Here is a 115,127-nt window from a genome sequence, read left to right on the forward strand (position 1 = left end):
AAACCTATGGGTAAACTGCCTCCTGTGTTCTTATTCCACAGCCAGAGTGATCCACACGTTACGGAAAGACTGCAGAAGGAAAAAAGCGTTCAGAGTTAATCGCTGAATACTAGGAAGCCGTGTCAGGGGCGGACACACACGCGGTACCTGCCCGAGCGCATCTCTGAGCGAGCGAGGCGCCGACGGCCCGCACCCTTCCCCGCGCTGCTATTGACATGAAATACTCAGTCGGCATTTCGGGACCCGCGACACGCTCCCCCCCGCTCTCCACCTCCAAGGGACCGGGACGGACCGGGACAGGCCGGGCCCGCCGCTCCCGGCGCCAGCCGAGCCCCGGCCCGCTGCGCTCGGCGGCCTCGCTCTCACCTGCGGCCGCCGCCGCCGCTCCCGGCTCCCGGCGCTGCCCCAGACCCCGCCGCGCCTGGCTGCTGCCGCCGCCGCCGCCGCCCCCCGCCCGGCCGCTGCGCAGCTTCCGGCGCGCTCCCGCTTCCATGCGGGCCCGCCCCGCCCCGCTCCCGGCATCCAGCGGAGGCGGAGCCAGCGCCGGGCGGGCCCTGGGCTGCGCCGAGCGGGGCCAGCGGCGCCCGAGGTATTTCCCGCGCCCTCCCTCTCTCCTCCGCGCCCTTCCGCCCTCGCTCACGCGGCGCGGTGGGAGGGGACGGCGGCGGGGGCCGGTCCTGCGGCACCTCCCGGGGCCGCCCGGGCAGGGAGGGGCCCGCACCTGCTCCCCCCGCAGCTGAGGGCCGGGAGGCGGCGGCCCCGCAGCGCTCGCCCCGGTGGCGGGAGGGGCCGCGCCGCCGCTCGGCGCGGTGCCCGGAGCGGGGAGGTGATGATTAATCTGCGGGCCACTGAATACCTGCCTAAAGTCGCGCCCAGGGTGGGGTTTAACCTTGTGCGAGGCTCGGTGCCTCCCGTGTGACTCTGCCCGAGAGCCTGCGGCGGCCAGTTCTGCTGCTGCCGCCGAAGCGCTGCGGGGATGCGCAGCTCCCTGTTGAGAATCTCTGCTCTAAATCTCAGCCTAGAGCTCGCCTCGCAGTCGTTTTTGGCGGTTTCAGGCTCAAGAGGTCGAGATGATGGTGGGGTCTCGGCGAGCGTCTCTGCACCAGCAGCCTCGGGCTGCAGTTGCTCGAGTATTTGTGGCCGGCACTTGAATCCATGCTGGCCCCTTTTCCTCGAGCTGAGCTGCAAGGAGCCCGGCAGCTGCGGCATTTAGGTCAGTGCTCCGCTTCTCTTGCGTCAGGAAAGCTGTCAGTGCGGCCCCAGCCCCCTGCTCCTCGGGGCTGCAGGACAGAGTGAGTCAGGAGATTGTTCCAGTGGGAGCACAGAAAATACCTTCTCTCCTACTGCCTGCCTCTGCTTTCCTGACACGCTGCTCCTGGCTGCGCTTTTAAAAAGCGCTTAGCGCTGTATGATTAGCATTGCGAAATGATCTGCTACTGTAACGGGGCCGTCGTAACATCCGTAATCTAGTTTTTTTTTTCCCTGTAGTTATTTAATTTGTGCAGCAATATTGTGAAGGTTGAATTAATGTTTGAGAGTATTTTATTCTATTGGAGGAAGTTTTATACCTGACTGGAGAAATACGAGAATGAAATTTGCAAAGAAATATGTCACGTGTACTTATTTTTAGATTGATGTTGAGGTTTGCTTCATTAGTGCTTTGATTGTGGAGAATGTTTTTTTCTGTGTACTTTCATCAGGAGTGTAAAGCACTTTTGGATATGTTGAGTAGGAGGAGGAACTCGGTTGCTCTGCAGTCAATGAGACGGGTGTTCCTACATATATGCAGTGCATTTGATATGTATTTAATCTCTTTTCCAGTGGCTCTGTTTAACTGCTAAAACTGGTCAAATAATGTAATCTACTGAATGATATCGTGTAGTAGTTTCCTTAGGTAGTTGTACTTATGCAGTGATTTTTCTCCTGGTATTTGGGACTCTCAAAACCACAATACTGAATTATGGTTAAAATACAGTGGACATATGAAAATCAATATAAGTTCTGTTCAGTAGTATGAAAGGTAATGTAAGTTCTGTTTATTAATTTCAATAACAAATTTTTAGCTTCTCATTGTAGTGTAAGTTCTACCTTTTCCCAGGGTTGACTAGAGTCTGCTGGTTTGTTTTGGACTTCCACAAACTTTTGTCTCAAGTGTTGACAGCCTAAGAGATAATGTGGTTAAAAGGTGTTTACTTGTGTGTGCTTGTGCTCTGGAAGGATTAAATAGATGTTTTTCCAGCTGGTAAGCATAGGCTGATTTAAAAAAATTTCTAGTACTAGATCCCAGCCCTTTGGTGAGTTAGAATGCATGACTCAATATTGTTAAGGTTCTTTTTGCTACCTAATGCCTCCATTCTCTGTTTTGTCTCCTCTCTCCCTCCCACCCCCAACTTTTTTGGTAAACTATCTTATATTTGGGGACAGACATTTTAGCAGGGACTAGGAAAAAATACTTTACAATGAGGTTGGAGAAAAACTGTCAGGTTGCCAGAGAGGTAGTAGATGCCTCATCCATGGAAACATTCAAGGTCGTTTTGGTTAGGGCTCTGAGCAACCTGTTCTTGTAGATTACCGTGCTCTTTGCATGAGGGTGGACTAGATGAGCTTTAAATGTCCTTTCCAACCCAAAGTATTCTAGGACTTCAGGTATTTTTTATATACTCCTAAGCACCACACAGGATTTACTGGTGTCCTTCCTTTTTTCCTCCCTGACGTTCAAGTTGATTAAAGGAAAGCTTATGCCGAAGACAGAATCCAGAACCTGAGTTTTTCCATATGCTTGAGGAATAGAATTTTTGTGTTGGCAAAGGAAAAAAACTGATCTTTTTCTTCTCATTTTACCATAGAACTTCATTTGTCCTGAACTAAACAATCCTACAGTAATAATTACTACATGATGCCAGCTCCACAGTCACTAGGACTTGATCTGAGTGTTCCATATGTGGACTGGTAATGACTTTGGGATCTGGTTAGACTTCTGTTTGCTCAAATTGAGCCTTGTCTTGTATGTCTTGTAGCTTTGGTTTTGATTTAACTAACTAGTTTTGGTTTTGATTTAACTAACTAGTTTAACTAGTGCATGAGCCCATGGCTTATTTATTGTTTCATCAATTTCTATCTATTTTTTGAAACTTTTTTTTTAAATATAGAAAGAATTAGGAGGGTTTTAAGTTGTATTTTTGAAGCTACTTTGGTTCAGGCAAGTGCGTGAACAGCCATGTCTGATTTAACTTCCTGAATTAGGGAATCATCCTCTTGTTGCACTCTGTTCAAGTACGATTTGCCAACTCTGTGATTACATAGACACAGTGAAGACTCAGAGTCTCCCCCCAAACCCCAAGATGAACTCTTGAAATGCTGTTTAAGACTTGATATATGTATATATATGGTGCTTTCAAAGAGTAGCAAATCTGTACAAGAAACCATTATCTGGAACACAGTTAAGAATGTCGGGGAAACAACATTCAGGGCATATATTTAGAAAATTGCACTCGGGCTGAGAGCAGATGCTATTCATGTGTGTCTTCTAAAAATATTTTCACATGCAAATTACACACCCGCTGGCTGCTCAGTTCTAACCATGTTGTTGCTGCATGATGGTCCCTGAGAAACTGAGAATGGAGTGGGAGGTACCAGCTGAAAACTTTTGCTCTGAAGGTTTTGTTTCTTGGCTTTCACTTTTGCTTGACTTTCCCTCTTTTTCTAAAACCTAAGGACATTTCTAAAATGGCAGTTTGCAAGTTTAAATTTTAATGTAAGAATAATAAAGCAACTAATTATATATATATACACCTCTTTTTCTCTGTTTAATGCTTAAATATATTAATTATGTTCTGTTTTTCAAGTACAGACCACAAGAAAGCCATTGTCTCACTTAGATAGTTTTTTTGTATATGAAGTCAAGGTAACTGTGATTGCAAACTTTCTTGCGTTCCTCAACTGTTTTTAAGCCCACAGATCAGTAACATGACCGATTTTGATATGTATACATAGTATCATTTGGCTATTGAATTGCAGTATTTTAACCAAAGGAAGGGGGATCTCTTCTAAGACAGATTCTAAAATCAGTAGCTAAAAAAGAGGCCAGTTTTTTTTTGTCAACTGCTACCTGTTTAAACCCTTTATTTTTCTGGAGCAAAAACATCTTATATTTTTATGACACATTTTCAGAAGTACAGAAAAAAAAAGTGCTGCATTTTTCCCTGTTATGTTGCCTGTAGCCTTGACAGAACAGGAGAAATCTATATATTGCTCTGAGGTAGACCTGTTTTTTCTTGTTGCATCTTATAAGAGAGTGCCTCTTAGTCATCCTTAACAGGAGTGCATTTTTTGATGCATAGAAAGAGAGAAACTTAACACTTCTGACCTGATGCAGTGCTCTCAGAAATCACTGAAAATACTTCCATTTGGGAATTGCAGCTGGCCTTCAAAGTACTTTCTTAATTTTCATACTATTCTTGAAGTTATTTTACCTCCATTTCCTACAGCCCTTAGACATCTGACCCTGTTCTAGTAGGGAACAATAGCCAAGAGTTAGAGACTTAGTATCTCTTGTGTTTCCAGAAAGGAATTATTTTCAGGAATATTTCTAGTGGGGGAAATATCAGTGATGAAATCTTGTTTCTGAAACCCATGGAAAGCAGGGTGGTATCTGATATGATCATGGTGGTTATGTTGTGCATTTGTGTCCTTAGGAATCTTCCATAAGTTAGGTCATGTTTCTGTGACATTGTGGTGTTGCATTTCTACTCTTGTGAAAGTTAACAAAACCAGAAAGCACAGCTTAATGTTGATGGAAGGATTTGGATGGGACTCAGCATGAGGTAATATAACAAGAGTCAAACAAAATTCATGTCTCTGTAGTAGCAAAGATATTGCCTAGCTTGATATTAAGGACTTGGAAAACTGATGTGAAAGTTTGGAGTTGCATTAGTTAAAAGACGTACAAAGTAAGAAGGATTACAGCTAGCCAAGTGTTTTGAAATTAAATGAATAAATAGTTAATACTTGCCCAGATGTGATATGCTGGATTCTGGTTTCACACATTAATTGCTCTTTTAAGGCAGGTTATATTTTACTTTCCTTTTTGTTTGGCCTTTATACTGGTTTTCTCTTCCTCTGTATGAAAGTCTGGAATCTCTAAGGTGGTTTTAGGTTTAACTGATTGACTTATAGCAGAATTCCAAGATGCATATCAGTAAGGTTTCATTCATTTTGGGAACAGTGATTTTTAGCAATAGCTGCTAAAGACAGTGTTGTACAGGAAGTTAGGAAAACTGGGATGGTGTAAAAGGTGCTATCACTCTTTTGTATGTGTTTATAAAAGGGAAATGAATGCCAAATTATATCTATGCAAGTAAACAATAATTGATATTAAGACACTTCTAAAAAGAATATTAGTTATTTTGTTCTGTTTTCAAAGTAACTTTAAAGGTTGTTTGGTTTTCTTGAAACAGTAAGTGGTAATCAAACATACTAGTTAAAGTTGAACCCTTGTGAATCTCAGAAAAAAATTCTAAATATCTTGCCTGCAGAACCTGGTTCCTATGTTAGCAGAGAAAAGAATATTAAGTAACACATTGTCCAAGAAATTGGCCAGTTCTTTTTACACTCCATAATGTGCCTCAAAATATTTTTCATGTATTCTGGTACTTTCAGAAGGAAGGAGTCTTTTCAAGTAGACTGATTCTAAGTTTGTAAGATGTCAGTTGGTAACGACAAAGGAAAAAAGAGCAATGATCTATTTTGTGAAGTTTAAAAGTGACAGATTATCTATCTGTTCTTACTTACCTATTTAAACTTACACTGATGTAGCATTACCTGTCCATTACAGACTTTCCCCTCTGGTATTTGAAGCACTTGAGCTACGTTTTATCACCATTATCTTGTGGTTCTTTCCTTATTTAGTCTTGGAGGTTTTTTGCTTTCTGCAATCCCATTGGTTGAATGTTCTGTGTAAGGATGCTGGTATTGTTACAGCCACTTTATGCTATGTGTGAACAGAGGCTCCAGCTTCTGGCATCTCTAAAGGAAGTGCTGTGTAAATGCAAAGAAAGACTGATGCTTCTTCTGAAGAGTTTAAAATGCCTGTCCCATCTCCTGTTTCTGGAATTGCAGCATATTGCATACTTGCCTGATTTTTCACAGAGTTGCATGAGTCTAAAGAGTTTTTTGAAGTTAGTAGGACTAATTCTATGTGAGCTTAAAGCCCTTGCAAAATCTTTCCTGTTTCTGAATTAGCCTGTGGTGGTTTTGTTTGTTTCTTTTTTAATGTCTGAAAAATTTATTTGTATATGAAGTCATTCCTTAGGTAGGGCTAATGAAAGAAAATTATTTGTCTTTATTACAGTGTAGGAGACAGATGTTTTTATATGATATTTTTTATTTGCTTGTGGTGCTGAATCACCACATCATGATTTTTGTTATCATGCTAGTTACTGTAAGAATGCATGTGGTTCTTCACCCTCAAGAAGGAGACATTTTGGGCCTGGACATCACTACCCTTTTCTAAATAAATTATTTTTTACATCTCCAAACTGGTTTTAGAGCATTTTTTCTGTAATTCTTGGACCCTGTGTTAGCAGGGGGTGTGGGGAGTGAATGAGTGGGATCATGGTGGTGACAAAAAACGGTTACCTTTTTTCCCTCTAGCCTAAAACATCAATAGTTCAACTTCTAGCTGAAACAAAATATTGCTGAGTTCTGGTTTGCTGATGTATATTTAGCACCCCTCTAATTCTCAAGTGTTGCAGCCCATTGGCCTGTTAAGTGCATCTAATTGTGTGTCCTCTTCCCTGTCAGTCTCCCAACCTTTCTTTGTACTTTCAAATTAATGTTCCATATGCTCCAAAGCTGTGGTAGTGTTCAGTACTTGTTCTATATAAAGCATAATTTCTACCTTTGCCTTTAGAGCAGAAGAGAATGGCTGTAATTGTCCTTTTCAGCCTGATAGTGCTTTTTCTTATATCAGAAATGTTATTAACTAGCCACAATGGTAATTTTTATATAACTTGTGGTGTGCTAATGCAGAAGTTTTGAGGTGTGCTGATGTCATTCTCTGTACACAATATGGTATAATTAACACAACACTTTCTTTCTCTTTTTTGTTTTGGCTGCTTTTTTCCTAGTTAAAGTTTTCAGTAAAGTAATTTTGTACCTTGGCCAAAAGCAATCATCTGCTTCTAACGTGGCAGCAGCACAGTGCAAGGTGTGGGCATACCTGTGTTGGCAACATACCACGGAGCATCTCCTTGCAATTTGTTCTCTGTTCCCTCAGATAGGGTGCCAGGACAGGACTTGTTGCTTGGTAGTCAGGTATTGACTTTCCTTTCTCAACTACAATACCAAACACTACACTCCTATAAAGGGTTGCAGACATGGAAACGCAGTTAGTTTTGTTGCAAACAGCTATTCTGAAGTAATATTTTTCTTTCTAAAACACAAAAGCAATATAGTTTATTGTTAAGAGAGAATTTAAATATTTACTAGAATCAATTATCTTGGTTAACCGGAAAAAATGTTGAAGTTTCTTAACACAAGTATAAAATAAAGATATCTAAGGTAGAAATTTGCTGGTGAAAATGCTCCATAGGTTTGAGAATCTGACTGACCTCTCATTTTTGGCTTTGGAATTGCTGGCTTGATTGTCGTCTCTTGCTGCTTCCTACCTGCATCTTTGAACCACGTCCCTTTCATTCCCTTTCATTTTGAGGTTGGTGTAGGTTCACCATCCTGGCACCTAACTTCTGCTGCTTAAACACTGCTGGGAAATTTAACTCTTTTTGTGTATATGCAAGAGAAAATTGTTGGAGTATTCTGTAGTTCAAGTGAATGAGGTCAAATAGGGACAGGCCCTCTATGCAGCCTAGCAAACAGCAGTGGCTACTAGGGAATGTTTGGGGAAGACGTGTAAATAATGTCTGGATCTGTGGAATTTTAAAGGTTTTCAGTGTATTTAAAAATATCCAAGAACCCAGTGTTTTAAAATGCCTTTTGAATGAAGACCAAGGTTAACAAGGCTGCTGAAGTAAATTTAGTTTTTCCTATAAATTCTGCTATTTATTTCTTGTTGCTGTTGTTACCACTTAAATAGTGCCTATATTATTTACAGTAGTGCCCACAGTATTAATATTTGAAGTTACTTAAAATAGCAGGTATTGAATGTTCAAATGAAAGAATTATTTAGAAGATGAGCTTTTCTTCATTTAGTTTGTTTGTCAGAGTTCACATAGTGTCATACAGCATAGATAAACTGTCACTGTATTTCATGCTTCAGAACAGAGGGTATTACTGAACTGATATAAAGCAAATTTATTTTGTAATTCAGCTTGTGTCATTGGGTAACCATGGTTTTATAAAGCATTTCAACTTTTTTTATTATTACTTGTGGATTGTTTCAGTGAGGGTTTCTTAATTTATTTTTTAAATTAGCAATGCTGTACCATATTTCATGCATGAAATAAAGGTGCAAACTTACACACAAATCAAAAACGGAAGTCCTTATCCGGGCAAAACTGGAGGAACAAAACAAAATGGCAGTACTAAAGCACAGGTTCCCATCTTACTCTGCTGAAGTTTGGTCACTGACATTGATATCTAAAGGACTGTTGGTGCCAGCAGTCTTCATTTCTCTTTATAGGTATTTTTTATGTTTATGGGTATTGCAGGTATCCCTCAGAGCAGGACCTCTATGGTACATTCATCAACCTGTGAACCACCTGAAACCAGGACCCAGCCCTCTGCTTCTGCCTTGCTTAGGGGTTTATCACCCCCTGCTTCACTCCATCCTTTTGTCATCTATGAAAATCTGCCCCTGTAGAGCAGGTCCCCTTGGAAGAGTACTCTCGTAACAGTACCTGATTAGAAGACATTTAAATTGAAATGCAAGTGTAGTACTGGTTCTGAGTGCAGCTGGAAGTGCTATAATGTTGCATGCTTAGGAATAATGTGTGGCAAGTGACTGGTCCCACAAACCCTTCTGCAGATAAGTAATCCTATCAAAGGCGGTTGAGTGCATTTGATTAAGGATTACATGCGATTAGTGGTCTGCAAGGTTAAGAGTACAACTTGTATCATTAATGAGTACTCACATATTAATGCTGCTTTGAGCAGAGATTGAACTAGATGACCTCTGAGGCCTGTTCCAACTAGAATGATTTTTTGATTATCACATTTGTATTATGCAAATAGATACTTCCTTTATAAAAAAATCTATTAGTTGGGTAAGTTAAACTCTAGTAAGTTACTGTTGTTGTTTTACCTAATTGCATCATGTTGTAGCATGGAGTTGCAAATTTGAACCCAAGATTAAGATTTAAAACAGTAAGAGGAATACGCCCATGCCTTTTTTGTGTATTGCTTCAAATTCTTTGTATACACTTTTATGTCAGATTGAGTTTCTTGTATAGGAATTCTTTCCTAGCATATAGTTGAAGTGTTCTAGAATTTCTCCAGAGTAGAGTGCCCAAAAATTTGATACTTCATGTACAACTGAGGCATGTGAATGAATTTACATTTACTCTGCCTAATTCAGGTACCACTAGTACTGAGTCTATGGTAACAAGGGCATCAGTGCGGGTTAGCAGATTGAGAAAGGCTTGAGGCCCTAAAAACTTTCCAAAGCAAGGACTCAGAATATGAGAGCGCATTCTTATATTAAAAAAAACAAACACAAACCCATTACCACCCCAACAAACTCCCCCACTGTTAGAATATACTATGTAGAATCTGAATATATACAGGTGTTGAGACACAGCTGGTTGAGTTTAATAAACAATAATCCTTCTCATGTGCAGGGAATCATATGGATTTTCTTCCTGTATCTGGATAAACTTTTTACACATTGATACTTCTATAATTCTTCTCATTTAGTATTGTTTATTACTTAGTTTTAAGGAAGAAGTCGGTGATAAGAGAGGAAATCTCGAAACTGCTGCCTGTTAAAGGCCAATCACTTTCATTTGCATGCAATTATAGATGTTTTTATGTAACATTTTAAGCTCCCAATATTTGAATTAATCTCAGTAATGGGCTATAGGTGTTGTCATGGCTTATTGGTAGCAGTGTATTTCAGGAAAACACTTGGTTGTATGCTTTTATTTAAAAATATAGGGAGTATGGTAACATCACCAGTAATGTGTTAAGGACCTGGCAGGTCTCTTGGACTTTTGGGGAGTATAGAAAACAATTAAAAGGAATAAGAGGTGCTAGGAAGGAGTGGACTTATCTCTTTATGCTGCTTTTCAAGCATAGGATGTTATCCACAACAAGGATGTTGTGGGCATTTTATTATTTTCGAATAATGTTGATTGGATGTTATCTGGTTACAGGATTAGAAAAGCAAAAGACTGAATGCTAGAATGAAGTGCTAAAGGCTCCTCAGTCAGAAGGACTTGATACTATTCATTCATTTAGTGGTTCTAAAGGATGAAGTGGCTGATCTGCTAAGAATGCATCTCGTTAGGATGGGATGCTGTGCCAGAAGACCGGAAGCTGTCAAGTGTGCTACATACTGTACTTTTAAACAGAACACAAAGAGCAGAGCTGGAATTTGCAGACCATCCTGTTTAGTTGATCCTATCTTAAAGTTGCAGTGTATGGCCTTTGGCAGGAAATTGTACTGCAGGCAGTTTTGGTTAGGCTCTAGAAGTCACCATTTTTTTATGCCATTGTTGGGAGGATGACCAGTGATTCAGAGGTGGAACTGAAAGTTAAAGCAGTCCAGTAGTACACTATGATGCTTTCAGTGGCAGAGCTGTGATTTACCTTGTAATTTACACTCAGGTGGCAACAGCAGTTTCTTAAGTGCTGACATTTTTAGCTGCAATTATCTGTGTGGTCTTGTTCCCTCACTTTCCCTCCTGTTATATTAGCACAGTGATTTGTACCATCATGCAGTGACTTGAATCAGAAAATTGATCCTGACTTTGAGAGGAGTCTGTGGCAAGCAGCAATTTCTAACCCAAGCTTGTTCCTCACTCTGGTCTCATCCTGGTGGGTGGCTCCACCAGGAGACGGGATCATGACCCAAGGATCAGAACAAGCAGCAGGAGTGTCCTCTCTGGACTGGCATATTACAAGAATAGATGCTCATCAGATTATGCCTCTAGAATCTGTGACTCATCTTGCCCTCAAGTAAGCATCCCAAGTAAAATACTGCATACATTCAGTAAAATCAGAGAAAGTTGTGAGAATCTTGAAGGCAGTCTTCTAAAGCTGTCTGTATTAGCATGATGGTGCTAGATGACATTTGGTGTTTTTAGCTACAAAATAATTCATGCTGGAAGGAGTAACTTGAACCAGTTGACGATAATTTTATATTACAAGCAAATGTTCTGCAAAAATACATGTATCATTCTATCATTCTAGATACCCAGGTGAAAGCTTCTTTGAAGAGAAGAAATACATGATGTATAAGAAACATCCTAAAATGCATTGTAATGGTGCTCCACAGTAGCCTTAAATGGAAGTTCCTTATCTGGGCATCTCTGCTTAGATGAACTGTCCATCTGGTTTAATGAATTCATTTATGCTTTATCAATCACTGCACATACATATCCTGTATGTGTTTTAAATGCTATTGTTAAGTAACAGGTTCTTGAAAACTAAGTAAAGTATTTTCAGTAACTTTACACAAAATAAAGTTGCTGTATTTCTTGCTTTCTGTTCAATTACTTCAGATGATCTGTAAATTTTCAATTATGGCAATACATTCATTCTGCCATTTGGAGGAGCCTGTGCCACAGAATAATGATCTGAAGAAAGCTCACTTATTTGCAAGGAAGAGTCTTCATTTGGGAACTAGTACTGATGCAGCTCAAGGGTGCTTTTTCAAGTCCAGGTAGGTTTTTTTAAAATTATACTTACTTGGGTTTGGTATGCTGGCATTTCATTTACGTTTGTATATATGCTGTGTCCTGTCAGAGCCTTTGTGTTGATCATTTAACACATGAAGTATGTTGAAATTAAAAGGCACATATAGGAGCAGACATACTTAAGAGATGAGTGGAGGGAACGAGTCTGGAAAATAATTCTAGCACCATTTATTATCTCTGGAGTACCTGTCAATGGAGGTTATGATCTTAATGATGCAATTCCCTTTTGCTGTGTGCTTTTTTCAGACTTTTCATATGTGTTTATTATATAAATTCGATATTTTGCTAAGCCTGAGTTGTTGTTTTGGATCAAAATGTTAGTTATTAAGCCTCAAGTCATCCAGAGGCAGTAAAAAGCAAGTCATAGTTAGGTTTTCACAACTTGGAAAATTTTCTACTTAAAAAAATCAGCTTTGGAATTTTTTAAAATTTATTTTAATTTTATTTTTTCTAAAATGTGTCCTTAATCTTGGCATTGTAACACCTGACCAGGATTTAATTTTAGACTAATGGCTTCTGAACATAGTGTTTATTTTTTTTCAAGACATCCAATTATTTTTATAACTTAATCATGACTTCACAGCACAAGTTGGTTTCTAGTCATATTCTATATGGGAACTGTATGCAATATACATTCAATAAGAACTATTAGAAGTAAATTAATAAAATAGTTATGAATATTTAAACAGGCACTTGAATTTATGTTCTCATAGCAAACTGTAGGAATTCTCAAACTGGCAGTGGGTTTGGTGTTCCAACCAGCAGCCAGATAAACGATAATTTGGGAAAAAAACTTAACAGCCAAATTCTTCTTATCAGATAGAGTACTGTTTGTCAGCCTTTTCAGTTGTACACAAATCAAGACTCTCTTAATAATATCTGCCTACTTTGTAAGACAAAATATTAGTTAAATTACTGGATCGCTTGCATCTTTTAGATGCATATCTAAAATCTGATCTGAGAAGCCTTAAGAATATCATTTGTCTTGCTAAAAATCCCACAGAAGTAAGTGGATTTCAAATTTCTTAAATATAGTACCATGATATCTTCTGGGTCTGGAAACAGGCTCCTGTTCTGTGTGTTTTCATGCACATGTTTGACTTCCTGTCAGTGCCTTCCTGGTAGAGTGCCGATGCTGGTAACTACAGTGTTGTAGAAAGTGCATTACTTTTTATAAATGTAAGCCTTTAGTTTAGTTCCCTCATCCTTGTAGGAAACATGAAGATATTGTTTTAAATAAATGCTTTATAAATGTAATGGGTACCTAGAAGACAGAAACTAGTTAAGAGAAGCTTTTGAACTGTTAATGTATTCCAGACAGGAATGGCAGTAGTGAAAAGGAGGCTGTTGCCTCAGTGTACTTCTAAAAATTGAAATGCATGTCAATAAAATCATCACAAACCAGAATTAATTCTGGAGATAGTGCTTATATTTTCTGGTCCTATTTTGCATATGAATGCTATGAATAGTGTTCACCAGATACAATTTTATTTATTTTTTTTTAATGATACAGAATTATAAAAACTGAGGGCCTTGGTGTATCCAGATTTATTTTTAATGTAGTTGAAGACCAATATTTATTCTTAAGCTAATTAGGTCCTGTTGCTGAGAATCTGTTCTGGCTGCACATGAAGTCAAACTTTAATGGAACACAGTTCCATTGAACCCAAAGCAGGACAAGAGTAAAACAGAAACCAAGTTCAGTATTATTCATAATAATGCTTATGGTGTCTATAATATGGGTATTGAGAGCAGCAAGTGTATTTTTTTTTTTCAGACTCTTTCAACAGAACTGTTATTTTCCTAACACAGCCTCTGATACAAGGATAAATTGGGTTTTTGTCAAAGAACAGAGTCCTGTATCTGAAGAGTAAGAATGTAAGGTATTTGAGATTATATCATTTCAGCAAGCAGTTAACAGCAATTTCAGTTACTTGTTACTTTGCAGACAAATATACAAAAATACATGATTCATCATGCATCAAGAAGTCTCAAACATTTTATATCAGTTCCTTTTTGCTGGTTAGGGTTTTTTTTCCCCTTTTTATCTCATGGGTGGAATTTCTGAAAGCATTCAGCTCTGCTTTCTAAATGTGTTTTCTGTGAAATCAATGAGCTGACCTGAGTGGGAATGAAGGTTGGTTTATCTTTGGTGAGGCAAAGTTAAGCTGTCAATAACTGATGTTGAAATCTCATCCTTCAAATGCTAGGTCCTTGACATTCAGTGGGATGAGAATCTCAGAACTGACTACTGGGGACTCCCAGGCTACAGATCAGGTAAATAACTTCTTTGGAGGAGGAAATTAAAGGTGTCTTCTTTTTAAAATTATGATAATTAAGTAGCAAAGTGTGCAACTTAAACTATAAATATTTCCCACTTAACATTTAATTTAAAATAGACATGTCTATATTTGTGAGAGGATTTGTTAGTTGCAGTTTGAGTCTTATATAATTATCTAATATTTCAGCAGTACTGTTTCTAAAGAGGACTTCAGAACATGAATGTCTAGCTCTAATCCCATTTTCCAGCATGAACCAGTGTGTAGTTGGTCCAGCTACTGTGATTTCTATTTTGCAAAGACAGAGATGTCTTTTGGTATTGAATGTATAATTTAGAACTAACAGCTTCCATATTAGAGTAGGTGACAGGGGCTCTGTTCAGATCATGGGATCACAACAGTTTGTGTTGTGACAGCTCAGTATAGTTTGTAACAGAGAGACTTGAAGTCACCCAGAACTGGTGCTGCTGTACTTTATTTCTGCTTTTGGAAAGTACAGTGGTGTAGCAGGTGCTGCTGCCTGAGTACTGGAGGCAGGACAGTTGGAGAGGAATGGTGTGCAATGGCAGCAGGAGCTGTTATGGCCATCTCCAATAGCTTGTCCTAGTTCATCATCTAGAGTACTTTTTCACTCTGCTTTTTGGGAAAGATGGGGAGGAAAAAATCAAATACAGTTAAGTAATTGTCAGAAAAAAGCAGTAAGTTTTCCTTGTTAAAAAACAAAAAGTTTTTCTTCTGTCATAACGTCCAAAGAGAAAACATTACAAATTTGGGTGTTTAAGACTTGTCCAATTTCAAATATAGACTTAATTCCTTGCCACCTTCAAAATCAGAAAGATAATATGAAAGGATCAGTATTTTGAGATCAAGAATAAAAATTGAGGGTATTTTAAGATAAAAGATTATAGCAAATCAAAGAAATAGATGTATTACCTTTTAATATATTTAACTTCGATAGACTGTTAACATCAATGAGATATATTTAGGGTTTTCTATGTTCAGTTCTATAGGCAATATAGAATGTGAGAGAAACAGCTGCGTCTGAAATAGATCATCTGCTTTAAGAAAGTAGGAAACTATTCCTGCCAAGCAACTGGTTAAAACAACCTATTAAAATACAAGTGGTTTTATAGTAGCTTCCTAATTCATTTAAGTAGAAAGAGTATCACATGCTTGTAGTAAGTTGTGTGTTCCTAAATGGTGAAGAATACAAGGTTTGGGGATTTTTTTCCCCCTATAGAAATGAGTAATCCCTGTAATTCTTGCCACAGGATATACTAAACATTTGGGGGAAAATCCTGTACAGTTACTAAAGGTTCTTTATAATAAAAAAAAAAAAAAAAAAAAAAAAATTGTAGTACACAGCACATTCAGTCTTGGAGAAGGGACGTATTTTAAGAGACAGTTCATACCACTGTAGGTGGCACTGTAAAGTGCCATTAGCACTTTAAAATAGAAGTGTCTGAGCAATACCTAAGCTGTGCATGTACCTCTCTGTGGGTAACCCATTCATATATTAGTTTTTTGGAATATCTTTGCTCCACTGTTCTTTGGAACACAGTTTCCTGCCCTCTCAGAAAGACATATCTTGTTCTTGGGACTTGTGTTCCAAGAATATCTAAGAGAGGGCTCATGTGGGAGCTTGTGTGTAGCTTACCTTAGGGCTTAACAAGAATAGCAGGACTGGGTACCACCCAACGTGCTACACTGGTTTTGGGTCCCAACATCATGACATTCTTTTGAGAGCAGGCCCAGCAATTTGTTATCCTGGTCATGAACATCCAGCTTAAATGCTATCCTCTTGGATCCAACTCTTTTATTGTTGTCATATTGATTGTATTTTTGAAGGAGGAGAGTCTGTTGCTTTGTCTGCAATACAGCTATGGGAGTTTAAGGGTCTTCCAAGAGAGGATATTTCATTCCTGACATGCTCACCAAGAAGAGATGGTGAAGCCTATATAGTGCTTTGAAGATTAACTTCATTATCATGCTGTGAAATGGCAAATGTGTATGTCTTGGAATAACATCAAAAAGTGCAGTGAAGTTGATTTTTAAGGAGTAGATTTAAGTATTGCATCCTTCAAGATGATTTCTGTAAGTTAAAAGTATTTTAGATTCATTTTTACAGAATTTCAGAGTATTGAGAAATTATAATTTCTGTATGTAATAGACTACATTTGCTGGCAGGTCCTAAAGCACCCTGTTAACTATTTGCAGTGAGATAATTTTTCTAAATAGAAAGATAAAATATTATTATTTAAGAAGATATTCTATATTAGTATGCCCTTTCCATTAAGTTATGATAGCATGCTATACAAGAATTGTAGTGTTGAGTTTTATTTTCAATTTTCTTCTTCTTGTAACTGCTTGCCTGTTACTGTCATCACCCGCAAGTTGTGGGTAATTTCCAAAGCTGTAGTCTGGCAAAGGAGTAATAATTGCTTTTGTGTGTATTTTTCACACCAAGACACACACTTTACTTTTACCAGTGTTTTTACAAAGATTTAAAATTACCACAACATTGTTGCTAAAAAAACCCAGTTCATTTTAAAAGAAAAGGATATATAAAGAGAATAGTGACACCTGAGTGGCACAGAGAAAACTTTTGTCAGATGAACTCTTGACAGAATCTGGCAGAAATTCAAAGTCTGGTTTGTCTCTAGCAATTCCATTAGCGTTTCAAAGATTGGTGATGTTCTGGGAATGACACAGGAAGGATTATTTTTTTAAGTTAAGAACTAGTCTAAAGGGTTTCCTGAGCTAAGAATATTGTTGCTATCTTGCAATAGGTAAATGGACTATATCTGAGACACTTAGTTTTCTATCAGACAGTTCTCTACTTTATCTGTACTGGTGTAATTAAAGTATCAGCCACCTTTCCCCAGTGTGAATAGAGCTGTATCAGTGTAAAACTGTATCTATTGGTAGCTTATTTCTGCATAGAAGGAAACAACCTAGGAGCGCTGGCCCAATTCCAGAAATTTTTTTAATTATATTGCAGTTGCTATGCCTATATAAACTATTCCTATTGGAGGTCTTGCACCAGGTGAAAGTGACTTCAATCTAGTTTATTTGCCCTTATCCATACAGCCCCATAAAAAATTACACCACTTCAGTTTCACAGGTTTGATTTGCCCTTGTAGGCAGACTTGCTCTTTACTCTGTCTTCTCTCCATTTATGCTAAAGGATATAAACAATGAGTGTTTTGACAATGCAAATGCATATTCTGTTCTGATATAAGCCTAATCTATTCAGTTAACATTGGAACAAGTACAGTTTACTGTGAGGGTTGGAATATTTCCATCTGGCTGTGTGCACCAGAGCCTATAGAGCAGCTGTCCCCATCCTGAATCCTAACAACTGTGTTATTCAGCATGGAGTACAATGTTTTATGTACTCTTACCAACTTTCAACTACTGTTTTATAGATCAGTGTCTTGCCTCACTTTTCTGCTATCCACTATGTGTTACTTAAGAAAGAATTAGGAAGGCTAAAGTCAGAATATCAGAACTTGGATCACTTGCAAATAGGGTTGATCTGAATGTGCTTGTTACAGATGTTGTTGAGCAGATTCAGATCATCTCTCTTTTAAAGCTACAACTGAGGGAGAGATCTTTGATCCCATCTTAAAATGTGGGGAGGGGATTGTGATGGGGAAAAGAACAGAATATAAGTATAAAATATGTCTAAGCATACTGCTCTAAGCCTGGGAGCAGTAAAGAAAGAACCTTGCCAGAGACTAACCCACAGGAACAGAAAGAGCCAAAAGCCCAGGGACCTTTGACCATTCAGAGAACATTGACTAACTTTAATTAGCTGATCTCTGTCCTGTGCTTACTGTTTCTTCCACTTCTTGCTGTCCATTTTCTACCTCTTCACTTCTGCTTCATTCCTGTATACTACATATGCTTCCTCCCACCCAATGTGCCCTCCTTACCCTTTACCTCCCTCTATGTTGTTTGCAAGCAAAAGCCACCTGCAAAGTAGAACTGCTGTTACATTAACTGCAGTCCTGCTGTTTGTGCTGTGTGTGGACTTTTCCCCTGTGCTGTCTTACCTGTTTAGACTTGGGTTTTTTTATGTGGTTGAGGACCTTTTACCGTTCTGTATATTTGCTTTACCCAGCATAAATGGAACTTTGGTTTTCATAAGTCCTTAGAAGACCTTAAGTATAGTTTAGAATAATGTTCCTTTATCCTGTTATTTTATAAAAATCATTCACAGGCAAATTACCACTCTTAATGAGATGAAAAATATGAGATTCCATGGGATAAAAAGGAATTTTGCTCTTGTGTTTTTTTCTATAGGTGAACCAGTGATTTAAAAGTATAATGTTACAGCTGTGGTTATATTAGTGTCCAGCATAATAGGATGAACATTTCAGAATGGATTTTCTATTTGCTGTGTTTGCATTGCACTTGCAGTGGTTTGCAAATTGCTGGTTTGTTTTTCATGTCTTACAGCTATATAATTTGCTTTCTAGAAACCATTTTGGTAGGTGTGAGTTGCTTGTCAGAAATCCGTTCCAAAGCTTGAGTGCAAAGGAAGCAGGGAACTAATGATGAATAAGAATGGATATCTTGAGGATAACAATGGATATGGCATCTTCAAAAGCTGTGGCATTCTGGTAAGAATTTGCATGTCATTTATTAAACACTACGTGATAGTTCTCAGTAAAATGTGTTTGTGTCTCTCTCTGAGGATTTGTCTGATGAAATTTTCTTCTAAAATGTGAAAAGTAGGAGGGTTGCTCTATACCATGAAGTATTTTAAATTCTGAGGCATTTTACAACAACTTTACTTAGCATTCACTTCTTGCATATAAAAATAGTAAAAGCATCTTTTTAGAAAAGTAATTATTTTAGAGAGGGAGTTAGTGGCCATTTATGGCTCACTGTTTGTGAGCCTGTTTCTCTGAATATTTAGAACTGAATATATTTGAACTGTCATTTAAAAAAAAGTCTTTTTTTCACTCTGACTATAATCTCTCATGGCATACTTCACCACTACACATGAGAATATTCTAACGTGCATTGCATCCAGCTTTGCAGGAGATACAAAACATATAATTATTGACAAACTAATCATAGCTGGATACTTTTAATCCTTGTATTCATTAAAAAAAAACATGGTAGCATGCTAAGTTACTGTACTAATACTACTTTGTTGAAACTTTCACACCATTTAAATAATGTACACAATTAGAAAGTTCAAATAAAAGCACCAATGAAAGTTTTACTGTAACTGCAGTATAGTACAAGTGATTCCTTCAAATTCAGGATTTGAAATAACTTAGGCAAACAATTCCCTAAGCAAAAATTAATGTTTTCACCAAAGCCAAATATATTCTTATCCGTGTATATACTGACTTCTTGAAATTAACAAAGAGTTTGTGCCTCTTTTTCTTCCTACTCTCTGAATCCCACTGGTAGTTTATATTGAAATGGAACTGTTCTGGTGGCAGCTGGCAGTTCTTAAAGCTTCTTGGTAGAAGTATTTTGAGGTGCTGGGTGTGCATATGCTCTGTAGTAAAGAGCAGCACAGACACTGCCCATTCTTCTGATGAACCAGTTTCATAGCTGAGATAGCTGTTCCAGAGCGTGCTACTTCCAGTGAAATTAGGGTTTAGTCACACTCGGGACCTCTTAACTTTGTCATGCCGTGCAGAAAGCAGCGGTGGCTCAGGAGCTGATTCACAAGCAGATTAGGTGTTAATCGGATAGACTGTGTTGGTCAGAGGGGTGGTGGTTAATGTCTGAGTGGTCTGACATAATGTCTGAGCGGGCCTGTCAGAGGCCTTAGTCCTGCTGAGAGGCAAGGGTAAGGAGCTCAGACACATCCTTGTGCTAACACAGATACTTCCCATGGACGCACAGTGAGAGCAGGAAAACAGGGCTGTATTCTTGTGCGGGTGAGCACCAGCCAAGCTGACAGAACCCAGCTGCTCTGGACTCCTTTGCATGATACAGATGTAGACCATAACAGGTACCTAGGGCAGCATTAACTGAAACAGAGCATCCTCACTAAGATACTGGGGGAGAAGGGATAGAGAATGCCTGGTAGGTGAGCTCTTGAGAGATCTGTGGCCACACTCCAAAGGTCTGATATAAGTGCATAAGTTAGACTTAAAAAGATTAATGTAAGCAGTCTCCTTATTTGAAATCAGATTGGCAAGGAAGGTGACTAAGAGTGACTATTTAATATCCCTTTCTGTAACACTCAGTTTTTCATTTTTACTTTCGAGGTGAGAGGGAGATAAAATCTGGCCTTCAAAGTACTATGTACTCATTCCAGTGCCAAAATACGAAACACAAATCAGCAACTTCAATTTAGGGGCATACTAGGTTCCCTTAACTGCACTTGGACAAATATGCATGTTAGATATATGAATGTAAACTTAGATACCTGCTTTGATGTACTTATGTTTTTTTTGGCTATGTGATTCTGTGGGCTAATGTAGTAAGAAGCTAATGGAGAGGAAGCTAGACTGCTTACACTTTTTTTATCTTTTTTTTCAGTTTTTTTCTTTTTTTTTTCTTGCCAGGCTAATCTTTCACTCAGGTTCATTGCACATCAAGTGTTTGGTTAATTATTTTATCTCATTTATATTTTAAACCAACTTTCTTTTTGGGGGAGTGGTGATAAGTTCTTAGTTTTAAATTGCCTCAAATTCTGACAGAAGGTATCAGTGAAGAAAAACCTAGTTTGCAATTTCCATGTTGTAGAGGTATCTTATCTGTAGCTGCAGTAGTTATAAACATCATGTCTGGAGTGTCTTTTTTTGTTGATCTTTTCTAAGATGACTGTGCTGACTGGTATGGTTTCAAATAAAAACAGTTAAGTTATTGACTTGTCAAAGAGTTGACTGTCATTTACTGCTTAGTTCCTCTTTTGCTGAATCATTTGTGTGATATTAGTTTTATTTGTGACACTTTAGTAGGTGCAGACCTGAGGGGGAAAATGTTATAGTTCTTTCACAATTCATTGGTTTGTGGATATTTCTGTTATGTTGTTGCCACACTGAATGACTCATATGTTAAATGAACTTGCCAGCCTCAAGGCATGACCTTGCTATTGCAGCCCACAGTGAAACTTTATGCCATTGCACATAAAAATGTGGAAGATGCTCATATCCGTTTGAATCCTTGGGAAGTTTTGTGCACTTCGGACGCGTGTGCTAGCAATTACTCAATGCATGTTCTTTCAAAAAGCTGTGGTTTGCCATGTCTGACTGCTCTTTTTCACACTGTTGATTTGCTGAGTTTGTAAGCTACATCTGTCTTGGGAGCCCAAGTTGGGACTGAGAAATAGTAATTTTTAGTTTGTTTGTTTGTATTTTTCTTTTAACAAGGTGGCACAGTTTCATTGTATTAATTTCTGGACTATTTGATGAGAGGCTACGGAAGTATCTGATTTGCACTGCCGCCTGTGCATTTTTTAAAGTATTTCGGCAGATTCTGAAACTGTTTTATTTTGGAAGTTGATAGCACAAACCAAATGCTCTCCACATTGTGAAAGCACTAATTAGTGTTATATTGAACCAGTTGGACCCGATTACCTTAGGTCTCCTTGAATTTTGGTTTTCTTACCCATTTGATTTTTCGTTGTTTAGTAAGAATGTGAAAGAGGAAACAGATTTACCTATTGATGAAATCACACAAATTTTCACTTACATTACAGAAACTTCACGTAAGAATGCTGCTAGGAGCAGGTCCTTTAGTATCTGTAGTAGGGAGAGAGATGAGCACTCACAGCAGTGAGAGGAAAGGCTTTGAAAAGTATATGAAACAAAACTTCTTTTGATATTGAGTCTTTAGGACATTTGGGCTTTTTTCATGTGCCATATAGTGGTGTTAACGCTAAGCCTGCATTGATTCACATAGTGAAAGTATGTGCATGGCTCCAGAATTTTTGTTCTGTGGTTTAGTTTTGTGGTTTTGATAGGAGTAAGACAGATTGCTGTGACAGGATAGATAAAACATATCGCAAGTCAAGTATTTTGGCTTTTAAATAATGGTTCTGTTCTGTCATGCATAGTATGTAGTAGAGGAAGTTATGCCAAAATGAACAGATACATTTATGGGAAGACCACTCTTTAATATACATTTTTTAATATACATTTTTCACTCAGCATTACTCATGGCTGTACATTGGGTGCAGCTTTTTCTGTCTGTGTCCCTGCCTGTTTTCGTGAGGAGGCTGTCACTGCTCACCTAACTCTACTTTCACTGATGGGGAGCTTGTCTCTCCTGTCCCTTGTCAGCTTTGGCAGCAAGACTAGGCACATTAATGAAAACTGTGTGCCACTGTTAACAAAATTGATCACAATTCCACAGGAAACACTGGAAGGCAATAAAAGCATCTGTTTCAAAGCAACTGTTTGCAGTTCTAGCACCCTCAGACCAAGTCATCTCAGGTCACTTAAGGATGTCTCGCTAAAATGGTATTAAAACATATAAAGTTACAATTCTACTGTTTAATCTTCAAGGGGTGTTGATGTATAAGCAAGAAGAAGGAGGTAGCAAAGTGAAAATACATCTGAAATCATTGCTCTGGCCAGGCTGATGTGTTTGAAAGAGTGATGTGAAGCTGCAGAGGCTGGTGATCTTGTACAGCTGTATTTGCTTTTAACAGACCATAGTAAGAACAGGAAGCCAGAAAGCAGACGTGCTGGTGTATTCCACATTTACAGGTGTAAAAGCTGCCTCGCTGGACTTCTTACAGTCTCCTCTCTTCCTAGTCTTTGGCTTGTCAAGAGCCTTCCTTTGTTTGCCAGGAGAGATCCTGGAATCGTGCTCGTGTCTGCTGCAACATGTACAGTTTTAGTCCTGCTCTCTCACTTTCCCACCTGTTCCAGGGGATTTTTTCTGTTCGTGTACTGCGTGATGAAGATGAGCAGCTCTCAGGTAAAGCTCAGGGGCTGAGTTTTGACGAACAAATCAGGGTTTCTTACAAGTATAGAAGGAGCATCGATATCAGGAGCTGCTGGTACGTCTTCCTTTTCCCGTGGAATCCTTCGGTGCTTTTCTCTCGAGGGAGGCGGGGTAAGGTGGTTTCACCCGTGGCAGAGCTCAGCTCTGCCAGGACCGTGTTGCACACGAGCACGTCCAAGTGGCCTCAGAGTGTTCCCCGCCAGTAATTTCTCCATTGGGACGGTCCGGGCATCCCTCGATGCCTTCAGCCCGCCGGGGCGGGAGGCGAGAGGCTCCTGTCCGGGCTCGGCGGCATTAGGACCCGGCGGGCTGTGCTCCCTCTGTCCCGCTGCCTGCCCGGGGAGCGGCAGCCGCCCGCAGCCGGCCGGGGCCGGGCCGGGGCTGGAGGGACCTTTGCCCGCCGGCCCAGCCGCTGCCCGGGGCGGGCGGCGCGCCCGATGCTCGCTGGCTTCGTGTCAGCTCGCTTTTGTTCATTGATAGCAGAAACTCGGCTCTTCCTTCAGTGGTTATGCAGGGCATTGCGGAACGTGCTCGCGTTTAAAAACGCGCTTTGGCTAAAGTTAAAATACGTCGAATTTAATGCCTACGTGATATTCGCACAAGACTTTTACAGCAGCTACTATGTATCCTGCTGAACTCTTTGTAGTATAATATTTGAAACAAGACCGTAAAAATGGGAGTTCTAACCATTAAATTAGAATTAGATTGGAGCAGAAGTTGATATATTACCTGACACTTGGCTTCTGTAGTGCCTGTCACAAGGTAATGGCTCTCTTAAACTGTGCATTAATCATCAACAACAAGTTGAGAAATGTCTGTTTCAGTCCAGAAACTCTTACTACCAAATAAATAGCTTTGGTACTGTTGGAATGAGCAAAGAAGTGTCCTTAACAAGAAATTCCTTTACATGTAAATGAAGTAAGTTAACACCTTTTCTCCCATGAATTTAGTTTGCTGCTCTTCCCCATCTTCTAGGTAAAAGGAAAAAAGCGTGGGGCAACTTTGCAGGTAAATGTTCAATGAGGTATATTTCAAGTTATGTACATTGATAACATACTATCAAGCATATAATAGCTTTAGAAAAGCAAAATGTCCCTTTTATTTTAGGAAGTGACAGTATTTTTTAATGGAATGTGTCATTAAAATGATCACAGGTAGAAACTGTACGACTGAAAGGTAAATCTGCCAAGTGACAGTGCTTGCACTCACATACACAACCCATGAGAACAGCAAATCAGAGTAAGTTACCCAAGGAGAATAATTTTTATGTTCTTAGTGTCCCGGTGGTGAATGGTCTGCTGCTTTCAGAACACAGATGATGTTGCCTTTTGGGTTCAGAATTTTTATATTGCCTTTCTGCAACCTGTTGCACTGCTTTTATTCCAGATAGCTTTTCTGTCATTGCTGACAGTAAGGTCTTGTCAGACCCGTGGCTTCCCATGGACTGAAATTCCTTTCTCTACCAGAACCAGAGCAGTTCATGTAGCTCTTTAAATCTCTCAGTTTCTTGTGTCCTGGTACAAGCTATATCATCTCTACCCAAGGAAGAGTTCCCGGGCAATCTTTCTGGTTCTTTGTGCTCTCTGTATTACTGACGTACGAGTCTTCACTTTTACTGTCTGTTGTACTGTGTGATGCTTCAGCCTTTTACTTCTGCCCTGTTTACCTGACCCAGCCCTTGACTAAGTCCAACCTTGCACTGACAGTGCTGGCAGCCTCCCTGCTCACCCACCTCCAGACAATATAATATTCTCTTTACCTTCCCAGACATGATGGAAAAAAGTCAACCAAAATATATGAAGCCACGTCCTTATTCTCACTTTCATTTTTTCCATGTCTGTGCTAATAAAATTAAGACTCTGCTCTTTGATAAAAAATTATAATGTTATATATACTTTATATAGGTTATAATATCATATATGTTCTTGTAATTGCTAGTACAACAGGGCAGTGTGGGTCTTAGTATGTGCAGTGACAATGTGCATTTCAAACTAAGCTAGGATGATCTAATCAAGATAACCAAGCTGTATAGTCTTGGTGTGCTAAGGATTCAGTGCTTAAGCTAATTCTAGCTCCCTTGTCTGTGGGTGAATGGTAAGTAGTCAGTTTTTGGGTGTTTGTTAGCAAGATTTTGTGATGAGAATCCTTGTTAAAGTAATCCTTTTAAAAGTGATGAAGGAAACTGTTCAATACCCTTGTCTTTGAAAAACAGATAAGCTTTCAAGAAATTGGCTGTGATTAGAAATGAGGGAAATATATATTTTAAATAGAACCTGCAGAGATGGAATAAACAAGTTCATAATCATGCTGTTTTAATTTTTCATGTATTTGCCTTTACTGCTCATCTAAAAGTTTAATGTGTCCAAACTTCAGTTGTTTCAAAAACTTCTAAAGACAACTACTGTTGTTAATGAGCTATTAATAGTATTTAATGCAAACTGTATGAAGAGTTACTGGGAGATGGTGAATAAAATTTCAATCATGAAATCAAGTTGCTATTCCTTTTTTTAATTTATATTTTTACATAGGGATTGTCATATTTGCTTAAACTATAATACAGTTTCCCCTTTGACTAATAAATACCTCCTAATGCTTCAGTTGATGTAAGCTACAAGTTGCTTCCTGATTTCTCTATGTAGTAACTGGTTTAATTCATACTGTCATTGATAGGGACATTGTATTTAGATTAATAACTGAATTTCCATGATAATCAATATGAATGGATTATATATTATGTGAAAAAACATTTCTTCTGCTCAGTTTTGAATTTTCCACACTTTCAGTGTTTCTTTTTATTTCTTCTTGTGTTGTAAGATAGCAAGCATACAAATGCCTGATCTGACCTCTCTAGTGCAATTGCTTTACATTTCCATGCATAATAGTCTCAATTTGAACCCTGTCCATATCGTTAATATCCTTTTGGAGAAAGAGTGACCTATACCTCATATAGGATTTTTTTTCTGGTAAGGTCACAGCACTGATTTTTATAATCCTCTTACACCAGTTTTCTTCTAATTGTCTTGCATTGTTTAAGCTGCCTGTTTAATTATTTTTATTTTGATTGTAGTGGTGTGTTGAACAGAGATTTTTCACTAAACTGCTGAAGTGGGCTTTGGTTCTTTCCTGAGGCCAAAGTAGCTGGCAGTGTTTTCCCATTAGGGGATAACTGATCTAATGTTTGACTTCCATTAAACAGATGCAATCCTACAACCCCCTGGCACCTGACACTGGCATGTAGTGATAGGACAAGGGTTAATGGCTTCAAACTGAAAGGAGATAGTCAGATTAGATGTTAGGAAGTAATTCTTTACTGTGGGTGTGGTGAGGTACTGGAACAAATTTCCCAGAGAAGCTGTGGATGCCCCATCCCTGGAGGTGTTCAAGGCCAGGCTGGACTGGTCTTTGAGCACTTGTGAAAAGTGTTCTTACCCATAGTAGGGGGAGTTGGAACTAGATGATCTTTAAGGTGCCCTCTAGCTCAAACCATTTTATGATTCTTTGACTTGTCTAATTTATATTGATAATTAAAAGAACTCCTGAAATGGGGCGAGGACTTCATAGCTGATGGCCCTCATCTTTTGTTTTTCATGGAAGTTATCTTGGCTGGACCTTTAAACATAAGTTGGTGCTTGTGAGCAAGTGAATGTAAGACTGCGAGTAAATTAAATCTGTGGGAGACTAAATGCAAGTGACTAACATCAATTTATCTGGAGATTTAGTAGGTAACTGTTACCCTCCCTTTGCTTAACACATTGAGTTTTATTGCACTAAGTTCCTTACAGTTTTGTCTTTAATTAGAAACCTCATAAAACACAGACTGTTGGGGTTTTTTAACGGGTTTATTTTAATATGTGTCTGTTATCTATCTATCACCATTTAAAGTTGATTTATTGTTTCTGGGGTCTACTTAGTAATTTTGGTTAGATTATTAATTTTCCTTGATTCTGAGTAACTGAAATAACTGCAGATTTTATGCCATGATACTTGCCCCAGTTTCTGAATTATTAATGACTGTACTATAATACAGGACCAAATACATCCTTTTCAGCATTTTGTGGTTAACTCTTTGCTATTAATGACATTTATTATAATGAAATCAAATAATTTAATTCAATGTTTTCCCTGGTTAGATTTTGATCAGATTTTGATCTATGACTGACCGTGTCCTCATTTTTTTGTTTGCTTTAGGAGGCGTTTTACTCTGGGCTTTGAAAGAACTTATTTTCTGTTATCTGGAGCAGGAAGTAGATCATCATCAGTAGCAGTTGTTCTGGTCTATTTTCTTTTTTACGTGGTGCCTGGTATGTCTTTTGATTATTGTTTATGCAGCCCATTCCAATGTCTAATCACACTTTATGTGAATAAATTCTTCTTGATATTCTAACTCTTCCTAATATTCCTGTTCTCCCTTTTCTGCTCTTTTAGCTATGTTGATTTCTCTTGAGGATTTGCCCATGATTCACAGTGGGGAGAAAAAAGCTGGTGCCAGCCATGAACACATTCCAGGTCTTTATTATAGGATTGAGGAATTTAGTAAATACCAGAGCTGAAGTTAGTGTACAGAGCTCTGCATCACCCACCAGGCATATGTGTGTAATGCTATGATAATTGCATGATCAGGATCTGTTTAATAAAATACTGTATAGCATTGTGAGGCTGTTTTTCTATAACTGTAAAATAACTAGTTCCTATGATGCTTTGCATCATGCAGACATGTGCTGGAAAGAATATCTGCAATTTTAAATCTTACCAGTGTAAATATAATACAGTTGAAAGTAGAAAATACACACAGAGGAAAAGGGAAATGCTAATAGTCAGGGGGATCATTAATACTTTAGGGATCCAACTCATGTAACTAAATCAAAAGACTGATTTCCTTAGGCTATTTCCACAGTGTATGTAGAGACTCCTTCACAGGACATTTTGCAGTGTTTCAAGCAAATCTCTCTCAAGGAGCCTCTCTCTGTTTACTGTAGGATAGGATCTGCCTCCTACATCCCACTCTTGCTTACTGTAGACATTTGAAAACAGGTGATGTGTATATAACTACTTATCACACATTTTGCTCATCAGGGCTGTAGGGGCATGTTAGTAAGCTGAATTTCAGAGGAAGCCTTGAACAACAGTAATGCAGTATGTTTTCAGATATTTAAGGGAGTTTCCATAAAGTGTAAGGTGTAAGACAGAAAAAGGCACAAGAGGTTTGTTTGAAAATACACCGTGTGGGTGGGAGAGGAGCTGGAAACTGGACTCTTGACACTGAATGGCAAGTGGGAGATAGGAAGGGAAGAGATACAAGAAGCATCCCTGAATTTTTTTTTTTTATCAGTAAAAAACTGAGGGTTTTTAAAGTGTCTTAGCCAAACATAACATAATAACCAAATTAGACAGTATGACCTAATGGTCTTTTCAGCTTTGTGTTTTATGAAGATTGGCCCGGTTTCAAACATGAGCAAACCACAGCTGTCTTCCTGACAAGGATTAAGGAGCAATAGGTGTGGTGGTGATAAACAAGGATGGACCTTGGAAGTGAAGACAAGTGGTAAATGCTGCAGAAGTAGCCAAGGAGAGCTGTGGAGATAGTGATGTGTTCTCCAAGCGATTGACTAGGAAAGGGTCTTTGCAGCAGTTCTCTGAGTGAATGTGTGTGATATTAGGCTGTGTTTGTCAAAAGCAGAGAGAAAAAATGTTGCTGAATCAAAAACCAGGGAGCAAAATCTTGCTGAATCAAAACATCATCATGATGATGATGATTAACCTGATTGAATACTTTAGCTGATTGGGAGGATTAAGAAAAATACCGTCTTGGAAATGTTGCATTGAAAGTGTCTGCAAATTATGAATATGAATCTTGGGATTTGGAGTATCTTTGGGATGTAAGGTGATGCTAGAGTTACATGTCTGAGCAATAGGCACGATGATGGTGTAGCTGTGCAGCTTTGTGTGTGTCACCAACAGTTAAGTCATTCATAGGAAAAACTGTAAAGATCTGTCCTCAAATATAGTTGTATTATTTATTATTTGACATTCTGCACTCCTACAACTGCTTCCCACATAATACTGCTTAGAATATTTCTCCACCTGCCACAAAGGACTGGACATTAATTGTTGAGTTAGATTTGTAATGTCACAGTAGGGTGCCTAGCATGAAAAGATGGATTTTGTATTTGCTGGGAAGGCACTGATCTTTTCATTTGGTTTATAGTAATGGAGAACACAGATACAGTAATTTCCTTACAATTAAATTATGGAGTCAAGTCTTCTCATAACAATACTCCATAGTATTTCAGTAGTAATTAATTGATTCTGTTCCTTATTCTGATTCTGCCTGATGATACAAGAATTCCCTCCAGGAGGAGGAAGCTTTCAGTTTGCTTGAGAATTTTATAGCCAGGTCCCATACCAGCCACAGTCATCTTTTCCTTCTCCCTTCAGCATGTACCAGAGCTCACAGGTTGAGAAAGGACAGAGGAAATACATCTGCTCTTGGCTAACTTTCCAGTGGTGCATAGTTGTATGGACTTGCTAGCAAACAGGTGAATTAGAATTGTTTCTAGGCTTTTCTGACTTAAACCAGAGACGAGGCAGCTTTAGTATCAAGGAGGCATAACCTGAAGAAAACATCCAAACAGTTGCTTTGTTGTTGTTTTTCAATAAATTTCTGCCAGGTGTGGAAATCTAAACTGTTAATGTATGTTTGCAAGAGCAAAAAAAAGGTTGTCTTAGGTGTCAAGTAGTTAGATGTCCAGATTAAAAAGATAAAGCTCCAGGAAAAGAAATTAAAACCTGCCTTTCTTTGGAAATGTAACTCTGACAAGGAATTTGATATTAATGGCCCATCAATAGTTTCAGGTTGTTCAAAGAAAGAGCAGTGATAGCCAGGTAAGGGGCAGTAAATTACTCTCTGCTTACTAAAAATTTGTGAAATCATAAATTCATTGAGCAAACATACCCCACGGGCACAGTGGCCTCTGGGACTGGAACCTCTGCCTGAGCAAGGCTGGGCCCTGCTGGCTGCATCTTCCCCCCAAGTCTCTGTGTGCCTGCAGAGTGACCCCAGGTTTGAGGCTGTAACTCTCTGGAGATAAAATCACCAAAATCTGACACTATAGCTGAAGCCCAGTGTCGTAGATTCTTTACCATGTGCCAGTTTCATATATACATGTGGGATTGAACTGGGAATTCAGTATAAAAATGTGAGTAAAGATTTTGGTATCTGTCCTGAGCTAACACCAGTTCTAAAAAGACAAACACATTTCTTTTACTCACAAATTTTTGAGATCTCATATGCCTTGCATATCTGTGTTTCCTTATATATAAGTGGTCTAAGTCAGTGTGTCATCTTGGCAAAAAAGGCTTTTTCATGTCCATGTGCATGGAAAACTTTGTATATAATATTATTTTTTCCTATGTCGAAATAATAACGGTTTGAGTCCTTATCTCTCCATGAATGCTATAGGCAAATTAATGTCTCAGTGAATTTAAGATGTTCATGCCCTTGTGTATTTTGAGTTAATTTTTAAACTTTCTAATTTTTTTTTGTCAAGGATCTTGCTGCATCTTAAGCCATGCTGTAGGAGATACAACAGTGATCAGAGATTGTTGATTGTCATGAACATTTTTTGGGGTAGAAGGTTTATTTATATTGATTTATCTGGTCACATGCTGATCTCTGAAAGTATAACTCTGCTCTAGTAATAGGAAGAATGGTGTCATGCTCCTGGACAATTCATTCTGTCCTTGGTCTGGCTGTCTCAAAGAGGTCATGGTAGTGAAGGTACAAGGTGCAGCGGTGCAGGTGTTTACAGGCACGGTGAATTGGCCACTATGGCCTCCCAAGCTGAGAGATAGCCTTAGGTAGGGAGGAAGCACGGGCCCCTTCCTGGGGTGGATGAGAAGTGCTGCTGTGGAAGTTTGGATGACACAGCTCTCCACTGTGTAGCCATGTGCTTGTGCCACCATAAATCTGGTATCTGTAGTGTTTTCACTGCTTCTGTCACACACTCCTGTTGTGTTAAATTTCCTGTTGTGCCTATATGACAGTGGGAAAACCTCATTATGAGGTAGGCATTTTTTTTGCTACAGTCTCTTTTCTCATTAGCAGTTGTATGATACTAGGTGTGTGCTGCCATGGAGTTTCACTGAAGCCTTAGGGAGACACACTGCTAGAACTTCTCACAACCTTCAGATAGGCTTAACAATGACACTTGTTACAGAAATATTATTTACTTTCTGTCAGTTTTATAGTGTTTTAAAATATGGGGAGATTGTCTTATTTTAGTTTTGGTCATTGTGTTACTAAGAGGCTGAAAATCTACATGAAGAGCTGATGAAGATAAATACATTGCCTTTATTGATTTTAGACCACTCTCTTTTATTAAAAATAATAAAACAAATTACATATAACAACAAAAAAGCAGCAGCACACAGGAGGTGAGCAAACACACTGCAGGTACTTGTGTTTGCCTGAAGGGGAATGCGCTGTGATCAATTAATGCTCTATAAATCTCTTGGTGCGAGAGATCACTGTTGCCTTTGCTGTAGCTGCAGCATTTTAAGGTAAAAATAGAGATCTTGTCATGGTCTAGCCACTCAGATTATTTTTCTGTGATTAGTTTGGTGTCTCTTTAATTAGAGGAGTGTGCTGTATTACCTGATTTCATTCTTTTTCTTTTTACATATTTAGGTCCTAGTCTCCTGCAACTGGATTTGTTCAAATGGATCTTGATAGCCTGGGGGCCTGACAAAGTTCATGGGACTCTGGTGACTGCAAGTTCTCACTCTGAAGATCTGATTTTAGGCCTGAACAAAAATTTCTATTTTGTTCTCCTGTCTATTTGCTTCTTAAATGATGAAAATTATCCTTTAAAATGGTGGTGTCTTTGAGTCTTATGCACATCCACTTTAGTAATGTTCAGACACTGTGTGCTTGGGATGTTTTCAGACATTGTTAAAATATTTCTGTTCTGCTGTGTGCCTAAACCTCATGATTGCTCTGATTATTGTGTTTTTTACATGTAGTGGTTTTCTACCTAAAATGGAGGAGATCGTCACCTGGGTTTTCAATCATTGTGGTATTTCTCTTAACTCAGATTTTTAAGTCACCGTAACTGTTGAAACTGTTCAGGTTATTTTTAAGGATGTAGGTAGATTTGTTTATTTTTTGCTAGACACAAAGTATAATTTATTTTGCAAACTTGGCAGCCTAGTATTACTGAAAGCTTTCAGTATGATGATACTCTGATGTAATAAAATAAGTAGGAAAAGACATTACCTTTTACTAGCTCTACTGTTACTTTTCTATTCCTGTGGCTGTGGTTACACAACATACAACTGAGAGTGAAGATTATTTTTATTTATATGAGCCACTGAATACCTTGCTGTGCACTGTCCTATTCCATGTTGCAGCTTTGCTGAATACTAAACTTACAGCCCTGATAGAAGCAGTATAAAGGACTTTGAAAAATCACAAATAGAGTGTGAGAGGAAAAATAGATGTATTCTATGTTAGTATTTATATTGTAATATTTTTAAAGCAAGTATATAGCAGTATACAATATTTAAGAGATTAAAAGATCCAAAACTTTATTTCTATATAGAGAATCAAATTTTTTTTTGTTTTTGTAGGTTTATTACAATGATATTAAGGAGCTTCACAGTATTTGATGAATTTTTGCATATTCCCAGAACAGAAAAGCACCGTTGTCCTGTTAGACCAAGGAGAAAACTGAGCCACTTGTTTAGTCAGTAGAAAAGTCAATGATATTAAATGGATTCTCCTGCCTTTTAACCTTGTGCCACTGGCTCCATTTTTCCCTCAAGACCCAAACCTTCCATTATCATCATCTGCTTTGCATTTCTACGCGAGAGGCCCAAGGTGTTTCTGTTTGGACTCTCAGAAAATGAGGAAGAGGAGGTTGGTTGGCCATCTGCCAAGGTGTGAGGTCTGACTTGCTCCTTGCTCACGGGGGCTGCTGGTGTAGCAGAGGCAGAAGTGAGTGTTCTGTGTGGCATTCAACTGCCTTAACCACATGCCCATCGCTCTCTTCCTGTAGTTGTGTCTTGTTCTCAGCATAACTCCTAAAGACAACATGTATCCCAACCAATAAATAATCTAATTTGATGCACAGCCCTGATTCACTTCCTGAGCTGTGTCCTGCACACACGGAGCAGTCCTGTGGAAAAATGCAGCACAGTGCACGAGGCCAAAGAGTAAGGCTGTTAAGTGTTTAAACTTTGCAATGAAGCAGTGTTCTTTTAATGTCACTTATTATAGCTATAGCTCAAATTGTTTTTAACAAAGAACAAGAGAAAAATTAAAGCTTTCAGAACTGATAGTAAGTGATTCCCTGTCTAGCTTGTGAATGTGACTATCCAGCCCAGTGAAACACAACATCAGCTGATGGAAGGAGGCTGGCCACCTCCAGGGAGGAAGGGAAGCAAAAAGGGTGGGTGCTTAACACCATGGGTATATCCAATTTGCTTCCAAGTCTCAGGGACTATTTGTAGAGTGTTGACCCCAGCTCTTTAGCTTTTGTTTTCTCTTCAGCATTCCCACCCCCAAAAATTAGTTCCTCCAGAGCTTCCCAGTGCAATAGATGTTGGGGGTGTTGCTGTAGTCTGCTAATAATTTAAATGAGGAAACAGAAATCAAAAGTGGGCTTTTCTCCTATGTTTTCCTGTTGAAAAATAAGAGGAGAGGCTCCCAGTTCTCTCCACAATGAATTTCAGGGGCTTTTCTTCTGATCCTTGATCTCACAAATAGATGGCAAAAACTTTAATAATAGAAAATGCTGCTCTTGGCTTTAATCTTCTTCCCAGTCAAATTGTAGTGACCTGCTGTGTTTGTAAGCTACCAAGGATGGTGTGTAGGCTCCAGTGCCAGGGCAATTGTACTGGGAACACAAGCTCATCTTGTTATCTTTTATGTTAGAATTTAGTAGCATATTAAGTTTTTCTCAGGGAAACCTTGCCAGACCATGGTCTGAGTTTCAGTTTCTGTTAATGTCTGCTTTATCTATGGATGGTGCTTGAGATTTGGTCACCAAGCCTAGTGATTTGCTATGAGGAAAACAAAACAATCTCCTACTTTGCTTTTGCATGTTTTTCTCTGGGATATGCAGTCTTTTCTCACAAGTAATGCAGCAAGTTCCTGTAAAAAGAACAGGTAGGAATACTGTTAGGGAAAATTTGGTCAACCCATTCACTGAAATTTATAAAAATCAAAATATTGGCAAAAGTATTCACTTTCCTTTCGTTGCAAAATAAAAATGAAAACCCTGATATTAGTACTGATTTATTTATTTTTTTTTTTATAAGGATCAGTCTTCAACATTTCATAGCTGTGGAGAAATGGTGGGAATAGGACAAAACAGTCTTGATACGAAGAATCACCTTAAGTCTTAATAACACTTTGTATCATGAAACCATGACCTGAAATTGCTGCCTATCATATCAGATAATATTATTACTGATTTATTAAGTTACCTCATCTTACTTGCTTTTTGTAATCTTCTGGCAGGGATCACAGTTTTTTCTGTGCTTTGGGTGTCTTCTTTTGGTTTGGGGCTGTGGTTTTTTACCAGCACCTAACAGATCAGAGTCCTGATTCATGATTTGGCTTCCAGGTACTAAGATAATACAAGTAGTAATCATGCCTGCTGCTAAGAATTTTCTACCTTATTTCATTTGCATTTGTTTGCCTTCAGCTTCCAGTCATTGATTCTTGTTATGCCTTCTCCGATGGATTAAAGAGCTCTTTAGGACTCGCTATTTTCTCCCCAGGAAGGTGCTTTTAACCTGTAATCAAGTTACTTCTCAGTATTATTTTTTTGGTTTGTTTGATTTTAGAAAAAGCTAAACAGACTGAGCTTTTTAGGGTTCTCATTATTTAGGGTTTTCTTCCTAAATAATGGGGTTTTAGGGTTCTCAATTTTTCATATTCCTGGATGATTTTTGTGGCTCTTTTCTATCCATAAAACTGTGTGTTACTAGTCACATACACAGAAATATAATTACTTCTCCAGTTCCTCTTGTGTTAGTATGGTTAGAAATTGATGTTATTGCAAGGTCAGATTAAAAAAACCCTAATATGACTTCTACACATCTGAGTGTAGGTATTAGAGGACAGAAAAGGATGGATGATTTAAAAAAAAAAAAAAATATTTTTAAGTGATCCACAAATCAGCAAGAGTGGGTGTGCAGGAAGGATGCCAAAAGTATTTTGTTTAGGTTCTTAAGGAGCTAGAAGTGAAAATAAACATAATAATTTTAATTGTAAAACAAAATATCAAAATTTAAAATTTATGTTGTGTTAAAAATTATATTTTTAACACAAATTAATAAAATTTATGTTAAAGTATAAAATTTATATTATATAGTAATATATACTTGCAGAAATTTTGTAGGATTGAATGAAAAATGTTTGTTATTAACAAACACTGTTGTGGGTCACTGGAAATAGAGGCCATAAATGGAAGTGAATATACATATCCCTTACATCTATTTAATCCCATAAGTAGTCACTTGCTTATATTTGGAAACCCAAGAACAGTTATGTGATCTGTTATACTGAAATAGAAGAAATAACATAGTATTAAGAATTCCTCTTGTTATACAATTTGTCAGCACTAAGTCATATAAATGATCAAGCAATCAAAATCCAGAGCTTCAAAGAGGCTCTTGAAAATTTTACTGCTTCAGTATTTCTTTCGAAAGGGGTGGCTATTTATTTTGATTTGCATCCATACTTTAGGACAAGGTTAAATTTATATGAAGGAGACTAATCAGATGCCTGTCTGGTCAAAACACCTCTGTCTAATGTTGTGTCTGACAAAACTTTGAGGTCACGACCTTGACTTCCTGTCCAAACTGACTTTTGATTTTGAAAAGAATGTGGCTTTCCATTTGACAGCATTCCCTCTGTGAAATTCAGGGCATATTCCACAAGGATCTTCATTTGTTTCAGCAAGATGAAAGTTCATGGTAATATGGTAAATGGGGAAGAAATTAGATTTAAAGTAATGCAAAAGACTTAGAATCTTCTAAAATTCATGAAAAAGAAGTAAAGGTGAACAAGAACTGAATAGAAAGCCAAATGGCCTCTAGTTAAGAAAGTACTAAGCTAAATAGATTTAGACTACAAGTTTGTGTGTGTTAACTAAAAAGTCATTACTAAGATTTTGGTAACGCAATTTCTTGGGGTAGAAATTGTCCCCCTGCAATGATGAGCTCACAGAGCCCTTTTCAAAACAACTATCTGCTGTTGGAAGAGGCAAGAGAAGTGGGCATTCCCTTGAATGCTTTTTGGTATCACAGGCTTAGTGTAAAGTATGTTGTATCTTACATCCTAGGTTGCCTCAGTTTCTTCTCCTGAGTCTCAGAAATCTTGGAATAGAACCATTAAATAAAAGGAGATAATGTAATTGGAAAGAAGATAGTAGAAGAGAGGGACAATTATGACAGAAGCTGGAGACAATTCCATGAGAATGTTAGCATGACTTCTTTTCTCTGAACAGCCAACTAAGAGGTGATCCTCCTTTCTGAACCAGTAATAAATTGCTATGGCTGCATGTAATTGGTGCTGACCAATGCAGCACTCAGTGCAGTGCAGGACATACTGGAAAACCATTTTGAAAGTAGGGGGGCAGTGTGTGGCTAGAAAATTATTAAATAATGCTACTGATGATTATTTGGTGAGCAGGTACAGCTGCCAGAATGCATTTATCTTTGCACTAGTGGAGCAAGTGGAGGAGTGTGGACAAAAGAAGAGAAGAAAAAGGGGGCAGAAAGGAGAGAGATAGAGAAAGGATAAGAGTTCTTTGAGGCTGCTTCTGCTCTTCCAGGATGTGTTCTTTGCCATCCCTAGTGAGTGGTATATGCTGATAACTTGTAGTACTTTTAGTCTTCCTTTAGCACATATATAGCATATCTCCATGGGAAGGTAGCAGGTTTATGAAGTTCTGAGTATGTGGACAGCTCCTCAAATGAATGAGAAACACTCCATTGCAAGGGATGAGACAGACACTACTTAATGACACCCATGTATACTTGGCTGTATTCAGCAAAAGGGTAAGGCTGTCCTGCCAAACTATGGAAGTTCCCCTTTTGAATCTGTGAGCAAATGGTTGTTTCCTCCAGCAGTTCCTGTAACTGCTTGTATGCAGTCTACATTCACAGTATGTCCTGGGTAGTTACTAGATAGAGTGATGTGTGCTGCATCCTGTTTCTTTGGATATCAGCGTCCCATAAATTCACATTATTTTTTTGGTTTGTGGGAATAAGACTGTACTAGGATTTCTAATATCGGGGATTGTGTTGGCGTTAAGGTGTCATCTTCATATCCTGAAGCAGATGGTTTAGTCTGTGTTGCAGTCCCGCATAAAGGACCAGAGTACAGGTCAGGTGATGTTTATATATAGTGTATTTTCAGAAAACATGTAGATAAGGAAGTAGTAGCTCTGTCCCAGGACTGTACCTAGCTCTAGGAATCTTTCCAGTTTGACATGGAGCATCGAGGTCTGTCTAAAGGAGTCCTGGCTGTGAGAGAGCATGTCCTGTTGAATCTTCTGGGCTGGATAAAATAGGAAGGGCATCTCAGGTATTTTTTCTTTCATCACCTTAGGCCTGGTTGTATTCTGTTTGTTCAGGTGTAGAAGTCTAACAGTGGTGTCAGCATCAGAAGCTTCCCTGCCTCTAGACTGGAGTGAGGGAGACAGAGTACTAACACCTTTAGAGCAGTGTCTGTGAAGATGGACAGCAGCATTTTGGGTTTATTAGAAGTAGCTGATAACTCTTACCTCAGTGGTAGGCTTGAGTGTACAATACATGAATGATCTGGAGATTTTGGAGGGGACTGAATATTTGATGCCATGTTTCCGGAAAGTTGAAGAGATAAGTGGATGTTGCACTGCGTGTTGTGTTCTCAGCAAAGCAAGTATCTCAGCAGGTCAGCGATTTCAGAAATAGTGCAGTCCTGAAAGAACATTTTTTGAACTCCTTTTTGCTGTTGAAGCTGAACACAGTTCCATCTGTCTGAAACTGCACATTGAGAGCTTCACAGAGGCACTTAAAGAAGTTATGTACTTATGCATAAGGAATAAGATGCTGAAGGAATCATATTTCATAAGAGTAAATATATTAATCTTACCATAAAATGGTTACTTTCTGTACACATATTCACTTTAAAAAATGTTCATGGTATACTGATCATCAGAGGAAAAGTCCATACTGATGTATCTTCACCATCTTTCTGAGCTGAACATTGTGGGTATATGCTTTTGCTATGAAAATCTATTTACTTAATACTTTTCCATACATCTGCTAATATCTGCTAATTCCTCAAAAAGTGTACAAATTTTCATTTTACCCAATTTGTGGATAAAAGCACTATGTAACTACTGACCCTGATTTAAGAATGTATCAGCTTTAGAAACGATGGAATTGTCTTCAGGGCTCACATGTCAACAAAAATCAGCTGGTTCACACGTGAAGCTTGGTGAGGAAAACGCTGCAGCGGCACCGGCGCCGTCCCTGCTCCCTGCCTGCCTCTCCCAGACCCGCTGCCTTTATTCAGCCGAGGTTACCTTGCCTGTCTGCCACTGCTCCACAGTTAGCCCTTACACACCAGGGTCAGCCAGCCACTCATCTGTGGGGAGTGGACAAAAAGCCACTTGAAACCCTGCTCACTGATACAGGAGGGACAGCAGCCTCCCCAGATTACTTGATGCAGTGTGAGCAAGTCCAGAGAGAAAGGTAAAGCAAATCAGGTTCCGTGCACTGGTACTGTTTGCAGACATGCTGATTCTCATTCCTTTGAACCGAAACTATCTCTTCCAGAAATTATTTTATGGAAATATTTAAAGCGTATCTCCTGAAGATTTCAAATAAGACACCAAAGCAAAAGATTGGCTGCAAATCTGCATCTAATAAGCAACTGAGAATTGTGTTCATCTGGGCTGTGCACAGACTGGCACTGCAGCCTCAGGAAAAGGGCAAATATGGCCGGGGCTTTTTTTCAAATGTGCTGTGAAAACCCTGCCCGCTGTAGGGATGGGAGTGTTCAAAAGCAACAGTGACAATCTACATTACCAGCAGCTCCATCAGAAGTACATGTGCCCAGGTGCCCTGTCTCCACAGATGTTTTGCTCTCAGATGTTTTTGAGCTGAAAATGTAACTTTTTTGTTGAGAAAGGCTTTCAGATCTTGTTAAAAATAGCCTAATAGTAGCTTTGGATTTGAGTGACAAGCTAGTTGTTACTATGCAGTTTTCATAGTAATAATCTAGGAATTTTGACCCAAAGAAACAGTGATATCATTCCTTGAGAGGGAGGACAGAGTGACAAAATCTGGAAGCCCTGTGACGACACTGAATCTCTTTGTTGTCAAGGCAAGCTGTGAAATCATCTGCTTTCCTGCCAAATCCCACTGAGGAGTAAGCAGTGTCTTTCACAGAACACACATTTTGCAGGAAAAGATGGGGCACGGAAGAAGCACGTTCCTGCCTCATGGGAGGTGTGCTGCCCCATACCCTGTGACTTCTGGAATTGATGCAAGTGTGTTTTCCCACCTCTGTCAGCAACCACATCACTAAAGTGAGCAGAAGCTTTCTAAGGTTCTTTATATACTGTGACTTCATCAAAAATTCTGCTGGAGTACTGTCACCAATGTGTTTCACAGTTATTTGGGAATGGGGGAGGATGAGATCTCTGAATCCCTCAGTCAGGCTCCACTGCCAAACAGGTAGTCTGTACTTGTTGGAATTCTCCATCCTTGTTTGTGTTTGCTATTAGTCTTTGGTTGTGAGCTAAGCGAGGGATGATAGGAAGTGAGAGGTAAACTTTAATAAAACTTTTTTTGTCATTCAGTTGGAACTTCTCTGTTTCTGCTCAGCAATACATTATTAAGAACAGTTTTGTCTTTGGAGAGGTCTTCCTCTGTTACCTCTAAAAAAACTGGAGAACAAAAGGATGTTTTAAAAAAAAGGTCGATAATGTATAGCTGATGTTTCCATTCAAGTTCAGCTTGTCATGCATGGAAAAGGAATTGAACCAAAAGGCTCCTTACAAAGATTTCTACTGGTTTCCAAGTGAGTAGCTACAATGGGTATCCTAAAAACTGAAGTATTTGATATCTAATAGAAATCCTAGTTTTACTCTTGCTTTGCAATATGACAGCCAATCTGTGTGTTTTTTCCCAATGTATATCTTAGTTTGCAAAACACCAAAATTACTAAACAGAGGTTTTGAAACTTCCTCTGCAGCTACATTTTTTTCTTTTTTTTCCTGGAGCAGTTGTACTGGGCTATTGTGACCTGAATGTTCTGTGGGCAAAGCTTATGTGGAGGAAGTCAAAGGTGTTTTGTGTTATTCAAGTGATCTCAGTGACTGCACCTGTCTAGTGGAGTGTAATTTAAAACAGATTTGAACTTCAATGAGGTTTGCAGAAGAAGGCATGGTTGTGAAGTATCAGAAGGGATGTGGCACAGCGTGAACAAGAGAAGAAACATATATTGCTTCCGTAAAAAATGCTACTGTCTGCAACTGATGAATAAATTCTTTTGTATTTCTGTCATCAAGGACTGCAGAAGAAACCCACTGGAATATGCAAACCTGTACAGGCCTGAGCATATAACTAACAGAGATGAAGGAAAACCCTTACAGGGATATGTCTCGTAACCAAATTCTTCTCACTTGCCTTTTACTGAAGGCTCAGCTGTAGACAAGAGCAAGAAATAAAAGCATTACTTTGCTTTCCTTTCAGGTCTGGTTTTCACAGAAGAAACCTTAAAGTTCAGTATGTGCAAAGCCCTCAGCTTCTGCACACTAGACCACATAAATACTAGTGATTTTTACAGTTTTCTTCTGTTGCATATAAAGGTTTAAACTTTAACTGCAAATCAGAAAAAAAACCCACACACAATCTTTCCTTGAGACAGAAACACTAGTGTTCCTTATTATTCATGTATTTTTGTATGATTTCAGGTAGCAGAATCACTGTTTTCATATGTCCACCAGCACTTCTTCCCACACGAGGCCGTTTTAGAATTAGGGTCCTTAGTTGGAAGGATCATTAAGCAGCAGGCCTTGCCAAACAATTGTTATCCCTTGTGTCAGACCACAGACCCTTCCAAAACTCCATGGATAGATTTTGAGAGAGCATGATAATTAATCAGTTATCTCAATCAGTCATTTACACTCGAATATTTGTGACCTCTCTTCACTCAAGCCTGTGTTACTACAGCAAGTGCGCTGACACTGCCTTTCGGGGCAGAGCAGTGGTTTTGGATTTTTCACGGCAGCGCTCCTCCCAGCGTTGTTTGGGCCAATAAAGCAGTGTGAACAGCGAAGCTGATGTTAGGGGGTATGTCTCCTGTTCGCTAGTCCTGTACAGCAGCCTCGTGCGGTGCAAGTGACGGTAAAAAAGCAGAGAGAGGAGCAGCAGCGAAGGGACAGGTGAGGCGTGGCTCAGCGCGCCCCTGCCCCGGGATGCCCGGGACGGCACCGGGCCATCGCTGCACCACTGCTGACAACTCGGGAGGAGCTGCCTGACCACTGCGGACTATTCCTCGTCACCCAGGAGGTTACGGAGAAAGCCGGTATCTTCCGTCTGCTGTTCATACAGGTGATTAAACCATTTCTGGAAAAAGAAAGAAAAAAACCCCATAAAACCCCATGAATCAACAAAACAAAACAAACGTCCCCCAGCCTCGGTGAGGGGGCAGAGCCGCGCACGCAGCCGCGGCAGCGGAGGGGAGCCCCGTGCGCCGGCTGGAACGGGGCAAGAGGAGCCGAGACACGCGGGCTCGGCTCGGCTCCCCGCTGAGCTCCGGCTCCCGCGCCCGGGCGGCGCGGCCGCAGGGGCGGGGGGCGGCGGCGCCCTGCTCCTCGCCGCGGGGCGGCCGCGGGGGTCCCCCCGGGGCAGGGGAGGCGGCGGCGGGGGCGGCGGGGCCCGCGCCCCTCGCGGGCGGCAGCGCAGCCCCGGGCGGGCACCGCCGCTGTGCGGGCCCCGGCGCCGCCCGGCTCCCTGCGCTCACTTTTATATTTGCGCGCCCTTTCCCTGCTCGGTGACGTGTCCCGCGGCGCGCCCAACCCGCGGCGCGCTCTGGTCAGGACAATGGGAGCGCCTGGGCCAATCGGCGCGGCGCTCGGCTTGGCGGCGGCCAATGGGCGCGGGGCTGTGCAGAGAGTAATGTTACCAGCGCCGCGAGTGTGAGGAGGCTGCGTATCGATCCCGCGCTCAGCCATTGCGGTGCACCGGGCTGCACAGCGACCCAGCCAGCGCTGGGGCCGGGCGGGCGGCCGCGGGAGCGTCTCTGGGGCTCGGGGCCGAGCGAGGGCTGCGTGCCGACTCTGTCTGACACGGGTGAGTACGCGCCGGGGGCCCCTGGGCCGGCCGGGCGCTCTCGCCCGCTCGCCCGCCCGCTCGCAGCCGGGCGGTGAGCCGGTGGTGGCCGTCGTGCCGCCGCCGCTGCATGACCGCGGAGCGCGGGGCAGCGCCGGCTCGGACGCCCGTACACAAAGGCGAGCGGGGCTGTGCCCGGGAGACCCTTTCCCGGGCGGCGAGCCCCCCGGCCGGGGCGGGGCGGGGGCGGCGGGCGACTTCGGGAGAGCGGGGCGGCGGGAGGCAAGGGAGCGAGGTCGGGAGAGAGAGGCGGACGAAGGGAGCCGGGCGAGCGGCCGGGGGTCGTCCGCCGCGGGGGGCGAGGGCCGCGCCGTGCCCCGCTGTAAGCCGCTTACACGGTACCTCGCCGTAGCCATCGCCGCGGCGGCGGGGCGGGCGGTGGGGCGGCGGGGGCTCCGGGCCGGCCGCGCCGAGCCGAGCCGCCGGGGCGGTGGGGAGCGCGGGGAAGCGGGGCGCGGGCCGGGGCGCCGCTGGCCCCGCGGCCGCCCGGCTGTAACATGGCTGACGGCAGCCGCGAGCGAGAAAACAAGGCGAGCGGCGCGGAGCAGCAGAGGAGGCGCTCGGGCGGGCGGGGGCGCAGTTCGGGGGAACTTTTTTTCTCCAGCAGCCGCCGCTCGCCTGTGCGCGGGGCCGGCAGCCCCGGGGCCGCACAGCTCGGAGGGGCGAGGGAGCGAGCGGGGGGTCCCCGCCGGGGCTTTTACCGCGCCGCCGGGGCTCGGGCAGCCGCTGAAAGCGCGCTGGTCTCCCCCATCTTCTTCCCCCCCGCTCCCACCCACCTCCCCCCGTCTCCCGCCCGCCCTCCCCCGGCTGCAATGGCTGAGCGTGTGCGCCAGGGTAGCGGCGCGCTCACACAAAGGGAAGGGAAGGGAGGAAGGAGCCATGTTCTCTGCGCGGCGGCGGCAGCGGGCGACGCCACAGCGGCCATTCCGCGCCGCCCGGGCTGCGCTGCCGCCGCCGCCGCCCCCGCGGGCGGGGGTCGCGCCGCCCGGCCCCGCCGCGGCCCCTCTCGGCGGGGGTCCCGCCGCCCGGGCTCGCCGCCCCGCCCGGCCGCGGGGGGTGTGGTGGCGGCGGGGGGGTGGGGAGCGGCCGGCTCTGCTCCTCGGCGCACAAAATGGAAGGAGGCTCGGCGGCGGGTGACCTCCTCCGCCAGGAGCCTGCGCCATGGCGGCCGCTCCCGCCGACACCGCCGCTGCGGCGGCGCGGCCGGCAGGGAGGGAGGGAGCGCAGGCCGGGGCTGCCTCGCCTCATGGCGGCCGGAGCGGGCAGGGCTGGGCATGGGGGCGGCCCCCCCGCCGCGGCGGGACGGGGGCGGCGGCGGGAGAACGCTTTGTCCCGCCGGGGCCGGGGGTCGCCGCCTGCGGACAGCCGCACCCCGGTGGGTGTCCTGCTCCTGGGCATGTGCTCGCCGTGCGAGCCCTCGCCTGAACGCGGAATAAAACTTACACATATTCTCCTTAATAACGGGACTAGTTTTTTCTTTTCCTGCTGGTTTTTTCCCCCCCCCGTTTTTTTTTTGTTTTCTTTTTCTTCCTTCCCTCCCACCCCCGGCAGGTCTCTTGAGGGACTTGCGAAGTTTCCCTCTGCCCCCCTCATAGGGGAAGCGTCCAAAATGGCGGGAAGGAGGAGGCTTTTAAAGGCCAGCCCCGGGGTCGCGGTGCCCAGCCCTGGCCGCGGCCGCCCCGCGTCCCCAGAGCCGCCGGCCCCCGCGGGCACTGCCCCGGCCCGGCCGAGCCCCGCGCCCGCTGCGCCGGGAGCGTCTCCACGGCAGGCAGGAGCGGCTCCTGCTTCTTCAGCCCTCTTGTTTACTTGATAGAAACTTCAAACCGGACGTGTTTAGTCACAGAGCAGAAATCTGTTTCTGTCTATCCGCCAAACCGATAGGAAATACAGCTTCTGTGGCAATACGGGCAGGCACTGCCTGCCCTTTTTTTTTCCCTTTCACACTTTTTTTTTTTTTCCCCTTCTTTTAATTCGTGCTGAAAAGCAGAGCTTGTCAGGGTGCGAGTGACTTTTTCCAGGGAGCTATGAAGAAGTACTCCGAATGTCTGACTGGGGTGTGAAAGTTCCAGGAAGGTATTTTTTCAGTCCCTGAAAGTGTCAGATTGTGCTCTTGCTGAGCACAGCTCTACTGGCTGTTCATAAATGTTGTGCTTCTCCCTGTGTAGGTTGCAACATATCTGTCCAAATGAGCTATTTCATTCCTGTATTTTGAGGTATACTTGCAAAGGGTAGGCTTTTGCAGTACACATAAAGGTGGCTGATAACACATGGCATAGAAAATAATTTAAAAAATGTACTTTTAAATAAGCACCCAGGGCCTGCAGGGATGAGGTAGAAATCATGGTCTGTAAAAAGAAAATCAGTAATCCAGAAGGCCACTGAGACAGGATACTTGTATCCTTTCCCCATCCTTTCAATGGAGTTTATTTTTCCCAAGCATATGATTAATACACCAGTAGTAATCGGGGTGTACAGGTTGCACTGCAGCCCTGGCCTTCAGATTACTTGGAAGGATAGTTCTTGTTTGCAGGAGACCATAACTGCACGTTTTAAAGGCCCTTTGAGATTTCGGGTTGCTTGCATCCAGGTCACCTCAGACAGGGATGACAGAAATCTTCAGTAAATTTTCCAGAAGGGAATCTTTTTTCCATTGTATTATTTCAGAATACTGCTCTAGCAGGTCTTGTTTGGTCGTGACTTACTTCCTGCCTTGGTTTATTGAAAGTACAAGTTTTAAAGGTGTCTCATTTGCTTCATTACAGAAAATCAGCAAAAATGGGCAAAGGTGATCCTAAGAAGCCGAGAGGTAAAATGTCTTCGTACGCCTTCTTTGTGCAAACCTGTCGGGAGGAGCACAAGAAGAAACATCCAGATGCGTCAGTGAACTTCTCAGAGTTCTCAAAAAAATGCTCAGAACGATGGAAGGTAAGAATAGCTGCTTACAAAAACCCCCACAAAACCTTAAATGACTGCTTTTTGTGAAATACCATTCAAGACGGTAAATGGTTTCTTTAGAAGCTCAGGTTTTGGGTAAGTATGAAGTGCAATTGTAAGATGAGTGGTAACTATCCATTGTCCTTGTCTTAGATTTAGCTCCCCCAACTGAAATTTTGGAATGGACTTTGGTATGTTTTTGAATCTTAAAATACTGTTTTGATCCTTACGTGTCCCTTCTGAGGTATTCTGTGATTCTAATTGCCTTCCAGACTATGTCTTCTAAGGAGAAAGGGAAGTTTGAAGATATGGCAAAGGCTGACAAGCTTCGTTATGAAAAAGAAATGAAAAACTATGTACCACCTAAGGGGGAAACAAAAAAGAAGTTCAAGGATCCAAATGCACCGAAGAGGCCTCCGTAAGTAGATTCCTAGCTTTTTAGGTTGTCTTGTTTGGCACCATCACACTGGTGTGTGTCCATAAAATGGTAGTTTTATCCAGGAACTTCAGAAATACAAGACTATATGATCTTCCTCGCCAGTGGTGTGAAGATAGGTTGAAATTTTGGTTATGAATGCTAAGCTTTTATTTTCAGGTTGGCTGTCCCACTATTAAAGTTGGAGGAACGGCAGCCTTTAAAAGTAGATGCAAAAATAGACTCTGTGATTTTGACTGATATTTCTAAATTTTGTTAAGAGGGTAATTCCAGTGTAATATGGCAGTAAAGTACTGCAGGCCCTACTCTCATCACCACCTGTTGGCTTGAGGAGAATTTTTGATTGGCAGTCCATTTAAAATTGGAGGCTTTTGCACAGAACAGGTTGGAGGGGTGATGTTCCTCAAAACCAGCTTGGAAAGATTCAAGCTTTAGCCATGGCATAGTGACAACTGCCTTCAAATTCATCTCCTACTAGACACCAGTACTTTACTGTGTGTGTATTTCTGTGTTTTAAGCTGAGCTAATGCTGAAAGGGGCAGGGAGGTTCCTTTACAAGCTAATATTCCTGTACAGCTGGTCCTGTGGTCTGGAAATCCTACTTTCCCAACAAATATTGCAGCCTCCCACCTCTAACAATTCCGATATGACATTTGCTGCCCTAGTATCATTCACTTACTCTTGATTTCTAAAGCTTTTCTCTGTGTCTGGTATATAAAATCTGCCTATCTGGGGATCCTGCCAAAAATGGGACCAGATGTGCAGCATTATTTAAGAGAAAAGAGTGCATTGAGTTTGCAAAGTGACTCGTTCAGTTCTGATCCCTTCCACTGTAATCAGTGTCTGTCTCACTTTTAGGTGCTTTTTCCAAAATGCAAAGGTCCCAAAAGTTGCTCCTGTAGCAAAGTCTAAAATTTTAATAATCTTCTCTTATTTTTCCTCTGTAGTTCGGCTTTTTTCTTGTTTTGCTCTGAGTTTCGCCCAAAAATCAAAGGAGAACATCCCGGTCTGTCCATTGGAGATGTCGCAAAGAAACTGGGAGAGATGTGGAACAACACCGCTGCAGATGACAAACAGCCTTACGAAAAGAAGGCTGCTAAGCTGAAGGAGAAGTATGAAAAGGTAACACTGACATTTAGGGAGATGCTTTGGTTTAGACAGATTTTCCCTTATTGTGTACCCTGATACCTGATGTTGCAAATTATAATATGCTCATGACATAATTCATTAGATTTGTTGAAAAAGGTTGTATATACAGGGGCAAATGGTTCATTGGCATAACACTAAATTTGAGTCCTTTACCTTGAACTATTTGCATTTGTCTGTAATTTTGAGCTGTCACTGGTGGTTTAATAAATACCGTGGGTTCTGTGTTGTTAGTAAATCCATAGGTCACAGCAGAATTTGAGTTGAGTTGGTAGTAGTAAGTAATGCTGGTAAGGAATTGGTTCTCCCTAATTTTGGACATACTGGTGAGCATCCTTGAATGTTAGGATAATTGATACATGTAGATGATTTTTAAAATTTATTCCTGGGAAAATGACAAAACACAAAGGAAATGCTCGTTTTAGGCATGTGTTTTTTCCTGGACCTACTTTGTGTCCACGTCCTTTCTAGTAATGAATTTGGTTAATTATGCATATGAAGCAGCTTGTCATACAATTTTTTAAATTATTAACGCTAAACCCTGCCATCATAATTGGAGTTGTAGGATTCCGTTGTGCACACAGGATTGTGCAACACATGGTTTTATTTCTAGAGGCAGATTCCCAGCCCAGTATGGAGGCCAAGGGAAGAGGAGGGGATGCACGTTGGCATCATCACCCCGATGATGCTTCACAAGGGGTCAGCGACCACCTATAGCTGCCATACAGCACCTGTGTCCATTGGGTGCTGTCACCTTCCTCTGGGTACTTCAGCTGGCAGACAAATCCCAGTTCAAAATTTTTGCACTGTGGTGTGCAAGGTGTAACCTTGCAACCCTGTTGATGTGGCAGAGAGATGTTGCAGGTCCAGGAGCTTTTGCACACGGTGCTTTCTGCACAGCTTCATGGTAATTGCTTGTACACACAGCCAAGGCAACTCAGACGTTTATAAATGATAGAGTTATTAATCTTTATTCACAGATGTTATTTTAATTTTCAGTAGAAGTGTCTTTATGTCTTACACTTACATGTGGAATTTAAGGTGTAGTAATCTTCGCTATTTCACTACTTGGCCTTTGACTTAGTAGGTATCATATCTTCTCAAAATTTCCTGCTAAGCTTTAAGGGAGTCCAAGGGAACAGTAAGATTAGTGGTGTAGTGTTTATTAGGTGGGGAATATTGGAAGATTGGGACCATCTGTGTAAATGTGTTGATATTTCTCTGTAGCTGGTGTGTGTAAGCTGTGTAGATCAGTTCTTCTACCTAATTGTTTGGCTGTTTTGGCACAAAGTTGGGAAGTCTTAACTGCTTTTATGAGTGTGCCTTCCAGGTACGGTTTTGACTTCCCTGTAGCAGGAACTGAATTTTGTGTGTTTCAAACGATTAGAATAAATTTATTGCATGCAGAAGGTGGCACTGTCTACCCTTTAATCAAGTTCTTCTTTTACCTTTTATTTTGTAAACTTCTCTTAGGCGGAGTTCAGCCTAACAGCTCTTTGCTGAGGTGTAACACTGCAGCTGTTAGGCTGGGTCATTCTGATGTGTTCTGAGTGGCTAATCCCGGTTTGTGCCTCAAACAAGGGTTTTCCTGTGTGTTTCTTTAGGCCCTGTAGAAGGTAGGGCTAGAAAGGGACTTGAAGAGGTCTCCCTACTTCATTTCCTTGTGAGATAGTGGGCTCAGCTCTGCCTTTGCCATCAGAGGCAGCAGCTTTTCCAGCCTGTTCCCAGAAGCCCAGCAGTGGGGATCCCTTAGCAGCCATAAGCAGTGTGTAGCAGCATGCCAGTGTAATCTCTGTGCTAGAGGGTTCCCGTTTCTTTGGCTTTGCTTCACCTCGGAGCTGAAGCCGCAGCTCCTGGTCCAATCCCAGTGACTGTGCAGGAAGGGCAGGTACCTGGGTGACTGCTTTCTCAAGTGCTCTGTGGAGGTTGCTCAGACCTCTTGGCTGGTTAAATCTTTGAGAGATTGTTCCTGCTTTTCTTCTCCAAGGATATTGCTGCATACCGGGCCAAAGGGAAGGTTGATGGAGGCAAGAAAGTAGTTGCCAAGGCTGAGAAGAGCAAGAAGAAGAAGGAAGAGGAGGAGGATGAGGACGAAGATGAGGAGGATGAAGATGATGAAGAGGAGGAAGAAGAGGAGGATGAAGATGATGATGATGATGAATAAGTCTCTTTTAGAGCAATTTCTTTCTTGTCTATAAAGCATTTAACCCCCCTGTACACAACTCACTCCTTTTAAAGAAAAAAAAAAATTGAAATGTAAGGCTGTGTAAGATTTGTTTTTAAACTGTACAGTGTCTCTTTTTTTGTATAGTTAACACACTACCGAATGTGTCTTTAGATAGCCCTGTCCTTAGTGGTATTTCAATGGCCACTAACCTTGCCTGGTACAGTGTGGGGGTTGTAAATTGGCATGGGAGTTATAAAGCAGGTTCTTGTTGGTGCACAGCACAAATTTAGTTATATTTGGGGATGTAGTTCATTTCTCATCTTCAGTTGTCTCTGATGCATCATAAAAATAATTGTTGTTCTGTTAACTGAATACCACTCTGTAATTGCAAAAAGGAAGAAAAAAAGTTGCAGCTGTTTTGTTGACATTCTGAATGCTTCTAAGTAAATACAATTTTTTTTTTATTAGTATTGTTGTCCTTTTAATAGGTGCCCTTGAGAGTCATACTTTTTCTTTTCTCTTTTTTTTTTTTTTTTTTTTCTTTTGAGGGGAACTCATCTTTTGCTTTATTGAAAGCCCGTATGGGATCACGGGAATATTACAGTTTTCATCTTTCATATAACCAGCTGATAAACAAAGCTTTGATCTGCATACCCTGCATTATCATGATAGGGTAAGAAAAGAAATATATAGGCATATGATGAAAATATTCTTCCATAACTGGAAACAACAAAAATTCAATCTCAGCAAATGGATACTTGTTCAGATTTTTGTGAAATGTAATATTCTATTGCGTTGCATGAGTTTACCAGTCTTGGAGAGTTGAGAAGTATAGAGTTCAATTTTACAGAAACTAAATACTTTGGGGGGTGGGGAGGGAGGGAATGTTAAATTTTGTCCTAGAAGGACCCATAGGAAGAGTGTATGTCCATCTGGTGTAGAGAAATTTACACGTGTGACTCTGTTACCATGTAATGGAAGTTATATTTGTAAATCTCTGAACACCTGGGAGTGATGAGCGTACCTAAAATGTGTAAAGTTAAAAGCACGAAATGACCATATTATTTTTTGGTGACAGGTCTGGTGATGGCCACGGGCTTTATACCATGAGACTCCTGGTAGCAAAGGGCCCACAAGAAATGATTTTTCTTTCTAAGATTTCTATAAATGGTACCATTATTATTTGTTAAATCTATGTAAATTCATATTTGTATTCTTGAAATTCTAGTTTTAGCCCTTTAAACAAAGTTGTATATTGTCTCAAATTGAAAATGAGATAAGATGTATTTTTCCTGTTAGGTTTTATACCGCACTCTTGATGTTTGCCCATTTTTAAGTTAAATATAGTTGTATGGAAAAGTACATTTTATTAAATTTTGCATTAAAAAGTTAAATGTTTATGGTTATACCAACAATGTCTAATTTGGTCAAATACAGTTCTCTTCCAAAACCAAAGCTAAGGGGTTTTTTGCATATTTAGTAAAACTTCAAGTGCTGGCAGCTGTAACTATTTTCACATATACCTGCTTACCAGTTTGGGGGACAATTCGGCAATTTTGTGGTTTCAAAATTATGGTTCTCTTAAGTGCCAGTGTTTAAAAACAAACAAACAAAAAAGCATTCTTGTAATTTTACACGCTTTTGTGATGGAGTATTGTTTTGTTATACAATTTTGACTTTCAGATTCTTATTTCAATTTGCATTTATGTATAACTTCAGGAGAAATATTGAACATCTGAAATCCTGGATGATACTAATAAACTAATAATTGCAGAGGTTTTAAATACTTAGTTAAATGGCTCACTTAATACCCTAAGGTTTTGGGGGTTTTTGTGTGTGTTGGTGTTCTCAGATATGTACATCCCTGTTTCTTTTTCAAGCAGAAGAATGATGCTTTTTGCAAGGTCTCGATATAGAAAAGGGTAGGACAGACAGATTCTTTTGTCTCCTTAAACTGGATATTACACATTCAAATGCTCGTAACTGATGACAAATAAATTTTCTGTGCTGAAGGGTTTTTTTGTTTCCCCAGGTCATCAGAGGAAAGTAGACCCATTTCTTGTTCTTGGAACAAGCATACTTAATGAGATCCCCATAATCTTGTGCCTTTGTTCTCGGTGCTTGATGTTGACAGAAGTAACCTAGAGGATTCAGCTGAACTTAAAAGATGAGTAGCGAGCGCTTCCCGGCAGCCAGGCATGGCCTTTGCCTTGCCTTTGACTTTAGCACATAGGTAACAAACAGTGTGCTCGAGGCTGAAGAGGGTAGGTAATGTAATTATCCATGCTGCTCACTGAGCAAAGGAACCTCCTGTGTCTCAGTGCAGAGGCCGGTGTTGGGTGGGAGATGCTCCAAAGCTCCCCCGGCTCTCCAGAGTGGCCGTGGTTTTCTCAGGAGCGCTTGGTACGTTCCTGTAATTCAGCTGAGCTGGCACATGGATATCGAGACCAAAGCCTTTGCTTGCATCTGCTACAGAACTGGAACAGCAGAAGTGTTCTTTGGTGAAGAGAAATGCCATAGGTAGATTAATTGCTCTTTTTAAAGAAGAGCTGCTGAGTGAGGGTTGTTGCTTGGAAAGGACCTCACTGTTCACAGCTGTGCTCCCTTGCAAGTGGTTAATTAATCCACTTGCTCAAAACTGTCTGAGTCTCTTCACTGATGGATCAGACTTGGCCACTCCAAGATTACTTGGTCTGAGGTCTGTTACTGCTGACACTTCAGCTTGAATCTGCCTCCCCTTGATCTTTGAAAGTGAGTGCTTGCTGTAGAAGAGAACTCATGATCGGTGAAATTGTGACTGTTTAGATAGTGGTTCCCTACAGGGGAACTGACAGCGTTGACATCACTATCAAAGAGCATCTCCTAGGGCTTTAACCTTCACATAAATGCTTGTTGTAAAGAAAAGGCTTTTGCTGTTCTAAACAACAACAAAAAAATCGATTGGTCTGGAGAGAACTTGAATGTTAATACATGGGAGTTATGATACCTTGAATGCCAAATGAAGCCAGACTGATTTTTATGGTGACTTACCTCGAGTTGGTCCTGAAAGAAGCTGCAGTTGCAGCCACCTAGATATGCTAGATGCAGTCTGTGGTTTTAAGCTGGTTTAACTGAATGTATGGACAATATTTGTCCCTTCTGCTGAGCTTTCAGTGATCACACCAGCTCTAGCAAAAGAGCTGAGCTTATTTAACAAAATGTTTCTGTCCAGGCAAACGGGCCCCTGGAAACCTGAACTAAGGAGTGTGAAGTGGCTGATTTCTGCAGCTTAATTAGGGCACTGCTGACACTGAGCCTTTTTTTTCAGCTGCTTTTATCAGTGTAACCAGCCCATCCTGAAGGAGAAAAGGCTGAGTAACAGCTGGGGGTCTGGGTTTGCTTGAAAGTGGGATTTGAGTGACTTGTCCAGAAGAGGAGCCAGGCGGACTGCAGCCACAGCATTTGGTTCTCTGGATGCGGGACAAGCCGAGCCTGGAAAAAACCTCTCCTAATTCTTGCTAGCCTAAGGGTTAGACCTGCTGGTTAGAATAAACAATCCCATTCTGCCTTCCCAGCTATGCCTGACAGGAGATTAAAGGAATAAAGGCAATGTGCTGTGTTGGGTTATAATGAGTTATTCAATACAGAGTCTGTAACGGAGACACGGCAAAATACAAAGATAGTGTTTAATGCAAGAGACGATTAATTTTCACCATTTCCAGGCGGAGCCAGTGGCAGCTGACCAGCTACAGGCTTTTAGGACTCAAATGTACCAATCATTTTATTAATAACAGTAAAATGCCAAATATTTTTAGGCATTCCTCCATTATATTCTTTAGCTTATGAATCTGTACTTGACTGCAGATCACATCTTTTTTGGGGCGCTTTAGCAGAAAATAACTGTGTGACATTTTCCTTTGGCAGGCTGCAGCAAACATTATTTTAGCACCCGAAATACATTCAGGGACGTTTTACAAACGCGCTAAGTCCAATGGAGTGCCTAAATGTGGGTGTGTATCGATAAACTTTTCCCCAGACCTAGCTACTGGATTGCACTCTACATTTGAAAACTGCTTTGGTGAGGTGATCTTAATTTAGCCTAGTTTATCCGCTTTAAATTAACACCAGCCTTTATTCCAAAACAATGTAGTTGTAGACAAGCTGTCAGACTCTATTCTAATATTTGAATAAGAAAAAGCAGGAAATTCTGAGTTTTTTATCATTTTGCTGAAGTTGTCTTGTATTTTTATTTTCTATATGTTGTGTGTGCCCTGGCTTTTCTTTTGACAGTACTTCAAGCTGAAAAACAAAGATGGATTTTTTTTCCCCCCAGTGAATTTATTATGAAGAATGAAGGTCAGATTCCTCTTACAGCTGCTTTGTGCTGTTGAAAAATACAGTGTGGCTTCTGCTTCGAGAGCACCTAATTTTGAAATCCATCTTGCTGAAGCAATTGCTATTAGAGGTGACCCGCAAGAGAGACGAGCCTTCCCTTTTGCCACTGTGATGGAATAAAAGACTTGAGCGATAAATTAGCTTAGTCTACCTGTTTGCCACATCAGAAGCTCAAACCTTCCCTGCAGCAGGAGTGCTCGAGATCAAGCTAAGCAGCAAGAGGCAGAGCAGCACGGAGAAAGGAGGACAGACAGGCAAATGTGGGGGTTTTTTAACTACACCTTTTAAAATTTTGCTTCTATTGTTAAAAAGCATTTGACTTAAATGATGGTCATTTGGCACAGAGGAAGTTTATCCACGTGCTTCCAGCAGCCTTTCACCTATTAAGGCAGCAAAAACTCAATTCATGTATTTCTGACCTCCCAAAAGTTCCTTAGTAAAAACAGGAAAGACCAAGCACTGCAGCTTGAATGCCTGGAAAGGACCCATCTCCCTGCACATCTTACAGCAGCAAGAGGTCAGCATGTAAATGCTTTTTCCCAAGAAGCCATTCAAAAAATCAGGCTTACGGAGGGGAAACCGAGGACGTGTGCTGCTGTGTTTGGCAGGGGCATTTGTTACCAAGGATAAAAACGGCTTGGAAGGAATGTCTGGGAAGACATGCCTGACCCCTCCTGCTCCTTCCCAAACTGGAATGTAAGAAAACAATGAAAATAATACCTTTCTGGGAAAAAGTTTCCCATGCCAAAATGCTGGGGTTGACTACAGTCTTCCTCATCACATCCCGGGGAAAAATGCACATCCCCTAATCGCTGGCCAGCGGTACTACAGATGGGGTGGGGGGCATTGATGGCAACTGTGGGGGTCAGTCCCAGCAGCCCCCTCCTTGCTGCCAGTTCACTCCTGGTGTTGGGGAGACACTGAGCTTGGAAACTGCTGGGAAGAGCATCGGGTCTTGGGTCATGCCTGGCTTTGAAATGCAGATTCAAAGGGAACACTGAGCGGTGAGTTGCAAGCAGGCATAGCAGGAACCAGCCCTCTGAAAACTCAGCCACGCAGTTAGAAGTAAAACCAGGGTGCTCTTTAAAACAACTCAAATTTGTGTGGTGGTGAGTCCTAGAAGAGAGAACATTCTTGCAAGACGTGCACTGGTAAATGATTGAATAACAGTGACTCATGTTTTATTATCAGACTTGACTGTAGCGGCGCTTACGCTCGCTTCAGATTTGTTGACACACATTTCTCCTGACGCCTGCCAATAAGGAAGGTGCTGTGAAGCAGCACTGTAATGTAAAACTGGTACTGGAAAATGCAGGTGAGGGCTGATCACAGCCTGAGCCCCGCGGCACCGGAGCAGCTTTTGGGAACAGAGGGGTTGGCTTTGCAATACCAGCCACCGATGGAAAGTGCTGGTGGGTTTCTGCTCCGGGGCGCTGAGGGGCTCAGCACCCACATGACTTGTCGGGGCGTTTCGCAGGACTAATCCCTTGGAACCTGCCGAGACCCATGTCTGGTCCCAGAGTCGCACCCTGGAATGTGTAAACGGCTCTCAGTGTGAGGCTGACAGTGAACGAGACCCCTCCTTGCACCAGCCTTGCCGTATCTGAGTCTCCTTCCAGCACTGTTTCCTTTGAGGTGGAAGAAGGAAGTGATCTATTTTTGGGGAGCATTCACACCAGATGTTCGGTGCTGGCAACACTCTCCATCGCTGCATGCTCTGCTGCCGCACAGGAGCGCCCGGGCTCTGCCCCCCTGCCGCTGGTGACCCTGCCCCTTCCTCCTGCCCTGCCTGACCTCCACCGCTGGCAGCCCTGCTCCAGGAGGAAGGAGCGAGGTCACCTCCCCACAGCTGCTGGGGGCTGGATCTGCGTCGCCCAGGTAGGACAGGAGGGTTGTCCTGCTGCCCCACGACCCCCAGGCAATTGGTGCCAGTCCCATGGGGCCAGGGATGCCCAGGGACGCCCTCAATACCGCGAGCAGCACTTGTCTTCCACAGACCCGCAGCACAGAGGGATAAACCATAATGCTGCTGCTGTCACTGGGTGCAACATTCTCAGGATGTGCTTCTGCCTGGGATCGCTGTCCCTGGTCTTCTGGCCTCGACACTTGTCTTTGAGTCCCCTGTTCCTTCTGACGTGGGTTTTTCTTTTCATCTGAATCATTCAGTATGACTTTGGAGCACAATGGAGCTGTGATTTTTTTCGAAGCCGCCAGTCTGCAGGAAACAGAAGGTCTCTGAATAAAAGGGAGGCTCTTGTTACAACTTCCCTCTTATTTACTGTTCCCAGTAGCAGAGAAGTAAAAAGACAATGAATGAAATGGAGGATTAATCACGCGTAGCACTGAAATATAAACAAGGAGACAGCGCGTCCCAGAGCGCTGCTCCGAGCAGTGGCTCGTGTCTTCAGTGTGCAGAAATCTCTCATCACTGAGACCTCCTGGATTTCATGTAAAAGGCCAAAAGGTAGAGGAGGCTCTGCAGGTGGTTTTGCAAAGGTAAACTTGCAAACTGAGTAATTTCTATGGAGTTTTCTCTGTTCAGTGCTCTCAAAACTTGAGTTCAAGTTAATATCCCCTGTGCTTATTCACTGGTCCATGACTTTTGCAAAGGAAACTCCCTATTTTCCTATTCTTCTGTATTAATTTTAAAATAATACAAGTTCAGGACAACTCCTTTGTCCCACAGAAGACTTAAAAATGCTTCAGAGAGAACCTACTGTGCTGCTTAGTGTGTAGCTCTGCTCCTAAAAGGGGGGGTGTGGTCATTAGCCTTGCTCCCTTTTTCACTTGCTTTTGGGTTGGTATCCAAACACCAAAGGATTGCTAATCATGTTCCTTATTTATTTTTTTAGTCAGAGATTTACCTCTATTTGATTTCCAGCATTCACACCAGCCTTTGCAAAGGTGCTGAGCTCCTCAAGTTAATTGGTAATAAATTAACCTTGGGAGATTGTTTGTGTGAGGCAGATTACATGCGTGCAGCTTTGTGAAGGTTTTTAGTGAAGCAAAACATAGGAAAGAAAAGTGGAAACAGGGATGCATAACACAATTCAAATTGCCTGAAATGCCTGTAATAAATAGTTGGTTTGTGTATCTGAGTATCTGCATCTGTCAGGTAAAGTACTGTTCATTTTTTGGCACTGGGATGATGCATTTAATGTCAGGGTTGAGGCGAAGTGGAGTGCATAATTGTAAAACTGATAGGGAAGCTGCTTCTCATTCAAAAGCTCCAACAAACCTCTTAACAGTTCTCTTTAGAAAACATACACGGAAGACCTCGGAAAAGTTTATTTGGGCCACCTGCAGTAATAAAATTAAAGTGACCCAAATCTGAAAATAACACCATGCGTCTCCAAGTGAGTATAAAAAGCCAGAGCATGGGATATGTTTAAGCTAAAAACCAAAACCAACCCATGTGGGTTAATGCAAGACTTGGAGGATTATGTGAATACAAGTCCAGGTGACCACAGAGGTGGTGCTGCTTAACTAATCTTTGCTGTAACCTGCCCAGAGTTTGCCTGGGCCTGGGAGCCTGGGGCAGGCACTGGGCAGGCAGGAGCCCTGCCAAAGGCTCTTCCTGGCCTTGTCTCCCTGCCCTCCTGGGGGCTTTCCAGCTTGCTCTTTGTTTCACTTTCTCTTTCTGCTCTGCAGGGCTGTGCTGGAAGGGTTGCAACGTGCTCTATCAATTATTTACACTATTTGCATGGAAATCATAAAAAAATATATATTCTTTTTAATATTAGGATCAATTTTTTTAAAATACTACCAAAGCCGTGCTGTTGCTGCATTAAGCTAGTTGGTGATACTCTTTTAAATGCCCTTTCCAAATGCTCTTTAAGAGGAGAATTGTATTAACCTCTTAGCTGCAGCTTCCCTGTTTACATACAGCAAAAGGCACTGCCAGCCAGAACGTGCCTGGTCAGGAGCAGAAGGGTGACTCCTGCAGGTCCCATCACCCTGATCCCCTGGCACCTGCAGCCCCTGGGTTGACTTGATTTGCCAGTGGTTCCCTGGAGGGGAAGAGGAGGTGGTGAAGAGCAGCCTGGGGTCTTTGGTCATGGTATGAATGCTTCCCAGACAGGTGCTTCTTTCTTTGCCTTTGGTTTTATCTATTTTAGAGTAAGTAATAATAGAGAGCTCCTAAACAGCCCAAATTTACACAGTCTTTGGAAATTCAGATAAAAAATTCTGAGAAGAGTGTGTGCATTTTGTCCTACCCACTACAGCAGAGGTTGGAGGATCTCAAGTCAGGATGGGGATTTGCCACTGTGCCCTGCTTGATCCCCACCTCTGGTTGCAGCCTCTGGGTTTGGCAGATCTACAACTTCCCTGGGAAGCCTGTCCCAATGCTTGACAAAATGCTAATAAATGTTTTGCTGCATTTTTTTTTTTCTCTTTCCCCATTACTTTCAAGTTTCAGCTTACTACTAGCAGAAACTTGAAGAATCTTCATCATAAGAAGATTCCCAAAATTTATAGGGCTTTGCTCACTTTTGGTTTTGGTTTTGACTACTCCAGCAAGTCACCTGGAATTTGACAAAATTGTCATTCTACAAAAGATTGAAAGAAATAGATTATATATTGTTACAAGGTCTGAGGGTCTGTCCCTGCCAGGGTTCTCTCAGGCTTTAGTCTCTCTGCCAAGGCTTCTGGGTGCAGGATGAGTGGCCAGGAGCCTTAAACCTCAGCCCTCAAAATTAAAGGGGAATTTTCTAAAAGAGAAGGTGTGTGCTCCATGTCTCACCCAGCCAGGGTGAGGAGCACAGGCAGAGGGGTGCAGGTCCTGTCCCCTGGCCCAGAACCCTGTGCCTCGCTCCTTCTGTGTCCCCCAGGGTGCTGCAAGTAATAGGAGCTGCACGAGGTGGTGACAAGTCCCCAGCATTCTGGGTATTTCATCCAAGGAAATCACCAGTGAGCCAGGAAATGTCAAGATTACATCACATGCATAATCTTTTAAAGCCCTGAAAAGGAGCTTGTTAAAATCTGTGTCTCTGCAGTGTGATCCTAGTTCCTTTTGGTTTTGCTTTGCTCTTCCACTTTATGGCAACAGGCAGGAAAATCCTCCTCCCAGATATCATTTTACTTTTCTCTCCTTTTGAATTATGGCACTTTTGTTTGCCATGGCCTTGCCACCCACTGGGGCCGGAGGAGCAAGTCCCCACTTTGCTGGGCCCCCAAAGGGAAGATGTTGGGATGCCCAGGGTCTTACAGCCCAGCTTGTCTGCTCTGGGAAAGAAGGGAGAAGGATGTGGGAGTGGAGCTGTTGTCCCTTTCCCCTTGTGTTTGCTCGTATTCCGGGTGGGCGCCCTAGGCAGCCCAACAGCTCTGCAGGGAAGTGCCAAAACTTCATAGAGCAAAACTGCACCTCATTATTCCACTGATTCTGCAAAACTATTAAGGAGCATCCAGCAGGGTATGTGACCCACACGTTTCATTTCTTTTACAGTTTCTGTTTTGATATATGCTGGATGTGTTTTTATAAAACAAAGATTTATTGGAACCTGGAATTTTATGACTTTAAGGTTTGCTTGAGTCCAGATTGTGAGTTTCTCTTTTTGGAAGAGGAGGAGAAGGTTTAAAAGAGCCCATCTGCCTGTGGCACTTAAGAAACCCTAGGCCAAGGATGACACCTTTTCCCTTAACTTCTACTATAATGTCAAACAAAAATTTACCGTCAAATATTATGTCTTCCATATGCAATGCCCTGCTGTAGATATAGATCACAGCAATTGTGTCAGGCTTCTCTTTTTCAAGTTTTTATCTGTACCATAAGGAAGTCAGGACTCAGTGTATGGTCCAAGGAGGAGCAGCAAGGCAGAAAAAACAAAACCATGCATAATTAATGACGATGTGCCTTCACTTGTGCTCTTGATTTCTCTTGTAAAAGCACAGTGATGCCCTTGCTGCCTGTAAGGCTGAGGAAAGCAGCGTATTTTTAAAACACAGTGCCAGTGTCAGACAGCTCCAAGTGCTCTGGTAGGAAACAACCAGCATCCAAGGAAGCAGAGCCTGAGCCCAGCTCTCTGGTTACCACGACATAAGTAAACAAACAAGTTTATCACAAGTAATGAGGGCTTTGTGCCAGTTTCAGTTAAAATAATGAAATAAATAAAAAAGAAATCAACTCCAAACCAACAAATCATTACAGCATGAGGAAAGTCCTGAATGAAATTGATTGTTCGTGCCAACACCAGAAATATGTCTTGTCATAAACTCGGGCCTCCACATCTGCTTCAGCACCAGCGGATTCTTTATAAACAGCCTCTTTAATTTTATCTAACAGCCTGTTAGCAGACATGCAGTCCAAAAATACATCTCCTTTTCTTCCTCGCACTATCCTGAGCTTGGCAGGGCACCAAACATGAGGTTCAGCTCGTAGTTCAAAAAAGCCCTTCTTTAAGCCTTGACTGAGCTTGATTTAATAAAAACCCTGTCCAGCTTCCTCCGGGCAGCTCTAATGGGATGCAGAGCCCAGCGCTTCTCAGGGGCTGCTCCAGACCTGCTGTGTGTTGGCCAGTGAGAATTTTTTTGTGGTGAAACAATATTGCTCTGCGGTGGAGTTGGGGAACCGGCTGGTGTTCTCCAGAATGTCTCCCTTGAGGGGTGCGCAGCTTCACTTTCAGCTGTGCCACCCTCTGAAAATGGAAGTAAGCAGGCAGCACCATAAAAACAAAACAGAGCCACAGCATGGGATGTCCTGGTGCCCCTGGTAGCCCTGGGGATGCTCCAGTGCCTCTGGTACCCAGCCCCACTCCCACTGGCCCTGGGAGTGGTCAGGTTTAGTCCCCCTAAAGTGACCTCCAACCCACAAGTTCTCCTGGGGAGAGATCTATCTGTCATGTCCCCTGAGTGGCACTGCCAAGTGCTTGTAGGTGCTCCTGGAAAGACTGGGCATTCACTGAAATAGAGGGGGTGTTGCACTGGTGCTGATTCCCAGAGGGTAGCCCCAACACCAGAGGCAGGACAACCACCTTCACACTTCCTGCTGCTGGTGTTCCCAAGCACAACACTGATTTTCTGGTTGCTGATTGCCTGGGAAAGCTGGAAGGGACATTGGCTGACTTTTAATGCCAGGACAAGAGTGGCTGACGTCACCTTAGAAGATGAAACACATTCCTGCTCTGAGGACTGCACCAAATTACAGGCCCAGATTTCCCGAGAAATTAGTGCGAGAAACACCACACAACATCACATTCACTGCAACGCAGGAACTCATTAGCTGGATAGTTGAAAATGTTAATAATTATCACATTTGACAAACCAAGGTATGGATTTCAAGCCTCAAAGTTTGCTGTCCTAAAGAAATATTAATGAATTGGCATGTCATAATGTCCAGGGGAAAAGGATGTTTAGTAGTTTCTCCTCATGGCTCAGCTGTTTATTTAAATTACTTGGAAACTAAACCAGGAGCAAACATAACCACTGCTGTTGCGAGGTGTGGTTAACAATAGGTAGGTTTTATTTAGCATTACATCAAAGGATTAAATGGAGTTAAATAAAGTTAAATAAAGGAATAAAAGGAAGTTTCTTGAGTGGCCAGTGAGCCAGATCTCAATGCCAAGCATGGAGGAGAATCAACAGAAATCCTGCAGAGCCCATCCCATCACTTGGTCGTACTGACAGAGGCAAATGAGCAGCACAGGTGTCAATGAAAGGGAACTACTGCACTTGGCAAAGGATGCTGCCGGTCTGAAGTGACGGAGGGACTCCTTTGGCTGGTGTGGGGTTTTTCATCACCTCCTGGGAGAGATTTTCTGACTGGTCCTTGTGCTTGTGCCAGGGAGGCTTGAGAGCCTTGTCCTGCTCAGCTGCCAGTTCTCAGCAGCACTTGACCCAACAATCGGGAGGGAACGGGGATTTGCTGGGGGGCTTGTGGTCCCTCCAGTCAGATGCCAAATTTCACTTCACAAAGAGCACAAGCATTCATCCAATGGTACCTTACTGATCTGAACATGGCTGATGCCTTTCAGCTGAATTTCTGCTGAATATTTAAGAGAAACAAATCTAAGCTAGATGATAAAACAGGAGAAGTGGGTTTAGCTGCCCAGCTGTGAGATGCAGTACCCTAATCCTTCCCTTTATGTGCTGCAATGGGGTGTAATTCAATCCTAAATTACTGAAAATCTTGATGTTTTGTAAATCACATATCAGAAGGTATTTTATTTATACAAGCATCTACTCATTAGCAGAATCAAAATGCTGGGAATACTGCACACTCTCTGCAGGAGTTCCTGTCAGAACTACATTTCACATCTTACTAGCATGGGCTCAGATAACACCAGCTGAGGGGTACACACAGGTTTTCCTGGCATCTCTTTTTTTGTCCAGTCCTGTGATAGGTGAAGAGACCTAGAGGGATATGGTGGGCAGGAGAGCAGGATGTGGGCAAGCACAGGCACCTCTGCTCAGGTGGTGGCTCTGCCATCTTTGGAGACATCCCAAACATGGCTCGATGCAGCTCTGGAAAACCCAATCCCTCTCCAAAGTCATTTCAGCCTTGCTTGCTTCCCCTGGAGCTTGCACGCAGTGACAGTCTGACTCCAAGCATTCTGTGCAGGTTGCCCCTAAAAGCTCCTAAAACCTTTCTCCCAGTGAAGGCTGGAGGAGAAAGGTTTCATACTGATGCTGCAGTATGAAGGAGGGTAAGTAGGAGGCTTGAAAAGGTCACACCAAGGCTGCAATTTCCAAATGAGTGTGGAGGAACTGGATGCCTTGGCACCCTCCAACTTAAACACTGAGTCTTGGCTGTTAATGGAGTGCGCTGTAAAACTGCTTTTTCTTTACCTGTTCAAGGAGAATTGGAGGGACAGATCTCTTAATGTTAAGCAGGAGAAAACTTTTTGGCTGTGAAGGCTGTTCTTCCACACAGGAAGGTTGCTAGCAGAAAATGACAGCTTGTGGACAAACTGAGTCAGAGTGACTGCAACAGCAAAAAAGTGGAGGAAGGGAAATGCAGCCTCAGATGAAAATGAGACAGTAAATAGAGAAATACCTAGTCTGAGGCATCCATACGTTTCCTGGACTCACTTCCCTCCTTTTCCAGCATTTTGCTGAGCATCATAGCAATATTCAAGCCATTATTACATTAAGAAGTCTTTTGGCTTTTCTGCCTGCAAAAATAGTCATCACTTGTAAATTGAAGGCATCACTCTCTTATCTGGTCTGCAGCCAGAAGGTCTGGAAGCAATAGAAGAAGTGTGAACTTTCTCCTTCATCTCAGAGAACATTAACTTCAAAGCCAAGCCATAAACTTTCAGATGTAATGACTATTTGTCCAAAAGAGAACCACATCAGCTTGATCAATGAGTGAAAGGTATAAAACACAGAGGTTACATTTGCTAAACACTTGGGAAAAATGTGTGGTTATGCTTGGGTGTGTGTGGAAGGGGGAGTGATTACTTAGTTATTTGGGCAGGCAGGCCCAAGAGGCAGTGTCAGGATTGTTGTGGGTGGTTGTAGGCCCAGCACTGAGTGGTTTCTGTCCCAGAGGAGGCTGGGCTGCCATGTCAGAGTGTGCTCCAGCACGCCCATGGCTGCAGACCTTCATCACCGAGTGGGGACCCTGTGGCTGTGCTGGCAGCCACACTACTCTGATTTTCCAATAAACCATGGGAGAAAACATCTCTCCTTTCAGCTGCTCAGACAAAGCAAACAAAGCATTCAGGACCAGCAGCACTTCCTCCTGTCCCTGCTCCAGCTGTGCGAATGCTGATTGGAGAAAACCCCCTGTGGGTGCACTGCCATGTTCCCTGAGCTCCAGGACACAGAGTCCAGCAGTGCTAACACAGCCAGGCAGGTGCACTCAGAGATTTCAGACACCTTTGCTAAGACTCCCCACATCCTTCTTCCTAGTTTTTAAACATGCTTTCCATTTTTCTGATGAAAGTTCCATGGAATTAAATAACAGTGTCTTTTTGTTTCCATGACTTGCATATGAGGGAGGAATTTAGAGGGACAAAAAATTTATATGATGTGACTTTTTTGCCAAGGATAAACTGTTGCCCTTCCTGATAGCTCCCCTTCTCCGCTTACCCATTAGGGCTTCCAGAAGGAGTCTGGACCACATCCTCTCGCAGGGCAGTGGGTGTGTGATCCTTGTGCATGACACACGGTGCTCAGAGAGGGCACTTTGTAGTGTTAATCAACTATCTGGTGAAAGTGTTTTTAGAAGGGGTAATTGGGAAGGCTTGCTGCTGGGCACTGGCTTCTGCTTACCAGGGCTCCAGGGCTGGGGAATGAGGCCCAGACCTGTGTGATTCCTGTCTGACGATGGAGAGGAGGAAGTGACAGAGTACGAAGAGAGATTTTGAAAGGTCTGTAACATCTTCTGCCAACATCTTTTTTGGATCAGCTCTGCGTGAACAAGTGAGAGCCCGGAAGAGCCGTGTCATCCTTGAGGACAGCTGGGCTTGCTGGGGGGCAGCTCCATTTGGGATGGGAGGCAAAGGGTTGCTGCCACTGCAGGGGGTATAAAGAAATGTTGGTGGGGTTGCTGGCTCCACAGGCTTTGACAACATCCTGGTTTCCCCCTGTGCCATGCTTGCCTGTCCCCTGACTCCTCTGTGAGGAATGCCTCTATGGGGAACCAAAGAACAAACCTGAGCCCTTCTTGCTCACCACACATTTTTGTGTCCCCAAATTTCTGCTGGAGTGAATGGAGCTGGTGGGGTCTACTCAGGTTCCCCACCGTACAGGTGGTGTTGGGAGGAGATGGTGGCTCAGTTCCTTAAGTTTCTACCTGCCCCTAGATGTGCCCTGGCCTCCAGAAGGTGAATTATCTTCTCCGGGCTGTCCCCTCTACCCTCCTGAATTCCATACTGAGTTCCTCCCTGCATCCTGGGGAACAAGCCGTGGGGACAGCCATGAAATGCTGGAGCTGGGGGTGTTGGTGGGGGTTGAGATGACATTCTGGAAATGTAAAGAACAACTGCATGCTGAATCCATCTGGTAACTCTACTCTTCATGGCATATCATCTGCCCCACTTTGGTCCCAGTGGAGACACCAGGGACAAGGGCAGGTAATAGTGGGCAGAGGTGGGGTGAGAGGAGCAACAGGAGGGCAGTTACATCATTTATTTCAAGGGGCAGATGGCTTTACCCAAGCAAAACCAGTGCAATGCTTGAAGGCTTCACATTCAGCAGATCCCCAAAGGTATTGGTGAAGCAGTGCTCAGCCTCCCCTGCAACACCTCTGCTTGAGGAGGCAGCTGGATGCTGGGCTCCTTTTACACTGTGGAGCTGTACCTGTGCTTTGTAGGAGTGTTGTGTATTTAGGTCTGGTCCCTTGCAAAGGGATCCACTGTAACAACCCCTTTTATGTGCCTGGAGTCCCATTTTCTACCTCAGGATCATGTCCTGTGCTTCAAAGCACACGGGGAGCAGTGACCTGTTTTATTGCATGGTCATAAAGCAGTGGCCCTCCTCTGCTCCTGTATGAATAATAAATAGTTGTTATATTGTTATATTTTTACATGGAGGCCTGCCAGAGGCTCTTTTTGAATATGAGTCTCAAGATTTACTCTGAAAAAAAGGAAGCAGAAAACAAGAATCCTGACAGTTTTCTACCTGGCTGTGCAGCTGTGCTGAGAGAGGTGCCCTGCAGATCAAAGGGAACCCGCTCCTGTTCTCCCCAGGTGCTGTGATGCTTCCCCTATTAGAGTAGATATCGGTTATCAGGCAGCAGCGCTAAGAACAGCACAAATGTGCACTTTGCTCTCCAGAGGTTATGGCAGCCAGAAGGATGCCAGATTAGATTTAGGAAAGCACATATGGATGTATTGCCTTCTTCAGCCTTACACTATTTCTTAAAATCCTCTGTTGCTCTGGAGGAAGACAGAAAGCATGGCTGTGGACAATCACAGCTGCAGAAGCATAATTGCAATTGCTGTCTCAGAGCTGCTTAGTGCTTCTGATAATCCTTGAGACCCACAGCAAGTCACTACAGGATGAAGGGAGAGCATTTTGGGGCAGGAATACAGCACAGGAACAGCTCTGCAGAAGAACTGAAAAAAAACCCCACGTCTAGTTTACATTTCACTGAGAGCAAAGATGCTCTGAGGCAGCACCAGCACAAGTTCAGACTTAAGCCCAGACTTCCTGCTCTGGGATTTCAGGTGTTTGGAAAGTGTCTCTGGCACCAAGTGCTATACCATGTCTTCCCCTGAGATGCCACCATAGCTTATCTCTCAATCCAGTCACTGGACAGAACTACAGCTCCAGTCCACTGACAGCAAATCCCACCAGTTCACTTCATATGTTCACAGAGATGTTTAGCTTCTGGGGAGGTAAACAGGGAGGTGACAGGAGTGAAGTCTCATTTCAGTATTGGGATCAACTGTGCTTCAGAAAAACTTCCTTCTAAACCCCATACACTGCATAACAGATGGCACATCTGTTTCTATTTCCAGTGTGATCTCACTAATCACTTTTTAAGAATCCAGCATCCAGGGTTAATCAGCATGAACTGAATTACAGTAAAGGTTCCTACAGCAGTGGAAAAATCCTGTGCAACTTCCTTTCCTCAAGTTATTGTCTTGGATAGTGGGGTTTATCCTCTGCCTGAATTCTCCCCAAACCCTCATGATCCCTGCATGATCTCTTTTCAAAGAGCTTCTGCCTTTTAGGGCCTTTGTCTATTTGACAAGGCAGATCTTCCAATAGTTGATTTTCTGTTTGGCAGTCAAACTAAAGGCAAAAGAAGCATGATACAGGTCAACCCCAGAACCCTCATGGGAGTGAAAAGGGAGATTCCCACAGAAACTTTGCCCTCAGCCACAAGGCCTATGAAGAGAAGCTATCACCCACTACAATCCACTGCCTACAACACAGCCTCAGAGCACACAGGGTGCAAGTTCAAACCCCTTCTGTTTCTCATATGGGAAATATTTTAAAAAAGCTTTCCTGGAAGCAGTATCACACCCAGTGTGCCAGGCAGCACCAGAGGCATGTTGAGGTGGAGCACAGAGAGGCAGGAGACTGCCTGTGCCTACATTGCTCAGCACAAAGGCCAGGGTAGAGTGGTACCTCTGGGCTCACAGGCACTGTGCCTAGAGCTTGCTTCCCAAGGAGAACATTTACCTTGGAAACAGCTGCTTGGAGTGATCCAAACCAGAGCCTCAGAGTTAGAGGAGAGCCCAGCAGACAATGAGCACAAATTCAGGGCTGGAGTCCACCTCTTCTTTGCTGGTGATGTAGCCATGCCTATCAGATGTGCCTACAATGTCAGAAACAGCTCCCCAGCTGACTGGGTCCTCATCCTTGATTGTTCCCGTAGTGTTGGTCAGCACACACCTATGCTGTCCTCTGCACTGGGAAAAGCAGCTCCCTCTGGCCACCAAGCAGTGCTGCTCTGGGCACGGATACTCCTGGGATAACTTGCAAGAGCCACATCAACAAACTCTGTCTCATTTCCCTTGTGATGTTCCTCCAGCATGGTCTCACAATCCTTTTCATCCTCCAGCTCTCCTGAACGCTCTCATGCCTCAGTCCAGGCCATGCTACACATCCTATGGAATTCCAGCACTGGTCAGCTACAGCATCATCTTCCTGACCATTTTATGCTGGGATAAAAAAAACCCACCAAACTTACAAAAATACTGATGTGCTTTTAGGTCCATAGGCACAACACACAGGACCAAGATAAGCTGGAGTCAAGTGCCATTCTGTGCTGTCGAATCCGGTCTCTTTTTGGTTGGCTGGCCCTGAGCTCTGAAACAACTTGTCTTGTCTACTACCTACCAGATCCCAGGCTCGCTCTTTGGGGCTGGCAGTTTAATCCTGCAGGTATTCCTGCTCTGTCTGGTCCAATAAACTATAAATAATTATACCTCGAGCAAGAGCATAAGGAGAGCCCCACTGCAGGCTGTCCTGTGGTTTGGCCACACTCTGAATATACAGCATATCAGGTAAATCCTTGCTCCAGCTGAGGTTTCCTTTTGAGATCAGCTTAAAAAAAAAAAAAAGTTAAAAAAAAACCCCAAACCAACAAAGCAAGCCTTTTTATGTTTCTAATTTTTGGGGCTAATTCTGATGAATGATTGCACACCAATTGGCAGATAGCTTCAGTCAACCAGAAATTGTGCTTTTCATTGAGTAAGCTGTACTTCAGACATCATTAGCTCTACTGTACTCCCTTACCACTGCCACTGGAGAGGGAAGGGATACTGCAGATACTGTTTCATGTATGATCACTGCTGCCCTGGCTCTAATATAGCCACCAGGTGGTCTTTCACCCTCTGCCTGCTCTTCTGCTTGCAGACATTAAGCACCTTCAGCAGTTACCATCTCTCACTCTGGGCAGCTTCCTCCTCAGTTGCACCTTTCCTACTGCTGTCAGAATGGCCATGGCAAGTCTGTCAAGACTCGCTCACTTAATTTCCTTATTGAGGATTTTTGGCTACTATTATTGGTGTTTCTATGTCCTCCTTTCAGGGCACAAATCTTTATGATCCCATCAGGCTATGCCATCTGCTATAACATCTGTTAGAATGTAGACCTTTTTAGGGACAGGTACACACACAACAATGGTAATGTTTGTTACCAGGACACAGCAGTGGGGCTCTGCTGGTGGCATAACTGAGAATGTTCACAAGTCACAGCATCACAGAATGGCTTGAGTTGGAAGGGACCTTAAAGATCATTTAGTTCCAACCTCCCATTGTGGGCATGGATGCCAGCCACTGGATCAGGCTGCTCATAGACCTGGGGTATTCTCTGAGGACAAACCAGTTGGCCCTGATTTTTTGCCACCTCCATCACCATAGGCACCAGCATCTCCCAGAACCCACTGGAGCCATTACAGGCTGATAAAAGGGTGGCTGGAGCACTGGTAGGGCGAGCACAGCCAGTGGGGGTAACAGCCATGTGTTTGTGGGCATGCTTCTTTTAAAGATGATTTATTTTAGCAGGACTTTCACAGTGTGCAGTTGGTAGTGGCAGCCAGAAGACATGGCAGTGTCCAGGCTCTGCTTGGAGACTAACAAAGAAACTCAGAGGCTGGCAACAGGCTCCTGGAACCCTTTAGGGTAACCCGTTGGTTAACCCTGCTTTGGCTGACCTTGCTCAAGTAGAGGACTTGGCCTAGGTGATCTCCAGAGGTGCCTTCCAACCTCAGTCTTTCAGTGAGACTTATTTAAACCTCTGGCATAAAGCACAGATTGGATATTCAGGTGTATATATTCAAGTATTCCATAAATTCTCAACTCACTAAAAGAAATTTGGCTTTCAAGTCCAACAGCACATTGAACCTTTACCAGGCTGTAAGGCCAGAGTTTCATGAGAGTTTTAACAACCTAACAAACCAGAGAAGTACAAAACATGCCATGCAAGTCAGATGTTTCTATGCAGCAACCATATGATCCCAAGTTTCTCAAACAAAACCATTTGCTGTCAGGACAGAGTGGAGCCAAATCAGTGTGATTCAAGTTTTTAGAGTCAATTTTGTAAAATGTCAGGAGTTACTTAGTGCCACCCAGTGTTGGCAGCTAGAAAAAGGAAGGTTAAATATGGTTACAACTGGGTGTAGCCCAGTGAAACCGGAAAAAAATCCAGCTCTTGCTTTCTGTATCAGGGGTAAGTAATGTCAGAGAAGCTGGGTAGCACCAGCATTCAGGGGTAGGTGTCCCGGAGCTGAAATGAAATTTAGCCATCTTGTTAAAAAAACCCCAAACTTCTACTTTTTATATTCGCTTTTCAAAGCAGGTAATCAGTTTGAGATGCAGATGGTCTCTGTTGTCACAAGACTCACTCTCCTAGTCTGACATCTGTCTAGTGAGAAAGTTGTGCTGACTTTTCTGGTCAGATGTTCAGGAATTTAGACGAGACACAACTATATAAACTGTGTCTCCTAGAATAAAAAGAATACAGTTAAACATGACTCTTTTCCCCCTTCCTGCCTTTGTCTCAGGTGCTGCACATGACTTGCCTTTTCCTTGAAGCCTTTAAAATTACACAGAATCTCGTGTATATCAGGTATGGAAGTACTCTCCTAGTTATGAGCTTTGGATGGCTGAAGAATTGCATGTCTGCTTTTGCCCTTCAAAGGACTGTAGAAATCACAGAATGGTTTGGTTTGGGAAGGCCTTAAAGATCATCCAGTTCCAACTCTCCTGCCATGAGCAGGGACACCTTTGACTAGACCAGACTGCTCAAAGCCCCATTCAACCTGGTCTGGAACACTTCCATACAAAGTTAGTTGAGTGTCATGGTCCCATTTAACAGATGTGGAAAGTGAGATGCCAACAGACATTCTCATCACAGCCCCATCACCAAGATGGGATGGAGGAGATCTGGAGCCAAGAACCCAAGTGAGAAAGAAAGGAAGGGGAAATCAAGGCCTGAAGATGCCTCAAAACCACCAGTTGTTGGCAGGGTGAAGGCATCCCAGGGTTGTGGGGAAAAGAGGTGCCACTCCTCACCTGTAGTGGCAGAGAAACCTTCCTTCTACCATTTTGGGCTCCTTCACTCTGCCCTGAAATACTCTCACTGCCCCGAGGGGAAAAAAGACAACAGAGGTTTGAGTGGTTCTCTGCTGGTTCTTTATTTCATCCCTAGAAGATGAGGGCCAAAGAGAGACTGACACAAGAGTTTATCTCAGATTAATACAACAAAAAAGCAACAGTGAAGTGAAAGGTGGCTGCCCTCTGAAACAAATTCCACGAGCTGCCACACTGGTGATCCATGCTTCTAGGTATAAGGACAGGCATTTTTACTTTTTTCTCCTTATTCATGGAGCCATCTATCTCCCAGTCACAGAGCCTATCCCTTGGATTTGTGCTTGGTGACAAGTCTCCTTTCTCACTTACCTTTCACTGTTTACTGTGCTGGGAAATAGGCCAGGCAGTATGGCCACAGGTCACAAGTCAAAAACTCCTCATCTGGGGCAAAACACATTTGGGGTGGGTTTTTTCTTTTCTCACCAGTCCTGCGAGGTTCCTGGAGGACCAGGGAGCTGGGCTAGCTCTGCTGGCTTCTTTTGTTAGACCTCCACGATCACTAATTGCATCTGCATTTCTCACTAGGGCCCTACATGTCCTAAGTGCTCTCCATGCTCTCCACAGCTATGAGAACCTCAGTCTCTCTCCCACAGAGCTCACAGTTTAAAGCACAGGGTGGGAAATCACTAATTCCTGTGATGGCTGCTCAGCCTTTGCCTCAGGAATTCATCAAAAAGAGAATTTTCTCTAAGAGTACCACAGGACACAGTGTGAACAGAAAAAGTTGGTAGAGGAAGGAGAGCAGACAAATACAGCATTCATGGAAAAAAAAAAAAAACAACCAAAAACAACAGTATCTGTGTGTATCCCTTCAGTTAGGAAGGTTTACAAAGTAGCTTCACAATGAGAAACAGTGCCTGCTCCGGAGGTTTTACAGTCCCAGCAATCAGAAGGAAATAGCAAGAAGGGGAATGGCAGAAGCTGGAGACCTATGAGTCCCTGCCTTACACGGAGCAACTGCGCTCAGTTTGCAGGTCCAAGGCATTTTTAAGCCTATAAATAAACCGGGGACGTTAATGATGCCATTAATCTCCGCTGGCCGGCGTCCCAGCTATTTTCAGTGGCGAGGTTACCTTGCCTCTCCCAGCAGAAGTAGGTCTCGAGGGGAGGGTCGGGCGAGCAGCGCGGATGGATGCCGTGTGCCGGGGCCGGGGCCGGGGCCACCGCCCTGGGCGGGAGGACACTGCCGCCGTCCTTGGCAGCCCACCAGGAGGAGGTGTCCCGAGCGCCAGCCCTCCTGGCTCCCAGCCTGCAGGGAAACACACCAAAACAGACGTCAGATAATAAACAGCGGCAAAAAGCAGAGTCCTGCCGGCTGCGGAGGGAGGCAGGACACTGCTGCTGCCTGCAGCCCCTACGGCAGAGATGCCTTCTTCATCTCCTACAAGGAGATACTCCCGATGGAGACCTTTTGCTCCTCTGGAGCTGCTGGGAGCCTGCTCCCCCACCTCCGTCTTTCCAAGGACAGAAAGTGGCAGAACTCGGAGCTACAGAATAGAGGGAGGGGCAGGGGCCCCGGGGAGGGGCAAGCCAGGGCATCCCAGCATGCTGGTCTAGGGCAGGGAAGGGCTGGGTGCAGGTCCCTGCGGAGAACAAGGTCTGCCCTGAGACAGCTTCTTGCTTCTCACACCAGTAGCCAGTGCTTCCCCCGCAGGCAGAGGGGGAGAAGAGCTCCCTTTCTTTTCCACTCAGGAGGAGAAGGAATGTCATGCACTTGGATGGTAAAGGCTGTTTTTTATCCTTCCTCCTGTAAGGAGAGGAGCCCCAGGACAGCATCTGCTTGGGAAAAGAGCAGCCCAGCATTTGCCCTCAGTGCTCACATGGCACCCAGAGCTGGTTTGCCTGTGGGCAGTGTAGCCCTGAGGTTCATCTTACAAAAGCACCTCTTACAGATGCTTGCCTCATCTTACAAAGTATACCATGCTTTTGTTTATTTTACTATTTCTGTTACGATAGGCCAGGAAAAAAATTATTCCTGACGGTAAAGGAGGTTCACACTCACTGGAAATAGGTGCCTTTGAAAACCACATCTACACATTGCTTTCCTACCACCTGCCCCCTCAGGTATCCAAAATGGTCAGATACCACCACATAGGGTTAGAGAAATTAATGTTCCTGTACCACCAGAAAATAACACTGGCCAACTTTTTCTTTTCTATTCTGCAATGAGCTCAAGTTGTTGAGACATTCACCAAAAATTATTACAAGAGAGTTGTTCACATGGTGGTCCCAGGTGACATTTGGCTACTGTAGATATTAGGACTTATTCTTCCAAAGCATTCAGTGGCACAGGACTTTCCCCCCCAATCTTCTCAGAAAATACACACTGTTTTCTGTTCTTTGTGTTGCTTAGTATTGTTTCCTGGATTCTTAATATCTACAGTAGTCTGACTGCCAGTTGCTCGTAATGTACCATCTAGAAAGAATTAAGAAAAATTTGGATGCTTTTCTTATCTTCTTACAATGATATTTTGGGGCCAGAGGCAGCAATTTCTCTGTGAAAGATCCACTTGACATGGCTTGCAGCTCACAAACAATACAACCTGTTTACTCTCAGGAACAGCTGAGAAATGCATTTCGTTTACTTGAGTTGTGCTATTGTGTCTCAACTATATCCAATGGACAATCTGAAAGCACTACTTATGCTACAGCTTCCCTGCTGCAGTTGCTGTCTGGCCTCTTTTAGGGATCATGCAGGATATGACCATTTGAAGGTCTCTGGAAGCCTGGGTTGTTTGTGCACAGAAAAATTTGGTTCTGCCTACAGCCACTTTGGCAACCAGAGACACACCTGGATCCTTCCCTGTGCACTGGCTCTGTGAAGCGGAGCTATGGCAATCCGAGTGACAAATGACCCCAGTGACAATTGACAGGAAGTTTCTTTCCTGCTTTAATGAGTCTATGCAGTGTTAAGCCATTTTTTGCAAAGCTGTCACAAAGGCTCCCAACTGATCCCTACTGCCTGTAACCCTACTGGTACTCTGAGGAGCCCATCAGCCCCATCGCTCTCTTGAGATGCTGCTCTTCCACACTGATGAAGGGCAGCAGGGAGCAGGCACTACAGTGATTCTTTGGCTCCACAGAGTGTCTGCTGGTCACATCCCCAGCAGCTTTGGCAGACTTGGTACAGTTGTTATTAACTCCTAATCTCTACTTGTGGACTTTTCTGGATAGTTGCTAGGATGAGAATTTTCTTTATCAATGGAATTTCATCAGTTGGGTTTGCTTGCCATACACTAGCTTGTCAAATTCAGAGATACAGCCATCTAAATCATACTGGTATAAACTGCAGCAACATCACTCTCAGGAGGAAAGTGGGGGGAAAAATATCCCCTCAGAGGTATTCTGTGTCTGGAGAAACTGCATGTCCAAAAAGAACCAGCTTGCAACTACAATTTTGCACAATACACAGGGAGATACTCCAGATCGTCTTAACATTCACCTTGACAAAGTAATCAGCTTGTCAAGCAAAGGAAGTTATTGTGGCCAGAGTGGTAATGGAAGATAACTAATACTATCCATCTGCAGCATCAGTCAAATAGGGATTTAAAATATTACAGGAGAGGAGATCTGAAGTGTTAGAGAGGAAAACATATACACAGGAGTGAAGACAGCAGCATGTGACAGCCAAAAATGGAAAATTAATGCTAGAAATGTTTCATATTGACTCAAATAAATAACAACCTCAAATGAAGTGGTTTAGGCTTGTTTCATATGGTTAAGATATAGGCTAGCCTGGTCTCAGGCTAGAAATTTGCTCTCCCTAGAATGACATAAAAGGCATCCATTTATCTTGGCCATGAAAATGTCATTGTCAGATGTCAGCTGAGCTTCTCTATGGACAGGTCACCTATCTCCTCCCAGCTTCAGAGGAGACCCATAAATCACTGTCCCCCAAACATGATACATCTGTGCATCCTGAGTAGTTATACCTTCTCCTCCCTGAAGTGCTTGAGTTGTCTCAGAAGGCAAAGACCTTCCCTATTCCTGGAAAATTCTGCTAGAGAAAAATGTCACTGCTAGTAGTAGTGATAATCCCTGCAGCCCCCTGAGCCCTCAGAGGGTTACATTCAAAGTGCCTTTCATGGCAATTCCAGGTACAAGAATTCCTGCTTGCTGACCCTGCTGCTCACCCACCCCAGAGCATGGCTCCTGCTGGGACAGCTCTTCCTGGCACCAGGAGGGAAGTGCTAAGGTCCAGTGCCCAGAATGAACCAGTCAGAAATAAAATCCAGTGAAAAATTGCTGCTGCTTAGAAATAATCACCAAAGAAAAGACCCAGCTCAGAGAATTCCCTTCTGGGCATGCCAGTGATGAGGTAATGCACTGAAACTCAGAGGTAGGAGGGAGCAGCTAGAGCAGGAGTGGGCACTGCTGCCAAAGATTTGCTTCAAACTAAAGCCAGTGTTTCCACATTTCCACAAAGATGGAGAGAAGGGTGACAGTGTCTCAGACGGGCAATAGCTGGAGTGAGGTGGAGCTGAGCTGTGCACCAAGGCTTGAGTGAACCAGTGCAACCTCTGACTGACATCACTGGTGTTTCCAGGGAGGCCTGAGGCCTCACATCAATCTGCAGATTTAGGAGAGCAAGAAAAGTAGTCATTTATCAGATCAGTCACAGAAATGTGAAAGTCTGTCTTGGTAATGTAAACAATTAACTCTTATATTTGCCTGAGGAAAAGGGTCCTGGAGCCTTTCCTCTGGGATGCTCAGGTATGTGTCAGTAGAAGCTATTGTTGCCTTTTGTAGGACCAGAACAATGCTGTGCTGGCAGGCAAGAAAATAATGTGGCTCCCCCAGACCTAAGTGAGTGCTGAGCAGGACACAAGAACACTGGAAATGCCCCCAGCTACACAAACATGATATTCTGTTGCATCGCTGAAGCAGCAGAGCCTCCTCCTGCTGCTGCTCTGAGTGGTCACTGGTTTGGGTTTCTCAGAGTCCTGGAGGATACGTTAGATGGTTGTGAGATTCAGTCTCTAATTAGGTCCCTGTAGTGGTGAGATTGCTTCCTTTATAATCACTCAGTGGGAACTGGTACTTTATCCTCTGTACTCAAATTTTTATGTCTTTCACCCTCATTTTCTCTCCAATGCCCAGAGTCTCCAGTCCACTGGATGACAGCTGCAAAAGCCTCTGACATTCACTTTAAGGACGATTCTTTTCAGCTGCTTCACATTTCCTTTTGACAAGCTCTTCCAGTGATATTTACTGCAACTAATGAATTAACTCACAGCTGGACCACTTGCTAGCCTTTTCAGTCCAGAGCTGTTTTAAATCTTGATTAGCTGTTATGATTTGTAAATCTCATAGAACTGCTAAGACCAAGATTTCCTGTCTCACACTGTGATCAGGAGACTGTTCCCAGTCATGCAGAGCAGTAGTATACAGGCCTTAGGCATTCAGGGGTACTCTACCTCTGCAGCAGGTTACAAAACAGTGTATGATCCACAGGAAGTAGTTCAATTTACAAGGAAAGTTATTTGGATAACTTTGTTTGGATATTTTGGATAACGTAGTGTGTTGGTTTTGCATGGCCTGTTTTTTGGTAGCAGGGAGGCCACAGAGGTGGCTTGTCTGAGAAGCTGCCGAAAGCTTCCACCATGTCTGGCAGACATGCTGCTGGCCAAAGCTGGGCCAATTAGAAAGGTTGGTAATGCCTCCATGCTAACAGATTTAAGAAGAGAATCAAAACAAAGTGACGTGCATGTGCCGTGTTAATTCCAGCCAGAGAAGAAGAGGAGGTGAGAACGTGTAAGGAAAATAACATGGAGACACCAGGGTCAGTGCAGAAGGAGTGGGAGGAGGTGCTCCAGGCGCTGGAGCTGAGATTCCTCTGCAGGCTGTGGTGAAGACATGGTGAGGCAGCTGTCCCTCTGCAGCCCATGGGGATCCATGGGGGATGCAGAGATTCACCCACAGCCCATGCTGGAGCAGGTGGATGGCTGGAGGAGGCTGTGATCCAGTGGAAGACCCAGTGAAGGCAGGGGGCCCTGCTTCCAGGCTGGGGCTGCCCATCCTTCGAGGACTGCACCCTGTGGAAGAGTGACCCACGCTGCAGCAGTTTTGGGAGAACTGTGTGCCTATGGGAGGCACTCACATTGCAGCAGTTTTGGGAGAACTGGTGAGATTGGAAACACACTGGAGAAGTTCATGAAGAACTGTCTTCCGTGGGAGGGACCCCACGGTGCGGCAGGGGAAGGACTCCTCTCCCTGAGCATTGGAAGAAAATCTCAGTGACAAACTGACCAAACCCCCATGCCCTGTCTCCCTGCGCTGTCAGTGGGAAGGAGGGAGGGGGCTGGGGGAAGAACAGGTATTTTAAGGGCTTATTTTACATCTCATTATCCTCCTTTGACTTTGTTAGTAATAAATTCACTTTGTACTTCCAAGCTGAGTCTGTTTTTCCCTTGTAGTGTTTTCTCCTGGTCCTTATCTCAACTCATGAAGCCCTCATTAAAAATTTCTCTCTTCTGCCCAGCTGTGGCAGGGGAGGATGGGTGAGCAGCTTTTGTGGGTGCCTGGTGTTTAGCCACTGTCAAACCACGATAGTTTTTGGTGGAGAATGCAGGCAGTCACAAGGACTTTGAGATAATGATATTAATTAGGAGAAATAGTGGGCAAAACAAGTATTAAGCCGTGTTATCAAGTAGAAGGATAGTGGGGAATTTTCATTGTAATTGTAGTGAAGGGTAGAGGAGTGGATTTTGTGTAGCTTGTCCATTTTTGTTCTGTATTGTGATGATGTTATTTTAGGATCTGGTGTGGGGGATTTTCTCTCTTTCTCTTTCTCTTTCTCTTTCTCTTTCTCTTTCTCTTTCTTTCTCTTTCATTTAGTTGTTTTTGTTGTTCCAAGTAAAGATTGTATGTTGAATGTGGATGATTTTTTTACTGCAGACTTCCATGGCTGTTGCCAGTCCTTATATAAGCTGTCTGATACTGTTAATATTATTAGCCAATACCGTTGTTATTCTATGGAATTTGTGGAATTTGTCATCATCCTGGTGCAAGGGAAAAAAACCTTTAGATGAGGAGCTATTAAAATCTGCCCTGAGGCACTCAGTTTCTGGGTGGAAGGGTGTGTGGAGGGATTTGGGCAGGTTCCTAGGGTGGTTATCATCTCCCATTGCCTGGGACTTTACTTCTGAACAGGTAAACAATCCTAACAAACTGGCCCGTGGACTGATAGAAGGGATTCAGCATTATCCATGCTTAAGCCCTGCTTCCTGGAAGTGTCCAAATACAGCATCCTTTGCTGATGGGAAGTAGAGACTGACTTTTCCCTTTGCTTATGCACGCAGAGATTCTCATTTATTTATTTTCTTTCACTGTAATAAAACTGATTTATCTCACCCACTTGTTGTTCTCCTTCTTATTGTCTCCCCTGTCTCAGTGGCAAAGGGAGCAACAGAGCAGCTTAGTGGGCACCTGGCACCCAGTCAGGGTCAACCCCCTACAGATAGCTGGAAAAGAAAAGGTCTCACTATTTTGAGCGTGTGTGAAAAAATATGCAATGCAACACATACTACATTTCACAAGCATCTTGCACAAGTGATATTACACAAATGCACCTTTCTCCACATTATTTTGCAGATCCTCTTTTCTGTTTCTAGCTTCTGAGCACATCCCGAGCAATGAACAACAGCACAACTTTTCAAATTAGGATCCTTTTTCAAGTTCCTAAATTAAATTAGTTTGATTTGTATAGATTCTGCCCTCTCAAGTCCCAAGACACTTACATGGTCAAGTTTGGCTGTCAGGTTGTTTATATTTTGGCAACTAACTGTTTATTTAGGCATCTAAATTTTCAGTGATTTGAATTCCAGCTCTAAGATTCTGTCCTGGAGGTAAGCATCAAACTGGAATTTGTAGCCCAGGGCCTGGGAATACGCTAGTCATGTAGTTGCCTAAGTTCAGGATGAAAAGTCAATGTGCATGGAGGCTTTTCACTTATCAGAAGATTTACAGCAAAACAGGAAGTTATTAGTATCAGAGCCTGAACTGACTTAAGAGTCAGACAATATCAAACAGGAGGTGTCTCCCCTTTTTCCTGTTTATCTCTTGATAGCTCAGAAGACAGGGGAAATGAAGAGGCAAGGAGTTTCATAATTTGGTGCTAAAGGCAGTGAAATTTAACCAGCAGGCTGTACATCAACACACAAAGTATATGGCATCACTTTCCTCAAGCCTTTAAAGCTTTTGCTGTACTTTTAAACAAACAGGGAAGCTATTTTGAAATGATGGGGTGGAACATGACAAAATAATGCAGTGAAATGGCATGCAGGAGTTCAGACAAAGTGAGCAATAAATGAAACTACAGGGGAGGGTAATAGGCTGACTTGGTATAATTATCTTAGGAAAACACTGGAACTGAAGAACTTTCTCTTGAGAAAGTGTCATTTGATTTTTAAGTAACACAGGTCATTAGGACTACAGTTTCATGTAGTGTCTCCATGATGGTTTATCAAAGCGAGATCAAATTACTGGCAGGGTCCTGGGAGGAAGCTCCAGGGTAAAGGAAAAGTACTTTACAAAGCAGCTTACCACCACACAGTGCAGAAATGAGCAAAACTTGCTGGATTCATGGCCCAGCCTCATCATATCAGCACAGCACACACCAGACTGCATTCAGCTCTCTGTTTTCACTGCTGCCCAACACAGTAAAAAAATTGCCCTTTCTAAAAGGGAACTGGACACAGTCCCTCCTTGAAAGACAAGATTGAGCAGGAAACCTTGCACTGAGAACAGCTAGCAAGGTCAAAAATAAAGTGCCAACCTGTTGGGATGTGGGGCCATTGGCTGTCTAAGCTCTTCTGTGTTTCATCAGCCACTGTGGAGGTAACAAGGCCAGGAGAATTTATTAAAAGACTCATGCCAGGCACAAAAAAACCGGCACTGAGTAGGCAAAAAGGAAACCCAAAGAATATTTATTTGTTTTGACTTATGATTGGGCAGGTCATACTTCCTAGTGTAACTTGGCTGTTCTCTGGAAAACAAAACATGAAACACTCTAAGTAGGTGTCAGCTCCCTGGGAAAGGTTTCCTTTCTTTTGGAAACAGGAGATTTCATGTGAGGATTTGTTCACTGGACGCTTTCACTCTTTCAGTTATCTAGAGGCTTGGGCCTCTTTCTTTTTTACCATTCTATCTTGCTGAGCCACTCACAGCCACATGAAATAAATTCCTAGAAGGAGATCACTCCCACAGAGCCTTACACCTCTCAATTTACACTTGAAAAACACTGTTTGTATATGCACTAGATTAAAAAAATAGAGGTACATCTTCTTTTCTGGCCTTGATAAGGTTTCAGCTGCAAACAGAAGGCAAGAGTCACACTTTCTTTCCACTGAGATTGCAGACGTCAAACAAAAACATTACAAATTTCATTGCTGCTTAAAGGAGATCTGCTGTACATGACTTGCAGGGACCACTACCTCTGACAAGATTTGTTAACTACAGTACTGATGTACACAGTGTAACTCTCAGGGGAAGGCCCAGCAGTCAGCTGTCCCCCCAGAATGGCCTCTTTTCTCCACTCAGGCACTTCAGGCGTGCTGGTAAAGAGGGGTACAGCAAACAGCTTCCAGGCTCCCAGACAGGTGTGATCCCCTGAGCTCATGGATGAGGAGGAGGAGGAAGGGAGGAAGAACTGTATTAGGTGAAATGGAACCATGCAAGACAAAAGAGTGGTTACTAGCATATGAAAAAGAATTCTATAAATAAAGATATGAATAGTTCTCATGTTTAAGCAAGAAATGCAAGAGGTATGAAATGAAGCAGAATTAAGAAAAAGAATTCTGTGGAGTGAATGAGAGAGATTTACAGCACAATATCAATTCCCTGTGCAGCTCAGATCAAACATTGCTCTGCATTTGAAAGTCAGCTACACAGTGTGCTTTAAAGGATCCTCATTCCTGTCCATTGCCTATGCTAAAAAGGTAATGCAGACCAAACCACTTCAAGGCCTGATATGACTCTCTCTCATACTGCAGCTGAATTTCTCACAGGTATTAATCTCACACACCTCAGGGGTATGGAAACACATTCTTCCTTGGAGAATGAGGGGCAAAAGGCAGAAGGATGGGAGCACCTTCCACATGGGAGTCACTGGCAAGGCAGAAACCTGGATGTAGATCACCCAAGTTCCAAGCTAGCATCTGAACTTCCAGACACACCCTCTTCTCCCTCAAAATGTGAGAAAAGAAGAAATAAAACCAAAACCATACCACAGTGGTTTGAGTCATTTGAGAGTCCTGGCTGCAACCTCCCACACAGCAATCACCGCACAATCTTGGCTGCTTTCACCATTGCCATCTTACCTTTCCCTCTCAGGCTTTCTGTTGTGTTCTGACATAAACTGGGAGCTGCCTGAGGCAGAAGCTGTTCAAGCTTCCCCATTATTTTGCATGTAGCAAAATAATTCGAAGTATCATGGGGTGTCTCCCAGGTTTTGACTCTAAATTGATTTTTTGAGAGAGAGTCAAATTAAAGTCACTTGAGTCTGCCTTCTGAAGCTTTTCCACACCTAGGAGCAGCTGGCAGAAGCAGTGGAAGTGAGCAAGAGCCATCTGTGCACATTGCTCAGGTTTTACTATTTCTGCTCACCCTGAGATTTTTGCTATCCAGAAAATTATTTAGGCTGCAGGAAATAGCTCTTGAGAGCAACAATGATCTGGCTAGTGAGTCTGTCCTTAGGCTAGGCAAGCCTAAAAGATATGCATACAGCAGCACTTGCTTTGTGGAGATGAGGCCCTGCAAATTTTTTATTTTATGCACACTGATGTCTGAAGCATTGCTGTGAAGGATTTATGCAGTAGATCTGTGACACTACGTGTTCCTGTTCCACTGCTAACTATTCCTGTGTGTCTTCTCTCTCACTGCCCTTCAAGGCTTTGCTCTGAATATAGTGATGCATACTGTTCCTGAGGAGTCTTGGGAGAGAATGTAGAGGGCACAGATTTGCTTCAAAGCAGATCTTCAAACATCTGTTTGTACTTACAGCACGAAAATTCAGTACACTGCAGCACTTAGCTGCCTGTAGCCTCAAGGCAAACGCTAATGCTACAAGGTATTAAACACTCATAAACATAAACAAGATAGCCAGGAGCAGCTTATCAGTTAGGTGGTAATAGGTGGGGAAAGGCTCATTGTATATTTAAGGACCAGGGATTTTCCCACTGATTTTTGCCATGTTAGTAATGGGCCAGGGAGAGGAAAACTCTCATGTAATTTATCCGGGAAATACTGCTCAGGTCAGTCAGTCCTGATTCTCTCTTGCTGTGGTTCCTGCTTGCTGCTGCACTGGGGTGCAAGGGCAGTCTCTGGCCAGACGCTCTCTGAATCAGGAGGGGAAAGAGACAACTGCTCATGACAGCTCCGTTCCTGACAGCCAGGCCACCACTATGGCAGGTCATCCCATAGCAGAACAGAGGATTACACTGAAGGATAAGTGACTTCCCTGGTAGCAGAGCCTTGCTAGCTGGCCATACAGGAGCATCAGGGGAAGGCTCTGGCCCCAGATTATTGTTTGTGTGGAAAACAAATGAGCAGATGAAAACACTGTCACCTGCTGTTGCTTGACATCACTCTGCGACCACAGGGTAGAGTGGCACTGAGACACAGGGACATTTTTACTACTACCTGAGAGCTTGGTATCATGATTAATCTGATAGAAGTTGGTGGTGTTTCAGTCCCTTCCACACCTTCTGGGTGAATGAGAAGAAAAATTTGGCTGGCTTGAAGTCTCTATATAATTTTGTATTAGCATCAGATGACAGTTCTGGTGTAAAGGAGGGGACAGAAATGGGGCAGGATCTGTTAGGACTTGAGACACAGAAGCAGAGCTGTTCTAGGTGGGCATAAACCATTATGGACAACATCTCAGTATCTCTAGTTCACAGTCTTCTGTTTAGTCTAATCCCACCTTCTTGGAGATTTCAACTCAAATGCCATTTGGAGCTGCTCTGCCCTGGCCATATGTTGTCTTCTGCCAGCTCCACTGCAGGGACCATAATCTTTGCCAGGAGAACAGTAAAAGCAGCTGGGTGGGTCACCTCTCCAGTCACCTCACCATCACTTGTTAGAGCTCATTTATCAGAGCCCTAAATCACAACACAAACACTGGATATCAACCCAAAATGGATATGGCTAGACCGCAAGACCTGAAAATTCTCTGAAAAATGTGCAATCCAGTTCAATAAATGCTGCCTTCCCCAGGACAGATAATTTGGCTTCTTCAAGCAAAACAGTGTCAACAAGAAAAACATTTTACAGCAATATTTTTGGCAGTACAGAAACATCCCTGTATATTACACAGTACTTACTACAAGGGCAGATTACAATGTAGATCCACATTCACTTTTGTGCTTCTGAAGGTGAAGAAGGGTTTTTAGTCATGTTGAGCTAATGCAACTGAGCCAACAGGAATTAAAGCTATGCCCTTTCCTGCCTGTTGAGACATGGTGAAAGAAAGCAGCTACCTTAAATCAAAGGGTCCAGATTCAGGGAGGTGCTCCAGCTAGAAATCAGAAGCCAGTTTACTTTGTTATACTTTGATAACTTGAGCTTTTATCATTCCACAGGCCCCCAAGATCAGTTGGTGAGGTCTGGGTAAGTTTCCTCATGTGGTATTTGAAGGCAAAGACAATCTACATTTGCTTCCCACAGGCAAGCCCAGACAGCTACAGCGTGTTATAAAAAGAGGAGATTAAATGCAAGTTTTGTAGCACTACTGTATGGAAAGATACAATCGGTCCTTCCATTAGGAGCTTAAGAGTTAGGATTCTAAATCTGATGTAGGCACCTTTGAAGCACCAGTTTTGTCAAGAATATCCCATGCTTTGTCTTGTCTTGGAAACTGAATTGTTTAGCTATTAAAAGAGATTAATGTAATCTCTGTGTCTATGAAATTGGATTTTGAAACAGTTTGCTTACTGTACTATCTCCAGTGCAGCGAATGAGACCTCTGCTGCTTTTCATGTTGCTATAATTACAGGTCACACCTTGTTTGAGCCCAGCATGTGCTGGCATTGCCAGCAGGACAAAGTGCCTGGCAGACTGCAGGAGGAGGCATGTAGCTGGCAGGGAGAGGGAAGCCTCTGTTCCACAGAGGCCATTGGTGATGTTCTGTGTTGCTTTGGATCCTTCAGTGCAAGCAGACCCAGTTAGAGGAGTACTGAGACAGCTGGGGCAGAGTGTATGAGCTAGAAGCAGAGGCTGAGGGAGCTGGGTGGGTTTAGTCCAGAGACAAGGAGATGGAGGTGTGATCCAACAGGAACCTACTGCAAATCACACCTCCCTCGGGGGGGACTGATGGACCCAAATCCATCCTGCAAGCAACAGATGGACAAATGAGGGGCAATAAACCTAGGCTGAAGCTTGGGAGAAGAGAATGGACATTTGAGGAAAACATGGAGAGAAGGAGATTCTGCATTCTCCATCTGTGGAGGCTTTCAAGACTTGGCCAGACAATGCCAAAGCTGACTTGATGTAATGTGATAGTCCTGTGCTAAGCAGGAGCCTGGATGACCTTGGGTCTTCAAAGGACTCTTCCAACTAACATTTTTGAGTTTCTTTTTTTTTCCTAGTGAAGGAAATGAGCACTCTTCAGCTCCATGGATATGTGTCCTTTTATGCTAACTAAGGAGCTGGTCCTGCAGTCTCTTTCCAAAAAGCTAGAAGTAATGGTTAAGAAATCCTAGCCACTCTCCACCCCTCCTTTTCCCACAGGCAGCAGTGTGTTGTGCCCACCTCCAGTCTCCACTTTGCTGCAGAAACATGGCTTGTGGTCCTGTGAGCATGGTCTAGCCATGAGTGTTGACAGTCCAATTGCTTCACTCAGAACTAAATGGTAGAAGAAAAGATATCCCAGGGTAGGAGGCAACTGCTGCTGGGAATTCTGCTTGTCATCAACTAACCCAGACCATGTCTCCTTGCAGAAGGTTCTGTTCACTTGAGGATCCTGGCATAGTTACTTTACTGCTGCTTCCACTCATGCACACGACAAACACTTCAGCTCCTTTACTGCTAACAGAGGGATCATGAAGCATCCTCTGGCCACCTGAAGCAATTTCTCTCTCTAGCCAGAGATCTCCAACTCCATGCCCCAATCTTTGCAATGTTTGCTAGCCCTTTACACCCTCTGGATGTTCTCTGCCAAGTTCTCCCTCTCTTGGGAAAAGGGGATCTATTTGCTGAGCTTTTATTTACTCATCACGGCAGACAAGTTTCTGACAAGCCACCTCTCTGCAGTGCTGCAGCCCTAGACTGCTGTCCTGCATGGGTATAGAGTAAAAATAAAAATACAGATAAATATTAAAATAAATAAATAAAAATACTTTCCTTTTTGCAGCAGATGAAATTCTAACTCGCTTTCTCTTTCCCAGAAGTAATCTTGACTGCAGTGGCTTGAGAAGCACCCTGGCAGTAGCAAGGCTCTTGTTAATGACTGATTGTTGCAGGGCAGAGGATGATTTGGTGCTCTGACACAGGGAGAAGGGCAGAAGTCAAATGAGCGGGTGCCTGTAGTTGTTATGCTTCTCCTGATGTATCTGGCAGAGATTGCAGAAATGGCTGGGTGACCAATGGAAGCACATGTGTAATATGGGGAGCCCCACACCCCAAAACACTACAGGCACAGACTGTGTCATCACCAGCAACAAGCTGTCCAGTGCTGGTGGAAGGGACAAAGAACCAGCATGTCTCCTCTGCTCTCAGAGAGAAAAATAATATTTTGTATTCCTCTTTCTTTTGGACTTTGTAAACAGTTTGAGACTGTTTATATACAACTTGTTTTGTCCAGTTGGATACATCTGGGTTACTTGTTCTCTCTGTTCTCTTCAGTTTTAGGCACCTCCTCAATAAATGCTGTTTCTTTGACCAAGCTTTTGCCCTCTGAATTCCATAATGCACACACATATACAGCCCCAATACCACCCTCAAAGCCTCTCAGGGCTCCGAGATGCCCTCAAGGCCAGATCCAAACCTCAAAGTGAACACACAGTACAAAAGTGCTGCCTCAGGGCTCTTCTCCACCCACAAGTGTTCTGGCAGCCTGTGCTAGCCTTTTCACCCCAAACTGTATTCAGCCCATGATGACTTGCTCCCAGCAGCTCCATCAGTCCTCCTCATCTGGCAGACAGCAGCCCTACAACCTCTGCTCTCTGTGCCAGGTACAGATAGGGACAGACATTCTGGGGAGCTCTGCACAGCAGTATTGTGGTGGCTATGATGAACCTCACTAAAACTGACTGAACAGAGACAGAACCAAAGATGGCATCATTGAAAGATGACAAAGAGGAGCTACAGTTCCCTCAGAGCTTCACTAGCACTCAACACTGCACCTTGCTGAAATGTGCTGCCATTAGAAAGTCCATCTGCATGTAACATTTTTAAGTTTCAGGGAGACTGGCACAAGGTCTGGGGGGGAGCTGCTATATGTATGGGATTGTATGCATGCTCTGGAGCTGGAGCCCGGTTAGTGCTGGGAACTTTTTATATGACATTTTATATGTACACACAGCTTTACATGTTCTTATTGGTTTCTGAACATTTGCTACTGCTTAAAAAACAACCCTGTTCTGACCTGCCTACAGAGAGGGTCTTGAGTACTGATTTTAAAGGCACATGGATAGGCTGGAATGCAGTCATAGAATCATAGAATCATTTATGTTGGAATAGAGTTATAACAGTATTAAGTCCAACTATTAACCCAGCAGTTCCAAGTGTACCACTAAGCCATGTCCCTCAGTGCCACAGCTACATGTCCCTTAAATACCTCCAGGAATGGTGACTCCACCACTTCCCTAGGCAGCCTGTTCTAGTGCTTGACAATCCCTTTGGCAAACAAATTTTTCCAAGTATCTTTTTCAAGTGAAAAGATCCTTTTCTCCCTTCTGAGACATGTGTGCCCCATCTGTCACTAGCAGTACTGTTGTCATGTAAACTGACCCACGATCAAAATCCCCCAAATTTTGCTGGTGACACCAAGCTCAGAGCCAGGTATTGATCTGTTGTCTCTTCCTGTTTCTTTCCTTATCATCCCCTGCAATTGGTATGATAAAGGAGAGCACTACTACCTGTGGTCCAGATCCCTTAACCAGCTGTCCCAAAGCCCTGAAGTGTCTCCTGATTGCCCTTGGACTTCCTGGTGCAACTTCACTGCTGTCTACCTGAAAATTAATAGCAGAGAACAATCTGAGGGCTGTGTGAGGGTAAGAAGCTTTCTCTTCACATCTTTAACCCATATCCCAGAGAGGCAGCAGACCTCCCTCAGAAGTGATTCTGAGCAGCATACTGGGCCTTCTTCTCCCTTCAGAAGGGAGTTTTCCATCAAAATGGACTGTCTCTTTTTCTTCATGGACACAGTTTTGACAAAGGTTGACTTAATGTTGGTGACAGCCCCATGCAAGATGAGACACTGCTCCCACTGCTCAGTTCTACTAGCAGAGCCTTGTACCCATGCCTGCTCCTGGCCCTACATGATCCTACCTATATCCATCCATTTCTTCTTGCAGTCAACTGCTTTGGAGCATGTATGTCTTGCTCTTTGCTGAGTGTCCAGTGCAGCATGATCCTGGTTATAAGCATTTGCTCTCAGGGATTGTAACATTAACAAAATACCTGGTTATATTATTAATAAAATCCATCCACATATCTGTAGAATTATTAGTTAATGCTGATCTCTCTTTGGCTAGTGTAGCATAGCTAAGTCATACAGATTTGTATTGATAAGGCTTCCAGACCAAAAAGTTAGACCATATTTGCTATCAGCAAAAAACTCAGTAGTCACCAACCAACAACATTGCCTGAGCACCAGAAAACGTGGAAAAGTTCTTGACTCTGGCCCAGTAGGTCTGCCACTTAGATATTTTTGAAATTTAATTAAGCAAATGTCATCATTCCTAACACAAACCATCTTGCAGTGAGCATGTTTTTGAGTGCTCAAAGCAAAGCAGAAAGGAGCACTGGAACCCTGAGGAGTTAGGAATTATTCCCATATTAGGTACTATTTCCACAATGAAATGCACTCCTAGTTTATCCATTTTCATTATGCCAATTTATTGTACTTATGGACTAGGGATGCATGTTTAGATTAAAACCTCAATTTTGTAGGTGCAACATGAACAAGTCAAGAAACAGTTCCTGTTCCTGCAGACTCCAGTGTAGCCATGGTCACCTGGAAGCAGAGGATAAAGGACATTGCCAATGGGGAGAATGTGCAAATTGATGTGCCCAGCAAAAACCCCACATTCTTCAGAGCAGGAAAAAATTTGCTTTTCAGGAGAAAACTGTACAGTGTGAAAGTGCATGTGGGCTATGCACACATCTCATTTTTATTTAAGGGTGGGTATAGTGCTTATGAAATGAGACAAATAAAAAGCCTGAGAAATTTCAGTTCTCTCCATCTAGAGAACAAATAAATCAGGTTGTTCCACAGTGACCTGCCAAGCCTGAATTTAAAAGGAGCTGGGAAGAAGAGGACAGTTCAGGCTCTGTACCCATTGCAGCTTGCTCTCTGTGTTCCCAGTTCCATCAACAGCAAGATCTTCATCACTGCCACCTCCCCATCCTGGGAAAAAGGGGCTAAGAGAACCACTACTTGCAGACTTCAGACATGACAATAAATCCACCCACAGTCTGCAGTGATTTATAACAGCAACTTGCATTTTCCAAAGAGATTTTGGCATGGAGGAGCCTGAATGTAATTGTTAATGTGTGGAAGTCTGATGTAAATGAGTCTGTTTTGAAAACAGGGCTCAACTGTGTAGCTAGAAAGCCATGAAGGACTTCAGGATATGCCTCCCCAGCACCAAGTGAAGGTGGTCTGCAGAGCCCAAGGTGCCCCCAGGGCTAGAATCAGCACAGCCAGACTGGTTAAAGCCTGGATGAATGAGCTTCGCTGTTTTGCTGCCACGTAACCCAGTGCCAGCGCAGCTACACCACACTTCCTACTCTCACAGCACCCCTGCATGGCACTGCACAGCAGCACACAGTGGTACCAGCTGGAAACAGCTGCTGAGGCTGTGGTGAGGACACATCTGCAAGTGCTCACATATGCTGGGACCTCGGTCACTCCTCACTTCTCTGAGATGGCCTCAGGATCTGTTTCATAGGAGCTGGTAGGACCCAAGGGGCAGGTGGGACACCCAAAATAGCTTTAAATTCAGTGGGGGGTGGACAGGCAGCTGAGAGAATGAGCAGCAGTGAGACCAGACACTGAAATCTGAAGGTATAGGCCGCAGATTATTAATGAAGAGGCTTGTTTAAGTGTCTTGGTAATATGGCAATGAGAAACCTTGTTATTGCTGCTTTCAGCACAGAGTGCATATACAACATGGTATTGTGAAATCTTGAAATCTTTGTACACAAATACAGTTAGGAGAAGAAAAAAAGGAAAACTTGGCCGTATTTCTGAATATAATCGCTTCTGAAAATAATATCACAGCCAGAACAGGCCTGCTGTATTCAACTCCCATGGACAAGTCCTCATACCTGGCTTAATAGTCATAATGAACTATGAGGGAAAGGTAAATAGTATTCATTCCACATGTCTGAGGATAATAGTAAGAAGGAAGAGATTTCGAACATTGGTAATGACTTGTAGAGCAGCGCATTGCTTAAAACATTGACTATGAGCCAAGAAATACCCCTCAAGGCTGCAATCAAAAACAGTTTTTGGCTCTGTGCTGTGAACAGAAACTTTATTTGATCAACAGAGTTATTGCAACAGACTTGCTGTTGAGAGTCTGGAAGCTCATCTCTAATGTGGCACCCCTCACTAAAGCTAAAGCTCCTGCATGGGAAAGTTCTGGGCTCATGAAACGCAGCCCTGGGTCACAACTTCAGATTAATTATGATGACCACTGAGGAGAGTTGATGCTTCTCCCTTGGCTGGCAGAAGTCTGTGTAACTTTTCATGGGGAAATAAGAGAGATCTGAGACTGGCAAAAATACTCCTCTCTGTTTTTGCAAGTACCTGTTGATGTGGGAAAATGAAATCAGCTGAACTGTTTTTTGTGAAGAGCTTCAGCCTATTGCCCTCAGCAGCAGTACAAGCAGAGGGGCAATCCCTGACCTATAGGCCTTGCCAGGCTAAGAAGAAAACAGATGTGGATTAGCCCCTCTCCTGGCCAGAAAAAACACCCACCTGCCAGAGAATATTGGCAGGGAGAAAAGGAAGGAACTGAAAATTAGTTTTTAATAGAATTTCTCAGAAAATGGAAGACTTTCTTGACTTTTTTTTTTTTTTTAATGTGAATTAGACATTTCAGTTGAAATCTGTAAAACTGAAGGTCTATTATTCCTATAAATATCTGCCATAAGAAATGTGTTTCCTGCTGGCATCACAAAGAAAATAAAAGAGTTTTGAGAAGAGAGAGGGTTGTTAATATGAGAAAGTAATTTTCAACAAGAAACAACAACCTATATTGATCTGAAAAAACAAAAAATGATACTGACTGCTCCTGAATACCACACACTGAACCTTATTCAACTAATTGCACAGGACCTATAGCTAATTGGCATCTCTATGCTGACGGTTTGATGACCTGGCAAAAGAGAACCTTCCACAACTATGGGAATAAAATTTTTAAAAAATTTAGAGGCTCCTGCTCAGCAAAAAGAAACCAACAATACACAGAGACCTCAGCCTGTGTCAGAGACACAAGAGGTCTGATGCAAACCATACATGAGCTGCCTGAGTTCCTTGGGAGAGAAGAAGGAATTTCAGACTAGCGTACCACAGGAGACAGTCCTAGAGCCTAGAGAAACAACTAGGTCTTCACACAAGCCATGATCAAAAAGACCAGAATACAAAAAAACCCCTAACAACTAAACAAGCTAGAAATAAACATATTTTGGGGATATGATGTATACTGACTGACATCCAAACACTGGAACAGCTTGCCCACGGAAATGGATGTTAACTGGAAATGTTAAAAGTCAGGTAGGATGATCCAGTCAAAGATGTGCATGCCCACAGCAGTGGGGTGGACCAGATGTTCTTTGAAGGTCTCTTCCAACCCAAACAAAATTATCAATTTAATGATTTCTTACTTCAGCACAGAAAGCCTAAAATTTTCTGGTTCTGACTGTCTGAACTGCCATTAAAAGCAATGTGTCTCTTCCAAACAGAATTTTTTTTTCAAACAGAAGAGCACTAACATCACTGTTTTTTCCCCAAAGAATGGGGCAACTCAATGAGTTTTCAATGACTTTTAGAGATTGTGATGTTCTTATTCAAATCCAGGCAATATGAAAAGAGGGGATGATAAATTGTTATGTTCAAAGTTTTACTATCTTTCCAATAAGAGAGAAGATAGAGTGGCAAAGTACAGAAGAGGGGAAACACTGGGAAAGGGAAAAAGGGAGCATGTGTCCAGTGTTGCCTTCAGGCTTTATGTTTGACAGAAACAAAACAAGACACCCATAGGAAAAGAGAATGTTTTTCTGTATGGGGGAGATTATATGACTGTTATACCTGATTCCTGCTTCAAAAACCATGCCGTGTCTCCATTGCTTGGTGATGGCTGCAGGTAGAAGCATCCACAGCAATTTAACACCTGTAAGCCCCGCAGAATATGTAGAGGGGACAGCACAGCTGCAGGAACAACTCTGTGAGCAGTTAAAGCCCATAAAGAAAGTTAGTTCCTACTACTCTGAAAATAAAGCTCATTTGTAATTAAAAGTAAATTCCAAGAAGACCGTATTGAATCAGTTGGAAGCACACATGGATTTGGGGCAGATCTCTAAGGCTGACATTTGTGTCTTCTGCCTCAATATGCCCAGAGAAGTGTTTAAACACAATCCTGTGCCATGTGCTCTAGGATGGCCCACCATGGTCCCTTCCATCCTGACACATCCCTTGATTCTGTGGTACTCAGGAATTACCACTGAGGTAAGACATGGGCATTTCACACCCCCAGTGCTCCCCTGACAGGGTGCTGAGGACCAACAGTGCAGCACTGGTTTCTACTCGTGCCTCTGTGTAACCACGGACTTGTGGCTGGGCTCCAGGTTTGTAAATACAACATCTGAGAGCAGGTGCTGCCCTGGTCCCCGGCCAACTCCAGCAGCAGAGCCCTGTGTAGGTATCTCAGAGGCTTGCTCAAAGGCAGTCACTGATGCAGAGGCTTCCCCCATTATTCCCAGGAGCTACTGAGACCTGAGAAGCAGATGGGATGTGGCCCAGTGCGTTGCACACTGGTCACAGGGAGACACCACAAGCCTTTCCACGGTTATTTCTACCCTCTCAGGAAAAGGGTGTCCCCATGCTTTCCTGACACAGGCTCTGCAAGGCCCCCTTGATCCCCCAGAGTTCCTGTCTGCCAAGGAGGGAAGGAGGCCTGATGACAACACTGTGGTTCCCTAGTATGGGTAACATCAGACGGCTCAGGAGAGCTGGGAACAAAAAGAAGGCTTGAAGCAAACAGCCCCATCCTATCCAGCCATGCAACATGACTCAACAGATCCACACAGGCAGGGCTGTGCAGGCTGCGAGAGGAAACCAAACACAGATCATGCAGTGGGCTGGCAAGATGGGCCATTTTTTGTTTTGGTTTGGTTTTTTTGTTGTTTTTTTGTTTGTTTGTGTTTTTTTTTTGGTGGAGTCTTATCCTTCTCTTGTATTTAAGCAACACTTCCAAAATTAAGAAAGGCTGGGAGAAAATACTGACTTACCATGGGGTGGGGGCCTCTCACCAAGATCTGCAGTGCAACTAAGAGGGATTTTGCCTGTTTTCCTAAAAATGTATACAGCTGGTGGCTTTGCAAAGGGATGGAGAGAAGGTGCCACAGGTGCAGGGGGAAAGCTGAGATAGGCAGGATAGACTGTGGCAGAGAGAAGCTCCTCAGATTGTGTAACTTGCCAGGGTAGAGAATTGCTCTGACAAGTTACACAGGCTCCTACAGCAGCGATGAATTTGATCCTATAAAAAACAAGTATCAACAACTTAATCACATGCCTGGGTCACATGGAAGCAAGGACAACACACAGTAGCAAATGTTGGCTTTTTTTCTTTTTTTTTCTTTTTTTTTTTTTTTTTTTCTTGAGTGCGTTTGTTTTTTAACATAAAGTGGGAGTGAAGAGTGAAATTTGGGTGGAGCTTTCTACTATTCACTGTGAGGAAATAGAACGTGTTTGTAGCAGTTCCTGCCTTGTTTTGCTCTCCCTCAAGAGCGCGGGGCTCTCTGCAGGCTCTGCCGGGTTGGTAACACCGCAGTTTTCCCAGGACTCCCAGGCCCCAAGTTGTTCTGCAGCGCAGAGGAGCCCTCACACTGTCTCGCTAGGACTCACCGACTGAGCCGAGCTGGCGTGGGATGAGGGCAGGAGCTTTGGCTGAGTGCCTGGCACAGCCGTGAGCGGCTGGCAGCAGTGCTTGGCAGCGCTGTCTTTGGAAAAAGATGACGGTATCCAGAGTGGGCGATGTCAGGATCGCGGCCCGGGGCGGGCCGCGGGGAGGAAGGCCGTGCAGGGCAGCTGCGCGCCGGGGAACCTGAGTCATGGGGATGCGGGGCGCCTGTGCAGGGCTGCAGCCCTCGGAGCCTGTGGAGGCTGCACGCAGCTGACAGGGCTCCCATCAACACCTGCCTCTTCCCAGCAGCGCTGTGACAGGAATGCTGCTGGCAGGCGTGTGCCGCAGGCAGGGCGGGCTCCCTCGGGACAGGCCCCTCACCCGCGGCTCTGCCAGAGCCAGCCACTCTCCCCCGGCCAGCTTTGAATGGGCACGGGGGGTGGATTTTTGCCAAAGACACACGTCCAGATCATCTCGTCTGCAAGCACCTCAAAGTGAAACAGTTCGTTTTAACTCACAGAAACCTCTGAGTTTCATGCTGTTCTGTCTTCACCTCTCTTCAGAGACCCCAGAGACTCAAATCAACCAACAAACCACTTTTTTTCTTTTTTCCTTTTTTTTTTTTTTTTCTATTTTACAGCTTTCAAATGAAAACCCTATCTTTACCTACTTCTGCCGTGCGGCATCCACTTACAGATCTACAGGTCTCCCACTTGTGGTCCATTTCCAACAATCCTGTTCACATCGGGCGTAGATTTTTGCAGTGGGCAAAGTCCCAGCAGGCCTGCCAATGCTCTGCCTGCCCCATCCATCACAGGGAGCACATCAAACCAGCCTTCCCAAAGCTTTGCTGTCTTACACCGTGAGGGCTTTATAATGGTGCAGCTATTTCAGCAAAGCTTTACCAATGAATCTCGTGCACACGTGTAAAACAGCCCAAGTGTGCATACCTGAAGCTGGGAGAGCTGCATGGAGCCAGGCTTCTGCCTCCTCACACTGCGACTCACACAACTCAGCCAGCAACCAGCTGTGGGGCACGCTTGGCTCAGTTCTTTCCTTTTAGCTCCTCTGGTACAATTAAAGCAGCACAGACTCAAATGTGGCTGCAGTAATGCGGCTATAAAAATACGGGAAGGGAAACTAGATTTAACAGAGCATGACCCTTCATACTTGCATAACTGCTCACACTAGTACTTCTACCAGCATCAATCTCCTTGTGAAAATGTAAATTATATCCCCAGCTGAAAGTCCTGCACAGGCAGAGACACTGTGGGCAGATAAGACCCATGTGCTACTCAGTGGGAACAGTTTGTGTCTTGCAAAGTATCCTTCTGGTTTTGAGAAGCCAGAAATATAAAAGAGAATATTTGCTTTTCTTTTAAAAATAGCTTGTTCTAAGGAATGTCTTTTTCAGCCATGAGAGAATACAACATGGAAGGGATACAGGACCTAATAACCCACCTGGAAATACTTTGTATGGAAAAGCACTTCAGTCAGTTTGGAGATTGAGCCAAAAAATTATCAGACAGGCCTTGCTTGATATGATTTGGGTTTGTGGCAGCTTTTACAGCCCAGCAGGATTTCCCAAAGCTGAGGTGCTTTTAAGCTGCCCGTGTATGTGCCTGGCCCTTATTGCAGTCCTGGGTTTTGGCCAAAATGATTTCTGATTGTGAGGGAGTGAACAAGTGAGGATCATTACAACTTGGAAGGAGCTGAGTTCTTGCTTGATGAGACCTCTGGAGACATAGAATGGGACAAAACAATATAGAAATGTACCACAGTATGGGAGCTGGTAGGGAGATGGCATGGTCCTGCAAATTTCAGATATTTAAGACATGTTTTGCAGGCTGTGGGACAACTCTAATGCAGAAGTAGGGGAACCTGGATGCAGGAGAATAAGAGGTTTCCAGTAAGATCTGTGTGTATCTCCCATTCTGAGGCAATTGCATATCAGCAGATCTGTATTCTGACCATGGAGGGGTCGCCTCTCCACAGCTGTGATTCTGCTCCTCATCCTTCACAATGATGAGTGACCATACAGCCTTAGGAGCAGCAGCACAGTGTTAAAAATTGTGAATTTTCAGAAGTCAACAGCAGAGCCTCTGCTGCACTCTCTTCAAGAGGAGGGAAAAGCAGTTCAATGAAAAGGTAAAGGTGGGACGCTCCATAACCTTTCTTGCCCCTCCAAGTATTTTTCAATGTACAAAAGGACTTCTAATGAAACTATCCCACTGCCTGAAAGACAGAACAAATTAACTCTGGCATCCATGAGGCACCCTAGGTAGCATTTCTAAATTAAAATTTATGGGTCTTTTAGGAATTTTATTTTGGGGTGAGGGGAAAGAGAGGATGAAAGAAGAAAGGTAAGTTCTATGGAAATCTGCCATTCTTCATTGAATCTAAAATAGAACTTGGAAGTTTACCAACCAGGCATTTTTGTGTGGAAAACACTAACTGTGCAGATTGGGCACTGTCCAAGTTAAAATACACACCAGTACTGGGTGGGAATAGTGTGAGGGGTCTAGATGTGTTCACTCTGAAATACCTGCCAAAGAGTCCCTGCTACGGCAAGACTTGGGACCTCATGGCAGCTGTTATTTTTCTACAGCACGTTACAGCTCTGGCTTTGGGTCTTCAACTGTGCATCCTCAGGGTTCCAGGGAGGTGTCAGTGAGTTCTGGAGTGCCGCTTGCCCTTTCCAGTCAGTGCAGATTCAGTCAGTTCACTAACTGGAGTCCCAGGAGTTTGTTTTGTTTTCTTATTCTGAGTTTGACACCTGCATTTGGAAAGATTACTTATGCCCAGCACTGCACTTGCAGCAAGGGAGTGGGAGGGAAGCGATGTCAGAGTGTGGTTTTTCAGGTGTGGTCACAGACTGTTTTGTTCAGTCCAAGTGTCTTTTTTTAGAGAATATATCCATGTCTAGCATGAATCAGGGCATAGAAGGAGCAGAAAACAAGCTGGGAAACTGGACATTCCCTGGACTGTGATGGAATTTGTCATTTGCTAGAATTTAAGGGCTTTTACATTGACATGTACCAGGGTTGGTATTTCACATAATGTTTATGCTTGCCATGAGTCTTTGGACGTTGGATGAGGACAGGGAATGGGAGCACAGTTTTCAGCTTGGGAGTTTTCCTTCTTCCATTGAAAAGACCCAGACTTAACCTTGCTGATCACATGCATGGTAAGGAGAATTTTGAGGTTTTTTCCTAGCCATCTTCAAACTCTTCCTCTTTCCTCCATGCTTGCCATGATAGTGTTGGAGCACCCACCTTTTCCATCTGCTTCTCTGCAAACACCTGCCCATGCAATTCCTCTGTGCTTCACCTTGTGCTGAACATGATGCTGTTCTTGGTGAGTCAAATCCAATGAGGCATCAAGATTATTTGACTTGTGCCTAGGGAAAGCATGGTGCTGAAACTCTCCTTTGGTTCTGCACCATGGGGAAACCCTTTATCCAAATGGGTTTGTGTTTCCCTGCTCCATCTCCCCAGTCTTGCATCATCGCCCTTAGAGGTACATACTTCGTGTGCCTCAGCAAGCAAGGCTTTGCCACCCAGGGCTGCTCTGAGAATACCTGATTGTTTCACTGTAATTTGGAGGGAGAAGCCTGTGTTCATATTCTTGCCTGGGGCACGGCATAGCTCTTGAGCAGGACTTGTATTTCTGGTTTCTTCACAATCCCAACTTTATCAGCCAGAACTCCAGTTTTTCCAAAGAGGGTCACAACAAGCTTAGCTAGAGCCTTGTGCCAGTTAGCTTGGACTACACAGAACACAGCCACTGGTTCAAACAGCTTGCTCTCTCATAAACACAGTATCCTCAGTATCCTCTTGCTTATCTTTCATGCTCCAGTTGCTCAGAAATGGGACAGGATGCAGTAGAGGAGTGTATATATGTTTGCTATGTAGCTGTGTGTGAAAAGTGGGGTAAGCATGGTTCTTGCTTTTGGATAGTGTAAAGCTAGCATCCTTGCTGGTGGTAATTTCCAAAGGGTAAGGAAAAGGCACAGCAGAGCTGATCCCACATGGTGTCATCACTGATGGGACAGGAGAACTGGCCTCACTTATACTCTGAGCAGATCAAAGCTGCATTCCCTTGTGGAAGCCAAGTGCAAGGTTATGTGCCTGTTTGGCAGCCTGTCCTTTAGATAGAGATAAGCTCCAGACTAACCCAGAAGCTAATGAGAGGGAGGAGACTGGGAATGTATTGAAAAATGCCCTGAGAAGAGAGGCAGATGACACAGAGGAGCCAAGCCTGTCTCTCTGTCCAAGTACTGAAGTACTCAAGCTTGCAAGGACAGGGAGTCATGTGATCTGTGCTGGAGCACAGGCACCTCTCCTGCAGAGAGGGCAGATGCTCCACTAGGTCAGGATGTCTCATGGAGAGAAGCTTGAGTGCTGGGAGAAGGATGGGAGGTTTTCAAGTACAACTTGTAGTTCTGAGAGGCAGGGTCTGGCCTGAAAGTGTGAGCAGACCGGGGTTTTAGTTGCTCTGGAAGAGCTAGAACATAGCAGCTGAGCAGAAAAGTTAAACTAAGTGGTTTTTATCCACTGAGAAAGTACTGGAAGGTAATGGCTGATCCTTCAGAATAGGTTAAGTGAGCCAGAGAGCAGCAGTGGGTGGAGGTGTTATTGATGCACTCCCTCAAGGCTGGGCATGTGCTCCCTTGTGTCTGTGTGTCTAAACTTGGGAGCTGATTCTCTCCTTTTTTTTTTTAAGGCTGGCAACTTATGGTAGTGTAAGCAGATCTGTCTCAATGTTGTGGGGATGGCAAAGGAGTTTTTTGAGAAATGGGGAGTAGAAAAGGTTTGTCAAGTGGCCTGTAAGTTTTCGAGGTGTGAGGATAAGTAAAAGGCAGTTGGGAACAGGTGTTATGATTTTGGGATCCCTGGGTGGGTAAAAGGTTGGGAGGGCATCAGTAGGGTCTTGAAAGATTCTTGGTGGGTAGCTCTGGGTGAAGGAGGCATCTGTACAAGGTGGTCTTGCAATACTGCAGGGGCAGAGATGACCATACAACCTGAGCTTGGTGTGAGGTGATGCCGTAACAGGATAGTGGGGAGATGGTCTGGTCTACACAACCCCCAAACCAGCCAACTCTATACTCCTCAAGGGACTGACTGTAACTCAAAGGAAGATTATTTACTAAGACCACCTTTTTTTTTTTCCTTTTTAAAAGAAAAATCAGTGCTTCATCAAAAGACAGTGTAAAGCAAATGAAAAGAAATAAAGTCACAGTGCCAGGAAGTACAGACCAAACCCACATCCCATGAGAATTAACCTGCTTGTAGTTTTGCATCAAAAAATATTACTCCATTTATTGCCCATTAAAAATTCCCTTTGTCTCTTCTCAGTTGTGGAGCATGCTTGAGATCTTAAAGATGGCACTGCCAGTCCTTAAAGCAATATTTGACATCAATTTACTCATTAACTTTCAAATGCAGGACATTGAAAACCTTTTCCTAAGGGCATTTTTGTGTTCTGTTTGAGAGAGTTACTGTTGTTTTCCCACCTCCCCTGAAGGGTTGTTTACAATACCATCTCTCCCTTTTAATCCTCCATTCCTTTCATGTCTAACAAGCAGTGTTAAACAGAACATGGGGGAAAACACAGATCTCACACATTATAATTATCTATAGTTAACTGAAGAAATGCTTCACAATTAGAGGTCTCGTTTTGTAAATTAATCCTCAAGAAGCTTTTTCCTATGTTTTTCCAGATAAAACCTCTGTTCTTTCAAGCTCCCGGTTTGTATGTGTAGTAAGTCAGATAAAGGGTTTCTGAGTTGATGCGTGCTCTGTGCAGAGACTGAGCTGCCACAAACAGGATTTTCCTTATGAGATCCTGTACAGAGGGATGTCCTGAGATGTACACACAAGAATGTGGGCAGTACCAAAATGTTGAGCCATGACAGAAAACATTACATTTCAAAACTGGCTGCTATTTCTGCTGGTTATTTTTACAGTTTCCCTTAATTTCCCTAGCTCTTTTTGCCCTGTATCTGAGCACATTAGGACTGCGAATATATTTAGAGTCACAATTTTTCTGTGGGGAGGTGTGGGACTCCGCATTTTACAGATCTGGGAGGCTATCGTTTGATGAGCATTTCTTTCAGCAGCAGCACCAACATAAGCATCCCCTGATTTCCCCTTCCCCTCTCCCACCACTCACTCACCCCTCAGCTGTGCCAGTTTCTGTGCTGTGTGGGAAACAAATCACAGAACACATCCAGGTTAAAAATAGCTGGAAAAGAGAGAGAGAGAGAGAAATGAATTCCAGAACCTGGACTAATATCCTATATGTACATCCAAAGCCAATACAGCAGAACCTTTTTAGCTCAGATTCCATCTGTCTGTCCTGCTCCATCAGTAATTTGTACATGATTTCACATAGGACTGGAAGGTAAAAATTTCAGTAGCTACTGATTTCCTCTCTAAATTTTGTGCAAACTGATTACTGTGTGAGGGGTAGGGACCTCATAAAGAAATGCACCCAAAAGTCACCTGGCTAGTGAGTATGCTGCTGATCAGCCAACATATATAGACCTGGCTACAGCCCAGGTAAGGGTCTTAGAGCATATAATGAGGGAAAAGTGGGGCTCATTGCAGCTATTTTATTTTAGGAGGAAGAGAGAGAAGGGAGGTGAGTATAAAGCAGTGGTCAGAGACCCTCAGAAAACCAAGAACCATTAGTTTCACTGCTTACAAAGCAATTTGTTTCGAAAAGGCCTGAAATTCTATAAAATAAGACCTCTTTTGCACGTGAGCCTGTAAATCAAGTGAGCCTGTAAATCATACAGTTTGGGAGGAAGCTGAGAGCTCAGCCTCACATTCCTGTTTAGACTTCAGCAACCACTTCTGCTTTTAGCACTCTGAACACCAGTGGAAACCACGGATACTGATTTCTTTCCCGTACTCAAATGTCACTTAAAGCCCTCATTTCTTCTGAATAACTCTTTTAAGCACTTGCTTCATCTCTGTTCCTATCTGCCTCCTTTCCAATCTACAACAGCTTGTCAAGAGCTTTCCTCCATTCTCTTATTTTGTATCCTTCATGCCTCCCCTCTGACCAATGAATGGCCTCAAATTTGGTGCAGGGCAGTACACAAAATAGTCAGTGAGTTGTATCTGAAAATGATGATATTTTGGTGCAAATAAAAGCTGGCTCAGGGAAAAGAGACCTTGGGTCTTCTCACCGCATTTGCTGATCTGCAGAGGGGATTGGGTGGGATGGGAGCCAAAGGGTGCAACCGTAGCCTTGAGACACCCTATGAACCATGGCTGTAGTCCATGGTCAGAAAAGGGTCTTTACGTTTCTTTTCTGAGGTGTTTTTTCAGAGTCTGGTTGCACGTGCAGGATGCAAGTGGAGCTGTGTGGCTGCTCATAGTGGACTGTGTCTGTGTCAGAAGCACACACTGTCTTTGGCAGGGGAGCTTTCATCTGATAGAAACCGGGTGTATTCCTACCATTTGGGGTCTTCCCCAGTCAGAGAAATTATCAGCGCCATGGGCAGGTCCTGGGTGTCTCCAGATAGGAAACCAGAGGTTTTGGGCAGTTGGGGATTTTCCCGGTGTGGGAAATCCCTGGGTGGCAATAATCTAGTGTATTGGGCTGTGTGCCATCCCTGCTGCAGACACCCAGGAACATTACTGGGAGTTGCACCCAGTGTGATCTGTTTGCAGATACTCCAGTCTCACCACAGGTATGGAGTGAGGTGTGATGGGAAAGGCCTGAGAAGGCTCCCAGGGAATCTGCCTATGTTAATTCCCCTGTCATTGCATACCTCTGGGTCTGCTCCAGTCTGCATGCTGGGGGAGCTGCTAGAGCTCAGCTCAATTCCTGCAAGAGAAGCATCTTCATAGGCTTTCCTAGCACTGATTCCACTTCCAGAACTAGTTCCTGCAGGGAATTTTCTTTCCCCAAATTGACGAATGTAGCCATTTGTCACTTGTCAAGGAGATCTAAAGCAGAAGCCAGGGCTGCCTTGCTGGAAGGAAGTGCTAGAAGGTTCCATCTTCTCTCCTCACCAGACACAAGAGCAGGGGAAGTGCTGGTGAATCTTTACCAACATGGAGCAGCCTCATGCAGAGCAGAGTGACCGTGAGTGATGTTAGGATTTCGCTTTATTCTTGGGTAACTACAGAATTTGGAGAAGTGGTGGCAGGGGAGAATGATCAGAAAGCTGGTAGAAATGGTGTAATTGGTATATCAAAGGTCTTTTTACTCTCCTCCAGTCACATTTTAACAGTACCCATTTTATTCTATGTGTCAGTAAACAACAAAACTGTTACTGATAAAACTTGCCTTAAGCAACAAGACACATGTGAACAATAAAGCACTAAGAGCCATATTTTCAAAAGTGTGTGTGCAGAAATGTCTATTGTACAATGTATAAGCAGCATGTGGTCTGGATGTGGCAAGAAGCAACGGGAGAGGAAAAGGAGAACAGATGGAACCTGTACATGAGTGACAAGAGCGGACGTAGGCTCAGATCAAGTTTTGTACTGCGCAGAGGCTGAGCTTTTGAAAAGCCTTAAATAACAACCACATTTTAAGGAGGACTGCACTAATGGGGCATGCAGATAAGCACACCAAATGGTGCAACTGCAAAGCACACAGCACTGCAGACAGTGATATATACAGAGCGTATGAAAAGTTCGGTCTGACACGCCAGCCATGCGTACAATCAAAGGTGTGCACATTTTAGAAACATCAGCCTCCCTGAAACCTCAATGACTTAGCAATAAAACATCAGGAAATGATAAGTCAGGGTCAGAAAGGTCTGAGAATTCCACACAGCTGAAATAAAGATTGAGCAAGAGGAATTAGCATCAAGAAATCAGATTCAGATGTTTAAAGCTGATTGTCTGAACCAACTTAATATAATGCACCATGTGTCACTTCAAAACGTTTGGATCGTGCAGCTGGGAAGCTCTTCCCATGACTGTGAAATGCAGCAGTTTGCTGTATCTGAGAAGGCTGGGATGGACATGTCTTCCTGGACACAAGTAAGCTTTAAATGATGAATTTGGATTACAGCCTTTAATGTCCCAGTCCAGTTTTACAAGTTCCCCACACCACTAGCACTGAAAACAAGCCCTGCAGTAAGGCCATATGAAGATTCTACCATCACATATTCTGGACTTGCTTTCTGTCTGCATTCATCTCCCCATGGACTGAAAATACTCACTTCCATCCTATTTATAAGAATCCAGTCTTTTCAAGGAAAATGATCCTCTCTGTCCATTCTACAAAGTCTAGAGTTCACAGCTCTAGAAAATTATGTTTTTAACCTGTCAATGCTATGGGACAATCACATTTTCACTCATCCTCATAGATGCATAGATAAAAGCCTTTACCTATGTAAGTGCAGACTAGCACAACAACCACTTATGTGGGACACTGTAAGTCTGCAAAACTTGAACAATTTCACCACTAATTTTTTTAGTATCAGTTGGATTCATATCAACTTACAGATACACATGTATTGCGTATGTTCCTTCAGTCTAGCAAAGTAATCCAAGAATCCAGCACTGCTCACCTGAAATCCACACCTCACAGGAAATGCCAATTCCATAGGTATGAGGGTTTTGCAGAATGGCAACTTGTTTCTTTTGTGGATTTGTGAAATTATATAGCTGGTGGAAGTAGCTCTTTCCTAGAAAAAGGTCGCATACTCATCAGTCCTTGGGTGAGAAACTGTTTCACTGGATATCATCAGCAAAAATTCTGTACTCTTCCATGCACTATTTGTGGTGACCTGTTCTGGGTTGGGATGATGGTGTACAGACAGAAATATTTGACAATACAGATATTAGGCTCTTACATTATAGATCTTTTCTCCTGTTCTATTCACATGCATTTTCATGGCAGCTGGACATGCATTATATGGCTATAGCTAAAACTCTATCTGGTACATTTCTAGTGAAGCCAAAGACAAATGTGATTTATGTTTTGAACAAAACAGCCCAGGGCGTGTTCTCTGCCCCATCAGCAAGTGGCACAGCAGAGCTTTTATACATGGCAAGCTCCTTTCCCACAGCCACCTCCAAAATAGGGTGGCCAGCCTAAGGAACAGCATCTCAGGAGTGCTTAGAGGCAACAGGCAGAGCTGTGCCAAGGGATGATAGAACCTGGGGTAGTTACAACAAAGGCAAAGCTGTTTCTTTCATCTCCAGCACTTGCTGATTTCAGAAGACTCTGTGTAAAACCCAGCATCTTCTGCCACTTGAAGCTGAAGTGCACAGCCTAGGTTTTACGCTCAGGCTGTGGGAAGTTGGTTGGGGTTTGCTCTGTTGCTGACAGCTTGAAATTTCCTTTTGCAGCTCCTTCCTGCTTCCTTTTCAGACATGCATCATACAAACCCAGAGAAGCTGCACTAATGTACCAAAACGGTGAGAAGAGAGGACATTCCTTACCACAATGAAGTTTGTAGTGTGACTAGTCAACACTGAAACAGCAGAAGCAGACCTGGGCAGGCACTTCCCATACCCACATCCTGCAGATACAAAGCTTGGTGCTGATAGCTACCTGAAGTCCACGTCCACAGCTCCCATCCCACCTGGGATGCTGCCTGGCATACTCATACATCAGAACTTAGGGACTGGGAAGTATGCTTAGACATTTTTTTTAGTTTAAAACTTGCAGCACTGCTGCTGCCTCGAAGAGACTTGGGTCATTCACTGCTAGTTGTGAAAGGGACAGTGTGCATGCTGAGGTGGCATATATCCCACATGTCTCCAGCATGGGATGGGACCTCTAGGAGGGATGACTTGGATATATATATATATACCTGACACCTCCCTGATTTCATAAGTAGGCCAGATGGGAAGGCAGGACTTGCTGCCTGGAGCCCATACCTGGCCACAAGTCCTCCAGTCCTGACATCCCCATGCCACATGGCACCTTGCCTGTGCCAGGGGATCTAGCCATACAGCACCGCACCATGCCTGGCAGGGAGAGCTGATGGAGTCCATGGCACTGTCCCACCTTGCTGCAGCTATGCACAAGAGCTTTGGTTTCTCCAGTGTCTCTCTGCCTTGCCCCATCAGCACAGAGAGTGGCACCAGCCACATTGTGAGGAGCAGGAGATGACATATCGAAAACAAGGGAGGAATTTTAACCCCCTTTGCTTTCCCTTTGTCCCACCCATATTGCACCTGCCATTAGAATGACTAAAATTATCCAGTGACATCATTCATCACTCATAGAAAAGCACAAACTACACAAATTCCCTATGGAAATTTCCTGAGGAAACAGGCTTTCTAGGTTCTCAATGCCTAGAAAAACTCCCTGATCAGTTACTTCTCTCCCAGACATTTTATCAGGAACTGAAGCTCATTCAATCAGTGATTCACTCCCCACTCAGCACTGACTGTCTGCATTTTGTGTGCCTTGGGATAAGAATCATATTATTCTTTTCTTGGGTCCAGGAGACCTCTGATATGTGCTAGAATATCTCTGGCTTGTTACAATTAAGACTATTCCAGATTTCATGGGAGAGGCATTTTCATGCTCTGCCTTTTTTATAGGGGACTTTAGCTGGGTCTGCTGAAACCACCAGATCAACAACACAAAGGAATCAAAAAACACCTTAGTATGGTGCTCTCCATGCCTGTGTTTGTATAAAGCTTGTTTACAACCAGCAGACCAAGAAAAAAAGGTCATTTATAGTATGTGCTGTGGCACATACTCGCCTGAATTTTAGCAGTCAGCAACTTTGATAAACTCTTGAGGCAGCTTGCAGACACGGTTATGAATGTCTCTTCCGTCTACTGCAGGGAGCTGGTCCGTGTATCAAAGATCGAAGTTGCTCACACCAAAGGAAGAAAGTTACATGCAAGCAAAAAGTAACTACAAATGTTTGAGTTTGGAAGCAGGATTTGCATGTCTTGGTCTCTAAATTTGATCATAAACCACTTGAAGCAATTGAAAAAACCCAAAATGCTGCAGCACCACCCAGATTACTCACAGGCTAATCCTCCTGTTGCGGGGATAACAAGATGTTATCAAGATGTTTGATATGACTTTGAGAAGATGAGTTTATTGAAAACCATATTAGAGACTTATTTAGGGAATGTAATGACCTTAAGTAGCTGTGCTTTAAAAGGGCTAACAAAAGAGTATGTGACCTGAAATGGATATATATTGCAGCAAAGTCACTTCCCTCTGCTACACATATAGCATCTGCAGAACAGGCAAATATTTATCAGGAACTGAAGCTCATTGAATCAGTTAATTGTTTAAACAAACAAAAAAAACAAAACCCAAAAACCCCAAAGTACCCTAAGGACGTTGGTTTAATATATCTCAAAAAATCAGAAAGGTAGTCAGGACCTTTTCAGAAGTTGTTCCTGAAATAAGCGTCCCTGGGATAAAACACAACTAGGAACGATTGTTGAGAAACTTTTGGTCAGCTCTGGCAGTTTTGATGTGAACCTGACTGCTGCTGGAGTCACTGCTGCAGGACTGCACTGGGAGGAAAGACTGGCAGGGGAATTCAAACTAGCATGTCTGCCCTCTCCTCTTCTCTCTTCTCCACTCCACTATGGAATAAAAAATCAGAGAAAAGACAAGCCTGATTTTTAATTTTTTTTTAGTGGCTCTAGTGGGCTCTTGCACTCAAGCAGGATTCAGGATCATTTTGTGTTGATTTCCTTTCAATTCTGCATCCCTGCTCTGTTCTGGTTTACTATTCTCCAGCTCCCTGTACAAACAGGATCTTTCCTCAACAATGTTCTGCCACATCATCTTCCTTCCTTTGTATACAGGCTGCTCCTGCCTGTTACATACCATGTGGCTTCCTAAGTCACCTCATTTCTCAATGCTAGCAAAAACAGGAACCAAAAGCAAAGCAGCAATAAAACGCTAAATTCTCACCACAGTTAAAAATGAAATCTTGAAAGTTTTCGATTCAAGATGACTTTTCTCTTAACGGATTATTTTTCTAGTTTAGTGCCCTGCAGTATACGTGCAAATGAGGTGCTTGTAGTACTTATCAGATTCAAATGCCTCTCCAGCAAGGTTTGCAACACTGACCCATGCTTTTCCTCCTTTTTTATTGGTATTGAAAAGTGAACCCAGCCGAGCAGAGTACACATTGCTTCACTGTTCACCTCTTTTTTCCCATCTTGTAAGGCTTTGCTGTCTGATTTTTGCTCCGGGAAGGTTCAATAGCATGTGTACAGGGACAAGAGAAAACCACAGGCCGCAGTACTTATTGCACAAATGCTGTTATTATTCTGAGGCCTGAAGAAACAAGGAAGGAAGCTTGAGGCTGGTGGTTTGGCAGGTGTGAGGCCTTTTTCACACAGACATCTGTTTCAAGTGGTAGTTCTGGGCTCAGGGATGAGCAGGGAATGCCTGTCACTCCCACCCCGTCTGTGTGTCACAAAACAAGGGGGTTTGGGCTCTTGATGAAGCGATGTCAGGTCCTTGCTCAATCTGTGCTTCGAGACTCTGCTCTCTTGTATTTGTGGGGCAGGGCTGCAAAGTGAGGCAATTCTTCCCTGCAAACTGCCTGAGACAGAGATGCTGCTGCTGCCGCCACGCCAGCACGCACAAAATGGATGAGGTTAGAGTACAAAATGGGTGAACAGCAACATGTGCACAAGCTCAACAAGCCCAACAAGCTCCATGCAAGGACCTGATGAAAACCGTTTGGATGCTACCACGTACCCCACATCAAAGTGAACTTTGTTAATCCCACTAGATTATTTCTAGTGTTTTGGGCAACCCTACTAGTGAACCCATTAGGGTTTTGAATAGACTGCTTCATTTGGCAGGACGTTACAGCACACTCTCTGTGATGCCTTGTACCGTATTTGAAGGAACTCATTAGTGTTGGATGGTTAATTATCTATGCAATAACATATCTGTGACTCCATCTTAGAAATAATCTAGAAAGGAACTGTTAGGGCTGGATCCTGCTCTACTAAACACATGTGTAGGGAGGAAAAAAGGGCTTGCATAATATCCTCCCCGGCAAGGATTCTTTGGGACAAGTTAGTGTTGAGCCACATTGTTATTTTAAATGACAATAAGTTCTTTCTCCTGTAGTTCAAGGCCAACTTTAATGAACATTTAGCAACTTAATTATCTTTAAGACTGCTACTCCTCTGTTACAGATTGCTGGCATTGGTCAGTGGATTTGGAAGTTAGGGGAGGGGGGAAGGGCAGATATGCAGAAAAGCCGAGACTGAGATATATGTGTACAGCTGCCCTCATTTCCATAAGAAATCAAGCTGAAGCCATTTCAAGGTGAGGGACTGTGGTTAATTCCTCCCAACACACTCATTGATACATATCATAACAAGTCTCCTTGTCCACCGACAAGGAGAGTCAATCAAGCACCACTTTAGTCTGGGCAGGAGAAAGTCTACGGTTTCATAGGGGCTGCTGGGTTTTATGGCTGCCTCAGAGGTTTTAATCTCTGCTGTGCTGTGCTGATGTGCCTTCATTCAGGAGTGAGCAAGGGGTAGGTGATGTGATGGAAGAACCCAGCTCCTGTCTTTGCTTCATGTCGTAAATGACAGAGTAAAATCTGCTGATGTCAACACCAGAATGGGCAAAATTCTGGCAAAATGAAAGGCTATGTAGCATTTTGACGTTCTTGAAAAGGAGGGCAGAATTCCTAACATGAAGCGTCCTTCTGCCATGCTTAACATGATCTCTAGAACCACCATGTCGTCTGTGGTAGTCACGTGTGAGGAGCACCACTGAAGCACTCAAAGAAGTCTAATAAACTTCAAGAGTTGGACTGCAAGAAAAAAAATTATTTTGTCCTGAGGATTAAAAGAAAAATAAGAGAAGCAAGCCACACACAAGGGAGCCTGATGTTCCAGCTTTGGAATTATAATTTTTTTTCTTTTTCCTATCTGACAAATATCAGCATGACAGCAAACAGAACCCTCCTAGTTCACACGGAGGCACAGCTTAACTGTGCTGGTAAGTGGTGAATTGGCTCTTAGCTCTAGCATGCCCCTAAACAGTACCATTAACATGTGGTTATAGTCAGAGAGCACATTTGGTAGGAAATGACACCTTGTTACTTCCCAGATTATCTGCTCTCCATGGGGTAAATATTTTAAACATCGTGCCGGGTTTTAGCAGCAACATCCCTATTAAAGTAAATGGGATCTGAGTGAGGGTAAATCCAAGCAAGTAGTGCTGGGACAGTACACCTATAAATCTTCTGTGTCTTACACTCTGTGCTTTATTCGCTGACAAAGGACAAGTGTTTGCTGCCTTTGTAAGGTTCCTAAAGCACAAAGGGAGGGTGTGTGCTCGGCATATTTCCTGTAGCTCTGGCTGCTGCTACAGCACGACAGCCCGAAGCAGGAAGGACCCAGGGATTCCTCAGCTCCGCAGTGCAGGCTGCAGCCACGCCAGTGGGAGGAATGTGGCTTTCAAGGGCCAAGGAGTTCAGTTCACTCTGGGCCGCAGTTACACGGGGATAAAAGTTAGCTTTGAAACGGCTTCTACCTTTAAGCCAGGAAGTATTTTAGGCAACAGATACCTTACGGGCCCCTTAAAGCTTACTGAGTATGTATTATGCAATTTTTGTGTAAATTTTGTCTTCTGCTTATATCAATGCCATCACAGTAGTGGTTGATAAGTGCCCCAGTTTATGTAACAGCAAAGGCTGGGAAAGATCCTTACCTTAAAACAAATAACTGGAGTTTGAAAAAAAGAAGCCTGCTGTCTCCAGTAGGCATCATTTCATGGTTTAATATGATAAATGTAGCCTGCATGTACACGATACGTCTGGCAGCGTTACTTCACTAGATGGCGTGTGGTGGTGCCTGGCAGTGGGGAGAGAAGGGAGAAGAATTAATTCAGTGTGTAACTGGCTGCACTGCACTCCTACCTCTGATGTGCCTTAAACAATGTGGGTCTACGAGTTAATGTTTCAAGGGTAAGTGCTGAATTTCCTGCTGAAACTTTTTCCTGAAGAGTATCCTTAAATCAGCAGTGGGGCAAGACTGGTGGAAAAGAGGTTTATTAGACCAACATATTTCCTAGGCAAAACATGCTTTCAGAGACATAAGTTCTTCAAATCTAAAACAGGCCCAAAGAAGAGCTTATGTGTCTGCTTACTACAACATGGTCAGCTGCTAGACCTAATCTCTTTCTATAAATTCTGTCATGCTTATAGCCTCACACCATCACTGCTGCTACACTACTGTAAAAACATCCAAAACTTCGTGTGGTTCTTCAAAAGGCAAGCCATAAGATTAATTTGTGCTCACACTTTCCCTGGTGTATACCCTGGCATAGCTGTCCTCTTTTGTTCCACTATTAACTATTTATGCCTCCCACTTCGCAAAAGAACAAGACCCAGCTCTGCCCTGCGGCACTTCCTCTAGTGAGATGACACAAAATCACCCTCGCAGGGCACTCACAGTGCACGTGCAGTGAGAATCTGCTCTTTTCTTGCTTGGGAAAACAGGCATTAAATCCTCAAGGCCTCAGACATGAATTGCAGAAGCGGCTGGATCCATTAGGGACGTTCCAGGCTCCCTAACACAAACACTGACAGTGAAGCTCTCCACAGAGAGGTTTGTGGGTGAGCACGCCTGCTCTCTCAGCAGCACAGGGGCTGTGTGGTTTCACAACTGGCCTAAGCTGACCTATAGCCAAAAGGCAGCTCTCCCCCTCTGCTGACTTTTGTGCTCCTTTGGCTGTAGGGTCTGTGGTGCCAGGGGCTGATTGGTCTCGGTGCAATCCTCCCCTCCTGTTTTTTTCCCTTTTTGGTAGGGGTAATTTTCAGTTGGCTCAGTTTGCTGAATTGGCCGACTGCTTGGGTGAACACTGGAGCTGGCACAAGGGGATGGCCAGGGGAGCTGGAAAGGGCAAGTCTGGCCTTTCTGCCATCGGTATGGGCTGAGCCCCAGGAGTCAGAGGGCTGTGCACTGCAGCTTCTGCAGTGCCCACAAACTGTCCCAAATGCTGTGGGACGAGGGCAGAGCAGGCCAGTGCTTTAGGATGGGATGGATGCAAATATTCCTCTGCTCCTTTGAACACAGAGAAAAGGGGTTTAAAAACCATCTGTTAAAGAATGGTGCCATGAGGAAAACACATCTGACACACATGCAAGTGTGGGGTTTTCCTGTGGTATTTAGGCCTGAGGTGTTTACGGTTTTACCATCCAGCTATGCACCCAAGCTGCAGATGTGTTGAGTGCAACCCATGCACTAGATTTAACACCTGCTGCACCATGGCTATAGCCGCAACAGCATCTTATACCCTGGCTGAATCAGCCACCAGTGACACATCATGGGCAACACTCTCCTCAAAGAACAAAATTACATCCAAAATCAAGTGTCTTTCTTTGTTGTTTATGGCTTGTTGCTGATGGTAGAGTGTGTTTGGTAGGTGCCTGGCTTGGGGAGAGTGTCTGGTGAAGTGCCAGTGCTGCAGCTGTGTGGGGAACTGTGCAGAAAAGGACCTAGTGCTCACAGTGACTAGGCAAAACAGGGGCAAACACTGGCAACCAGCTGAACAAGAGGCCCCTTGGCATTCCCTGAAGAGAGAAATCTTTCCTTGTGAGTCAGGTTTGTGTGGCCCCTGTAAGATGAAGCTACAGAGTAAGACAAGTTCTGCCAGGGTTAAGCCACTGCAGCCTCTCCACTAACCTTACACTGAAGCAAAAGAGGTTTAAGATGTTAATGGGAGAGGAAAACCAGGGTCATTGGTTGGCTTATGATCAGTTCTGTAGGAGAGGCAAGTCACTACCCAACTTCCTTCTGCATTTCCATGAAATGCTCCTCCTGTCTTAGATCAGCTCATTCAGCTACCTTAGCCTCAAAGTGCAGTTGTCTCAGTTAACTCATTTGGTTCACATTTCCCCATGCCATCACTCAAATCTAGTAAGTTGAAACATCTGGATGAACCCAGAAAATACTACAAGAGATGTCTTTACTTTATTTCAAATAGTCTATGCTTTGAAAATCACCGTACATGCAACATTTCTCTGCACATAGCCACCAGCATTCTTTCAGCTCAGGCTCCTGGTTCAGGGTCCCACTCTTCCTTCGCTCCATCCTGATAGTCTCCCAGGGTTTAAACCTGTCTTACTGTCAGTATATTGTGTTTGAATTACAGAACCGTTCATATACGTCTCTCCCTCTAGTAAACTTACAGCAAAGAGTAAAGATCCCTGTAAGAAAGAACTGTTTGGGCTATAGAGAAATGCTGCCAACTACTGTAACAGGAAAACATTACAGCTCCCTTTTGCCCCAAAAATAACATTTTCTTGCTGTGGGTAAATAGCTATTTCAGTTCTCCTGGGAGCAGTAATCCTGGCCCTCTTTTTCTCCAAAGGCAGCATGCAGTCCTCCATCACATAGAGAAGCTCATTTCCACAAGGCATGTCCAGACAGCATCGGCATCTGCCTATGAGTGGGGATAGTAGAGGATGAGAACAGTGGCAGAGAGGGATGCTCCAAGGAAGTTGCTCATGAACATGCTAAAAAAGCATTCCTCAGCAGAACGGCACTCAAAGGACTTCATCTGGGATTTTCTCTGCCTGGGAAGGGCTCTCACTTGGTTTCTTCCCCCTCTACTCCATACCCAGGAACCTATAATTCTGAAAGTGAGTCAATGTTTACAGAGACACTGATGGCTGTGTTTCATGTAGTGCCATCTCAATTCTGCACCTTGAAGCAAGTCCCCTTGCCTCTGCCATGTCCTTGCCTAGGTTTAATGCATCTGCTGCTCAGGGAAGTCACAGGGCCATGAACTGTGTGTTCAGAGCACCTAGTGAACAACAGTTCACTGTGATTAGCTGGGATTTCCAAGTATAAAATAAAATGACTGTAAGCCAAGGAAAATAATGACATGTGTCAAACTCAGCTATACCACAAAGAGCAGATAAACAGATACCAAAAGCACAAAATCATAAATTAGTCCTTCACCTATTAGTCCACCTATCAGTCTGGTTTTTGGGTGTTTGAGTTTTTCCCTGAGGACTTCTTTCCTCACCAAAATGCACAGGTCTTTATCTTCCTCACATTACTGAGTTGTCAATCCGTAGTAATTTCCAAGCAGTTACTCAGGTTCCATTAGTATTGATCTAATTTGAGATGAACACTGGCCTCATTAGGCTTTACTCTGCTTCTTGCCCCACTGTTCATCAGTGAATGGTTGGCTGAGATAACACCTGAGAAACAATACCGGTGCTTAGAGCTAAAAGTCAGGACAAGTGAATCCAATCCCAGCTCTGCCACTGACAAGAGACAAATCCATGTCCCTTTTGTTTTAACTTTTCCTATCCATAATGGGAGTAATACTGATACCATCTTACAGCAGAGGCACAATTGCTTGTTTGTAGAACACTGAGATGGTGCAGCTTGGTGAGATCAACAAGGGTGCAAAGTGCTACTGGTGTTTCTTAAGTGTCTGATGTGTGTCTTAAACTAACCTTGAACTGGCACTTCACACATCTGATCCCCTTTCACATCTCTACTATAAAACAAGCTAGGATTGGGTGAATTGTTTATTAAATACGTAAATTTAAAAGACTTGTAAGAGTCTGCTTTTTTTTTAATCACTGCATATTGCAGATAAGAGCAAACCTGAGAAAAGCAAATATATGGACACAAGAAGAATTCATTGAGGATGCTCTAACCCTTCTATAGGTATGCATCATGTTGATGCAATGTAGCCCAGATCTTTAGAGTTTCTGAAGGCCAAGAAGCTGTGTAAGGTCTTTTGATCCTGACAACATCACGAACAAGTGGGTTACATAACTGACAAAGCTAGTCACATCTTGGTAGGCATAAAAGCATTTATTTTCTCGTCACCTAGCAATACGACAACGGATTATACCTGCTTCTTTCAAGCCTTGCTGCAATATGTGGTTTGTCTGTGGATGCTCATCCAGCAACAACGGGTGTACTGCAGAAGGACACATGGCTCTGGATTCCTACCAGAAGGTCCTGACTCTGGGGCTGCAGATTGTCCTGTCAGTAATAAACTCATTTAAGGTATACCCACCTCCCTTCATAGTCCAGGCTGTGCCTTCCCATGTTTAGCTGAACCCCACCTCCATCATGTTCCTTCTCCTCTGCAGCACTTCAGCAAAGTGACAGGATCTCCAGCACAAAGCAGGTCAGGCCTGGGATGAGTGTATTTGCACAGATCCTCAGCACTGTCTCCTCTTCAGCATCATGGGGTGCCATTTAGTGTGCACCAATCCTTATCACTGACATGCCAGTGACCACGGAGCACTTCCACACAGGTCCTGAACATGGGGTCCTTGGCACAGGGTCCAATTCCCCCTGTCCTGCAGATGTGACTGCATTTATTCTAGATCTTCTGGATGTATAGAAAGTGTGTATCATGCTCTGAGCAGACAACGGTGAGGCAGGAAATGCCTCAAATATATATCTGGCCTTGCACCTTGCCATAGCAGAGCCACAGCTGTCTGCAGCACACTGAGGTCCACGTTCTCTGCTCAATCAGAACTGCCCCACATTGTCCCTGCGCATTACAGCTCAGCCTCTCCAGGGAACGCTGTGTTTGCTGTTAGATTTGCACACCAGCCAGCACATTGCTTCCTGGTTTATGAATGGTGTGTCCAGAAATTGGCTGCTATGCTGGTGCCTTTCAGAGAAGATAATGCTGTCCTTTTCCCTGCTGTTTATCGTAACCCTAATTTCTGACAAACAAAAGGGATGCATTCTGGGCAATTTGCCAATAATCAAGCACAGGGTGAGCAAGATGGCTTTACAGCATATATAGCCTGTGAGTAGGGCTCAACAAAGCCCTCTGAAACTGGGTATCACACTTGCACTTGGCCCTGCAAATTGCAGCCAGAGATAATAAAACCTCCAAACTAGCAACACAACAACAGCATGGGAAGCCTATGACATTAAATACATGAAAGGAATGCCTTGGGACTATGAGAAGAAATTGACTACCTTCAGCACTGAATGGGTAAATCCTCAGGAGACTATTTAAAACTCATTGACTTGTTATGCCTACGCACAGCTTTGTCAGTCAACAGAGACGTCAAAAGTTTGTGCGGGTGAAATTTACTCAGGTACAGAAGAGCAGAGCAAGACTTTCCTTTTTGATCAGTTGTCTGGCTCTGCCCTTGGGGCAGAAATCCTTCAGACATCTCTTGGGGTTTCTTTTGTCATTTGACAAAAGGGTTTGCCTCTGACATATGAAATCATGAGCTGACCTGTATGGCTGAGGCAGGGTGGTAATACCAGATGCAGGGAGAATGTGTGTGGCAGGGTTCATTTCATGTTAGAGGCATAACACACAGCATGCTCCCTCTACCTGTGGTGCAGCCCAGGGCCCAGGTGGAGAAATTGAGTGATCTGTTCCTCAGCTGCCTTACACACGCAGAGCTCAGGACTGCGAACTCACTGCCCTGCAGATGCCCAGGAGACAGATCGAGCTGCTGTTACTCTGCATATCAAGCATCCTGGCACTTCCTCACACTGCATTGCTTCCTTCACTCCCCATTTCCATTCTGTGGTGACCCCCATCCCTCCCTCCTTACTGCTAGCCATTCCTCAGCCCCCAAACCTGCCTGGAGGGGTGATATAAGACGGGGCTGTCAGCATAATGCAGAGTAATAGTGGCAAGTAAGAGAAGAGCCTACAACAAGGTAAACACTCTAGTTCCTGTTGGAACATAAATGAAACTGTTCCAGCTAATTGATCTTAGTCCTAGATACACGTTGCGTGAAGGCAGGGCCTGAAAACAGCAGAGAAACCTCGAATACACAGTCTGCACTGGGGAGATGCCAGTGAGGTGGGTAGAGTTCATTGAACAAATGTAGATGTTTAAGCTGTAGGCGTCCATTTGGGAGTTAGTCACCTTAGGATGCCGTTTTAAGTCAGAGAGAAATAGACACTTTTGGCATAAGATAGAAATTTACACTCAGCTGAGCTCAATTGTACCTCATGAGCTCCTGCTGCTCCCCGCTGATAATACATGGAGTCAGGCATAGCCAGCTCCCAGGTGAATGCCTGCACGACACACACCAAGCGATGGGTGAGATAAATCGCATTTTGCATGGCTGCGTTTTGACACGAGGATGCTACATGTCCTGGGGCTGCAGAAAGGGGCTTTGTAGGGTGCCTGGTGGAGCACGTTCTGGCACGTAACCGCAGAGGCCAAGGAGCCAGATTCAGAGGAACAGAGACACAGTGACAGACACAGCAAAACCCTTCGGGAACGTGGCTGCTGAAGCAACCATGACTTCATTAGACTTGCTCAAGATGCCCTCTACCCTAGACCTTTCACCTCATTTAATGGTTTCTTGGCCTCAATCCCTTATAATTCTGAAATGAAAAAAAAAACCTCTTTTGACTCCTGTTTTCAAGCCAGGGTTGTTTGATTTGGAACGCTGCATTGAAGTCTGTGTTACTGATTGATTTCAGGTTTATTATATTTTCCCCTTTGAAAAATGCTACAGTAAAAAAAAACCCACTCTGTCGTTTTTTATGTAAACCCCCCCCTCCCTTTTTTTTTTCAAGCTTAGCAAATGCTCAGTCTTTTCCACTTCAATAGCTTGAAATTCTCCCCTGGGAGCCCTAAGCTCTTTAAATATTTTTAGGTTGCCAGATTTCTTATGTTCTCTCTCCAGGAAGCCAATTTTGTTTCTAAGCTCTTGAGAGAAGTCCAGCTTCATCTTTTGCGCACTCACTGCATCACAATAAAATGCTGCCTAATTGCTGCCTCAGCCGAGTCCCAAAGGTGCTGGAGTTTGTCTCTAGGCTACAGTTGTGGACAATAAACTCTTCTCAGACTGGAGTTAAGCCTTTTTATTATT

General features: G+C 43.4%; 2 protein-coding genes and 1 long non-coding RNA gene across 6 annotated transcripts in view; 2 read left to right on the forward strand and 1 right to left on the reverse strand.

The window, feature by feature from the left end:
• The window catches only part of USPL1 (ubiquitin specific peptidase like 1), a 16,850-nt gene extending 16,343 nt beyond the window's left edge, over positions 1-507 (reverse strand). Inside the window, exon 1 of one of the 3 annotated variants that reach the window (XM_058855873.1) lies at positions 367-507. The gene's annotated coding sequence lies outside the window, so the exon portion shown is untranslated. The remainder of the gene's footprint in view (positions 1-366) is intronic. The other 2 variants (XM_058855893.1, XM_058855884.1) reach the window with 2 other exon arrangements.
• Positions 508-10,915: 10,408 nt separating this feature from the next.
• Positions 10,916-35,114, forward strand: LOC131574610 (uncharacterized). Of its 2 annotated transcripts, XR_009276549.1 has the most exons (6): positions 10,916-11,133; positions 11,679-11,839; positions 14,084-14,150; positions 18,637-18,780; positions 27,275-27,387; positions 31,773-35,114. It is a non-coding gene; the product is annotated as an uncharacterized LOC131574610 (long non-coding RNA). The 2 variants fall into 2 exon arrangements; XR_009276548.1 differs by lacking the exon at positions 10,916-11,133 and having other exon boundaries at positions 11,666-11,839.
• A 7,138-nt stretch (positions 35,115-42,252) lies between these two features.
• On the forward strand, positions 42,253-50,954 carry HMGB1 (high mobility group box 1). The gene is made up of 5 exons (XM_058844036.1): positions 42,253-42,448; positions 45,250-45,412; positions 45,694-45,839; positions 46,805-46,979; positions 48,991-50,954. The coding sequence occupies exons 2-5, from the start codon at positions 45,263-45,265 to the stop codon at positions 49,165-49,167; spliced, it is 648 nt and encodes a 215-aa protein (XP_058700019.1). The 5' UTR covers positions 42,253-42,448; positions 45,250-45,262; the 3' UTR covers positions 49,168-50,954.
• The last annotated feature ends 64,173 nt before the right edge of the window (positions 50,955-115,127 follow it).

The sequence above is a fragment of the Poecile atricapillus genome, chromosome 1 (assembly GCF_030490865.1).
Source record: "Poecile atricapillus isolate bPoeAtr1 chromosome 1, bPoeAtr1.hap1, whole genome shotgun sequence".
Classification (NCBI taxonomy): domain Eukaryota; kingdom Metazoa; phylum Chordata; class Aves; order Passeriformes; family Paridae; genus Poecile; species Poecile atricapillus.

What these genes read in the sequence shown, in the direction of transcription:
- HMGB1 (XM_058844036.1), top strand. Translation starts at nt 45,263, where the DNA reads ATGGGCAAAGGTGATCCTAAGAAGCCGAGAGGTAAAATGTCTTCGTAC. An exon ending in AATGCTCAGAACGATGGAAG is followed by an intron (nt 45,413 to 45,693) that starts GTAAGAATAGCT and finishes ATTGCCTTCCAG; the next exon opens with ACTATGTCTTCTAAGGAGAA. An exon ending in TGAAGGAGAAGTATGAAAAG is followed by an intron (nt 46,980 to 48,990) that starts GTAACACTGACA and finishes TTCTTCTCCAAG; the next exon opens with GATATTGCTGCATACCGGGC.